Raw genomic sequence first — 118,065 nt, 5'->3', positions numbered from 1 at the left:
TTAACTGCTTCGCTTAGCAACCAAAGTTTTGGGCTCAATTGTCATAATCCGAGGACTGCATGAAGTTCCGTGCTCCGAGCGATGCAGCCGCCCGGGGGTCCCAACGCAGCCCAGGAGCCTCTGGGACCCCTGGGGAGGAAGGTGGTTGGGAGGCTTGCTCAATAAACCCACAAGAAAAGGACCCCCGAGGCCTCAGTAGCGCCATCCTTGCCATAATGCTGGCTGCTGGGAGTTGCAGCGCAAGGCTTCTCGGGAGGCCTCCGAAGTCCTGCTGGCCAAACCTTTGGGGGAAAGTCTCCACATCTGGAGAGCATCAAGTCCTGCAACCCCGCTGGACCTCTCAGAAACCAAAGGAGGGAAACAAAACTGCTTATGCCCCTTGACCCCTGGAGGATCAGCCCCCCCATCTCTCCTCCCCCCCCAGCCCCAGAGAGGGAGCCAGCCCTGCGCCTGGCCCTCTTTCTCCAGCTGCAGCCACAGGTTTTCCTCCGGCCCCTGAAGCCCCTTTGCAGAGGAGGAGGGGGCTCTGCGTGGGTGCCCAGCCTCTTTCCCTTGCCACGCCTGGCAGGTCAGGCCGAGTGGGCCTCTTGGCCACACATCAAACGCCACCGAGCCACTTCCAGCGCAATCAAAGGGGAGAGAACAATGGACGGGAGCTCAGGTAGAAACACACCCCATTCCTGGGACAGGAGCTCCTGCTTCTCCCTCCGACATCCCAGGTGGGAGGATTTATGCCCAGGCAGGTCCAGCCAATGTCGGTCTGCAAATAAAACCGGGATTTCTGGCTCTGCTGGCTTCTGTGGAACCCCGCCATGAAGGTGGGGCAGCAGCCGGGAGGGGGAGAGACCCTCATTTCCTTCACAGGCAGCGCCCAGGAAAGGCCTCTGGACACAGCTGGCCTCCTTCCCTGGCCAGAACTGCCCCCCTCCCCGTCCCAATCCCAGGCTCAGCTGAGAGGGGGCCCTGCCAGTCGGTGCCCCAGCCCCCCCAAAGGCCTTGAGGAGGGCAGCGAAGGGCCTGCTGAGGGCCAGGGCCACACTGGACCAGGCTGCATCCAGGTCTTCTGGCCGTGCCCCGACAGGAGGTGGGAAAGGATGGTGGGACCCTTGGTGGTTTCCTTGCAGATGTTTCATTGCCCAACTAGGTAACATCATCCGTGCTGGGAGGTACAGGGGTCTGCAAAAAGCCCTCCCAGCCGAGAGATCACCCAGGACCTCCGATTCCCACCCTCAGCTACAAAGACCCTCCCTGATTGGTAAACGCTGATTGGTGTGTATCTTTCTTCCCCCTAAATGTGTGGAGGGCCGACGAGGTCCATGAACGCAACACATTCCTTGCTGAAAGCCCCTTCCCTCGCCTTCACCCCCCACCCGGACAAATATTTATTGATGTTATATGACGTTGACTTCCGGTGACGTCATTGTGCCTAGAGGGGGGTAATGGAGCCCCTCTAACCCCTGACTCTAATTTCTTCGTGTGGGCTCAATAATGTGTGTTTTCATATGTCTGCCTGTGTGGCATCTGCCTTGCTGCCCTTTTCTCTCTGCCGGGGGGGGGGGGAAATGGGCTGGGAGGGGTCCTTTCTTCTTCTCACAGGCTCCGGAGGTCTGCAGTGGGCAAGGGGCCCCATCCGTCAGCCATCCGTCAGCCTCCTTGGCAGGCCCGGACCTGCTTCCTCAAGCGGGAGAAAAAGGTTCAATGAAACTACTACAACCCCCCCCCCAATTAAACAAGGAGAGGGGTAAAAGCCCAGGATCAGCCTCAAAGGGGGGGAGGGCTTCTGCCGGGACCCTCCCTGTAGCCATGCGGGAAGCCCTGAGCCCAGGGAAATGCCCTTGGGAGACAGGGGTGGGGGGAGGCAGGCAAAGGGGTGGGGTGGGGGGTCAGCTGCTGCCCCCAATCAATCCAGTCCAACTGCAGGAAGGGGTTTTTAACAAGGACCCCAAGCAAATGAAAGGCAGGCAGAGGCCTGGATGAGCTGGGCAAGGGGCTCCTTTCTCCCCCCCTCCTCCCCTCAGGGAGCAGCCCCCTCCCTCACTTCATCCCTCCCCTCTCCTGGCTGGATATATTTTCTCCTTTGACACATTTATAAGTAGCAATATAAATAAATAACAGTGTGGAGATTTTATGATAAAGTGAGCAGTATTAAGCTCAAATATCAGATACAGAATAACAGAGTGGGAAGGGACCTTGTAGGTCATCTAGTCCAACCCGCTGCTCAAGCAGACCCTCCACCATGTCTGACTGATGGCATCTCATCCAATTTGCAAATGTTTACTAATATTATGCCTTAGGGAGATGGGCAGCTTGATAAATTTGACAAAGAATTAAGTCAAAGCAGATGATTTGGAAAACCAGCCCTGATGCCCGATGGGTTCCCTTGCTGGATTGCAGGGGGGCTGGTCAGGGCCGGCTCTTCTCTCAGGGGGTCTCCACAGGCCAGACAGAGCAATGCTGGGGGGAGGGAGGGGGGAGCAGCCAAGGCCGGGGCTGAAAGGGGCCCCCAGGTTTGGTCCCCGGAAAGCCTCTGGGGAGCCAAGTGGGGCCCTGAAGGGCAACGCCCAGAGATGGGTGGAAGGTGGCGCTCGAGGGCAACTTCCCCCCCTCCCTCCCTCCCCTCCTGAAGGGCCGGGGGTCTTGGGGGCACCTGGGAATCTCAGGCTCCCCAGACAAAGGGGGGGGCGTTGGGAGTCCACAGCCAGGACCTGGAGCCTCCATTGCTGGCATCGGAGAGCAGCTGCCCCTCCGGCAGGGACGGAGGGGAATAAGGGTAGTTCTCAACTTACAACAATTCACTTAGTGACCATTTGAAGTGACGATGGCACCGGAAAAGTGACATGGCCATTTTTCATACTTACGACCATTGCGGCATCCCAATGGCCATGCGATCGACATTCAGGCCCCGGGCAACTGATTCATATTTATGACGGTTGCCGTGTCCTGGGGTCACGCCATCCCCATTTGCAACCTTTGGACAAGCCAAGTCAAGGGGGAAGCCGGATTCACTTAACAACCGTGGCAAGAAAGGTTGTAAAATGGGATAAAGCATTTGTTAAGTGTCTTGCTTAGCGACGGAGGTTTTGAGCAGAGGGCAGAGGAAGAGCAGCCCCCGGCCAGAGGGACAGGAAGGCCCCCCCTCCCCCCTTCGGAAGGTGCACCCCCTCCCTGCTGCTCTGAGGGTTTTGTTCCCTGGTCTCCTCTGGTCCTGTGAGATGAGGCTGGATGGGGGGGACCCAAATCAAGCCTGTGGCAGCCCCCCTTCTTCTTTCCAAAGCCAGGCCAGAAATCCTAGCACATGGGAAGGAGGGAGGGAGGGAGGGGGGCTCTTCCTTCGCCCACTTCCAGATGCAGAAGATTTGAGGGGTTCAGAGCCCCTCAGAGGCAACCTTCCCATCCGAGACCCCTCCTGTGCTCCCTCTAAAGGAGCCTCTGGGGACGGCTGAGGAGCTGGGCTGGACTCCCCTCCCTCTTCCCCTCCTGGAACCTTCCCCCAAAGGCCTCCGCTCCCTTCCCTTGGGCTCTCCCTGGCCTGGGAACTGCCCTGCCCTGGCTCTGGCCAATGTACAGGGCCCCCTGATGCCCCCCCCCCCGGCAGTCCCTGAGGGTGAGGGGGGCACCCTTTGCGTGGAAAGAGTCCAGAGGGGGAGGGGGAGCACGAGGGAGGGGGGGATGATGAATTGGGGATCCACAGATGAGCTCAGCCCAGAGGAAGTGGCCGCTTTGTGGGGAGAGGCAGCCGGTCACATTTTCCAGGCCATCCAGACAATAAACATCAAAGGCCGAGAAGGGAGAAGGCTGCTCCTTTGCTGCACATGAAAAGCCATTTTGTCCCCCTTAACAATGCCAGGATTATTTAGATCCACTTCCTCGTGCCAAAGGAGGGGGCGGGCGATGGCCTCAGACCCATTGACTGCCCCAGGCTTCAAAGAGAGTCTTCTGCATGTCCAGCAGCCCCACAGCAGGAGGGCTTTCACCCCGTGGCTGCCTTGTTTACCTCCCCCCCCCATTGTTGCTCCCCCCTGCCAGGCCGGAGGGCTTCTGCAGGGGGCCTTGCTTGGAATCCAGCCCCACAACTGCCTCAGGCTGGCCCCCCTTTGCCCAGTCAGCTTTCGCCCAGAGGTTTTACTGGCCACTCATCTGCTCTGGTCAAGCAGAGTAAATCCAGCCCCTTTGGCCTGGTGTGAATTCAGTAATGGTGTGTGTGTGTGTGTGTGTGTGTGTGTGTGTGTGTGTGTGTGTGTCTTGGTTGACTCCAGCACAGCTTTGAAGGAAACCTCCTCACAGTGAGATCCATCTCTTCCACCACCACCCCAGACAAGGAGAGGGGCTGGCACTTCCGACCCATGGCGGCGAGGGGGTGTGTGTCTTTGACCAAGCAAGCTTCAGTTTTTGAAAGCTTCTACCTTGAATTGCCTTTGTTGGCATGGGAAGGGGCTGCCCGGCTCCCCCTAAATTCAAGAGCTCTGGGTTCCTTCCGCCACCATGTGGGGCTACAGGAAGCCCACCATCTCCCTGGGCAGGAGAGGGAAGCCCCCTGCCGCCTTTGCTGCTGCCCTGAGAAGCTGCGCTTGGTGCCCTGTCCTCTGTGATGCCACAGGCAGTGGGTGTGGGGGGGGGGGGCGCGCGGAGGACAGTCCCTCGGGGACTTGCTCAGGCAGTGGGGCAGCTCCTCAGGCTGGGGACCCATCACTCCCTGCTGGTTCACATCTCACAGAGGTCTCCCGTTGACCGGAAGGGGAGATGGCCAAAGGTTGCTTGGCTCAGTTGGAGGGGGCTGCCCAGAGGAGCCTTGAGGGTTTTCCAGACCCTCCTCCTCCTCCACCAGACTTTGTGGGGGGCAGCCCCCAAAAAAACCCCACATTGCAGGCTAGGAATGCAAGTGCGGAACAGGCGCACATCTGGCTGGGCACTGGAAATATGTCTCCCAGATGTGTCCTCACAGCAAGTCAACTTCACGGTGAGTTAACAGCCCCTCGCAACTTCGGGCTTCAAGGCTTCTTTCAGGCTGTAACTGTAACCGGATGCTTTTCCCATTATTCCCTCCGAGGGACGGTTCAGAGGAGGGCTGGGGGGAGGGAGGGGCTTCAGCCCCCACAGCCCAGGATTCTGGCCAAGAGCTTAAAGGGGAGGGGGAGGCCCCCTGCAGGCCCTTCCGGACTTAACTTCCAAGAAAGTCCTGATTGCAGGCCAGACTCAAGCCCCTCCCCCCTTCCCCTGCCCGCCAAGGAGGAGGCGGACACAGCCAATGATGGAGGATCTTCCTAGCTCAGGGTTGAAACAAGGGCTCCGTGGGGCTCCCCAAGCTTGGCGGGTTTCATGACCCAACTGCTGTATCCTGTTAGTAGTGCTGGAAGCGGGGAGGGAAAAGGAGGACTGTGGGGTCCTTGCTGCTCCCTCAGCTTGGCTGTTTTCATGCAGACGTTTCATGACCCAACTAGGGAACATCATCAGTGCTGGTGCTGATGTTATCTAGTTTGGGTAATGAAAGGTCTGCAGGAAAACCGCCAAGCTTAGAGAGCCCCAAGGAGCCGCCAGGCAGAACCCACTGAGCGGTGGGGGCCTTGAAGTGAAGGGAGTCCTTCCTTGCTCTTACTGCCCACCACTGACTGGGGTAGATGATTGGGGAAGGGGTCTTGATCCCCTGTCATCTCCGCACAGAGCCCCCCCCAAATGCTCTGCAAAGGTCACCTGAGCTAAGGGGGCCTTTCCCTCCCTGGAGCCAGGCTCATTAGCTGAAGGGGGGGCTTCGTTTCCCTTCACTGCTAAAAGGCCCTAATTGCTCCGGGGGGGGGGGTGTAATACCCTTCCCCGCCTTGTGGGGGAAGGGGAGGGTCTCCTGTGGTTTAGGGGAGCCCTTTCATTTAGCCTGCTATAAAATCATTAACAGGTTGTTTCTCGCCTAGCAGGTCTCCCTCCCCCTGGCCTGGCCGCTGCAGGGAGCCGATGGGGGTCTGGGCTGGCCAGAGGAGGCGGGGTTTCCTCCTCCTCCTCCTCCTCCCTATCCGGATTCGTCCCTGGATGCCCCCATTGTCCAGGGCAGCCTTGTCTGGCAGGGGGATCATTGCTTGTAATCTCTGGGTGAAACCCCCCCCCCCCCATCTCAGCACTCATTAACCGCAGGGCTGAAGCCATTGTGAGGCTCTGGGAATGCAGTGGGGGGGGGGCACCTGTTCCGCCACTTAGCGATCTTGAGTTCTCCCTTCTGCCTCTGCCCGGCTAATCTGGAGATCGGGGGGGGGGGGGGCAAGGCGCCCAGAGCCTGTTTGCCAAGCGTGCAACTGTGTCAATCTGCCCACTGAGACAAAGGAAACGGCTGTGTCAAGAGGCCCCCAGCTCCCCACGGGGCAAAGAGGGTCGAGATGCCCCATCCAGGCCCAGGGGCGGAGGGGGCTGCCGGATAATCCTCCCCTCATCTCTGGGGCTCCGAGGGCCTTTGAGGGGATCTGGAATCTCTGCCCAGGGATCGGGCGTGCGGCAAAGGGGGGGGGGGAGCATTGTGTGCACTGCCTGGAGAGGCACGAAATGAAGGCAGGACAGGAATCAAGTCAAACTCTCGGTCCTGGCACAAAAAGCCCAGGGGGAGCGGGGGGCAGCCATCACTGCACAGGGCAGGAGCTCCCGCGGGAGATGCAGATGCACCCGCGGAGGCCAATTCCAGGAATCAGCTGTGCCCTGGGTGGGGAAGGTGAGGGGGAGCAGCCCAGGCAGTGGAGGAGGGGGAGGAGAGCCAGGATCCCCCCCTCTCTTCCAGGCCAGGATGAGGGTCACTTGCACCCACCCAGAGAGGTCACGGAGTCCCATCGGCCTCAGCTTGGAAGCCCCTTCACCCAGCAGTGGAATCCAGCGGGTTCTGACCGGTTAGGAGAACCGGCCAATGCCACCTCTGGCTGTCCCCAGAGTGGGGCGGGAATGGGGATTTTGCAGTATCCTTCCCCTGCTACGCCCACCAAGCCACGCCCACAGACCCGTAGTAGAAAAACCTGAATTTCACCCCTGCAGCTGAGGTGCCCCGAAAACTCTGCTGGAAAGAGATACCAGCAGAAGTGGGGGAGCGGGGACTCCTGGCTCGGAGGAAACTGCCAAGACCACCCCTCACTCCAACATCAGTGGGGAAGTCTGTGTTGGAGGCCTGCAGCCTCATCGGCACTGCAGGAGGGAGCTTTGGGGGTGGGGGGGATTGGACATGGCGAGGGGTTAAGGCAGGGGAGGTGCCTGTCTGGCTTTGGGGAGACTCGCCCCCTCTGTGCTGGGGGGATCTTCCTGGGCCATGGATGGTCCCTGTGCTTCGTGATGCTGGGGTGCTCTGGCGGGGCCAGCTACCTCCCCCCCCCCCGTAGAATTCACCTTCCTCTGCTGGCTAAAGAAAAGGGCACCTCCCCCCTCTGCCCTCCCCCCTCCCTGGGGGCCCTCCCCTGGAGAGGCTGTTTGCAAAGGACGGGATGCCCCAACCCAGGTCTGGGCTGAGACAGCTGCAGAAGCACCCTGGGCCTGTGTGTGTGTGTGTGTATGCGTACCTCCTCCTCCAGGCGCTGTGCAATGCTGCCCCCCTCCCCCCCTGCAAGAGAGCCAAGGGAACAACATGCAGCTAATGAGAGGAGCTGGGAAGCACTGACCCCAGGTGAACTCCAGGGCGCCTGGCCCCCCTTCTCTGGAAAGAGGGCCAGCAGAGAGTGCACAGGCCAGCGGCCCAGCCCTTGGCTCAGTCCGAGGGAGGGAGGGGCTGCCCCCTGAGCAGGCTGGGATGACCAAGACACAGCGGCAGCCAAGAGGTCAAGGACTTGGGCCAGCAGTTCTGGCCGGTGGTCCTTAGCCACAGCCTCCTGGCCCCCACAGGCAGCGTCTGGCCGGCTGAGCCTGGTTGGTGGGTTTTTCTGAAGGAAAGTCCCGGCAGCAGGAGATGCCCACCTCCCAGCGATGGCAGAGATGGCAGCCTAAAATGTGGCAGCTCTCGGAGCCCCAAAGGCTGAGGAACCTCTGGAGACCCCTGTGGGATTCCTGCCCCTCCATCCTCCTCGGCTGGGTCCTGCTCTGGGGACCCTGCCTCATCCTCCCTCCCCCGCCTCCAGAGATTTCGCTGATGGAGCCCTGGAGGCCATAAAGCCCACCCCGCCAGGCAATGCTCCCAGGTGGATAGATGTTCAGACTGCAAGGCAGGGAAGCCCTTAGCCTGGTTGGCCACATGGGGAGGGCAGGGAGGAAGAGCTTGGGGGGGGGGTTGGTTTGGAAGGGATCCAGACCATGGAGGGCTCCAGTGCTAATAGTCAGAGGATTCCCTTTTAGGGCAGCAGCACAAGGGAAGGAGCCCCCCCCTTGGCTAAAGCTGCCCTTCAGAGGAGCAGTCGGAGGCCTGGGAAGGCTTTGTGCTGGTCAGCCAGTCAGCCCTCCCACTCCCACTGCCTGCTGCTCCAGACAATGCCACCCCAAAGACTTTTCAGCCTGTTTGGAGCAAAGAGCCTTTATGCTCAACTGGGAGGAGGCATTTGGGGGGGGGGGCTCCTTGGCGGTGTGGGGAGGGGACCCTCACCCTGTTTTTGCCAAGGAGGGAGGGTCCAGCCTCAGCACCGAAGAGCCTCTCCTTGGGAGAAAAGGCAGAGCCATGAGTGACTTCCTCTGCGCCACCACGGACCCCCCCAGGAGGAAAGGGGGGGCTTTAACTCCTTAGCTCCTCCCCTTTTTGTTCAGTTTCCAGTCATGATTTCTTGTCCTGCCCTCGGGTGCTTTGGAGAATAGTTTGACTCCCTCTTCTTTGTAGCAGCCTCTCAAATACTGAAATCCTGCTATCATGTGACAGTCCAGACCCCCAGACCCCCCTTCTTCCTCTTGGGGATCTGTGGTGGCCACTCACAGCTCTGCCTCCTCTGCCCACTCCACCCAGGATTGGACGCTTGCAAGGAAAGCCCTCTCCCCCGTTTGCCTGAACTACTTTGAGTGAGGCATCCTGGAATGCGATGCGATGCGGGGGTATCTGTGTGTGTGGAATCCCTTCCAAGCCTCAGGGAGCCTCCAGAAGCAGCTCAGAACCATCCAAGGCCTCCTCTCATCGGCTTCCTCTGCTCCCTCTCGGCCTCGGCTGCATTTTCCCAGCTTCCAAATTGTTCCAAGGAAACAGCTGGAGATCTGAAGACTCACTCTGACCCCAGGAAATCTCAAACTCTCCTCTCAATTCAGCCAGGAAAACTTTGCATCCAGATGTTTCCAGAGTCTGCAGGGAGGTGAGGAACATCTGGCGAGATGATGTGAGGCGGATCTCCGGATCTCCACAGCTTCCTGGCCTTCCCTGCCCCTGCTGGAGAGGTGAGGAGAGGCCCAAATAGCCCAGGAAAGGAGGCCGTGTCCCGGTCACCACCTTGGTGGGCAACTCTGGGACTGGGGGCTGGTGCTCCTCCCCCTCCCCCTTGGGCCTTCATGCACAGGCAGCCCTCGACTTGCAACAACAATTGAGCCCCAAACCTCTGTTGCAAAGCGAGACGGTTACTTGAGTCTGGCCCCATTTCATGCCCTTTCTTGCCACAGTTGCTAAGTGAATCCCTGCTGTCATCCAATTAGGGACACAGTCGTTAAGTGAATCTGTCTTTCCCATTGACTCTGCTTGTCAGAAGGTTCCCAAAGGGACACCGCAACCGTCATAAGTGTGAGTAAGGGCTCCTCGGTGCTCTCTGGGATTGGTTGTTATTTTGCAGACATTTCATTACCCAAACCAGGTGGCTTCACCAGAGCCTCATTTCAACCCTGAACTGCAAATATTCCCCTTTTTAAATAATTGCCAGTCGTGGTTGAAGTTTGATATCTTGGCTCTGGAGCTGCTTCAACAGTTGGAGGTGTGAAAAATGCTCCAAAGTCACTTTTTTTCAGGGCTTCAAACGGTCACGAAACAAAGTTGAGGACTTACCTGCACTGGAGCCCGGCCACACCCGCCTCTTTTTTCAAAACAGCACCTTGCAAGCTTAGGAGCCGCCGGAGTTCAGGAACCGAGGAATTGGCCTGGTTCCCGGTTCAGCTCAGAAGCATCAGCCTGCAGACCAAAGAACCACCTTCTGATTCAGCAGGTCCCCATTCTGCAAACTTTGGTTTGCAGCTTAAGAAACCCGCCAGTCAAGGAGGTGGAACACCTGTTCCGGTCTCTGCAGGTGAAGGAACAGCAGCCTTCCTCCCCAAAGCCCAGAGATGGACGAGAGTCACCGAGCCCCCTCCCGGGCCTGGCTGCTGATTTACAGTGTCCAATCGATTTTCCTGGGCCACTGCACCCACCGCCTCGCTGAAGAAGCTGTGCCGTGGCAAGGGGGGGCTGCCTCTGCCCTATGCAAGAAGAGCCAAGGTGGCGCAGTGGTTAAATGCAGCACTGCAGGCTACTGCTAGATCAGCAGGTCAGCGGTTCAAATCTCACCGGCTCAGGGTTGACTCAGCCTTCCATCCTTCCCAGGTGGGTGAAATGAGGACCCGGATTGTTGTTGGGGGCGATATGCTGACTCTCTGTAAACCGCTTAGAGAGACCTGAAAGGCCTATGAAGCGGTATATAAGTCTACTGCTATTGCTATTGCTATTGCTATGCCTCAGGTCTGAACTGGGGAGGAGACTCCTCACCCCCCCATGCCAGCCTCTGGCTCCCTTCACTCCCCGGTTCAGTCAGGGACAAGCCCAGGTTATGCCCTGCAGACCTGTGACTGGTCGAGCGGACCCTGGGCAGGAGCAAGGGAGCCAGGGGGCTTCATTCTCCTCCCCCACTTTATGGAGGAAGGTTGAAAGGAAAGAGCCAAGGATGGAATGGCCCTTCCCTTTTTCTCCCTCCAGATTTCAGGGCACTCTGCCAAGTGGGGGTTATGAAGGATGGGGAGATTAGCTCCTCTGGATTATTCAGGGATTATCTTGGCTTTTTACTGTGGCCAAAAGTCCAAAGAAATGTGGATTTATGGCTGTCACATAGAAGCTGGGTTGACAAAATCAGAAACGGGGAGGTGATAAGCCGCCTGGGAAAGCCAAGGGAAATCATCAAAAGAATTAAAAAGTGAAAGTTAGAATATTTTGGACATGGGATGTGACACCTGAAAAATACCTCCTCCTCCACTTAACCCCCCAGGGAACGATTGAAGGCAAAGGAGGTCCAGGCAGAAGAAGAACCTCACGGCTTCAAAATCTAAATGACTGGTTTTGGCAAAACTCAGCAGCCCCTTTTTTCGTGTGTGGCTGATAGTGATAAAAATGGGATGGCCAACATGATCGCCAAAGTCCCATGACGGATAGGTCAGAAGAAGGAGGAGGAAAGAGGAAAGGAATGTGAAGGGCATCAAAGGAAGAGGGGCAGCCTGGGGTCTTCATGCCCCCCTCACAACAAAGTCTGAACTTTCCTTGCCTGGGGAGAGGCAGCCCAGCCGCAATACCCCCCCCCCCCAATTGGCAGGCCCCTCAGAAGGCTGAGCCTCAACGGTATTGCCTTCAAACCAAAACTTAGAGAATTCCATGAGGAGGGCCTTTCCTTCCTGGGGCGGTGGGAATCAACCAGTCTGCCGCAAAGATTCGAGTGAAGCCCCCCGTTTTATAGGGGATGCCCAGAAAAAGCAGGCTTGGCATGTTGTGGCCGCCGTCTTGACTTTCCTGACCTCCCCCGGGGTGGGGGGGACCCTGGCTGAGGCCCGGCCGTTTCCCCCCGCCGGTCAGGGGCGGCGGAAGGTGCTGGAAGGATCGGCCCCTCTGCGGCCCCCGTGGGAGGAAGCGGCCCAGCGCTCAGCCCGGCCAGAGAGTCCAACGATGAAAGGAATCCAGCCGTGGATGTTTTGGCCCGTTTGATCTCAGCTGAATGGGAGAAAGTGCGGGGGGGGGGGAGAAGCCTCCGAGGCTGCCAAAGCAGGCGGGGAAAGCGGCAGATTCCGCAGGGAAGGGAAGGAGGCAGCCGGAAGGGGCGCCTGCCGCTTTCATCTCCCGACGGCGGGAGGAGAGGGGCGGCGGGGGGGGGGCTGCCTGCCCCCCTTGTGGGAAGAGCCTCCAGCGCCTCCCTCCCAAGCGCAGCGCACTCCGGGCCCGGGCCCTCCCCCGGCCTCTTCTTCCCAGGATAAGGGCGCTCGGGGCTTTCGGAAGTCCCGCCGTCTCGAAGTCCGGTGCCCGCCTGTCCCCGGCCCTTGCAGGAGCCCCCTCCGATCCCTCCCGGGGCTGAGCGGGGCCTTCTGGGCTCCCCCAGCCTTTCTGGGGCGAGGCCGGGAAGAGCCTCAGCAGCGCCAGGTGCGGGACGGCCGGCCTCGGGCGGGAGGCGGGAGACCCTCCCCTGCCGGGGTCCTGGGCAGGCAGGGTGAAGGCGGGGCCACTGGCGAAGGGGCGGGCCTCCCCTTTCCTGCCCCCCCCCCTCGGTGGCCTCCAGCAGGGCTTGCGGGGAACCTTGGGGGCAGCGGGCGGGGTGGCTCACAAGAAGCCCGTGGGCCGCAAGGGGCCCCGGGACGTGGAAAGCCAGGAAACTGAGCCGGCCCCCAGCGCGCCTCCGCCATCCGGCCTCCCCCTTAGCAGAGTCGTAGGACTGGCAGGGGCGGCCATTCTGCCGCTCGGATAATCATCCCCAGAAGAGATCTCTCCCTTTTCCACAGGAGAATCCGTGGGGCTGAACTTTCAGGGGGCGCCAAACCAGCCCCCCCCATTGCAGTCAGCAGAAAATTCCGCCTTGAGTCAGGAAACTCCGGGGCTCCGCCTGCCAAGGAGACCCCTCCCCAGCCAAACCCCTCCCCTTCAAAGCTTTTGCAGCCACCTCTGCCAACAAGCCAAACCCCGCAGGATACAGCTGCCCCCCCCAGCCCCCTTCAGAGGGTCAATATTGACCAGCCTCCCCTCCCCAGGAACAGGAAGCAATGGGGGGAGTGGGGGACAGTAAATAGGAGTGGTCAGTTCTGCCCCTCTCCACTGCCCCTCTCTTCTCTGAAGCTGGCCTTCCCTCCCAGCTTTAATGGGAAGGGGGGAGGGTGGGTGTGAGGAGGGGGTGCACTGCGGTGGTGGTGCAGGAGCTGCTGAGCTCAAGGTGGATGCCAGCCTGGCCCTCCTGAAGGCCTGGCCAGACCGCAGAGGGCAGGCCCAGCATAAGGCTCCCCCCTCTGGTTTCTTTGGCATCAGTGGCACCCCAAGCAGAGTGGGATCCTCATCCTGAGACCCCCGGCTAGGCCAGAACCACATCTTGGGGTTCTTTACTTGCATTATCTCTGCCTCCCCCTGACCCCCATCCGTCTATCATCTCTCCTGCATTCCTTGAATCTCTTTGAAGGCCAGGGCAAGCGGGGGATTATGGTGGAGTGGCATGGGCAGCCTTGATGCTCCTGAAGGGCGCACCCAGAAGGGGGGACCCCCGGAAGCTCTCTCTCTCTCTGTCTCTCTCTGTGTCTCTCTGTCTGTGTCTCTGTCTGTGTCTCTCTCTGTCTGTCTCTCCCTCCCTCCCTCCCTCCCCGAGCAGACCCAGCAATTGAAGGGAAATCATGAATTAAGAGTTCTGTAGCCTCCTGTTTCAATCGTTTCTTCCTGCAGGGGTGAAAATCTTTGCAGCAACTCTCTATCTACCTCTGAGCTCTTCTTTTATTCCGCTTTTATCCACCCACGGAGGGAGGCAGATCCCATCTCCAGTGTCAGGAGAAAGGGGCACAAGGGGCTGAAAGGAGGCTGGGGCTGTTGTTCGGCAGCAGTGTCTGTGTGTGTGTGGGGAGGGGCTTCCTAGGCCAGGGGAATCAGGGAGGAGGGGGTGGGGGGGCTGGAGGCAGGGGGGGGGGCTGGCTGGGAGAAGCAGCCCAGATCTTCCCAGGCTCATGAAAGCAGCCGCACTCCAAGCAGCTCTGGAATCTGACTGAGGGCCAAATACTATTTGGGGATTATTTGTTTCCTCCCTCCTGACCACGGCCAGGAGCCCATCCGGTCCAGCCCAGGCAGCAGCTTTCAGAGGCTGGGAAAGACCCTCAAGTCTGCCTCTAGCCCCCCTCCCGCCCCCCAGATTGGAGGTGCCCGGCAGCTGTGCTTCCCCAGCCACATTGCTGAGGCCTGGAGGATCTGCTCTGTGGCCCTTCATTGTCCGAAGGAGGAAATTTTGCAAAAAGGCCCTCCCCTCCCCTGGAGGCAGACACGGGCCCCCTCCCCTTCATTAGCCAAACCTCTGGACCTCAGTGAGCCTGGAAGGGCTGCTTTTGTCATGGGGGAGAAGCACACTTGAGGATGGCCCCTCATGAGGGTGCACTTACCCTTCTTTGCTCCCCCCCGCCTCACTCCTGCTGGGAGCCTGCCAGGGAGAGGATGCCCTGGCACTCTCTGGAGGAGAAGAGGCACCGCGTCACACTGTGCCCCCCCCCAATTACATCAGCCACTGCCATGTAGTGATTGCCAGCTGGCTCTGCCTCTGAGGAAGGGGCTCTGAGGGGGCTTCCTTGGGTGACAGAGCCTTGCCAAGCAGCAGACAGTCTCTCCTCCCTCCCCTCCCATGCCCACCCCGAACTAAGCTGGAAAGGCATGCAAACACTGCCTGGAGGAGGAGGGGGAGGAGGAGGGGAGCCACCCCAGCCCAAGTGGGTGCCTCTGATACGGGTGAATTGCTGGGAGGGGCTCCCCTCCTCTGCATCTCCCCTGTAGTGAAGCTGTCTTGCTCCTCTGGCAAGACAGCCCCCTTTGGGCCCTTGTCTCCATGGAGATCCCCCCCCCATCCCACTGGGGGCTTTGCCAGATGGGCACCTCTGGGGCTTTTGGAAATGGACCCACTTGGACGGGAAGCACAGCAGGCCGTGGGGAGAAGAACCCTTGGCCCATGGCACAGTTGCTGCCCCTCCCTCCCCTCAGGTTTCTGCCAGGCAAGAGAGCCTTTCAGCCCCTGACAATTGGGCTGCCCATGGAAGAGGCTCCTCCTCTCTGCATTGGGGGAATTGGGGAGGCAGGGTGTGCCAAATTCTTGCTTCAAGGGCCAGCTGGGCAGCATCTGGCAGAGACCCAGGCATAGGGTGGCACCTTTGGGTTCTGCTCTTCCCTCACCTGGCCCAGGTGAGTTTCAAACCTGGTCCTCCTTGCAGGCACTCTGTGAGGTGAGCTTGTTCCTGCTCCAGCCCCTGTTTTGGAGGCTCCTGTGGGGCCTGGGCGAGGTCACCACCAGCACCACAGGAGGTTAGGCTGGTGCAGGACAGATGAGAAATGCCTTCTCTCTGCCCCTGGGGACCACAAGCCATGAGTTTAGGGCCTTTTCTCCGTGCCAGGCAAGTCTTGCAAGGAGACGCCACACAGGCAGGTGGGCAGGATCCCCCAGCAGCGACAGAGTAGGGTTGCCTCTGTCCAGAAACATCCTCTGGTCAGGCATGGCAGGAGCCCTGCAACAGAGCTGTCCAGCACCCAGACGCGACTTGGGGGGGGGGGGCAAGACCTCCCCCAGCTCCTCTCGCTTCCCATCCACCGTTTTGCAAGTGAGCAATTATTTAACTTCCAGCCTTTAACCACCCCCCCCTCCACCCATCCTCCGTGGGAACGTCTCAAGCTTCCCAGGGGCGCCGCGCCGCCATCTCCCCCTTTCTCCCTAGCTGCCCCCCTGCCAGATGGGCCAGCCGTGCACCTGGGAAGCGGGGGGGGGGCTGGGCTGCGGGGGGGGGGGGGCGGAAGCCTCGGACGGAGGAGCGAAGGGCAGGCGAAGAAGCGCTGCAAAGTCGCGCCCGGATGGAGCTGCGCACCTCTCGGGGTTTCCAAGGAGCGACACGTGGGGGGGGGGAACATGGCCGGGGAGCGCTCGGGGGAGCCGCAGGGAGATTCCGGAGGGACGGGGCTCGGGAAGCGGGGGTGGGGGTGGTGGCTCGCCTGGGCGGCTGGAAAGCGAGAACGGGCAATGGGCGCTTTGGGAGTGCTGAGAGCGGACGAGGGAGGGGCTGCTCCGCTTCCAAAAGAAGGGCGAGTCCGGGACAGACTAGAGGACCTTTTGCGTTCCCACCGGACGCAGAAGCGGCTTCGTGTTAACTTCTCGTGCCATTCAGCGATTAAAGGCTGAGCGAGTTTCATTTTGCTCGTGAGAATCCCGAGAAGGGATTAACCTGGGGCGGGCTAAGGCTGCCGTAGGAACCAGGAACCGTGGCGGGCATTGGCATCGCGCAGCCTGGCCGATCGCACAACGGCACCTCTGCAAAGGCCAGCGCTTCGGACAACATCTCCCGCCCTTGCTGCGCAGCGCTCCGGCTTGGGACGGCGCCGGGCCTCCCGCGGGTCACGCGCGCCCTCTGCGGGCGGCCGAGGGCGCGTGGCCGGCCGGTGCTCGTGCTCCCAGCGGGACGAGGCCGCGCCTTCCTCGGCCGCCGCCAGGGGGCGAGCGGGGTTCCCGCCAGCCTCAGCCCTTGCTTGGGTCTTCCCCAGCCACGCCGCTTCGGCCCCCGCTGGGCGGTCAAGGGTGGGAGAGGTGGCCGGGCTGCCTCCCTCCTCGCGGCCGTCCGGATCCCGCAGCCAGAGGGGGTCCCGTCGGGAGGCCGCCTCCCCCCGCCTGGCGGGAAAGAGGGGCGCGCCCTTCCGCGGAGTCCCCTTCCCCCAAACCAGTACCGCTGAGCCCGGGGCCGCTGGCGGACTCTGCCCGATCCCGGGGAAGGTAGCGGGGCAGAAGTGCTGGTGGGAAGCGCGCCAGACTTGGCAGAAGAGAAGCAGAGCAAACGCCGAGACCAGCCTGGGACAGGAGCTGAAAGGCGGCTTGACTGGCAGGAGGGTCCCAAGACCAGCCCCACCGCCGCGGTTGCCCTTCTCCTCCCCAGAGGCCCTGGAAGGCAGAGCCCGGGCTGGAGGCTTCGGAGAGGGGCCGGGCTGCCTTTCCAGCAGCTTTCTTCCTGGGACCGCTGCCGGTGGTCTATCCAGCGGGGAAGAGCTGAATTCCCGCCGGAGGCCTTAGGTGTCCATGGCCTTTGGGGCTCCTGGAGTGGCCACTGGCCAAGGAAGCACGGAGGCAGGCGATGATTGTGCTAAGGAGGCACTAAAGGAGGCACCACACGCCCCATTAAGGACGTCAAGCCAGGGGCCTCCCCTCTTCCTTAGCCCCAGCAGTCCTGCTGGCTGATTGTTTGTCCTTTCCAGGGTATTTAAAGCGTGTCTGGGTCCTGCCTAAAGTCGGGACTGGGCCTTCCTTGCTGGTGGTGGTGGGGGGACTCCAAACATGCCCTGGGTTGGGGAGGGGGAGTCACAGAGCCAGATAGGACGCCTGGGGGCAAACTGGGGAAGTTTCCCCAAAAGGCAAGCAAAGCCCCGGAGTGTGTTTAAAATCCCCCAGGCGCCCTTTCCAGGAGACCCTCTTATGGCCCAGAAGAAGGAGGCAGCCCCAGGGTGCCTTCAGCCAAGGGGGCCCCCAGTCGTGGCCCCCAGTGGGAGGAGGAAGGTTAGGGCTTTGGGGGAAGACCTGGGAGGGGTAAAGCCCTTGCCAAACCCGGAGAACTGCTGATCTGTTCCAGCACTATAAAGGGAGGGGGGCAAGCAGGGCCAGGAAATACGAATCCCTGGGAAAAGATTCCAGGTGGCTTCACCTGAACAAGGCTGCACCTGCTCAAGAGGGAGGAAGCAGGGGAAGGCGGGCATCCTGGCCCTGGGGCAACCAAGCAGGAGGATCGGGCTGTGTCCCTTGTGGGGGGGGGGGGCAGGGAGCAAGGCAAATCAGCCTCCAGGGACGCACTGGACCTCGGAGTGGCCAGGCAAGGGAGGCAAAACAGCCAAGACGTCCTCGGTTGCATCAACAGAGGGACGGAATCAAGATTGCATGAAGTGCTGGTACCGCCTTACCACATTAAAAAAAATCGGGGAAGCAGCTCAGCACCCCTAAGGCAATCCTTAACTTACCCAACAGGTTTGGGAAAAGGCCACTGAATCTGGGCTGCAAAATCCTGCCCAGCCACTAGAGGGCACAGACAGATACTGAGCACTGAAATCCTTTATTGCCATCTAGTGAGCACCAGGAGAATTGCAGCCCAGCTGGTAGCTTTGCTGTAAATTTACCCAAACATAAGGCAGTTTTAAGTGTGAACACCACAGTCCTTAAGTAAACGTCGTGGTTGTTAAGCAAACCCATTTGGTCTGGCATGGTTTTGCCACAAATCAAGAAATAAGTGCCTGTTTCAGCAAAGCCATCATAAACCACGATCAAGTGACCGTCAGACACCGCAAAGGGCTGCAAGCGGGGAAAAAGTCACTGGATTTTGCAGGGAGAGGATCTGGGCTGTAAATACCCCTTTTCAGGTAAGTTAGAACTTTGAACGGTGGCAACGGCATATAAAGAGAATTTGTCTAAAATGTTTTATAGTTGGCATATGTCACTGGAAAGATTGGCAAAAATGTTTCAAGATAAATCAACCAAGTGTTGGAAGTGTCACCAGACGCCGGGATCACATTATCATACGTGCTGGACATGTGCAGAGGCAAAAAAATATTGGGCAAAAATTCGCATGTGGTTGGAAAGGATGATACAGCAGCATGTTCATTTAAAGCAGGAACTGTTTTTACCAGAGAATTATAGTAAAGAAAATATATATATTTAATTATTCATGTAATAACTGCAGCTAGAATTGTATTTGCACAAAATTGGAAAAATCAAAAAAATTCCCTCAGAGGGAGAGGTAAAAAAAAAAAAGAAGAAGACTATAATTGGCTACAGGGAAAAAGAAGATCCAGAAACTACAAAACAAACAGAAAACCACAGAATCAGTAAGAGGGGGAAATACAAGATAGATTGTAGATGATATGAGAAATATGAGAGGGTCACATTATCTTCAATCTATCCAATAATAATATATCTTTATGTTATATTCAATGATGTAATGAATTGTTATAATATAAATGATCCCAATATTTAGTATAGTTCGTTGAAAGTGAAGGAATAAATAGTGATAGTCAAACAAATAAGGTACAATGGTAGTAATGTATATAAACGTATTTAATTTGATAATATGTGATTTCATATAAATTGCAAGTGATGACTATGGAAAGGATGCACAAAAACCTTGTAACCCATCGACACTACACTGTATGCGATGAAGGATGGTTTTATCTTTTTATGTCTTGTTTGTCTATGTCTGCCTAAAAATAAAAAATAAATTATAAAAAAAAAGAAATATGAGAGGATCAAATGTATATAGTATGAACGAAATAAGAGGTATAAAATATGGATGTAGATATGGATCTAATTATATAAGATACAGTATATATATATATATTGATAAAGGAAACACAATGGATATGTAATATATGTAAAATGGGCTGCAAAGTTGATATGATTGTATAAATAAAAAACTTAAAAAATATTAGAATGTGAAGAAATGAACAGATTAACGTTGGCAATTAAAGAGAAGGAAGAATCAGAGTATTATAGGATATGGGGATGTTTTTATCTCTGGACAGAAAATGAATATAGACAAAAAGAAACAGAAAATAGAATAATTTGGAAAAGAATGAAGAATTATAGGGGAGGAATTGAATTAAAAGGCAGTTGAAATGTAAATGTAAAGGTAAATGGAAGACAAAAATAGATTAAAATGATGTAACTGTTAAATATGATGACACAAAGATTGTACGGATGACACACTGTAAGATTAATGATGTAAGAGTGGCTATGGAAATTAAAAAATATATATGAATGGTCATTAAGTGGTTATAAGTGGAGGACTTCCTGTGACCCAAAAGAGGATGGGACCGACTGCATTGTCCCATCCTTTCTTCAATTTATTTTTCTCCAGAGGGAGCAAACAATGAAAGCAACTCAGGAATCTCTCTTATCCTAAAAAGTGCAGATATCGGAAATAAATATCCAAAGTCCCCCTAAGTCCTTCAGCCCTGGTAGAGATTAACAGAGTCGGAAGGGACCTTGGAGGTCATCTAGTCCAACCCCTACCCATGCAGGAGACCCAACACCATTTCTGACAGGTGTCAGTCCAGTCTCTTCTTGAAATCTTCCAGTGATGAAGCTCCCACAACCTCCGAAGGGTTGATTGCTCTCACTCTCAGAAAAGTTATCCTTCGTTCCAGGTTGAATCTCTCCCTTATCAGTTTCCATCCCTTATTCCTCCTCTGGCCTTGGGGAACAGCTTGACCCCCTCCTCTCTCTGGCAGCCCCTCCGATATTGGAAGATGCTCTCATGGTAGCAGCTTCCAGGCGGCCTTCGAGGGAGGCCCACCTGTGGCTCCTGGAGGCTATCTTAAGCGCAGGGATACTAGGAGAAGCCGGGGCTGCTGGAGTCCGGGCAGGAGGGAACACCATCAACATGGATTGAGCTGTGGGACTTCTGGGGCCACCTTCCTCCACTGAAGTCCCCAGGGCCTGGCACCTCTTGCGGGGTGGCCTTCAGCCTGGTCTCCCTGCTCCCACCGGGCGGCCCTTTGCCCATCGCAGCCCAAGTCCCACCTGCCCTCAGGTATGGACTCCCTCCACTGCTGCCAGCTGGGGGCACCCTTGGCGTGGGCTGTGCCTGCGTGGGGCCCAGAGGCCCCTTCCTCCCAGAGGGGGCCTGGGGGCCTCACCTGCTTCACTCGCCCCCGTGCACAAGGGCTCTGCTGCAGGCCAGGTGTGCGAGGGTGAGGAGCGCTTGTCCCAACCTGAGCTGGCGCTGGGGGCTGCCTCCCCCCCTGGCCTTTCCGTGCAGGAGGGGGGAGGGCCAGGGGGCGTCAACACCTCCAGCTCTTTCTGCTCTGGTGGGCGCAGACAAGGGGGGCATTAACTCCCCTCATGCAAAAACCATTAGAGACAAAAGGCCGGAGGTGTCCCTGGGCCCCTGACAAGGCTGCCAACAGACAGGGCAGGAACAGGGGCACAAAGGGCTCCCCCCCCCACCTGAATTAATTTACCTACCTCAGAGCCCTTTCAGGGAGAGGCGGGCTGGGTGGGGGGAAACGTCGCTCTGGGGGTTGCCTGTTACAAGGCAAGATTGGACTGGCCTCCGCCCGGCCTTTGTTGCTGCACAATAGGCATAAAAAGGAGGGGGCATGCTGGGGGGGGGGGAGAACCCCCCTCCAGTGCATCAGGGACCGGAGCCTTTGCAAATGCAAAACCTCTTCCTGGCTTCCTGACGGAGAGAGGAATTGGGGTTGAGGGAGGGAGGGAGGAGCTTTGGGGTTCTAAGGGGAACCCCAAAGATGGGTGTCTGTGCGTGGGGGGTGTCAAACCCTCTGTTGATCTTCCCTAAAGACAGTTTGGGCCGCTCAGTAACATCCGGCAATTCCTGTATTAAAATAAAGTGCAGAATAATGAGGATAATTTTAATTCTCCTTTATGTGAAAGATAGCCGGGCAACCTCTCCCAGGATGCTGGCTTGAGTAATTCAAAGGAAAACCAGTTTTCACTTTCTCTTCTTCAAGCCCTGAGCATTTCCTTGTGCAACAACACCCCATTCTCCAAACACTGGGGAACAACCCCCCCCCCCCCGAGAAGACTCAACCCCTGGCATTCTCCTCCCTCACCATCATCTGGGATAGAAGAGCGTCTACGGAGCTTCTGCCACAGAACAGAGAGAAAGAGAGCTGGAAGGGAGCCTGGAGGTCCTCCAGTTCAGCCCCCTGCTCAAGCAGGAGACCCCATAGCACTTCAGGCAAGAGGCTGCCCAGTCTCTTCTTCAAAACCTACCTCCCTCCCTCCCGGGACCTCTGGAGGGAAGCTGTTCCATGTGGTTCAATTGTTCTGTTAAGAAATTGCTCCTGAGTTCCAAGTTGCTTCTCTCCTTGGTTAGTTTCCATCCGTTGATTCTTGTCCTGAGGCCCTCGGAGGCTTTGGAGGGTAGGTGGCTCCCCACTTCTTTGTGGCAGACCCCTCAAATAGTGGAATACTAATCTCATGTCTCCCCTAGTCCTTTTTCTCTCTAGCCTGGCCGTACGCAACTCCTGCGACCGTTCTTCCTGTGTTTTGGTCTCCAGGCCTTTAATCACCACCTCAGTTGATTTTCTGGGCACTTTTTCCAAAGTCTCCACATCCTTTTTTGTAATGTGGCGACCACCACTGGATGCAGAACTCCAGGTGTGGCCTGACTAAGGTCCCTGTCTGAAGCAGAAGCAACCCTTCACCTGGTTTCCATTCGATGCCTCTGTTCATACAACCAAGGGCCAAATTAGCTTCTCTGACTCCCCATCAGGATCAGGGGTAGAAGGGCATCCATGGTTCTCCCTCATCCGGCTCAGGGTTCTCCCAAGGGCTTCTCCCAAGAGTTTCCTGTGTTTTCCTTGCAGATGTTTCACTGCTCATCCCCAAAGCCCCTTTCAGACATGACATAAAAGGCCCCAGAAAAGCCCTCTCTTGAGGGGGGGGACACGTGAGAGCAGAGACCTCCACTTTGCAACCATCGTTAGATCCAGCCATTTTAAACAACTTTCGTCCTGTCTCCAACCTTCCCTTTATCGGGAAGGTTGTTGAGAAGGTGGTGGCCTTTCAGCTCCAACGGGCCTTGGAGGAAGCTAGCTATCTTGACCCCTTCCAGTCCGGCTTCAGACCTGGTTACAGCACAGAAACCGCTTTGGTCGCATTGACCGATGATCTCTGGAGGGCCAGAGATGGAGGCTATGCGTCCATCCTGGTTCTCCTTGACCTCTCAGCGGCTTTCGATACCATCGACCATGGTATCCTTCTGCGACGACTGCGGGAGGTGGGAGTGGGAGGCACTGTTTTGCGGTGGTTCTCCTCCTACCTCTCGGACAGGTCGCAGTCGGTGTTGGTCGGGGGGCAGAGATCGTCCCTGAGGCCCCTAACGTGTGGGGTGCCACAGGGTTCGGTCTTATCCCCCCTACTATTTAACATATACATGAAACCGCTGGGCGAGATCATTCGGAGGCACGGGATAAAATACCACCAATATGCGGACGATACGCAATTGTATCTGTCCGCCCCGTGCCAACTCAATGAAGCGGTGGACGTGATGAACCGGGGTCTGGAGGCCGTTAAGAACTGGATGAGTGCTAACAAACTGGTACTCAACCCGGACAAGACCGAGTGGCTGTTGTGCTTCCCCCCCAATAATTTGGCTAATATACCAACGCTTAGGCTGGGGGGTCAAATTTTATACCCCTCAGATAGGGTCCGCAACTTAGGAGTCCTCCTGGACCCACAGCTGACTTTTGATCACCAGCTGTCAGCTGTGACCAGGGGGGCATTTGCCCAGGTTCGCCTGGTCCGCCAGTTGCGGCCCTACCTAGACCGGGGGGCTCTCACAACAGTCACTCGAGCCCTTGTGATCTCTAGACTGGAATACTGCAATGGGCTCTACATGGGGTTGCCCTTGAAGTGCATCCGGCGACTGCAGCTAGTCCAGAATGCAGCCGCGCGAGTGATAGTGGGCGCACCGCGGTTCGCCCACGTTACACCTGTCCTCCGCGAGCTGCACTGGCTACCTGTTGGTCTCCGGGTGCGCTTCAGGGTACTGATGACCACCTTTAAAGCACTCCATGGTAGTGGATCTGAGTACTTGAGAGACCGCCTTCTGCCGATTACTTCCCTAAATCGACCAATTAGATCGCACAGACTGGGCCTCCTCCGAATCCCATCTGCCAGTCAATGCCGACTGGCGACCACACGGAGGAGAGCCTTTTCTGTTGCTGCTCCGACCCTGTGGAACGAGCTCCCCATGGAGATCCGTACCCTCACCACTATCCAGACCTTCCGCGCAGCCCTCAAGATCTGGCTCTCCCAGCAGGCCTGGGGATAGGCTTCCAATTCACCCGCCCGAGTGTTTGATTGTCGAATGAAAGTTGTGTTTTACTATCTTTTCTTTGTTCACATATTGTTTTGTTTTTGACCTTGCACCCCCCCCCCCCGTGGTTGTAAGCCGCCCTGAGTCCCCTCAGGGAAAAGGGCGGCATATAAATCCCAATAAACCTATAAAACCTATAAACCAGCCCCACGGAGGGTGGGGTGTGTGTGTGTATGTGTGGGAGGCTCACAAAGGCCATTCTGGGTTCTCCAGGGAGGGGGGGAAACATGCATGGAGGGGTTTCCCATTTGGGGAGGGGGGGAAGGGAAGGGGGTCTCTTCTTCCTTTAATTATTAACCCCCTCCTCTCATCCTACTCCCTCCCTCCACACCTTTTAGTTAAGGGCCAAGTATTTGCATCTTTATGCTATTTTATTTATTATTATTATTTTTATTTATTTATCTTGTATTCTGCCCACTCCCGGAGGACTCCGGGCGGCTCACAAAAGACAAAGGAAAGGGGGAAAACGAGACAAAGACAACATATTAAAAACAAAACCACCATTCACAATTTCCGTGGAGGTAAATGCTTCTCAGCTCCCCCCAGCCTGCTGGAACAGCCAGGACTTGGTGGCTTTGCGGAAGGCCGGGAGGGTAGTAAGGGTCCGGATCTCAACAGGGAGCTCGTTCCAGAGGGCCGGAGCTGCAACAGAGAAGGCCCTCCCCCGGGGGAGTCGCCAGCCGACACTGGCCGGCAGATGGGATCCGGAGGAGGCCAACCCTGTGGGATCTGATAGGTCTTTGGGAGGTGACTGTCAGGAGGCGGTCTCTCAGGTACCCAGGTCCGATGCCATGTAGGGCTTTATAGGTAGCGACCAGCACCTTGAAGCGGATTCGGAGACCAATACGCAGCCAGTGCAGCTCGCGGAGGATAGGTGTGACGTGGGTGTACCTTGGTGCACCCACAATCGCTCACGCGGCTGCATTCTGCACTAACTGAAGTCTTCGAACACTCAAGGGCAGCCCCATGTAGACCGCTATTCTCCATTTATATAATCTATAGGTTTTGTATACCTATAGATGATATATAGACCCGAGGTGGCGCAGTGGTTAGAGTGCTGTACTGCAGGCTACTTCAGCTGACTGCTATTTGCAGTTAGGCTGTTCAAATCCCACCAGGCTCAGGGTTGACTCAACCTTCCATCCTTCCGAGGTGGGTGAAATGAGGACCCGGATTGTTGTTGGGGGCGATAATGCTGACTCTGTAAACCGCTTAGAGAGGCCTGAAAGGCCTAGGAAGCGGTATAGAAGTCTAACTGCTGTTGCTATTCAGGTAGTTCTCAACTTACAACAGCTCACTCAGTGACTGTTCAAAGTTACAACAGCACTGAAAAAAGTGACTTATGACCATTTTTCACTTATGACCCTTGCGCACGATTTACATTCGGATGCTTGGCAACTGACTCACATTTACGACGGCTGCAGTGTCCCAGGATCATGCGACCTTCCCACAAGCCGAGTCCAGATTCACTTAATAACCGTGTCACTCATTTACCAACCGCAGCGATTCATTTAACAAATGTGAAAACGGCATCATCAACGCGAGTGGCGGGGGAGGCCCCTCTGCCCACGAGGACTGCAGGGAGAGCCCCCTGCATAAACCCCTGGGGACCATGGGGGGGGGGGAAGAAGGAGGGGGCTGCCTCTGCCTTCCTCAGCTGCTCTCAAGGGCTCCCAGGCAGCCTGGAATTGCTGGGCTCCCCTCCCTCCCTCCTCACAACGCCCCCAAGCCCATTCCCACCCGGGGGGGGGTTGGGGGAGAAACATCTGGCCCCACTGCACATACAAGCCAAATATTCATCACACAGATGCCGACGTTTTATTTGAAGCTCCTTGGCTTACACGTAATGGAGAAGGGGGGAGAGGCGGCCATCTCCGTTCGTCCCACCCTCAAAATAAAAACAGAATTGCACAATCTGGACACCCCCCCCCCCCACACACAAGCAGCCACTTCAAGGACGCCATAAAAGTCCAGGTCTCCATGATCCCCTCAGTTTCTGCTTCTCCCTCTGAGGAGCATCTATGAAGTGACCGTCTCCTTCTAAGAGCAGCCTTTCCTTCCGGAAGGTTCCAGGAGGCTCCAAGGAGTTCAGCAGAGGGACGCTCACCGTGTGCTGAAGGGCTTGGCCTCCCCGCAGCTTTTCCTTTTCCTACTGAAAAACAGAGGCTTGCAAATGAATTTGGGAAGGAAATATGGAATAGTCCCCTCCGTGTCTCCCTCCCTCCCTCCCTCCCTCGAGGCCTTTGGCTTCTGGCCAGCCCCGGCCCCCTCCTCTGCTCCCCTCCCACTCTGGGTCCCAGCCCCCCAGGGACTTCACGGGCAGGGACTGGGACGGCCTCCTGGGGAGTAACGGCTTCAAAGAAACTGTGCCGGAGTCAGAAGCTCCAGGGACGGCTGGGACCCCGATTCGCAGGCCCAACACTGGGGGTGCCAAGAGAATAAACAGAATTTCAAAATGTCTGCAGCGACTCCCAGCCATGCAGGTGATGGTTGCCTCGAGGGTGCTTTTTCCAACAGGCAACGGGGCCATTGTCTTTCCTTAAGGAGGAGGAAGAAGAAGGAGGTGTCACTTCTGATCCCAGAACCTTCCTTGTTCCTGGCATCTGGCATCCATCCTCTCATCCAAGTTGAAGCGTCTCAGATGAGAAGCAAAACCTCTCCTCCTTCTTCTTCTTCTTCCTCAGGAGGGAAAACAGCCCGGTTGCCTTTTGGAGAAAAAAAAACACTCCTTTGAGACAATGAAGAATGACAAAGTTAGGAGGGACTTTGGAGGTCTTCTAGCCCAACCCTCTGGTCAGGTAGGAGACCCCATGGCTGTCCAGCCTCTTCTTGAAAGCCTCCAGTGATGGCGCCCCCACAACCTCTGAAGGCAACTTCCCTTCCACTGGCTGATTGTTCTCCCCGTCAGGAAATTCCTCCTTAGTCCCAGATTGCTTCCCTCCTTGATAACTTTCCACCCGTTGCTTCTTGTCCCGAGGCCCCCAGGGGCTTTGGAGGATAGCTTGATCCACCCTCTTCCTTGGGGCAACCCCTCAAATGCCGGAAGGCTGCTATCATGTCACCCCCTGGACATACCCAATCTGTGAATCTGTCTAGTTTAATGAAATGAGGCAGAGTCTCCAAGGTCTCTCTCACACACACACACCAGCCAAGTGCCAGCTGTAGACGAGAACAGCCAACTCTTGAGAAGACCGACTGAAGCTCAGCAGCCTCACCTGGGGAAGCCGTCACTTCTCCTCTTGATGAAGGGCTTCAATGAAGACTTCAAGCTTCTCCTGGATCTCCCGGACTTTCTCTGGAAAAGACCCAAGTTCCTGCCTTTAGGCCCAGAGGAGGAAGAGGAGGAAGGGGAGGGGGGCTGCGCAGGGTCTCAGATTCCTCCTCTGCCCCGCCCATTGTCAGGGGACAGACTGTAGGCGACGTGGCTCATCCAGATGTGCTTCTTCCCACCTGCTTCGTCCTAGGACAGGGGGCACCAAACCTGGCTACTTTAAGACTTGTGGACTTCAACTACCACAATTCCCCAGCCAGCATGGCTAGGGAATGGCTGCCTAGGGAATTCTGGGAGTTGAAGTCCACAAGGCAAGTCGGAGATTGCTGATCAGATGAACCGGACAGAAAGCTGGGAAGACCTTAAATTAGTAGAGTTTTCATCTAAATCTCATCATTTTAGTAAACGCTAAATAGCAATGGGAAAAAAAGTTTGCACGATTGTGTTTGATAGCATGTATTATTTTCCTTTCCTGAAACTCCCAGAAGTGCAATTCAAACACACACAAATTGAGGGGGGGCTTCAAGGAAGGGGGGTGTGTGAGCAAAGTCCTGCCCCCGCAGCAGTGAAGCCCTCTATCAGCCAACTCCGAAGGGTTCCCCCCTCCCCTCACTGCTTCTCCAGTAGGCAGGATCTGCCAAAGGCCTTGGACTGGGAGCAAGTGGAACATTGGGGGGGGGGGGGGGGATCAGCTCCCCAGGAAAGTAATGAGCCTTACCCATCGGCCGTGAGAGGAGGCCTGGGATCCCTCGGGCAGGGAGGGTGCCAGGGGCGAAGACTGGTGGCTTGGGCAGAAGAGCCGCTGGGAAACGCAGCCATCCTCCCCCGCCGTCTCCCTGGCAGAGCCCGGCCCAAGACTGGAGGCAGACTCAGGGCAGATTCTGGAACTGGGAGGCAGGGAGGTGCCCGGCTGGCAAGAGGCAGTCCCTGTCCCCGGCCTCATTTCCTCGGGGGGCCCTTGAGCTGCGCCAGTCTGGATTCTGTGCCCACCCGGAGCCCTTTTCCTGCTTTGCCATCTTGATTGTGATTGCCGTTGTTTTTTGCCCACCTTGCCACAAGGCAGCCCCCTCCCCTCCTGCTCCAGAGGAGGAGGAAGGACATCAGACAAGGCCCCTTGGGGGGAGGGAGGGAGAGGAACACCCGGGTTCTCCCAACACCTGTTAAACAATTCCCCCCCCAGACCCAGAGCCCCTGTCCCAGCCGCAAGAAGCTTCCGCAGCAGCAGCAGGAGGCAGGGCTGCCGGGCAGTTTGCAGAAGAGATGAGCTGGCCCAGTGCCCCTTCTTCTCCCCAGCCCCTCATCTGGTCATGAATATCCCCCTAATCCTTTCGCCCAACATCCCCCCCACTCTTCCCGAGACAGAACGGAGGCGGCCTCGGCCATTCAGCGGCTTCAAGAGGCCCCTTCATCTCCCCACATGAAGCCCCGTCCTCGTGGGCCGCTCTCGTCTCCTTGGCATTAATCCCCTGATCCGGGGCTCAGCAACAGGCTAATTGATCTGTAATTAGGGCCTGAATACACAGGGAGAGCCAGCCGCGAGGGGGGCCCAGCCTTCAAGCCCCACCGCCCAGGAGGGGGAACCACCCGGGCCTTGCAAAATGCAGCCCTGGGCATCCCTAAGAACCAGCCCATCAGAATAGAGCGGGAAGGGACCTCGGGGGTCTTCCAGTCCAGCCCCCTGGCCAAGCGCTGTGCCAGTTCAGACAAGTGGCTGCCAGTCTCTTCTTTGAAACCTCCGGTGATGGAAGCTCCCACAACCTCTGGAGGCAAATTCTGTCCCACCGGTTAACTGTCCTCACTGTCAGGAAATTCCTCCCTACTTCTAGGTGGCTTCTCTCCTTGATTTAGTTTCCATCCCTTGCTTCTCCTGCTGCCTTCTGACGCTTGGGAGAATAATTTGGCCCCCTCCTCTTTGGGGCAGCCCCTCAAATACTGGAAGACCGAGGTGGTGCAGTGGTTAGGGGTGCAGCACTGCAGGCCACTTCAGCTGACTGCAGTTCTGCAGTTCGGCTGTTCAAATCTCACCGGCTTAAAGGTTGACTCAGCCTTCCGTCCTTCCGAGGTGGGTAAAATGAGGACCCAGACTGTGGGGGCGATATGCTGACTCTGTAAACCGCTTAGAGAGGGCTGAAAGCCCTATGAAGCGGTATATAAGTCTAACTGCAATTGCTATCTATCTATCTATCTATCTATCTATCTATCTATCTATCTATCTATCTATCTATCTATCTATCTATCTATCTATCTATCCATCCATCCATCCATCCATCCATCCATCCATCCATCCATCCATCCATCCATCTATCTATCATCTATCTATCTATCTGGGTGAAATGAGGACTCAGACTGTGGGGGGCGATATGCTGACTCTGTAAACCGCTTAGAGAGGGCTGAAAGCCCTATGAGCGGTATATAAGTCTAATAAATAAATAAATAAGACTTGCTATCATGCCCCCCCTGGTCCTTCTTTTCCCTGGACTGGCCAGACCCGAATCCTGCAACCGTCGTATGTTTTCTTCTGCAGGCCTCTGGTCCTCCCAGCTGCTCTTCTCAGCACTTTCCCCAAGCCACGGAGGAAGGGCTGCGGGTTTTGGCCAAGGCTGCTTGGGAGGAGGGTCCCCGGGGGTCCCCCCTCTTCTTCACAGCCCAGGGGAAAAGGCCAAAGCAGGAGGGAAGCCACCCAGGTCGCCCCTGGGCAGGCAGAACCCACCATCCATCACTGGCCGGAACAGATTGATGGGCATCCCCCCCACGGCCCCTCCCTCCAAGGCTGGGAACCAGATGGGGAGTGAATGGGGCAGCCGGTGGGTCAAGGCGGGGCAGGCAGGGCCGACTGTCGGAGGCGTTTGTGCTGCCAGCTGAGAAAGGGGTCAGGACAGGAACGGGGCGGCCAGGCGGGGCCTGGGGGGGGGGGGCTTTCTCAGTTGGGCTACAAAGGCCGGCCCTCTTCCCTGTCCCCCTGTGGGGAGGGAGGAAGAAGGGCTTGTGCAGCCTCTGCCACCGCCTGGGATTCCCCGAGAGGCCGAGAAGGGAATTCTTACCCCATTAGCTCATCGTGGCCAGGAAGCCCCAGGACAAAAGCAGCCAGAGAGAGGCCCTTTGAGTGGGGTGGGGAGCCCTTCAGGAAGAGCCACCCCCTTAATCAGGGCGAGGGGGGCACCCGGGGGAGGCTGGCACCCCTCACTGGCGGCCACTCAAAGGCCCCTTTGTCGGCCCCTGGGAGGGGAAGCACCTGATGCCAAAGGCTTCTGGGGGATTTCCCCCTCGGGGAGCCGGGAAAATCATGGGCAACCCCTGGAACACGGAGGTCGGCCTCCGCCTCTCTCCCGCTGCCTAAAATCCCCCGGGAAGAAGGTCTTGGCCAGGACAGGCTCCCACCAAGTCCAGGCTGTGCTTGGAGACGGCCGAGATACTCCCCCCCCCATGACCCCCTCCTCTGCACCCTCAAGGGAGGGCACGAAGGTCCCATGGGGGGCAACAGCAGCACCAGAAAACGGGGCTCAACAACCTCCACAACCTTTCCCCGGCCAGCGAAGTTGCCCAATTTGGAGAGCCTGGCTATGGAAGGGGAGGACGGAGGGCAGAGGCAGCGGGGGGAGGGCACCGTCCTGGCAGCTGAAGGGATCCACAGGCTGCAGGCGGAGGGGGGGCAGCCGTCCGGTTAAGCAACACTCTGAATCAACACCAGAAGCTCTTTGTCACACAAACATCCCAAACGCACAACCGTCCTCACCACCGTTTGTTGAGTGACCATTTGAAGGCCCTGAAACAGTGACACGACCACCGCGGCCTTCCCAGAGCCTCAGAGGGATGGGAATTCAGAGGCCACTGACTCGTGACGGTTGCCGTGTCCCAGGGTCACCCGATTCACTTAAAAACCGTGTAACTCACTTAACAACTGCGGCGATTCACAACAACTGTGGCTAGGAAGGTCGTAAAATGAGGCAAGACTCACTCAGCGCCTGTCTGTTGTGGCCCACCCGTACCTGGTCAATGTGCAGGAGAGGAGGGTGAGCCCCCCCTGCCCTTCAACAGCCTCCCCTTTTCGCTCCTCTCTCCAAAACGCTTCCTGCTTCTTCAGCCCCTGGCAGCCCCCCGACCACCCCCAGGCAGAGGCTGGGATCCCTGTGGGGTGACTTTTCCAAGGGGGCTGGATCAGCCACGAAGCAGGGCTTCTCATGACTTCTTTGCGTCCTTCTCACAAGCCCCCCCTCCCCTCCGCTTTAAGGGGGGCAAAGCTCTTAAGTAGCCCCCCGAAAGAGTCCGAGGCCGGCCTTGGTCAGGAGGGAGGGGCAGGTAGGGAAGGACCCCACCCCTTCCTCTTTAGGCAGGCAGCCATTGGATGCCTGGAGCTCAGCTGCCGGAAGCCTCACTCGATCCTGAAGAGAGGAAGCCCCCATCCTCCCCCAAGACCCCCGAGAAGGAGCCCGTTGGGGCCTGGCTCAGGGTCAGCCAAGGAGCCCAGCACTCAACTGGGAGGGGAGGGGGCTTCCCAGGGGCCTGTTGATTTCCCTCCTGGAAGAGAGGAAGCCAAGGCCCAAGGGGGGTTCTGGCAGGATCCGGGGCGGGGGGAAGGACTGGGGAGGGAGCAGCACAAAGGACTGCCTTCTTGGGGGGGGGGCAGCCCCTGCAGAGCCGAAGGGCCTTGGGGGGGGGGCTGCATGCGGTGAATGATGGCCGGGCCTCCAGGCAAGATCCCGGCTGAAAAGCCCCCCTCGGGCTCAGGCAGGCCCCGACAGGTGAGGGCCTTGGTGGGCCAGGAAAGGCTCCTCCTGCAGGAATTCAGCTGGGGGGTCCCCAGCACAAACACCCAGGGAGGCTCTGCTCAGGAGCTGGTCCCGTCCCCCCCCCCCGGAAGCCCCCCAGCCCTTGGCCTGGCAGGGCAGGAAGCTGGCTGCCCCCCCCCCGGAAGTATCTGCCTTTCTTTTGGGGGAGGGGAGAACACAGCAGCCCCTCTGGCAGCTGGGTGAAGGAGACCCACCCCCCAGCCCAGGGACCCTCCACCCCCTTTCGCCTGCCTGCAGGAGGGGGCCATGGGGAGGGGGGGCATGGGGAGGGGCGTTCCTGCTGGCCAAGAACGGTCTGAAGGTGGGCCATGTAGGCAGCCCCGCCTGTCCTGGGGGTTTACAAGGAGAGCCCCCCACCCTCCGCAGCTGACAGGGCAAGCCTCTGCTGATGAACAGAGAGCAAAGCCCCCTCCCCTCTAGCCATGACGGCTTCCTCTAATCGGGTAAGGAAACGTCCCCAAGGAAAGCCCCCAGCTCAGAAAGCACAAAGGACCCCCCCCCAATTGTCCTCTCCTTCCTCTTCCCCCTCCCCTTTGCAAACCCTCCTGCCTTCTAGCTCTGATGGAGTTACCTAGTCGGGTAATGAAACGTCCGCAAGAAAACGGCCAGGCTGAGAGAGTCCCACAGCAATTCCCTCCCCCTGGATGAGCCACAGGATCCGGGGGGGCAGCCACACCGCAAGGCCTTGAGTGGGTGGGGGCTCAGAGGAAGCGGGGACCCCCGGGGGCTGCAGACGCAGAGCCCCAGAGGCGCCCAGGGGGTCCGCTGAGGGGCTTAAGCCCAATCCCCACGCGAAGGGCCCCCTGGGCTGAGGGGGGGGGGGGTACTCACTGAGGTCCTCGGCCAGCTGCACCCGCTTCCCCGTCAGGAGGGTCATCTTCTTGCCAGAGTCCTCCGCAAAGTCCTCCAGCACCTCCTTGACGTTCTTCTCCAGGCGCCTCACTGCAGGGGGGGAGGGGGGGAGGGAGGGGGGGGGCTCAGTTTGAGCACAAGGGCCTCTGTGGAACAACCCCCCCCCAGGTGCCTCCCCCCCCCCCCCGAGGCCCTGGACTGGGCTCCGTCTCTGGGTCTCCTCCGTCCTCGGGGCCCTGCTTGTCCCAAGAGGCCACGGGACTTTCTTATCCTTCCCTTTGAAGAGGTTTCGCTTCTCCCCCAAGCAGCTTCTCCAGCTCGGAGGTCTCGGAGGAGGAGATGCGAGAGGCCTTCAAGGGAAACCGACAGACCCACCCAAAGCCCCCTTCGAAGCCTTGCGGGGGATGGGCATTTCTGCCGGAGGGAAGGGGAGGAAACCGGGGGGGGGGGAGCCAGAGCCCCCCCCCCTCCCGAGGGCCCCGGCATCCAGGGGCCTCTAGACGGCTCTCCAACCTTGGCAGCTTTAAGGAATCCCGGGAGTTGAAGTCCAGAAGTCCCAAAGTCGCCGAGGCCGGAGCCCCCTGCGCTGGGGAGGGTGGCCTTCAGCCTCCAGGGCTCAGCCCCCGGCAGGAGTGGAGGCAGCGATGCCAGGCAACCTCTGGGAAGGGCAGGTTTCCCAGCTCCTGGAGGGGCAAGGCCCTCCCCCCTGCAGCCCAGGCGGCCTCTGTCTGCCCCCCCCTCCCCAGAGGTCCAGAGAGAGAGAAAGGGAGGGGCCCCTACCTTCGGTGTTGGCCAGCTGCTGCCGGAGGGTGTTGGCGGTGATGGCCAGCATGCGCTGGATGCGCCAGAAGAGAACCACGTCGTTGCACTCCAGCTGGAGGACCAGAAGGAGGACCATAGCTGCTCATTGTGCTTGGGGGAGGGAGGGGCTGCAAATCCAGCCCAGCCCGTGAGCGTGTGGGGCAGGAGGCCGGGAGATCAGTCAGGGCAGCCGTCAGAGGATCCCACCCGCAAACGGCAGCTCCCCACAAAGGCCACCAAAGCCTCCAAGGGACCCTCTCTGGGCTCCTTCCGGCTCCTCTGCTCCTTCCACCCGGCCTATTTATCCACCGGTACGCACATTACAGCAACAGGGCCCCCAGCCCCCAATCCGAAAGAAAAGAGAGGAAGGAAGCCACCCCAGGGGGGCCTGGGGGCCCTCTAGGCTGCCCACTGAGGGAGGACATGGCTGAGCCCCGGACCTTCTTCCTACCGACTGCAGGGGGCCCCTGGGGCCCCTGAGCTGGGCAGTCTCCTTGCAGGCGTCACACGGATGGGGTTCCCTGGTTGGGTCCTGGGACGCCTGCCAGGAAAGCCCCAGGGGAGCCTCAGCTCAGCCCCGAGACTGCAAGGGTTCTCCTTTGGGGGGCTCCCCGGGGTCTCTCCCTGGCCTGGGAGCGGGGAAGAAGGCTGCCCTTCCGAGGTCCAAGAGGGCTTAACCGCAGGAGTGCCGGGCCGGGCGGCAGGAAAGCCCCGGGTGAGCCAGGGAGCCCTGTTTTGCACCAGACAAGAACAGCTGGAGCCAGGTGTTCGCTGCAAGGCTGCCCCCTGGTGGAACAGCACAAGAGTGCCGTCCCCTTGGAGCACATCCTGGCTGGGCTGCAGGAGAGCCTCCCCCCCCCCCCAGGCGGTTCCCCCCCCCCCCCCCCCCCGCTGACCTCGGAGTCCACGAAGTGCCTCTGGTAGTAGTAGAAGCCCCTCCGGCAGAGGTTGCAGTGGCCCAGGGCGGCTTTCAGGAAGTGCTGCCTGTAGACCTGGTGCCAGGTGTCCTTGATCTGGGAGCAGAGGGGCAGAGCTGGGTCAGCTGGATCAGCCCTGGGACCCCCTGGGCACAAGGCTGCCCCCCCCTGGGCCTGTGTGGGATTGGCTCCTACCGTTCTTGGAGGCCCTTGTGGAAGACCCTTCCTCTGCCCAAGGGAAACAAGGGGGGCCTCTCCTCCCCTCCGGCCTCTGGGACTCTTTCTCCTGGGAACCCCTGGGAAGAGGGGGGGGGGAGCTGGGAAAGTCCTGGAGGTCCTGAGCTTTAGGAAGCTGACACCCGGCAGGGAGGGAGCAGGAGGAAGGGGTGGGTGGGTGTGGAGACCCCCTTCCTTAGGTCCTTCTCCTCAGCTATCAGGATCCAGTGGCCCTCATGGGGACTGCTAAGGCCACACAGGGGAAGCCAATAATCACAGAGTTGGAAGGGACCCTGGAGGTCTTCTAGTCCAGCCCCCTGCTCAAGCAGGAGACCCTCTTCCATGCCAGACAAAGGACTGTCCAGTCTCTCCAACTCTAACCGGTCCCTTCTATCTCCAAAGCCTCCAGGCAAAGGTTTCCCATGCCCAGCCGTGCCGGACTCCCCCCCCCCCCCCACTCATCTCTGTTTCTCAGCCAAGGGAGCCAGAATTGTCCACAGAGCCCTTTTGTGGCTGTGCATTGAGGCACACAGAGCACTACGACCTTCCCACCAAAGTGGTACCTATTTATCTGCTCACTTTCAGGCTTCTGAACCGCTAGTGGGCAAGAATTGGTATGTGTGGGGGTGAGAAACGGGAGCTCACCCCATCGCGGGGGGCCTGGGTCTCGAACCCGGGCTGTCAGCTTCCCAGCTGAGGTGAGAAGCTCATCGTCTTTAACCACTGAGCCACCAGGCCCTCAACAGATCCTGGGCTCCTCCCACCTGGGCAGCCACGTGGCCATCAGCCGGGGCGGGAGACCCTCCAGGACAGGGGCCTCCAACCTTGGCCAATTTAAGCCTGGAGGACTTCAACCCCCAGCTTTGCTGGCGGGGGAATTCTGGGAGCTGAAGTCCGCCAGGCGGATAAAGTGGGCAAGGCTGGAGGCTCCAGGGGAGCAGACTTGGCAGGGAGCGCATCTCTTCCCCAAAGCCCACCTTCCCTGCCTCTCGGGGGTCCCAAAAAAGGTCGCAAAATGAGACCCCTTACCAAGCAGGGGTCCACCGCCACCCCTCGGGCCTCCAGATTCTTCCGGACGGTGGTGACCTCGTCGTTGGCCAGGTAAGCCGGATGCTCCTCATTGCATTTCATCATCTTCTCCAGCTCGTTTTTGGTTTCGTTGCGGATGTTCTGGCATGCAAGGAAGAGCATTTCCTCCACGGCCCCAAGCGTTTCGGCTGCTCCAGATGGGACCCTCCAGAACCCCCCCCCCAAATTTCCCCCTGGGCTTCTGACCCCGGCACAGGTCAAGGGGGAGGGCAGCCGCTCAGGGGCCTTCGGGAAGCCCCCCAAGCCCTCCGCGCTGGAGGAGGAGGAAGTGCCCCACAGAGGGAGGCTGAGGCTGAAGGCCCCTCCTCCAGCGTGATGCCCTCTAAGGAAGGTCCAGGAGACACGGCGGGGGAAGCCTGTTCCCCAAGGGCCCAGGAGCCAGAGGGAAGGCCGCCCTCCGAGAGGCGTGACTCGCACAGCCGGTCCCCCTTCAGGGTCTGCTGCAGGTGGCCACGATGGGCCGGGAGGAAGAGCCGAGAGCCACTTTACCTGCTCTTTGGTGCGCGTCACCCAATACAGCCACCTTTTCCTCCAGTCCGGGCCCACCATGTCTTCAATGACGGATTCCGCTAGGCAGAAGGGAGACACGGCCCTCCTCAGTCCCGGCGTCCAGAAGCAGGATAGAAGGGGAGCACAGCCACGTCCCAGAGGGGGCTGCCAAGGGACACCCCCCTTCCCGAGCCCCACTTTTGCACAAGAAGCAGCTGTGGCTGGGCCTTCAGAGCAGCAGCCATGAGGGGGTCCAAGAGAGGCTGAAGGCCCCAGGAAGGAAGGAAGGAAGGAAGGAAGGAAGGAAGGAAGGAAGGAAGGAAGGAAGGGTAATGAGACGGAAGGGAATGAGACGGAAGGGAATGACAAGGAAGAAAAAGAAAGGAAGAGAGGAGGGAGGGAAGGATGCGTGGAGGGAGGGAGGGGCACTCACTGTCCTTCAGGCGACTCTGCAGGGTCTCCTCCATGAACTGAATGGCGGCGTCCCACTGCTGCTTGTCGGAGATCGACCTGTCCTCCAGGGCGTTGTGCTGGATCACCCTCTGGCAAGGCAGAGCACAGGCATCAGGAGGGCCCCTCTTCCCGCCCCTCCCACCCCAAGGGAGTGGGGAGGGGGAGCCCTACCAGGCTGTCCTCCGCCCGCTCGTTCCACTTGTGCCGCTTGATGCTCTCCTCCTTCACGGCCTGCTTCAGCTTGTCGAAGATGTCGTCGTGCTCCCTGGCCTTCTGCTCGGTCATGAAGCGAGAGAACTCCTCCTGCAGGGTCTCCCAGGCCACCTGCCCAGGGGTAGGAAGGGCACCATGACCAACGGCAGGCAAGGCACCCCTGCCCTGCGCCCTCGCGCTCCGCTTGCCAGCCCCCCCTCCCCCCCACCCGGCTCAGATCCCATCTTCTCCAGGCATGGACCACAAGGGCCCCTCCAAGCTAAAACCTCTGGATGGGAGCGTGAGAGGGGAGTGGGATCTATTCCGCCCCCCGTTTGGCCCGGCCTCCTGTTCAGTGGAAGTTGCAGAAGGAGGGGTTCTCCAGGCAGGACCACCGCTCCTCTGCAGCAGAGGCCTTAAGACTTTCCGACTTCCTAGAATTCCCCCGTCGGCCTTCATGCCCGAAACCTCAGATCCGGCTTTTCCCTTTCTTGTCACCACTTGGCTTTGGTGAAACCATCCCTTTTGCTCCAAAAGCAGCCGAAGGCAGCTCTTTCCCGGGCACAGAGGGGCAACCTCTTCTGCTACTCGGCTTAGGGCCATCCTAAGGCGGGAGGAGGGGGGGGGGGATTTTCATGGGGGCCGGCCGCAACTCACCTCCACGGCCTTGTTGGGCAGCTGCTTGTCAGTCCACTGCTTGAGCCTGATGTCCACGGTGGTGTTGAAGGTGCCGGCGTTGAGAGACTGGGCTGCTGGAAGGTAGATGTTCTCGATCACGTGGGTGGAGACCCTCTCCCATAAACTCTTCTGGAGGATTTCCTCCCTGGTGGGGGAAGGCAGGGAGGGATGAAACCAGCGCCAGGGAAAGAGGGCAGAAAGTTTCCACAGGCTGCCCAGATTATAACAACAATCGTCAGCAGAGTCCGACAGTACAGGTGGTCCTCGACTTACGGACATAACGGGGCCCAAAATTTTCATTGCTAAGCAAAAGGATTGTTAAGGGAGTTTTGCTCCGCTTTACGACCTTTCTTGCCACACTTATCAAGTGAATCAATGCGGTTGTTAAGTGAATCTGTCTTCCCTATTGAGTTTGCTGGTCAGAAGGTCGCAAAAGAGGTTCGCGTGTCCCCAGGACACTGCAACCGTCATAAATACGAGTCAGGTGCCAAGCGCCTGAGTTCTGATCATGTGACCACGGGGGTGCAGCAACGGTTGTAAGTGTGAGAAACGGTCAGAAGTCACTTTTTTCAGTACCGTTGTAATTTTGAACTGTTGTAAGACGAGGACTTCCTGTATATCTTCTGCTTACAAAGGAAACTCTACAGCAGCTCAAAATATTTCATAATATCCACTCCAGAAGTCCCGAGGAGGATGGGAAGCAACCCGAAAGGCAATCTCACCTCCTTCATTGTTCTTGCAATAGATTTCTCCATGTGGATATAAGGTTTTTGTCTTTTGTTCTTTTTAATTCATTTTTTAAAATGATCTGTCTAGCTTTGTTTTCTCTGTGTTAATTTTTCCTTTTGTATTTTGTATTTTAATCTTTTGAATAAAATAAAAAATGAATTAAAAAACAGAAAATGAAAGGCTTTCTAAGAATCTCTTTGTCTTTTGGTACAACTATCTTCTGAAAGTGAGACACAGTAAATTACATTTCAGCTCGCAAACCAAACTCCTTGTGCTCTGGTATAAACACACGTTTCCATTTAAATGGCCACATCAACGAACAAAATTAATGTCACTGTAAGCAAAATTATCCCATGGATTCCAGGAGCCTCGACTCCCATTGTGGGAAGGGAATGTAGCCACGACTCCAACCCAACCCAAAAGCTCTGGCGACTTCAGGCGACTTCCATGAAAAACCGATTCAGGGAACGGCGCTGTGGCTGGGGGTGGGATGGGGTTATTTGTGTGAGATTTGTGTGAGAATGCTGGGAACCGAAGTCCACCGGTGCTAAAGCGGCCAAGGTTGGAGCCTCTGATTTAGAGTAAGGCATCACCCCAGTCTGAGAGGATGGATAATACACAAGAAAGCAAGACGCAAAGCAACAAGACAAGGAATTTGGGATCAAGTAGGAACCGCTCCGGATGGCTCTGGAGGCAGGGAATTGGTAGGGTGGGGAGGGCAGCTTTGAGAGTCCAAAGGGTGGATAGGAGAGTCCTTAACATCCTTCTGCCAAAGGGAAAGGAAGGGAAGCTGCTCCCTGCAGGGATGCCTGGTGAGGGGAGCCGTTATAGCCATAGCAATAGCAGTTAGACTTATATACCTCTTCATAGGGCTTTCAGCCCCCTCTAAGCGGTTTACAGAGCCAGCATATCGCCCCCAACAACAATCCGGGTCCTCATTTCACCCACCTCGGAAGGATGGAAGGCTGAGCCAACCTTGAGCCGGTGAGATTTGAACAGCCGAACTGCAGATAGCAGTCAGCTGAAGTGGCCTGCAGTGCTGCACCCTAACCACTGCGCCACCTCGGCTCTTCACAGCTCTGAGATCCTGCTGAAGTCAGGCCAAAAGGGGGGGAGGAGGGAGGAAAGAGGCCCAGATGGGCTCCAACCGGCTGGAGGAACTTTAAAAGGATATGGAGGAGCGTTGACAGGATAAAAGTTGGAAAGGCCTGGAAACTGAAAGCAGATGTTTCTCTCGTCTTTGGCCAAAAGATGCTCGTGCCAAACCAGACTCATCTGCTCAAGAACAGACCCACAAGTACATACGCACACGCACGCACGCACACACTCTCTGCATCCTGCTGTTGGGGGCCTGTAGACCCGTCAAGCGAGAGGGGAATCCAAAGGGTGTCGGGGGGGGGGGTAATTCTACTACACTGTAACCGTCGTTGCTTTGCTGTTCCTCAAGGCGATGTTCTCACAAGAGGGAAGCAGGAAGAAAATGTCCCAGGGTGAGGAGAAACGAAACGTCCTCATCAAAAGAAGGACTGGGGGTGGTGGGGGGACAGGATAGCAGCCTCCTGATATTTGAGGGGCTGTTGTAAAGAAGAGGGGTGGGGTCAATGTATTCTGCAAAGCACCTGAGGGCAGGACAGGAAAGAATGGGTGGAAACCGATCAAGGAGAGAAGCAGCCTGGAAGTGAGGAGGAACTTTCTTGACCGTGAGACCATTAAGCAGCGGAAGAGAAGTGGCCTTCAGAGGTTATGGGCACTCCAACAATGGAGCCTTTTAAGAAGAAATTGGACAGCCATTCGTCTCAAAGGGCAAAGGGCCGCCATCACCAACTGGTGGTCCGTGAGAAAAGTTTGGTGGTGCACACAAAAATTATTTGCATTTTTTATATTATTTTATGCACTAAATACTATTTATCTTTGGAAAAAACCCATATTAGTGGTCTGCGGGGTGTACAATTATGGATTTGGTGGTCCCTGAAGGGGAAAGGGTTGGTGACGGCTGGTATAGGGTCTCCTGCTTGAGCAGGGGGTTGGACTAGAAGGCCTCCAAGGTCCCTTCCAACTCTGTTATCCTGCTAAAAGCCAGAGCCCCCATGGCCGAAGCAAGGCCCACCAAATCCCCAACCTATCCTCCTGACATCTCAGCAGCCCAAACCAGGAGACTCCCACACCGGGAGGCTCTTCAGCCAGCCTCTCTCCGGCAGCACCTGGCTTCCAGGCGGCCCAGGGGAGGCCCTTCGTAAGCCTCTGCATGCTGACAGAGGGAAGATTCCTTGGGCGGCCAGACCCACCTGCCTTCCATCTGGAATATTCACAACTTTGCACCACTGTGTTCTCCTCCCCGGCCCAGGACCCTCCCCTCCTCAGCTGCCTTCACTCACTCTCGGACCAAGGACAATCCCGCAGGCCATGCTTCCTCCTGGGAAGGGGAGGGAAGGGGCTGCAGCTGGGGAGGGGGCCCTGGGTGGGGGGCTCCCACCTGACTGAGGCAACGCTTGATGATCCCAAGGGAGAATTTGAAACAGCCCATCCTAAGCTCAGCACAGCCCAGCTACGTCCCTCACCCAAATGGAAGAAATCAAGTACCAGTGCTTGGGGGTCACCTGGCTCAAGCTTATGACTTCGTCCAGGATTTCGTTCTTGGCTTTTTCAAACAGCTCGTTCTGGAGAGAGAGAGAGGGACAGAAAGAGAGAGAGGGGGAGAGAGGGAGGGAGAGAAAGAGAGAGGGAGGGAGGGAGAGAGAAGGAGAAAGAGAGAGAGCGAGAGCAAGGGAGGGAGGCAGGGAGAGAAAGAGAGGGAGAGAGAGAGAGGGAGAAAGAGAGAGAGGGAGTTACTGAATGTGGGAAGGGGGACGAATCAGGTGCACAAAGAGGCCCGGTGGATTTCTTCCGACTGAGATCCCTCAGCAAGGGGAACATTCTCTGGAGTGGAGGGATGATGGAAGCCTCTCTTGGGGTCTTAGGTCCTCCACTGGGGACCCTGAATCACCTCCCCCCCCAAGTGCCTCCTTTAGGCAGGGCCAAAGCCAGCAGCAGCAACAGCCCTTCCTCTCCACCAGAGGGGGGATTCAGCAGGAAATTGTGAGTAGTTCGGAGAACCGGTAAATACCTCCGACTGCCCCCCCCTCTATTCTCTGCCTCCCAAGTCCCAGCTGATCGGGAGGGAGTGGGGTTTTTGCAGTATCCTTCCCCTGCCACGCCCACTAAGCCCACAGAGCCAATTTTCTTTTGAACCCCAGCATTACTGTCCACCCCCATCCAGCTGCTCCTTTCAAAACAGACACCTCCATGCCTGGACTCAGCTGGGTCTCTTCTGCAGGGCGTGTGTGTGTGTTTGTGTGAGAGAAACTGCGCAGACAGCAGCCCCAGGTCTGTGACTGAGGTCAGTGCTGGAGTCCATCTGAACAGGCTTTTGACACCCCCCCACCCCCCCATGACGGCCTCCAGAGGTTCTGGAACAGTGTTTCTCAACCTTGGCAACTTGAAGATGTCCGGACTTCAACTCCCAGAATTCCCCAGCCAGCGAATGCTGGCTGGGGGATTCTGGGAGTTGAAGTCCAGACATCTTCAAGTTGCCAAGGTTGAGAAACACTGTTCTGGAAGATCAGACAGCAATAGAACTTAAGGCCTCTATAGCGCTTGACATGCCTCTCTAAAGAGTTTACAGAGCCAGGCCTCTAACCACTGTGCCGCTGTGCCTCCTTAAATAAGCCACAGTCCAGGTGCCACAAGCAGCTCTGGGCAGCTCCCTCAAAACTTCAAACAATCGTTAAGCAACTGGGCGTAAGGCGAGGACTACCCGTCATTGTGGAAGTTCTACAGCAGGGGCATCCAACCAATTTCAGGCCTCTGGACTTCAAATCCCAGAATTCCCCCGCTGTGTGTTTCTTGGCCACTTTAAGAGCAGTGGAATTCAGCTGCCTGGGGAATTCTGGGCGTTGAAGTCCACAGGTCTTAAAGCGGCCAATGTCGGCCACTCCTGCTCCATAGGGAAGCCACCGAGAGGCCTCCAGGTGGACGGATGCTGTGGCCGCTGAAGGTGGTCCCGAGGCCCAGAAGAGGTTCCGAAGGCCCCGAGGCAGACAGGAACTCACCCGGTCCAGCTCTCGCAAGCGGGGATAGTTGTTCTTCCACTCAGTCTCCAAATTAAAACGGGTTGCTGGGAAAGAAGAGGGGATTCAGCCAGATCCACACCTCCAGGGTGGGCCCCTTCCACACCCCCAAAACCTCCCAAGGCAGGCTCGGGCCCTCCCCGGGCCATCTGAATGGTGAGCAGCCCCTCCTGGCCTAGCCACAGTCCACAGCGAAGCTGACCCCTCTGTGGCCGGAGAGCCTCCCTTGGGCAGCTGAGAGGGGGGTCCACATCTGCTCTCCCACCGCCTGGGTCAACCTGGCGTCCAAGGATTCCCTTTTTCCTGCCTGCGAAAGATCTCCCTCCTTCCCCCCGAGCCAATATTTTTGCCCTCCCAATCCTCTGGAACACCCCCCCCCCCTGCCCCGGGGATGCCCCAAACCTCCAGGTGCCCCAGAGAGAGAGCGGAACTGCCCTGCAAGGCCCCCCCTGCCTTGGGTCTCCAGAGCGCTTGGTCTGGGGGCTCACTCCCTTCTCTGCTCACCCTCTGGGTCTGAGGTGCTTCCCCAGCCCCAGTGCAGCCGTGAGGGAGCCCCAGAGGAGCTCAGCCCGGCCGAGTGCGGATCCTGTCCCCCCCCAAGCTTTACCTGAGACCTCCCCAGGTGTGTCTAGTGCCCCTTTTCTGCCCCCCGAGGCACAGGAGCCCAGCCTTGCCAACAGACCCCTCCTCTCTGTCCCGGGCTCCCCACTGGACAAGCTGCCCCCTCACCTTTGAAAGCATCTGCCTGCTGCTCCACAGACTCACGCACCATTTTCCAGAAACAGTCGGAGACGGCCAGGCTGAGGTTCCGCGTGGTCACCTGGTGGGGCTTCAGCATGGAATTCCTGGGGAAACGCACAAGGCAACGGGCGCATGGCTCAGCAACACGGCCTCCTGCAGTAATCCAGGGCGGGGCAGCTTCAGGCCACCTGCGGACTCCAACTCCCAGCATTCCTCAGCCAGCTGGGCTTCTGGGAGTTGAAGTCCAGGGGTCTAAAAAAGGCGGCATAGTTGCCCCAGCTCCCCTCCGTATCTACAGAGGTTGTTTCCAATTCACTGCCTTAGGAAAGTAACACACCACACAATTTTATACGATCCGCAACCACAACCAGCTTCCTTCCACTCCTCCGCTCAAGTCAGGGAGGGGAGAGTGGGGTGCTCAGAGGCCGTCCTTGGGCCACCCCAGTCCCTCCCTAGCAGGACCGGATGGCGAGTCACTGGGTCAGATATGTACACACAGGAAGTCCTCGACTTACGCCCACAGTGGAGCCAAAAATGTTGTTGCTAAATGAGGCAGTTGTTGAGCCTTATGACCTTTCCTGCCACAGTTGTTAAGTGAAGCACTGCCGTTGTGAAGTTAGTAACACGGTTGTTAAATGAACCTGGCTTCTCCATTGACTTTGCCCGTCAGAAGGTCGCCAGAGGAGGCCACGTCGCCCCGCAGGACGCTGCAACCGTCACATGAGCCAGTTGCCAACCATCTGAATTTTGATCAGGTGACTATCTGGGGAGGCTGCAATGGGCGTAAGTGTGAATTTGCCGTTGTAAATTTGAGTGGTGACTAAATGGATCAGGGATTACCAGGTTCCTCCCAGGTGACCCACATGGAACCATCTGATGCTGATCAGGGTGCTGTGGGACACCCTGTCCTATGCTCCGCATGAGCTACATAAACTCTGCAGCATTCCCACCCACCCCAAGGAGCGAAGGAGGCAGGATTAGCCCAGCCAGCCCACAGCGGCTTCTGCAGATTCCTGCCTCGATTTCAAGGTGCTCCCCCATCCCTCTCTTTACCCTCTCCCCCCAGAATCCCCCCCCCCACATCTCAAGGTCAGTCTGATGCCTCCCTGGATAGCCTTTCCCCTCTTTTGGAGGAAATCGCCTGCCCCCACCCCACCCCCTCTCCCAAGGTTACTCAAACATGAAGGGGTCATCATTGGGCAATCAATCCGTCCCTTCAGCATCCCAGAGGCCTTCGAGACTGAAGCTCATTCACAAAAGGCCCCACCCCCTGCTCCTGGCTGGAGATACCGAGAACAAGGGGGGGGGCACTTTGTCCTCTTCCTGGGGCACCTGGGGGGCTGACACTGCCCTCTTCCGTTGATTTTTGACATGTAACAAAACCAAGAAACGTCCCAAAGACGCTTTTTCAAGAAGCAACTGGACCTCCGGGTTTTTCTTTGAAGGTGTTTTGCTTCATCCAAGAAGCTTCTTCCGCTCTTCAAACGTCTTCAGAGAAGACCCAGAAAGTCCAGGGGGGCCTCCTGGGAAAGCACCTTTGGGGCAACCAGACCCCGGAGGATGGAGAAGCCAAAAAAACCCCCCACAGGGGCTGAGAAGGCTGTGCAAAGACCAGAGGAGCCGGAGGGCGACTGGGGGCCTCATCCTCATGTGGAAGAGGGCAAAAGGCGGCAGGAGGAGGCTCTTGTTGTGGCCGAGTTGCTACGTGGCGTCTGACTCCTTGGGACCCAAAGGACCAGGGCTCCCCAGAGCCCCAGCGGAGGGTCTAAAGCAGTGTTTCTCAACCTTGGCCACTTGAAGATGTCCGGACTTCAACTCCCAGAATTCCCCAGCCAGCGAATGCTGGGAATTCTGGGAGTTGAAGTCCGGACATCTTCAAGTGGCCAAGGTTGAGAAACACTGGTCTAGAGGCTGCGGGCTGCCTTCTGTGTTGCGAGGCCCTCCTCCCACCGCTACTGCCCAGCCAACTGAGATGCTTCCCAACCTCAACAACAGGCTGTGAAGGAATAACAACAAGAGGAACAGGCCGGAGTAAGCAGCTTTAGACAAAGCCAAGTATGAGCTTACTTCAGCAGTTTGGAGTTTTGGAAAAATTCCTCTTCGTAGTCTCTGATAGAGTCAATGCTTTCACTGCTGTTTCCTAGAGAGAGAGAGAGAAGAAGAAAGCAACTGGAAATGCGCCACGTGGGAAGGAAGGGCCTGTGGCTGGACAAAGGCCAGCCTTCACATTGACCCACGGATTAGGGCTCTGCTGCTATTACCCTTCTCACTTTCTCTACTACTAATGGCATTTGATGATGATGATGATGATTATTATTATTCTGTTGCTTCCTATGAGAGCCTCTGCCCTGGAGAGGACAAATTCCTTGTGTCTAGTCAGCCTCGGCGAAATATCCCCTTCCCTCCTGCCTTTCCTCTCCTCTTTCCCCTTCCTTTCCCTCTCTCCGTTCTCCGCATACCTTTTCCGGTAACCACCGCAAAATACCCCAGGGCCTTCATTGGAAAGAGTTTCCCCTCGATGATCTGCTGAATCTGCAAGGAAAGGAGAGCAGAGGCTCAGCCCCGCCAGGATGCTCGGTTAGGGGGCCAGCCTTTACATGCGGGCCCAGGTCAATGCTTCCCTCGGGAACACAGCGCCTTCTTTTCTTTTAGGAGGAGGGTCCTTCCGCTTGCTGAGCAGCCGCTGCCCCATGGCGCCCCCTCCCCTCCCCCCCCCCGCGCTCACCCTGCTGGGACTGGCCACGTTCTTCTCCGCCAGGTCCACTTTGGTCAGCACGAAGATGGTCCTCCTGCCCTGAGGGTCCATCTGGCTGACCAGGTCAGTGACGATGCTGCGCTCGGCATCCACAGACCCATCTGGAAGGGAAAGCAGGGAGAGGCTCCAGGGGGGGGGAAGGGGGGGCAACGGCACTCGGCCTTGGGAGGGGTCGAACGCCCGATGGAGGAGGAGGAGGAGGAGGAGGAGGATCTGCCCTGCCCTGCCTCCACCCCTGGAGCAAGAGTCAGCCTGGGCTTCCTCCCCCAGCCAGAGCCCCAGGGGTCGCAGTCCTGACCTTGGATGCAGAGGATGATGGCGTTTGGGTTCTGCATGTAGGCTTTGCTGATGCTGAAGATGAGCTCTTTGGTGTTCGCCGCCATCCCCGATGTCACCGTCTGGGGAGAGAGAGGCCCCTTTTCATGGATCTGACGTTTCAATCTGCCACTTCGCAGAAGAACAAGAGCTGGAAGGGACCTTGGAGGTCTCCTAGTCCAGCCCCCTCTTCAAGCAGGAGACTTCAGACAAACGGCTGTCCGGCCTCTTCCTAAAAACTTCCAGTGCTCCCACAACCTCTGGAGGGAAGGGATCCTATCAGTGGACTGTCCTCACCCACCGGACATTTCTCCTTAGTTCTAGGTGGATTCTCTCCTTGACCCGTTTCCCTCCGCTGCCTCTTCTTCTCCTGCCCTCGGGTGCTCTGGAGAACAGGTCCCCCCCCCCCCGCTCCTCTCTGTGGCAGCCCCCACAATACTGGGAGACTGTTCCCACGCCTCCTCTCCTCCTTCCCTAGGCCAGCCAGGCCCAGTTCCTGCAACTGTTCACCGTTATGTTTTAGCCCCCCAGTCCCCTCGCCATCCTGGTTGCTCTTCTCTGCACTTTCTTCTGAGTCTCTGCGTCTTTTTTTATACTCTGGTGACTCTGGATGCCGTGTGTAATATTCCCTGGGCAGCTGCATTTATGAGTCAAGTCCTCATCCAGGGTGGGGAAGAACTGCCTTCAATTCCACCTAGCAAGACCAGAGAGGTTTTTGAAGCGCCCTGGGAACTTTCCACCCCCGTCAATGGGATCAGCCCTGGGGCAGAATCTGGGGCTTCCCCTGGACTCAGTTTCCCTTTGAGCTACAAACAAACAACCTTATAGCTAAAATCTCAAGCTCTAAGCAAAAGGCAGAACCCTGGGTCTGATTTTGGCCGTTTTAATTTAAAATGCACATTTCTTTAGAATTAAGTAATTCTGAGTCCCTTGCAAAAAACACTCTGTGTGTCTGTGTGTGTGTGTGTGTGTGTGTGCCTCTTTCATCCTGTACTAGATGGATGGCAGCACCCCAATTTTGCAGACAGGGAACAGCTGCCACCTCGTGCTTGCTTTATGCGTCGCTGCTATGCGGTGACCGTCTGTCCCGAACTATGGAGCCGGGTGACGGAGAGGGGAATGTTTGGGAAATGGAAAGGAAGCGCTGGGCCTTCTTGAGAAGCTGCTTCAAGGCTGCCCAGGTGGAAGGAGGGAGCTGGGCAGCAGAGCACGCTTGGACCGGCCATCCAGAAAAGAGCTTGCCAGAGAGTAGCTGGCTTCCTTGGGGTGGGAAGCGAAGGGCAACACAGGAGGGATTGGGGCCAGCAAAGGTTGGTTCTGGCTCTGCACAGCTCAATGCGTCCCAAAGGTCCTTTTTCCAAGAGGCAACTGAACTTTCCTCTTTTTCCTCTGAAGACATTTTGCCTCTCGTGCAAGAAGCTCTTTCCGCTCCGACTGGGTGGAGGGGAGCGGAAGGATTTGTATGAAAACGTCTTTCAGGAAAGACCAAGGAAGCCCAGCTGCCTCTGGGAAGAACCCCTTTGGGACAACCGTGCCCCGGATGACGGAGAACCTCCGCAGGCTCCCTGCTTAGAGGGGTCGGGGGGGGGCAGGTCAGACACGGGGAAGCTGACGGAACGAGGCCTCCTTGCGCTGCTCTTGCAGCAACCCCCCCTCCTCCCCCCCAGCGCAGGACACTTACGCTGATAACACCGGGCAAATCGACCAGCACCATCCTCTGCAAGCCAGGACCCTTGACGCTGAGCGAGATGGTCTGCAGGGGAGACAGCGCAGCATGAGGGAGAGAGAGAGGGGGGGGGAGAGAACCCGTTTCTGGAAAGGCCCCTGTGTGGGAGTGGGAAGGGGCCCGGGGGGGGGGCAGGCCTCACCTCTGAGCTGACGGTGCAGCTGCTGCCCACACTCTTCTTCATCCGGATCTCGATCTCGTTCCGCAAGGCCGCCAGCTGTTTCAGCAGAAGCAGAAAGGGGCGGAGTCAGAGGGAGGGAGGGGCTGAAGGAAGGGGGCCGAGGGCTCTGGGAAAGGCGCCCGAGGGCACAGCAACCAAAAAGAGAGCAATCAGGCCGTGGGTCGTTCTTGACTTACGGCCCTGCATTTAATGACCGCTCGAAGTTATGACTGCGCTGAAAAAGGTGGCTTACAACAGGTCCTTGCACCTACGACCGTCACAGGGGGTCACATGATCAAAATTGAGGTGCTTGTGCAACATCAAACGTGATTGGCATCTGCAACCTTCCCAGCTGGCTTCCCACCAGCAAAGTCGCTGCAGGAAGCCAGATTCACTCAGCGACTGTGTGATTCCCTTAATCCCAGTGGCAAAAATGACCATAAAATCGGGTGGATCCGTTCAACGACTGAATTGCTTCGCTATGGAAGTTCTGGTCCCTGCTGAGGTTGTAGGTTGAGGCCTGCCTGTGCAGAGAGGAGAGGCATCCAGAGAGGGGAGAGTGCTTCACAGAGAAGCAGGCCTCACCTAGAGCAGTGTTTCTCAACCTTGGCAACTTGAAGATGTCCAGACTTCAACTCCCAGAATTCCCCAGCCAGCATTCGCTGGCTGGGGAATTCTGAGAGTTGAAGTCCAGACATCTTCAAGTTGCCAAGGTTGAGAAACACTGACCTAGAGGGCCTTTATCAGGCCCTCCCTGAAGTGACCCTGAAGCATTTCCTGAGCAACGGAGCCAGCTGTTAACTGGGCAGAGGCTGTTTGGCAACGGATCAGTTCAACCGGCCCTCCGGGACACCGGCCACGGTCCAAATTCACACAGAAAACGCTCCAGGCACTTCCCCTCGCCTGGAACGCTGCGATTCTGCCCCCTCCTGAACAACCTTCTCCCAAGAAGGGGAACTGGGAGGTACAACTAGAATTCCACGGCCTCTTCCAGCGACACGGGGCCGGCCAGGGCCCCTTCTGGAATGAGCTGACCTCTCTCCACAATGACTGGCCGACATTTCTTGCGACCCCCGGCAGATCGTTCATCCTGCGGGGAAAAACCGAAGCCCCCGGCCGCCTTTTTGCTCCTTGAAACTTACATCTTCCTCCTTGTTCAAATCGAACTCGCGAGAACTGTCCTTGAAGACGGCCACGTGGTGGGGACCTTCGCTGAGGGTGACCTGAGGCCCAAAGGGGATTCAAAGAAGGGAAAGCGTTAAAGCACCCGAGGGGGTCTCTCCCGGGGCAGGCTCTCCCTCTGGAAAGCTCATGGCTCGGGGCCTGCAGTGTTCCTACCTTGACAGGTGAGCGTGTCATCATTTCTCCCGAGCCCCGAGGGAAGATCCGGGCTTGAGCGATCATTTCCAGCACGCTGGTTTTGCCAGCACTCTGGTCTCCCACCACAACCACCTGAAAGGCAAATGCTGGTTGATTTCTCCGGAGTTGGGGCGAATGGTGTTTTTATCCATGGCTCCAGAACCCTCCTTCTATCCAAGGCAGCTGCTTCCTGAATCCCAAACCAAAGTTCCACTAGAGAAGACAACATCAAGGTAAATTCCATCTAGATATAGTCTACTTGGGAAGCCCCCAAAGCAGCCAGTTACTGCCTACCGCAGTGGTTCCCAAACTTGGCAACTTTAAGACTTGTGGACTTCAACTCCAGAGCTGGCTGGAGAATTCTGGGAGTTGAAGTCCACAAGTCTTAAAGTTGCCAAGTTTGGGAACCACTGGCCTACCCTAACAATTTGGGCTTTATCCACTATCCCATCACTATAGCTCTAGCAGCAGCTCTTAAAACTTACCGTATATCCCGCTTCACAGAGCTCTCCAGCCCTCTCTAAGCCGTCTACAGAGTCAGCCTCTGGCCCCCAACAATCTGGGTCCTCATTTTACTGACCTCGAAAGGACGGAAGGCTTGAGCCTGGTGAGATCTGAACTGCCAAACTGCAGGTAGTCGGCAGTCAGTGGAAGAAGCCTGCAGTACTGCATTCTAACCACTGTGCCTCCAAGGCTCACAGCAACCTTCCTTTTCCTCACAGCTCAACTGGAAGATGTAAAGCTGCCCATTTCCGGTGTGAATGCCAATGCCAACCCTGGCCTGTATGGAAATCGCCGAACAGGCGGCACACCGGAGTAGGAAGACCAAAGGACCATCTAAGAAAACAGGGCCTCCCTAGCAGAGATGCTCTGTGTGAATGTGGAGGAGAACCACCCATCTCACACTGGCAATGCGGCACACCACGGCCTCCAGCAGGCATGGAGGAAAACCTCCAGCCGGCAAGAGAAAACGCGGCCAACGTGGCTGGGCGAATGTCACTTAGTTATAATCGTATTTGTTCTACCTACTTTTTACTCAGGTTGTAGTCCAATGACCCATTTTCTATGCTCATGGTTGAAGCCCAAAGGTGCTTCTGCAAAAGGCAACTGGACTTTCCTGGTTTCTTGAGAAATTGCACTTCACTTTGCTTCTCACCCAAGAAGCTTCTTCAGTTCTGGATAAGAAGCGAAACATCTTCAAGCAAAACCAAGAGAGTCCAGTTGCCTTTTGGAAAAGCACCTTTGGGACCCCCAGGGTAGCGGTGGGTTGCAGGCGGTACGCCTGGTACGGGCATACCAGAGCCTGCCCAGAACACCAGGTACCATTCCGGCCCTGGTTCCCCACCTGCCCGCCCTCGCTCCTTACCTGTCTTTAAAGTCTTTGGTGCTTCCACGCACGGCGCTTACAATGCATGCGCGACGCTCCACTGAGCAGCTGGAGAGTCGCGGAGGCGTCACTGAACAGTAAGACTTGTGTGTGCGTGCTAGGCGTGTCCATGTGGACGCCGCCGGGCCTGTTCCAACCACACCGTTTGGAACGGGATCCGGAACCCATCACTGCCCCAGGGCCTGGATGAGAATAAACCTGCACAGACAAGGGGAACAGAAGCATCTCCCTCGCAGGGACACTGGCCTAAGGTTTATCTCAATCATCCAGGTCATGTTTCTCCCCAAAGTGCTTTTCCCAAAAGTCACCTGGGCTTCCCTGGGCTTTTGCCTCCCACATTCTTGGATGAGAAGCAAAATGTTTTTAAGGGGGGAAACAATGAAAGTCCAGTTGCCTTTTGGAAAAAGCAGCTTTGGGGCCCCAGGGCCTGCAGGACGGAGAGCCTCCATCGACACTCAGGGTGGAATGACACACCACCAGGTGTCATTCTGGGTTGAATGATGTAGGTCTCTATGTCTAGGTGTTTCTGACAAGGATGAAGAAAAGCGTGAACACGGAGGCTCATCGCCCACTTACCCGAGGCAAGTGATCGTGGGTATTGTAACTAGCATCGTAGTCTGACAGAGTATCCAGGACTTCGGAGTACATGTCAATCAAAGATTTCTAGGGAAGAAACAATGAAGGGAGTGAGGCCAAAGCCCAGGGAAGAAGGCGGGGCCGCCACTCTCACGCTCTAATCTCTTCTCACAACAACAGACCCACACGGGGAGCCACTGCAGTGCAGCACCCCAGTGGAGGGACTGGAGTGGGAAGGTTTCCCCCCAGTCAGGCAGGGAGGGAGGGATGCTGTGGGACCCCCTCAGCCGAGGGACTCTGACTGGTGGGGGTCTAGGTGGAGAGGCTTCCCTGCCACTGTCACCCATGGGAGGGGGTGTTTTTAACAAAGTGAAAACTGCCACCAGAAATACGGCAGGAGCAAGGGAGGCCCCCTGCCTCCCTTACCTTCACCTTCCGCTGATGGATGCCCTTCTCGTCCTTCTGCAGGACTATCTTCCTCAGCTCTTTGTTCTCCTTCTCTAGGCGCTCGAGCATCCGCTGGTATTTCAGCTGCCAAGAGACCCAAAGGGGGGGGGGGGGGGATGTTAAAGACTTGGGAGGGAAGAGCAGGAGGAGGAGGAGGGGGGAGGGAGGGAGATGAAATAGACGGCCCAGGGGCTGCTGCTCTCTCTCACCCAGCCCAATGGGGAACAATCACATAAAGAAAAATAGAATAACAAGAAGGGGCCTTGGAGGTCTTCTAGTCCAACCCCCTGCTCAAGCAGGAGACCCTAGATCATCTCAGACAAATGGCTGGCCGGTCAATAAAATAAAACTGCTAGCGGTGGGGCACCCAAGTCCTTCCACTGATTAATTGTTCCAACTGTCAGGAGGTTTCTCCTTAGTTCTAGGTTGGATCTCCCCTCGATTAGTTTCCATCGGTCGCTTTTTCTCCAAAAGATCTTGGATTCCTTCAAAATATTGTCTTTTGCTTTCCAGGCAAGGCAATTCAATAACGGTGCCTTTAGGAGGTGGTTGGGGTCACCCTCCACCTTGCCAGGGTCTTTCCCCAGAAATCTTCATCTCCTGGAAGGGGAAATTAAGCAGGGCGGTTCACCAGGATGGAAAACTCAGAAAGCTTCAGGGTTAGAAACTGGCCTTCATCTGGATGGGCCGCCTGGACCTCCCCTGTTCCCAAGGGGCTGTCAAAAACACACTTCTAAGAAGGCAAAATCACTGGTAATGCAGACGGCCTCCCCCACTGAGAAGGAAGCCAGGCATGTAAATATTCAGGACAGGGGTATCTAACCATGGCAGCCTTCAGACTGGGGGACTTCAACTCCCAGAATTAAGCCCACCTGTCTTAAAGTTGCCAAGCTTGGAAACCTCCGGTTTAGGATTTCGTTTGTTTTTTTAAAGACATTGACAAAAATATCCCAATTAGTATCAACGTGTAGATAAATGGTATATTAAATACCATTGAGATATATTTAAAAATGAATCTGATTGTATTTTTAAATGGACCCCCCCCCACCCCTCCGCAAACCTCAGTGGGAAAAGAAAATGCCAAGGATTAGAACCGAAGATATTTTTAAATATCCTAAAAGAGTTTCTGTCAGCTCTAAAGAACCGAGAGTGACAGGTGATGCTCCTTCTGAGCAGTTTATTTCCATTTGCCTACAGACAGAATCTTGCCAGACTAAAGCAACCATCTGCAATGACCACAGGGCTAGGGAAGGGATGTCCTCAGCCTCTTCCTGCCCACCAGGCATTTCAAGGCCTGCTGCCTCTTTGTCCTCTGGGAGGGAGACCCTCCTGGGACCCCAAACTAAATTCTACCACAGTTTTCAACAACTGGACATGGGTGATAACGTTTGTCGCTGCAGCTGAGTTGGGAAGTAAGAACACTGAGTGGATCTCCGGCTTTATCTCAAAGGCACAGCAGCGACTGGCCCAAGCCTGGCACATGTGGAACCTCACCCACAGAGCAGCGCCCTCCCCAGGGATCAAAAGTTCACTGATCTTGCCTTGTTTCCTCCCAAGTCATCCGGCCAGTTAAGATCCTGGCCTCTCAACAGCCGCCAAGTTCCCTTACCTGCGTCCGCAGCAATTCTTCCTGGAGCTGATCGACCTTTTCTTTATCAGAAACCTGCAACGGCAAAGAGACACAGAAGGCACGGTGGGCATTTCGGATGCCACCTAGGCCTATTTCGTGGGATGAAAATTGATTTAGCCTTTTCGCTGTTTAAACCTTTGTTAGATTGAGGAGTCCCGTGGGTCTTGTGGGTGGCTATGCAAGCTGAAATTATAGATTATAAATAAAATCCAGGTGCAAACGATCCTAAGCTTTAAGAGTCATTGTTTTACAAGAACAATTTGGTCAAATCGGACAGCTTGGACCTGAAAGGAAACCCATCCCTGCAGCATTTCGCTATACTTACCCAGGTGCCTTACTTCTGAAAGCAGCTGTGGATGTATTAGCAGTGCACTTGAGAAAGCTCCTAACCTCGGGAACCGTACTTTTCTAAATGAAAATACCTTTTAAGTATGCACTAATAATACGGCTAATTCCATCCATCCCTGCTCAAAAATTAAAAAATCTGCTGAGCTATCAATAAAGAGGTTTTCAAAAACGATACTCACTAGGCTTTACAATTTGGGGAAAATATTTGCTTTATATTCATTAATATCTCTTCCATGCACTTCACACCATTGGTTGCGCTTCAGAAAGCTTCAACTAGGCACAGCTCCACCGCGTTTTAACAGGAGCTATTCAAACGTTCAAAGTAACAAGTGGTCTAAACTTAAAGAGGAAGAAAAAAATGTTCTTTCCTTCTTTGTACGGTGCATCAGAACGGTGCTCTGTCCCTCCTGTGTGCACAGAGGCTGCAGCCATCCAACAGGCAGAGCCTCTCCGTCTGAATGCTTTCAGCTGCCACCAGCCCAAAAGCAGCCCTGGGCAGCAGCTGCCGGAGGGGCGATGGCCCACCAGCTACCAGGGAGAGTTGGGTGAAGGACGCAGTGAAGGCAATGCAGCCGGTCTGTTCTCACCTGAGCCTCTCTTACACTCCAAAGCGGTGGGCAGATTTTACAGCATGGCTGAGAAGCACCCAGAATAATCACCCGGCTGTGCAAAAGGTTTTCTGCTTTCTGCACCTCCTGCTTCTCCAGGACAATACAATAGCAGAGTTGGAAGGGACCTTGGTGGTCTTCTAGTCCAACCCCTTGCCTAGGCAGGAAACCCTACACCGTTCCAGACAAATGGCTATCCAACATCTTTGAACCATCTTTGAATCATTGAACTCTTGGCCAATTCTAATCTCTTTTTCTTTGCTTCATGAACAATCAGCCATGTGCAAGGAATCAGGAAAAAAAGCACCTCCTTTATTTAAATATGTGACTGAAGATGTTCCCTTCTGTCAAGCAAGAGCCCTCTGCTCAAAGGCAGGAGTGCCCTCCCATGGCAGCTTTTAAGACTTGGGGACTTCAACTCCCAGAATTCCCCAGGCACGCCGTCAGCCCTTGAATCACCCTCTGTTTGTCAGCTGGAGGCTCAGAACTGAACTTAAACGGATGGCCACCTCCAGCCATGGAGCACTCACAGCCTCTGGAGGAAGGTCCACGGCTGCATGGCTGGTGGGGGATTCTGGGAGTTGGAAGTCCACAAAGTCTTGAGGTTGCCAAGGTCGGACACTCCTTGGCCTAAGACCCAAAGGGCAGGCAGATGGGAAAGACCCTGAGAACAGACCAGGAGGGCTTCGCCACAGCCGCTTCTCCCACGGCTGCTCCCTTGCAGCTGGGACTGCCGGGGAGGCCACCAAGGCCGTCCAGACGGGAGCCACGCTTTGGTCTGATCCACTCTTAACGCCATCTCCGTGGTGGCAGCAATTAAAGCTCAGTCCTGAGCCTCGGGCTGACAAAGAAAGGAGGACTCCACGTGCCGGTGGGCCGGAAGCAGAGCCAGACGAAAAAGCCCCGTGCCACTCAGCCCAGGGGAAAGAGGGCAGCCGTCTTCCAAGTACCCGAGCAGCTCCTTGGAGGACAGGAGTCATCATCTGCCTCTGCAGCGGGAAGACAGGAGCCAAGGGGCCGGGAGACTCCTCCGCCTGGGCAGCCCTGCTCAGTAGCGCTCCAGGCTGCCAGAGGAAGCAGGGCTGCTGAAGCAGAGCCACCCCTGGGTGATGCCCTGAAGGGACCTGGGCAAATCCTATGACTAGGGAAGCCCTCTCGAGTGGAGGGAGTCCCATCCTGCCTCTTCTCCACAAGGGAAAGAAAGCCGAGGGGAGCCAAGCATCCCACAGCCTCCCGCCCTCTCCTAGAGCAGGGAAGGGGTGGGACGGCCCCTGGGTTGATCCATTGGTCCACCGGGGGAGATTTCTAGGCTACAACAAAAGGCAAGGCAATGGTGACCTTTACGGCCTGCATGTGGAATAGAAGATCCGGCTAGCCCAGTGTTTCTCAACCTTGGCTACTTGAAGATGTCCGGACTTCAACTCTCAGAATTCCCCAGCCAGCATTTGCTGGCTGGGGAATTCTGGGAGTTGAAGTCCAGACATCTTCAAGTGGCCAAGGTTGAGAAACACTGGGCTAGACCCTCTTCCTGGGCTCACCCAAAGCAGATTAAGGCAATAATCGCCATCCAGGACTAAAGTGCAAATTAATAAAACCGTCCTGCTTATCTCTGGTGCCTGTGCAGCCGTTAAAAGCCCTGGGAGAGTGGACCATTCAAAGGAGTCTCTATCCTTTGTCCAAGTGGATGACCGGCTCTTTCCTGGAGGGAAAGGCCCCACCACCTCCTCCATTGGACCATGGCAGACCTTCCCTGCCGCCTCTCTGACCGCCTCAACAGCCTGGATGGTGAGGGTGCAGGCTGGGCTTCAACAGGGGGGTCTCAGAGTCCATTTGAGATCCAGAACCTTTTGGGCCACCACCTCCCTTGGGGCCTCTCCAGCTGCCTGGCCTCTTTCCTCTGTCGTTCCCCCCCGGAGTCCCCTCCTCAGAAACTCTCCGGTCTGGAAGAACCTTTCGAATCCAGAGGCTCTACAGTGGGCGGGGTCTGAAGTCCAGGGGTGACCCCCGAAAGAGGCTTTACCTTCTCACGGCTGATCTCCAGTGAGCCCAGCCAGACAGGAGGCCACCTGCACAGCTCCCCCTGCCCCCCAAAAGGTGGTAGGAAAAGCGAGGAGGAGCCAGGGGGAATTTCCCCAGGGAAACGAAGGCCCCTCTGGGGAGAATTAAAAAGGCAGGGATCCGCGTACTAGAGAGACGACCCCGAAAGAACCAACGGGCCGGGAGCGCCCGAGAGCAGAAAGCCACCACCAGAGCTCAATCACTGCCAAGGGTCTGATTGGGTGGGAGCGAGGGGGCGGGTGGGTGGGGAGGAGAGCAGGAGCCCCCCCCCCCAAAGGCTGCCTGGTCTATCTGAGTGCCGTCACCTTGCGCTTCTGCTGGGAGGAGGAGGAGGAGCCTGGCCCAAATTGGTCAGCGGCCCTGCGGACATCCTCTTCGTGCTGCTGGATTTGCTGCTGCAAGAGAATGAGCTCGCCCAGGAGGCCCTGCCGCACACGGGGGGAGGGGGGGGTGAAGAGGGGAGGGGGAGGAGGAGAAAAAAATGGAGGTGAGGGGGGCAATGATGTTAAACCAAAAGGTGCAACACAAACACAGGGCAACACGCACACACACACACACACACACACACGGCGGAGGAGGAGAAGCTGAACATAAAAGGAGGGAAGGGAGGAGCCTCCTTCTAATGGACGGCCAGCAGAAGCCGAGCGCACCCATGCGGCACCAACCAGGGAAAGGGGGAACCTCTGGAGAGTCCAAGCATGGAATTCCTCCGGGGAACATTTGGGAGCATTGTGGAGAAAGAACCCAATCAGGAAGGCCTCCCCGTCAGGCCACAGGTGGACAACGCAACTCCTGCACAACTGACACAAATACAATACAGCTTCCAGTTGTTGTCCGAGGGCCCTTCGTCAGCCGCTTTCCAGCTGAGGCTCCCAGGAGCACAAAGCAGCCGCAGCCCCAGGGAAGCTTTGGACGCCCCTCTTGCGGGGGGAGGGGAGGAGCTGCTGCCGAATGACCTCCGGCCGTCCCTGGGGCTCTCAGAGGCCTCTGCACCGGAGACAGGGCCCTCGGGGAGCATCCTTGGGGCCCAAGGCAGACAAAACCTCCTCCATTGGGGGAGGTGAGGTTACCTAGGGAGGGTCAGGAAGGCCTCCCCACCCACCTCCAGGGCAGCAAGAGAAAGGGGGTCTGGAGGAAGGCAGAGTTGGCCCCTCCAGCCTCCTTTCCTCCAGGAAGGCTCCTTTTCTCCACTTCTGCCTGTCCATGATAGACGGGAGACCCCCCCCCCCTCCTTTGCAATTCCAACCAGGGGCCTCTGCTCCAAGGGGGGAGGGGGGAGGTCTCACTGCCGAGGAACTCTCCCTTGTCAAAAGCCTCTTTCCACTGAGTGCCCCCCCCCCGAAGACGTTTCTGTTTATGGTCTCAGTCCAGCCCTGCTTGTTTTGGGGGGAGGTGGGGGGGGGTCTGCAACATACACCCAGTGGCTGAAGCACAGCGAGCAGCGTGACAAGTGAGGTGGCCTCCTTTCTGGGTTCGCCCCCTCCCCTTCAGAGCCCCTCTGCTGATGCTCCCAGGACGGGAGACCCCAGGCCCCTCTGCCACGAAGGAAAGACCCCCAGCGCAGCACCCAGGCCTGAGAGGGGGGGGGGCTGCTTCACCCCCTTCCTTTTCTGCTGATGGAATCGGGGCCTTCTTTGGTTCTGGGGGGGGGACAGCACAAGCGGACCTTCACTTTCCTGCCTCCTTTGAGGGTCTGCTCAAGAGAACCCCAGCCCAGCACAGGGCTCTGCTTGGGTCCTGCTGAAAGAGCCCCATGGAGCCCTCCTCTCAACCCCTTTCAGCTACGGGGATTCCCCTTTCTCAGAAGGGCAGAAGAGTCGGTGAGACATCGGCAGCATCTCCCGAAGGACCATGAAATCACGGGCGGTGGGATTTCCTCCTGCAACTGAAGGCAGGAGAAGTGGCCTCCCCTTCCCCCATTTGATCTTCCAGCACCAACCCTGGAAGTAGCTTTGGCTGACAGGGCCCCCTCCCCCCAATCACGCAGGGGGCTGCCCTGGGGAAGCCACACCAGAGGAGAGGGGGGAGCGGGGGCTCTAAGAGGGGCTTCCCAGCTTACCCCACAGAATCTTGGGGTAACCACCTTCTGCTAGCAGCCCTGGGCAAGATGGGGTGGTGGTGTCCTCGTCCCTCTCCAGCAAAACCTTTGGGCACCAGCTTCCTTGCCAAGCCGGCCCAGGGCCTCTGCCCAGCACTGCAGCAGGCGCTGTTGCCGCACAGCCAGGGGGCATCCTGTCTCCAGTGTGACCCCCCCCCCCAAGGCAGCATCCTAAGCACCTGATGGGAGGGTGAGAGGCGAAAGGAGGGCAGCCCCCTCAGACCAGGAGCTTCACCTCTGCCGGAAGCCCCTTCCTGCCCATCAAAGCAACGGGCACTCCTGGTCTCAGGAGGGGGTCTCTGGCAGGCCCTTCGCAACGGCCCCGACTCTGCGTGACTGTCCAACAGGGAAAGTACGGAGGGGTCATGGGGGCTCCCTGAGTTTGGCTGTTTCCTTACCCAAACTAGGAAACACCATCAATGCTCCCTTGCAACCCCCCTTCCCTTCTAGCACGGATGGTGTTGCCTAGACAGGTCGTGAAAGGCCTGCAAGAAGACCTCCAAACCCAGAGAGCACCAAGGAGCCCCCGTTTCAACCGGAGCTACGGAGATTCTCCTTTATTGAGGCACAATATTAGCCCACTGAATCTCCTCCGCCTGGTCTGGCCAGCCCAAGAGCTGGGGCACATCTGGGACCCCAGAGGGAGGGGCTGTGTGAACCACACCCAATACCCCCCTCTCCTCTGACTTCCAGCAGCCTTTTCCGTAAAAGCACCGGGGGAGTAAATGCCATGAAAGGGAACCCCCATCCCGGCCGTTCCTTCCTCATCCTCGGGGCTCCTTCCTGAGCCATCCCCCAGGGAGCCCACCGGCCCAGGCTCCACCCGCCCCATCACCTGCCCATCAAGACCCCCAGAGCAAGAAGAGGAACTGGGGTGGGGGCCAACGCCAGGATTTCCTGCCAGTCCTCAAGGGTTTCCCCGCCATTGATTGATGCAGGGAAAAATGTGGAGAGCAATTCCAACTTTCCCCTTTTAAAGATTGTAAACAATTGTTATTTTGTTCAATTCCATGTTGAAGTCTGGGCACCCATTGCAAAGAAACTTGAAATTACGCAAGGAAATGCATTTGTTGCCTGATTAGGAACGACTCCTCGGCAATATTTGTCTGCTGGCTCCTTTTGGCCACCCAACCCCTGGTTGAGGAAGTCCCTGCGCTGGGAGGCCCTGAAAGGCAGAGCCCCTCCCGGGTAGCCTAGGCTTTTGCCGAGTCTCTCCCTCCCCCTCCAGAATTGGCTCTGGGCCTTCCCAGCTCACCTTCCTGTGCTGCTTGTCACTCTCGCCTCCCTGGTCGGTGGCTCTGAAGGCCGAGTCTCCCGGAGAACCTAGGAAGGGAGAGAAAGGAAGGGCTTCCGTAATGCACCAGCCAGTTTCAGAAGGACCCAGAGATGTCACACCATTCCTGCTCCACATTCACTCCGCCCGCCCATCCGCTCCTTCCCTTCCTTCCTTCCTTCCTTCCCTTCCTTCCTCCCTCCCTCCCTCCCTTCCATCCGGGGCCAGCAACCTGCCTGGGCCCTGCTCAGCAGACTGACCATACTGGGGGTTGGGGTGGGGTGGGGTAAGCTCTTCTGCAGTGGGGGGGGGGGGCTCCTTTGAGAAAGGCAATCCTGGCAGTTTCCTTTTACCAGCCTCTCCAGGGGACCCTGGGACTTCCCTCATGCGTTATTTGTCATCCCCGTTTTGGAATGTCCCAGTGGGGCAGAGCCCAACGCAAACTTCCTCCAGGCAGTTGGTAAGGAGCAGGGCACTGCAGTGCGGCCACATCCACTGTCCCTGGACTCCCCCTCCAGCCAAGGAAAGGGCTGGGCCCGGCAGAGGCTGCGGAGATGGCAGTGCTGCCCCCCCCCATTCCATCAGGTCCCTCTGGCTGGACCCTTTGGGACCCTCTTTCCAAGCCCCGGGGCAGCCGCCTGAGAGTGGGCCGGGCAGCACATAAACGCAATCAATAGACAAAATCAAACCAAAAGGGGGAGAGGTCCAAGGGCTGCTGGAGCAACGGACAGAGTGGGGAGGCTCTGCTGCCAGAGGGGGATTGGGAAAGAGGCACCTTTGCACAGCCAGCGAGGCCACCGGTTTTGACTTTATCAGAGCCGAGTTGGGTTCGCAGCTGTTACACAAAAGGCTCTTGCGGTGCGATGCCCATTTCCCTCATCCGACTATGTGGAAAGAGGCATTGCTTAAGAACGGTAATAAAGCAATTAGCAGCAATTGCAAAACTCTGATTAATAATCTAGAAATGTATTAAGCGAGTCTGATTTATCTCTTCCCAGCTGGCTTAAAGGTAGAGGGGCAGAATCTTTTGTGAAGGAGCAGAGCTGCCTCGAGCCATTCCAGGTGGAAGGCATGGAGGAAATGACCATTCACTCACTCACTCACTCACTTTTTATATCTTACATTTCTGAGCCCCCTTTCCCCTCCCTTATCTCTTGTCTGTGGAGATTCTCAGCCATCCAGGTCCCGGTTGGGCCCAAGGGGTTTTTTCCCAGGAGGCAACTGGACTTTCTTGTTTTTCTGTGAAGACTTTTCGCTTTGTCTCCCAGAAGCTTCTTCAGCTCTGGCCGGATGCCTCCTGGATGAGAAGGAAAATGTCTTCAAAGAAAAACAAGAGAGCCCAGTTGCCTCTTACAAAAGCACCTTTGGGACTCCCTTCAGGTGCTTTTTCAAAAGGTTTTGCTCCTCATCCAAGAAGCTTCATTGGTTCTGAGGGCGGGGGTGGTGGTGGAAGGATCTGCACCATCAAAACCCATGAAGCTCCTTGGATAAGGAGCGAAAAGTCTTCCTCCTCCTCAAGGAAAATGGGGCCTCTTGGAAAAGCACCTTTGAGCTGGAAGACTGAGAATCTCTAGAGATGTTTATTCCACCTGTACTCTGCCAATTCTGTTTCTGCCCCCCTGGGGAAGAGGGGGAGAAAAGGGGGGTCCTGGGGAGAACAGGAGGAGGCGAGGAAGCTGCAGGAGGGAAGCCGGGAAGGGGTCATCTGGAAGGTTAGCTTGGCAAAGCGGCCGAAAGAACTAGGAAAGGATTTGCTAAAGTAAGAAGGGTGGAGACACACAGGGGCGGCCTTGCTCAGTTCCCAAAATCTTCCCTGAGGCTGCAGCTTATTTCAGAGCCAGCCTACGTGGGAAAAATGCTCTGTTTGTGCCACCAGAGCTCCTGGAGTGGGGAGAGGGGATGGTCTTCGGGTACAGCTGATGCCCCGTTCTGTTGGCTAAATGAAGCCACTGATCAATGGGCCAGCTTGTCTCCCATGGCTGGAGGTTTTCAAGAAAAGCCTGGGCAGCCGTTTGTCCCAGGTGGTAGAAGGACTCCGGCCTTGGGCAGGGGGTTGGACTAGGAGACCTCGGAGGTCCCTTCCGGCCCTTGGATTCTCTGGTTCTAAGGCTGAAGGCAAAACCCTGGCTGGGATGGTGCAAGGAAGGTGAAGCTGGCTTTCCCACCTGGCCTCCCCGGGACTGAAAAGGCCAAAAGGAGAGCGGAAGTTCAGCCCAACTTCTCCCCAACCCCAGGCCCCTCCGAGCTTATGTAAACGATCCTGCTTTTCAGTAACATATTGGTACTGAACTGAATAAAAGGCAGAAATCCACTAACAAGGAACCAGGAAACTGAGCCTCAGCCTATTTATTTTACATAGGTTCACACACACAAATTGAGGGATCATCAGAGGGACATTCTCTCTGGCATTATCGATGCGCCAGGAATGCACATTTCACTTACCTGCCACTGTTTTGTTTCTTGCAGCTTGAATGGAAAAAGAGGGTGAGAGCTATCACAAAATTCCTTTTTCCAAAAGTACTTTTTCCTGACTTTTCTTAGTTTCTTCCCTTTGAAAACGTTTCACTTCTCAACCAAGAAGCTTCATCAGTTCTGGATGAGGAGTGAAACGTTTTCAAGGAAAAAACCAAGAAAGCCCAGCTGTTTTTTCGAAAAAGGTTTTGGGCCGACCATGACCTGGGTGATGGAGAATTTCCATACACCAGATTCCCTTTTCCAATTTTCTTTCCCTTAATTATATGATTTTATTGTAGTGCTTAAAACTGGTAATCCATTGAATCACTGCAGTGAATGTATTGAAGATCTAAAAGATTCTAAAATGTTCCTTTCTATACAACTCCAGAAAAGCTACCTACCGTACGTAAAGGTACTTCGAAGGAAACATGGGAAACGTAGTTTTATCATGCCCGAGAGACATGTAAAAAAGCCAGATCATTCTGGATTGAAATACCTAGGCCGATACAAAGAATTTCAAAGACTTCGATTCAACTGAGTCCACAGCTTTTCTTCTTGGGGCTAATGGAGCTAGAAAAGGGTCACGGGAGGGAAAGCGGAGGAAGAGGATGGAACTAGAAGATAGCAAAATTAACTTGTTACCTTTATTAGTGACTAGGAACCTCATATGGACTTTTTTCTTTAAAAAAAAAGGAATTTGTGATTTATGGGTCTGATTATTGGGAAGAGCAGCTTACGAAAAAAGGAACTTATGATGCAATTTTAATATAAATGCATTTATAGCCGGTGTCAAAAAGAACAGAAGCCGCTTCTTCAATTTCTATTCCCCCACCCCTAATCTATGGGATTTTTTGCATTTTGCTGCATTTCTTTTAAAAATGATTTGTATTTTTCACTGATTGTTTTATATATGTGATGTTTTATAAGATATAAATTTGTTTTATAGTGTTATATTGCATTGGTGTACACTGTCCAGAATTGCTTTTCGGGAGATGGGTAATCATGTGAATTTGATTAATATTTCTTTTTTTCTTTCTTAATTATTCACTACTTTTATTTACTTTGTTTTCTAATATTGGCATTGCTTTTATTTTGTTTAAAAAATCTCCAATAAAAATATAGCAAAAGATCCTAAATCAGTGTTTCTCAACCTTGGCAACGTGAAGATGTCTGGACTTCAACTCCCAGAATTCCCCAGCCAGCATTCACAGGAGACAGGGACGGAGGAGGGGGGACCAGGTGGTTCATAGACTCTGGGGTCTGCTGAAGTGTGAAGCGAATGCCGCTTTCCCTTCCCCAGATCACATGCACAGCTGAAGGAAAAAAAACGCTCTGGGAAGATCAGGAAGCAAATCAAATACTTTCTGTACCATAAAAGACTGTCTGGACTGAGAAAGGCTGCCACTGGGGATGGAGGCTCTTATCGGCCTTCTGGAAGATAATGCAGCAATTAAACGAAACAATGAAAAAGGCCTTATCTCTTATCTGGTCCTGTCCGTTTGTGGAGCAATTTAGCACTAATTATCTTGTGCTTAGTAATGGTGACATTACAGCTACCTGGAGAACTTTCTGGGCAAAAAGCAAAATAAGTGGGCCACTCCATTCCACTCAGGTATATTCTCACCTGCCTCAGGTAAATGGCAGCCCCATTTTATAGGCCAAAGGGCCCAGGGAGCCGGTCAGATCCTCCACCAGAGTCCCTTCTGCATGCCCCCAACCCCCTGGTCCGTGGCCTATTGGGAACCGAGCCATGCAGTGGCTGTGGACGTGAAACCACCCCCTTCCCCCAGCTGCTGCTCCAGGGAGCCGGAAAGGTTGGGTGACGCTGCCCTACAGACCTGAGGGGACAAAATAGGGGCTCGATGTGGCTGTGTTGATATGTGTGATTATCTCTCTTATGAACAAGGGCGTCCATGGACTTAGGAGGCAGGTGGAAGAGGGTCCAGGAGAGGCTGGCTTTAAAGCTGAAGCCTCGAGAATGCCTTGGCAGCTGCACAGAAGGCAGCTTATAGTCTCTCGGTGGATGTGGGGGGACCTCCAGGGAGGCTGGAGGGAGGTGTTAAGAGGGGCCCTAGCCTGGAGCCCTCGCAGACTGGCCTGGCCTCCCCCAGAACCCCTGAAGCCTCGTCTGACCGTCAGTCTGGAGAGATTCTCGTAACACGGGCGACTAGCAATAAACCTTCTTCTTGGTACAATTCATGAGTGGCTCAGGTTATTTGTGTCTCACAACGCAAATGCGCACAGGATGTTGTTTCCTCCTGGAGAGCCAGAGTGAAAGGGAGCTGCCCCCCAGAGCAGCAGCGTTGAGAATGGCTCAGGCTGATGAGCCCCTGCTTGGCCTTCCCTGGGCCACTGGGATCTCTCAATCGGGACAGATGTATTGCTTGGAATTGTGAAATCCTTCGCACATTCTTGCACAAGGAGGTTTGGTCTTATCAGAACGGAATTGGATTAGCAAGCTGTGCTCCTGAACACTGGCTCCGTTTATGCAGGAGGAATGGCTTCCTGAGACTAAGGATAAAAGAGCCTTGGTCCAGCAAATGGAAATCACTCAGTCTGCCTATAGACTCTTCCTAAGAGTTCCCCACGACTAGCTTGGAGAATCAGAACAGAGCTGGAAGGGACCTTGGAGGTCCTCTAGTCCAACCCCCTGCTCAAGCAGGAGATCCTATACCATTTGAGACAAAAGCTGTCCAGTTTCTTCTCAAAACCTCCAGTGATGGAGCACCCACAACTTCCCTTCCACTGGTTAATTGTTCTCATTGTCAGGAAGTTTCTCCTTCGCCCCAGGTTGCTTCCCTCCTTGATTAGTTTCCACCCATTGCTTCCAGTCTTGCTTTCTGGTGGAGAAAAGGTTGACACACACATCCTCTTCTCTGGGGCAGCCCCTCAAACACTGGAATATGTTCTCAGGAGATGACCTAAGGCTGCCACATCAGGCTGGACGGCTCCCCTTTTTCCTCCCTGCCCCCCTCCCCCATCTCTCCCTGGAGTCTCTTTCCAGCCGGGCTGGATTCCCTTAACGCAGGAGTCTCCAAACTTGGCAACTTTAAGACTTGTGGACCAACTCCCAGAATTCCCCTGTCAGCATGGCTGGCTGAGGAATTCTGGGAGTTGAAGTCTGCAAGTCTTAAAGTTGCCAAGTTTGGAGACTCCTGCCTTAAAGAAGCCGGGTGGATTTTGGTTATAGGTCTGTAAACCACCTGGGATATCAGGGCATGGGATTAATTGGGGGTCCCACCCCCAAATACAATCCAGGAATTAAGGCAAATTGTAGGAAACCCTCCCTGCAGGGCTGACCCTCCGAACCAAGCAGCTGGTGGGGGTAGAAGTTGCCCCTTCTGCCTTGCCCTGCCCTAGGCGTCTCTGCTGCTTTTCCCTTCCCCACCCACTGGGTGAAGCTGCCCAGCTTAAGTCCCGTTCCCAGCAGGACCCCCAGCTGGGAGGCTGGCAAAGGAGGCTCAGCCCAGCATCACCCACCCTGCCTGTGTCCCCCTTCTGGAGGTGGCTGGGGCAGCCTAGACGAAGGTGCCCTCTGCCTGCCCGAGGCTGACTTGGGAGGAAGTCCAGGGGCAACCAAGACGCAGCCATGTCTGAGAGGCTGCCTTGATTGGCACACGGTGGCGTAATTCAAGCTCCTGGCGTCCACCTTTCAACCCCACAGGGCTGGGGGCCCCACTGCCTTCCTTACAACCATGCCAGGGTCTTCACTCTGCCAGAGATGCCTCTCTGGGAATGCAGGAAGCTCCGCTGGGGAGGGGCAGGAAAGGGTGCCAGGCTGCCTCAGGGTAGGTGCTGCCCAAGGGGGAAGCTTGGCTCCCACAAGGAAGCCCCTCTCCCTCATCAAGCTCTGATGGGTTAAATTGGACTACCAGGACTCATGTGAATTTTGATTTGAATTGGGGTTTGTGTCCTGTTTTTATTGCTGTAGGCGGTCTTAATGTGACCATATTAACAGATAGGCACGGTAAGGTTTCCGTCATAAGATCAAATAAACAAAAGAAATAAATCAAATAGAAGGTGAGCAAAATGAATAATAGGGAGGATGACAGCCTAGCCTTGAGAAATGTGAATCGTTCACACGGTGAAGACCACCCAGGACTCTGAAAGGGGAAGAAAGGGGAGACGGAGCTGCAGAGGAAGGGAATCTGGCAGAGGATCGGGGGGGGGGGGGGCATTCCAAGCACCAATGAACCGTCAGCAGATCTGGAAGGGCCGTTCCCAGTGCCAGTAGCTGCTCCCCAGGGCAGAAATGAGGCCAGGCATCAGAAGGGGGCTGGGGGGGGGGGAGAAGGATTCCTCCAGAGAAGAGGCAGGAAAGGGCTCCTTGGCTTCAACCAGAGAGTGGGGCGGAGGGGGGTAAAAAACGGGGCATGGCTTGAGAAGACCAAAGTCTGGATCCTGGGACGGGGGCCATTGGGGGCCAAATCGTGGTGGGTGGGTTTTGGTTTCGGCCCCAAGAATCAGAAATCGATTCACCCCTCCATGAGCGAACAAGGTGATTAAACATTATTATATTGTGTTTTAAAATAGTCTTAATTGAAAATCAGAGAATTTGATAATGATATTCAATATTCCAATAATGAAATGACAAAAAAATAGTAATTTCTGCATCATTTGTAATTTAAACCTACATTCACATCTGGAAAGTGTGAGTATTTGAGATGGCAACAGTGAACATCTACATATTTTAAACTATATAGTATTATGTGATATAATATCTGCCCAGATTCTCCATGACTAACGGGACATTTTATAAAATAAACGCTTTCAGCAACTGCAGGCTTGCAATTTACATTTCACCAAATTCACCAAAATGGCTTTCCTTGTTGCTATTTATCTGAAGGGAAAGAGGGCCCTTGAATATTATTTCAAGATAAAATGTACTGACCTTCCCCTTCTGCTTCACTGGTCATTTTGAGTGGTTATGGGGGCAAATTAAAATCAATGAAATAATTTTTTCCCCCAAAAGGCCCTGAATTTTCAGGCATTGATTTTTCACTTTTTCTTAAAAACTGTTTTCTACAACTGAGAAACTCAATCGATACCATCAGGGAAAGGCAATTCTATTAGCCTGACTGGGGCTTGCCAAGACTAGCTCTCAAGAATTCCCAAGTTTGAAGAATTTCTAATAAAAGAATCCACCTTAACCGAGCCACGGTCTCCGATTGCTGCAGTTTATTTGTCATTACAGTTTTTGAAAAAGGGAGGAATATTTAAATGAGAGTAAAGAAAAGTGCATTTTACACACCTAACAAGAGTAGATCAGAAGCTCCTATGACTTCATTAACCAAATTGTGACCTGTGAGAAACCAGCAGAAGGAGGGGAAGAAAATTATAAACACTACAAATGGCAAAGGAGAGGCAATACCACCTGGGGGGATCACAACAAGGGCCACACAGACACAACCACAACTTCCTCAGAGACGGCACACCAAGAGGTATCGACAAGGGGAAGGGGGGTCCACGAAGGGAAAAAGGGGCCGGTCCAATTTCCAAAATTGAAAGTTCATAGGAGGGTCTCATCTACTGGCCCTGAATTTCTGAACATCCTTCCAGAACTTGAGACTTTGAAAATCTGAATTTCCTCACCACACATCCGGTCCCCCCCCTAAATACCCCCCCCCCGCAAAACCAGGGCATTGGAGATTTCCCCCCATCCAGCTGCTGTCTTCTCTTCCGCCCCCCCCCCCCTTCCCACAATCACATCTGCTGACCGGCATGGTTAGGCCAATGCTCAATGCGGCCTCCATAGAGAGCGCCCTCGCTGAGGAAGACGAAGGTGCAGAATCAGGGCAGGGATTAAACCTCTGGGGAGGGGGCGCATTAGGGGCAGCCTCACAGCAAAAACTGAGAAGAAACCTCTGGGCCTGTGACCTGAAAGAGCCCAACGTGGCACAATTGTTAAGGGCAGCTTTGCAGGCAAACTCTGCCCATGGCTGGGAGTTCGATTCTGACCGGCATTGACTCAGCCTTCCGTCCTTCCGAGGTTGGTAAAATGAGGGCCCAGACGGTTGGGGAAAAGATGCAAAACATTGTGAATTGCCCAGTGAGTCTCAATGCTACTGCTAGTGCTAACAGATGCCCATCAACATCATTATCATCAGGAGCCACAGTGAGAGTGCAGTACTGCAGGCTGCTTCTGCTGACTGACGGCTGCCTGCAATTTGGCTGTTTGAATCTCACCAGGCTCAAGGTTGACTCAGCCTTCCAACCTTCCGTAAAATGAGGACCCAGATGGTTGGGGGGGCAATAGGCTGACTCTGCAAACCGCTTGGAGTGGGCTGTAAAAGCCCTGGGAAGCGGTATATATGTCTAAGGGCTACTGTTCTCTCCTCCTGGAGACTAACCTTCTCTGGACAGGTGGCCTCTCCCAGGCAGGACCCTCTTCCTGGGCTGTCTGGGTCTCAAGAGAGCTGGGGGGGAGATCCAGCAGTGGGGCTGTTTGCAGGGGAGATCAGGCCCTCCTGTTTTCCACAAGGCCTACGATGCTCACCCCTTAACCCACCCGCCCCCCAGAGTTTCAGATTCATGGGGTTAAGAAATGCAAAACGATTCCCTTTCCAGCTTCTCCTTCCACGTCGCTCCGCTTGGGGATCAAACAGTTCCCTTACCAGGTGTGAAGAAGCCGGATAAGGAGCTGAAGCTCTCGCTGATCTTGTGGAAGTCGGGCATCAGCTTGGCCAGCTCCTCAGAATCTGGAAGAGCCTTTTTAAGTTTCTCTAGGAACAAGGAAGACGGGAAAAGGAGTCAACTCCAGATTTGTAATTAAAAAAGAAAGTTTTGCCTCCATTTAACCTGTTGCAATTTGCAGAGCGTTTCAGGCAGCGACACTATGAAATCTGACTGGGTCTCCCTCTGCCAGCCAAGGGGGCCTTCAGAGGCTGAAGAAGAAGAAGCCCCTTCTTTGCAGTCCCCACCCTCAAAGGGCCACCAGCACCAGCAGTCTCAGCTCACAGGACGCCCAGAATGAACGGCTCATTTGTACCCCCGGATGGCCCCTGCACACACACACACACACACACACACACACACACACAGCTAAGACTTCTACCCGTGGGAGGGCAGGGCAGGTCACGCACTTTGCCACAAGATCACTGCTGGGGGTGGGGTGGGGGACCTGACGGCCTCACCTCCAGCTGGAGACAAGAGCCCAGCATTTCCCCCAAAGACCAGCTGGACCCAGGCAGGCCCGGAGCTCTTGCGAACGGGGCAGCTGAGGCCCTGGAAGGATTCGATTCCGCTGCCACCCACGGAGGGCTGCTCTTGGCAGAGAGAGGCTAAGGGCAGCCGCCTCTTTTATCATGAGAATTGGGGGAAGGGGGGGAATGGGAAATCCCGTTCTTGTTATACGTCACCTATGTAAAGGTCGGCCCAACAGCGAGATGCAAATTTAATCATCCATAAATAATATTAATACAAGTCCTCGTCTTAACACAGTTCATTTAGGGAGCTGTTCAAAGTTACGACGACATGGGAACATGTGACTTAGGGGCATTTCCTGCAGTCGCTGCTTTTGCAGCCTCCCCCTCATCACGTGATCAAAATTCAGACGGTTGGCAACTGGTTCATGTTTATGACGGTTTGCCGTCTCCCGGGTTCACGTGACCCCCCCTTTGCGACCTTCTGACAAGCAAAGTCCAGGGGGAAGCCAGATTCACTTAACAAACCGTGATACTAATTTAACACCTGCAGTTATTCACTTAACAGCCGTGGCAGGAAAGGTCGTAAAGTGGAGCAAAACTCACTTAACAAATGCCTTGCTTAACAACAGAAATTTTGGACTCAATTGTGGTCGTAAGTGTGGGACTATCTGTATACAAGTCAGTCTACAACAGTGTTTCTCAACCTTGGCAACTTGAAGATGTCCGGACTTCAACTCCCAGAATTCCCCAGCCAGCGAATGCTGGCTGGGGAATTCTGGGAGTTGAAGTCCGGACATCTTCAAGTTGTCAAGGTTGAGAAACACTGGTCTACAATTTAAAAAAAAAAGCAAATTTATAAAACGTTACAGCAAAAAATAAAATCAAAATCTAGTAAAACTATCAGTGGAGCAGCATGTTTTCATCTCCCTCTCGAAGGTATTTCTTTTTTATTGCCTTCACTAGAACAAACTGCTAATAAAAATCTTAAAGTAAAATGTTGAGAAAGAAGATACATTTCTATAAGCAGCTGAGATAAAAGTGAAAATAATCCACTGAAATGATTTTTTAAAATCCTAATGTTCCTGTTTCTTATTTTTTTTAAAGTAATTTTAGTGTTGGTTTAGGCTTATTTATTATATACCATATTTTTCGGAGTATGACGCACCTTTTTCCCTCAAAAAAGAGGCTGAAAATCTGGGTGCGTCTTATACACTGAATGCAACATTTTTTGCCTTCCGCCCCCTTCACCAAAATGGCCGTGCAGAGCCTTTAGGAGGCTTCCAGCCATTTTCTGCTCTATTTTGCCCCGCCAGCCCCCAGGGGCACTGTATAAACTTCCTAAAGGCTATCCGTGCCCTTTTTTGTGTGTGGCAAAAACAGGCTCATTTTAGCTAAAAACAGGCTGTTTTTTCTTATTTTTGCCCCCCTCCCAAGAGCACTCTAGAAGCCTCTTAAGGGCTATTCATGCCTTTTTTTGGAAAAAAAAAAGGACCAATTTTCACAAAAAATGGGCCATTTTTGGAAGGTTTGCAGAGTGCAAAAACTTTTTTTTTTTTAAATTGCCTCTTGAAAACCTTGGTGCGTCTTATACTCTGAAAAACACGGTATTTGTTGGCTTGACAATGATACCTGATTTACTCAGCCTGTTGGATAGGATAGTAATAAATAAAATACAGGAAGAGAGAGAGAGAATGCAGCGGTTGTGCAGCAGCACCAGGCCAAAGCGTGGCTCTGAAGGGGTGTTCCAGCCAGGAAAAGTACCTGAGTTCCAGATTCCCCCTGTATGGAAAAGAGCTTAAATGTCTTGTGTGCGTTACCAACAAGACAGAAGAGGATATAAACCGGGAACGTTATCCTCCACGCCTCCTTTGCCACAGAGCCCAAAACGAGCAGAGGAACGGGGGAAATACGTGGATCGCTCAGATTTCCTCTGAATTCCGCGCACTGCCCAGAGCCACAAGGAAGTCAGGCTGTATAAAGTCCATAAGCAAACTTTTCTGAAACGAAGAACTGAATTCTAAAGAAAACAAGGGTGGCAATGCTGTGTGTACCCCAGATTAGCCCCACAACATCCATGGAGGACCCAAGAGATGGAATCGGCTGACAGGAAAATGAAGCACCAACCGAAGTCGATGTACTCGTCCATTTCCCAAAGGAAGTCGGGAACGATCCATTTGTATTCACTGAGGTCCGGCAAGGAATCCTTCCACTGGTTGTAGGTCTAGAAGAGGCCGGAAAAAGGAAATCAGGTTTTTGCATCCATAACACAAAGTCTTGAAAAAGCACAGGTAGTCCTCGACTTACAACAGTTCATTCAGTGACCATTCAAAGTTACAACGTCACTGAAAAAAGTGTCTTAGGACCATGTTTCACAGTTACGACCTTTGCGGCATCCCCGTGACGGTCACGTCATCAAAATCCCGATGCTTGGCAACTGGCCCATACTTGTGACCACTGCCGTGTCCCAAGGTCACGTGATCCCCTTTAGTGACCGTCTGACAAGCAAAGTCAATGGGGAAACCAGATCCACTTAACAACCATGTAACTAACTTATCAACTGCAGTGATTCGCTTAACAACTGTGGCAAGAAAGGTCGTAAAATGGGGCAAAACTCATTTAACAAATGTCTCACTTAACAACAGAGATTTTGGGCTGAATTGCGGTTGTAAGCTGAGGACTACCCACCTTCCAGAAAACCCAGCCCTGATCAACTGACGTGTGAATAAATCCACTGATTTAAGTTAATATCTGAACGTGTCTTTGAGACTGGAAAGGTGGCACAGCAGCACCAGGGCAGGCAGAGGTAGACTGAGGTGGCTGGCAGGACGGCATCCGAGGTGGCTGCCTTCTGGGTATCAAATCGCCACCCCTGAGATCCCCCCCACCCCCATAAATTAGTTTACTGAGCCCAATTAGTCGACTGAGAAATGGCTGCTGATGAAAGGCAGGCGGTGGCTTTTGTTTCTTCAAACGTTCTCTTCTGCCCGTCTTGCCAAGAGGGGGACTTAGGTGGCTCACAACCAAGCACAGCTTTTGGACAGAGGGATGATCTATCAGGTCAAGGGTCAAGCCCACACCCAGGCCGTGTTCGACTTACGACCGTAAAGGACTACAGAATTTCCATCGTATTTGATGAAGGTCCTATATGTCACCCATGTGACTGGAGATGATTTTAGGACTTTATTGCAGTGGTTAGTAAATCAACAGTGTGGTGGTTAGGTGAATGCAGAGGTCATTAAGCAAATCAATTTATTCCTGTGGGCATTTTTTGCCAGAAACCAGCAAAAACCAGTGGTAAATCTCAGCCACGTGACCACAGGAGGGCCATAAGAGGCGAGCTGTTGCCAAATGCGGTCACGTGACCACAGGGGCACACATAGTTTTGGGCAGGTCTGTCGTTAATTTCAAATGGTTGCTAAGTGGCTTGTTGTTAAGAGAGGACTACCTGTCCTACATGAAGCAACCTGCATAGAAAGAGCTCCCACCCTGATGGGTGGCCTTCAAACCTTACAAAGGCCGACTGGGGACTTTTGCTCCGACTCCCCCACCTGAATCCAGGTTGAGGAGGAGGAGGACTTGGGGCGGGGACCCATCCTCCTGGGCTGCCGTTCTACCAGACTTCAGAACTGTATGGAATCTAATTACAGTGGCCATTCAGAACTGGGTAAATGCTTATTATAGCTGTCAGGGCATCCCTAAGGAGCTTAGGATATGCCAGGCTTAACCTCTCTTTAACAGGAGGAAAACCCATCACTAAGAAAATCAAACCCACAGGGATATATGTCAGAGGGTAGGAGACTTAGCAATGGTATTTTGAAACACAGCCACTCCTTGTTTAGCAAACCATCTTGGTCAGCGACCGTTCACAAATACAATGGAAATGAACAAAATCACTTTCCAACCAAAGCTTGCCAATAATTAAGCCCTGTGAGGAGAGATTAAAGGACCTGGATGTGTTTAGGGCTGAGAACAGAAGATGGAGGGGACGGAATGTGATAATATTGACAAGATTCACACAGAAGTCAGGAAAAGGAATCGTGGGATTGGAATGGAGCCGAAGGATAATCTAATATTGCTTGTTATTTTATGAAAAATGAACGATTATTTTAAAATGCCCTGTGCCCACCAAGGAAGACAAACATTTGCTGGCGCTTGCTTTAAAAAGTGTTCATGTTTGCCACGGATCTTACGGGCATGAAGAAAAACCCAAACCAGCTTGAGCACGACTGATGACGAATTTATTTTATATTGCAAACTTCTGAATTAAAGGTATCTGGAGACAAAAAATTGGGACTGACCCAGCACAAGGTGGGGCTTTAGCTATAGACACATCAGAATGAATAGCTGCCAAAGAGAGACTGGTTTTCATAATGTGACTTAAGCTGGTGAGGATTTTCTTTTTGATGTCAGGAAATGATTTATTTATACAGGTAATCCTCAACTAACAGCCACAATTGAGCCCAGAATTTCCGTTGTTAAGGGAGACATTTGTTAAACGAGCTGTGCCTCATTTTACAACCTATACCCGCCACAGTAGTTAAGTGAATCACTGCAGCTGATGAATCAGTAACCTGCTTGTAAATTGACTCTGGCTTCCTCATGGACTTTGCTTGTCAGAAAGCCGCAAAATGGGACCACGTGACCCCAGGACACAGCAAAGGTCATAAATGTGAAGCAGCTGCCAAGCATCTGAATTTGGATCACGTGATCTTGGGGAGGCTGCAAAGGTGGCGACTGTCAAAAACGATCAGAAGTCACATTTTTCAGTGCCACTGTCACTAAACGGACTGTTGTAAGTGGAGGACTACCTGTACGGAATCGACATTGCTGTTCTTGAAGAGAAAGGTTTAATTCTTGGAATCCTTTTCTTTGCAAAAGAGAATCCACCGGGATACCTGCGTAACCCCGCTTGGCCTACAAGTGAATCTAAAAGGTCCTCCCGAAGCAGAGAGCCACTCGCTCTGCCTCCCTGTTCCGTTATGGGAAAGGCTACCCAGGCCACCTGCCTCTCAACCGCCAGCCGCCCCCGAGGACGGAGAGCGAGTACCTTTTGGGCTGTGTAGCCGCCCCCCACGGCGGAGCCCAGCACGAGGTAGCGCAGCCGCAGCAGCCGGGAGGCCACCCGAGCGACCCAAAAGTTCCTGGAGGGCTGGCGGCCGAACTGTGCAAGCAGCAGCCTGGAGTTGCGCAGGGGAAGGCGACCGAGGGTGGAGTACTGCGGTGCCCACGTCCGCGACCGAAGTCTGGGCAGCTTGGAAATGGGAGGGCAGGAATGATGAGCTTTCCGTGAAATAAGATGCAGCTTCTGCAGCGGCGGCTTCCCTCTCGCTCTGAGGCTCCCATTGGCCAAGTTCTGACAGGCAGCGCTAGAAGGCAGGAAACACAGAATTATTCAAGGATTCTTGAATCCAGGATCTGGATACTTGAGAGACCGCCTGCTGCCAATTACCTCCCACAGACCCATTAGATCTCACAGGGTTGGCCTCCTCCGGGTGCCATCTACCAGCCAATGCATCTGGCTATTACCCGGGGGAGGGCCTTCTCTGTGGCAGCTCCGGCCCTCTGGAACGAACTCCCTGCAGGGATTCGGACCCTCACCTCTCTCCAGGCCTTCCGGAAAGCCGTCAAAACCTGGCTTTGCCTGGGGTTGATGAGTTCCCTCCCATCTCAACATGTATGGTTGTGCGGCTGTTGCTTATTTTAATTATTTGTATTTCGTCTTTATGTTCCCCTTTTTCCCCTTTTGAATTGTTCGCCGCCCTGAGTCCTCCCAGAGAAGGGCGGCATATAAATAATAAAATTCCATTCCATTCTTACTTCCTCAGAATCTCGAGTACCAGCAGTTCAGTCACTGAAGGTGAACATTTCCTGTGGAGTTTCTGCAGTCCTCCCCCACCCCACCCATCATCAACAGCTATTTCCCCGGAGGCCATGGGAAATCTTCAGAGGATGATTCAGGCATCCAGGTTGAGGGGAACTCAAAGAAGTAGCTGCAGGCAGCCCGTAAGGGTCCCTGAGAGACTTTGGGGGCTTTTTTAAAAAAAGCACCAAATCTGTGCTGCAACCATCCTCTGCTTCCTTTTTGGGAGCAAAGTTGTGTTTGGAGGTCTCACAAAACCATCCCACATAGAGACTGTGCCTCCCTACTCTCCCCAGGATAACATTTCCTTGCATGCAAAAAGTACCGCTCCCAAATCAACGGCGAATTAGAAAAAAACACATTATTTCATAGTGATTCAATCTTAGCCTTCCACAACATGGATCCTTCCGTGTCTGTGGAGATTCTCAGTCGTCCAGGTCCCGATTGTCCCAAAGGAGCGTATCAAAAGAAGTCCAGTGGCCTTTTGAAAAGCCCAGTCGGGATGGAGAGCCCTGGAATTTCTCAGCAGCTTCTCAAGGGAGACGTAGCCTAACAAACCTCCAAGGAATCTGGCTTGCAATGGTCACACAAGAGTCAGGAACTCAGCATGCTACAGTTCCCAAATGGTCAGCTACAGAGAGGCAGTGAAATAACTTTCTCGTTCTCATGTTTATAAACATACTGTAGATTCACAACTTTGCTAATTATAATGCCTATGAAAGTGGGATTATGCACTCCACATTATTACAAAAAGCCAAGGGGCTCCAACATTAGGAGTGCTGGTCTCAACTCATGGTCTCCTGGGGCCTTATAACCACAACATGAGCAGGTCTCTCTCTCTCTCTCTGTTTCCCACTGGGTCAGTGTCCCCGGGAGGGAGATTCACCTTGTATCTACAGAGGTTCTCCATCCTCCAAGGCCCCCGGGGGGCCCCAAAGGCGCTTTTTCCAAAAGGCAGAACTGGGCTTTCGATTTCCCCCCATTGAAAACATTTTGCTTTTCATCCAAGAAGCTTCTTCAGTTCTGGATGGGAAGCGAAGACCCAGAAAAGCCCAGGTGCCTTTGGTACCAGCAGGGCCCGGATGACTGGGACAAGCATTAGATCCCCCTCCCTTCTTCCAAGGAGGGGGGGGGGGCTTCTCTTTCCCCCCCCCTGTGTCCAAGGGAGGGTCTCCATCCTCGGGGGGGGGGGGCAAAGGCGCTTCTTCCAAAGGGAATCTGGGCCGTCTTGGGGATTTTTGTTTCCCTGGAAAACGTTTCTCTTCCCATCCGAGGAGCTTCCCCCCTTCTTTCTTCCTTGGGGACGGCAGCTTTGGGACCTCGGTTCTCCAGGGCGTTTCCTTTCGGCTATTAAATGGATTCCTTAGTGCTTCATAAACGTTTTGTGGGCATTTAATTTGCTTAGCAGTGCAGATTCCACTCTTACCCTCCCTGCAACGGGCACCGCAGAGCCTCCTCCCCTCCCGCCATGCCCTGACCGTCCCCAGCAGGGAGGGCGGTGGAGGAGGCGCCGCCGGGCCTGGGCGAGAGGCCGCCTCCCAGCCCCCCACAAAAGGAGCCCCGGCCTCGCGTCTCCCGCGAGGCAACACCGGGGGGGGGGGGGGGGGGGGGGGGAGAAATCCGTGCCTGGAGGCGCCGCGGCTGAGCGGAGAGAGGCGGGACTGGGCGGCCGGGAGTAACGCGGATCCCGGTGCCCCCCGCCTGCCTCTCAGCCCCGCCGGGCACCAGGAACCGGGAGTCACGGGCCCGGCTCTCTGGAGGCGCCCCGCACTAACCAGGCCGCCGCCGCCGCCGCCGCCGAGCGGGCCCTCCACATCCTGCGCCGCCCGACCTGGCCGCTCCTTCGCCGCCGCCGCCGCCGCCCGCCTCCTCGCCCTTCAGCCGCTTCCGCTTCCGGCCCGTCGGCCGAGCGTCCGCCGAAGCACTGCGCCTGCGCGCCAGGTTCCGGGCGGGGACGCGATTGGGCGGACGAGCCGCGCCGTAGACTCATGAAAGTTTAAGAGGGGTGGCGCTAAGCCGCTCCAATTCGGTCCCGGGTCCCTTGGTCGCCCCTGGCTCATTCCCGGCGCCCCCCGGTTGCTGCCCCGAAGACCCTGCACAGAGAGGGGCTCCCCAAAGGATCTTCCTCGGTGCCCCTGCGACGCCCGAGCCCCCGCAGCCCTAGACCGCAGATGGGCCTTGCTCAAGCTCAGCAACTCTGGGATGGGTGGACTCCAGTTCCCAGAATCCCCTGCCAGCCCAGGTTGTCTCCAGTTGCCAGCCCCTCCCTCCCAGCCGCTCTGCCGCTTTTATCCATTCAGTGGCGCCCCAGAGCCCAATTCTGGCATTCAAGGCATGAGACTGGGAAAGCTGGCAAGGGGGCTGCTCCTTTCGCCCCCAAGACCCCCACCGTCTCCCTCCCTCTGGAAGGCAAAGGAGGGCACTTTCTCTGCCAGCCCCAGAGGGGAGCCCCTGAAACCCCTGGGGTTTGTGATGCCCCCCTTCCCCCAGCCTCCATCCTGCCTGAAAAGTGGATCCACCTGTTAATAGTTGGTCCGAACACTTGTGCCCCTTCAGTTTTGCTTTGTATTTGCCCTCTAAATTAATAGAGTAGCAGAGTTGGAAAGGACCTTGGAGGTTCTCTGAGCAGGAGACTCTCTACCATTTCAGACAAATGGTTGTCCCATATCCTTCAAATCCTCCATGGATGGAGCACCCACAACTTCTGGAGGGAAGCCGTTTTGCTTGTTTCTTGCTTCTCCCCATGGAAATCCAGTTGCTTCTCCTCCCACCCTCCCTCCCTCCAGGAATGGAAGACCTCTTGGAGGCAGGAGATGCCAGAGGGAGCTTTCTCCCAACTCTCCTCTTGAAAGAACCTGAAGACAGTTTGCTCCATGGTGGTTAGGACACCAATACTTCTTTTACTTCTGTTCTGTGGGTCATGTGGGGTTTTCCCCCCTCACCACCTCGGTTAAGAGCATCTTGACTTAGAGGTCTTCTAGTCCAGCCCCCTGCTCAAGCAGGAGACCCTCTACCATTTCAAACAAGTGGCAGTCCACTCTCCTCTTGAGAACCTCCAGTGATGAAGAACCCACAAGTTCCGGAGGCAATTTGTGGTACCCGCAAATAGTAAACAACCCCCTCCCCCAATCCCACTGGATTGGGATTCCACACCTGTGAAAGCATCTGCTGCCTTCCTCCTTTCCTGCTCTGCAGAGGGTGAAGCTGAACCCCAGAAAAGCCCAGCTGTTTTGCTTCCTCTGTGAAGTGCCCCTCCTTTCAGGAGAGCCTCCAGTGTTAGTTCAGGCGCACAAGGCCTCGTCCCTGGGTGGCTCCCTCTACCTAAGGAGGAGGCGGAGGGAAGGGTTGCTATGCTGAGTTTTAGGCGATTAAAATGGATGTTTAAACGGAGTGGCTCCATTGAGGAGACCTGAGAGAAAAGGCACATTGGGCAGTGCAGCCGTCCCTTGGCTGGTAGGCAGGGAGCCCCTGTTGGGGACTCCACCCGAAAGACCCCCAGTGATCGGCTGAGCACCTGCAGCGGAGCCAGCCGAGAGGGGCTCATCTGGGTCACCTGCTGCTTCTGCCTGGTTCTTGGCAAAGGAGCTTCTGGTTGCAGCAACGTCAGCGTTCCGGGGACCTTCCTGGGGTATCCCGGGAGCCCAGCTCAATTTGTGTTGGAATTTCTCTGAAAAGGGGCCCAGTGAGTTCCAAAGAGCCAGAAAATAGTCCAGCACTTTCAGTTCAGGAAGCAGAAACGTTTATTTCGCTGTGAATCACAGGCCCTGGATCCCCAGTTCTTTCTTTAAGGGCCAGCTTCTCCTCCCCACAGAGTTTCCTCCCTCCTTCCAGGATGCAAAGCAGGAGAGTGAAGGATTTGGGGGAGGCCCTCTCTGGGCAGGAAAAGGGGAGGGGGCGAGGAGGCACCTGCAGGCCTCCTCCGATCCAAGTGGCCTCTCTCCCACAACCAGTGGCCCACCTGGTGGCAGTCACACAACACCTGCCTTTGTCAGGAGACAACCCCCCCCCCCCCAATACATCTCCTAATCTCTGCAGGCAGCCCTCCCCTCTGCCGGGCCTGGAACCTGCCTGGGCACGTGGACCCGCTGCTCTCTGGAGTGGCCCCATCAGGAGGGAGCCCGGCCTCTTTGGGTGAGGAAAGGTGTTCTCACCTGGAGCTCCAGGGAGGAGCTGCCCCTCAGCAGCAGCAGCAGCAGGAGCCTGGCAGGAGGAAGGTGTGGCCCTGCAGGTCAGCCTGGTATATAAAGGGCCCCATCCCTGCTGGCTTAGGAAGGGCTGTTGGGCCGGCAGTCTTGGGGGAATCTCCAGAGACCCACCGGGACCACTTTCCATGGGGGAGAAGCATGGCGGGAGCCACCGGGCCCTGCTCAACGAGGGAGAGGAGGCTGAAGTGGTGAGTCTCCCCCCACATGCCCCTCTTTCCCTCCCCCCCCCCGTTGCCTGGGAGGCAGCCTCTAGCTCTGAAGGAGGGGTCTTCCTGCAGGGCTGCCCCCAAAGGGCCCTCTGAGCAGCCTCCAGAAGCTCCGGCAATGGGAGCAGAGGGGGGGTGGGGACTGGCAGAAGGGAGCGAAACCCTCTCCAAGAAAGGGGCATTCTTGCAAGGGCTCCCTGCACTGCCAAGCCCCCAGGGGACCTCGGCTGCCCCCTACCATCAGGCCACCCTTACTGGGAGGGGGCTGTGCTGGAAATGCCACAGAGAGACCCCAACCAGGCTGCTCTTCCCTGGCTTTCTTGCACAAAAGGCGATAGTAGCTGCTTCCCCTTCTTCCATGGGACCTTTATCATCCCCTGCACTCAAGAGGTCGCCCCGGGCTAAGAGGGACCTGAAGGCACAACGCTCCCCCCCCCCCAATAAGTAGTGTAGGGGTGTGTGTGTCTCGTTGTCCCCGGGGATCTTCTCCGCTTCGCTGGCTGAGCTGCCACCCAATCCGGGATGAACCCTCGGAGCCCGTCAGCGGCTGCGGCTACTTTGCCGCTTCTGCCCGCCGGCTCAGACTTGGGGGGGGGGGGGGGGGCGCCGTCGGCGTCCCTGCTAGGGCGGAGAGGCTGCCAGCTGGGCCAGGCTTCTGCGCTTGCCTTGAGGGAGTCCCCGCCGGTTCCCCTGCGCTCAGTCCGTGCTCAGAGGCGCCTTCTGCCTCCCCCCCCCCCGGCAGCTGCTCCCCATCCCGTCCGCATCTTCCCCTCTGCTCCCCTCCCCACTCTTAAAGTCTCCTGCCAACGTCTCCCCCCCCCCTTCCTCTTGTGTACCTGGAGCTCCGCGGGGCAGGTGGGGGAGGCAACCGGGGACCGGCAGGGCTTCTCCCGGTCCCAACGCCTGTGCGGAAGGGGGGGGGCTTCCTCCGGCCTCTTTCGCCGGACGGTCCCTCTGCGGGGACGGGTGCAGGGAAGAAGGGTCGGTCGGCGTCCTCTGGAAAGCCCGCGCTCGACCGAGCTTCCCCGGACCTGGCCGCGCTCCTTCCCCGGCCTCCCTCTCCTCTGTTCGGGCCGAGCAGGGAGCGCTCCGGCCGCAGCCCGGCGCCAGCCTCTCGCTCGCCTTCTCTCCGCTTGCAGGCAGACCGCCCGGGAGGCAGCCCGCCCCGCAGCCCTTCGGAAGCGGCGCATGGGCTCATTTAGGCCCCCGGCCGGAGTGAGGGTGGGGGGGGGCACCGCAGGCAGAAGGCGAGTCTCTCGGGCAGGTTTTCTGGCCGGGCGGAGGTGGCGAAGGCGCCCAGACTCTCCGTCCCGCCGAGGACAGGTGCATTTTCCAAGTTATACATTTCACTTTCCTTTTCAGCACTTAGCAACGCCAAGGACGTAAGAAGAACCCCCAAGATCACATTTAATTTTATATTAAAGCAATGCCATATATAATGAGTGTCAAATTAATGTAATTAATATAGCATAAGGTTTATTAAAGTTAATTGAAAGTGATTTAATTAATTTTATGTACCACCCATCTTGCTGTCAAGGGACTCTGGGCAGCTTAAAGCCTCAGTACAGATGGGTATCCGGCAGAGGTGCAGGGATGAAGCCTGGGGGGGGGGGGGCTCTCCACAGAGATGGTCAAAAGAGAGCTGTAACAGTGGGATTTGCAAGTGTCTGTCCCTCCAGCCCTCCTCTTTGACTGTTCCCTGGCCACTCCCCTGCTTGAGAGCCGTTGTCTGACTGCTGGAGTTTGGACTGGGTGCCCAGCCTCTCCTGCCCTCTCCTGGCCCTTCCCTCTTTTGACAGTTCCTGGGTCTCAGCCCTCCCCTCCCTTCCCTTCCCTTTCGTCCTCAGATGTCCGTCCAGCCACAGAGGCGGCCGAGCAGGAGAGAGTTGCAGGCAGGAGCAGCCTGGGATATTGAGACCACCTGTGGCCAAGACACCCAGGAGCCCATTGAAGGGTTGAGCAAGGGGTTCCGGGTGGCCATTGGGATGGGGATGGGGGCTCCTCAGCGCCTGCTCCTCAGGCCCTTCCAGGGCCTGACTGCAGGACATCCTCCCTCCTGAGGCTCTGCTGCTCTGAAATGCTTCTTTCCTTGAGACTAAGGCAGGGTGTGGCCATCCCAAGACCCTCTGGAGCATCTCTTGCAGGCCCAGGACCTACAAGATCCCACTCAAGGATCCTTCGATCCAGCTGCTCCCCGTGGACGTCTTCCTTTAGCCTCATCCTCCACCAGAGGCCCAGCCTTGGAGCTCTTCCCCAGTTTTAGGGAAGGGCATCCCCGGACTTGGGAGAAGAGTTTCTCCAAGGGAAACCTGGAACAGCTCCCTCCTCCTCTTGGGCCAGCACCCAGGGGTTCAGAGGAGCGGTGGGGGGGGGGAGAGGTGGCCACAGGAAGGAGCCAGGGCTTGAGGCAAGGGAGGCCACAGTGCAGGAGCTGATGGTGGTGGCAGGAGGTGGCGGATCCTGCCTGGCACAGGCCCAGACAGGGATGCCCCACTTTCTGCCACCTGTGATGTTCCCGTGGGTCGTCCATGAGGCCAATGTTTAGAAAAGACAGGACACGAACTTTCTCGAGATGGAGCGACCCAGATTGGGGGTCTGGTAGCCCCTTTTATTGAGATAGGACAAAGGCAGGAGGAGCAATAGCATGTGGTTAAAAACAGCCTGTAAAAGTACAATTTCTAATCTACTGCTTCAGGGAAGTTCTGTCTATATATGGTCAAATCCTGGGCGTCATTGGTAGGACACATCTCAGAATGTTATGTTATGAACTATCAGGATGTTATGGCGTTTTAGGAGTTTGTTTTCTCCTGTGTGGTTCAGCGTGGCTCTGCAGGCTCTAGTATGAACTGGGCCATGGGTGACCCACACCTGCACAAGGAATTATATTACAACATCTCCTACTTTTTTATTTTCTTTTTGTCAACAAGACTTTTCCTCTTCATCTGACAGGGCTAATCACAGCATTCTACACATAAACCAATATAAAATCACATCATGGCAAAGGGGGAACAGAAGGTTATAAGCTGCATGGCATTGGGAGGGGAAAGGGCATGTGTGGGAGTAGCTGGCTCACATAGTTCATGTTACATGAGGCTGCATAATGAGTCCTGACTGTTTAGGCCGGAAAAATGTTTCTGGTACGATGTGTCTCCATCCCTGTGTATGTGTGTTTCAGACAGCAGAAACTGCCCTGCACACACACACCCGGAATGTTTTGGTTTTTTAAAAGGCAGCGTCTCCTTCTTCGTCGCTGGGCATGCAGAAGGGATCTTTCCCCATGCAAGGGGTTGACTGTTCATGTAACTCCATGTGGTTGACAATGTGAATGTTCTTGTGTGGAGCCAAGCTAGAGAGTGTATTCTTACACATAGTTAATAAAGAGGATACACATTGAATACAGCAACACAACAGTATCAGCAAAGCAACAAGGGTTATAACGGTCTTGGAAACATTTCCCAACCAGATAAAATTAGGTAACCAAGAGGTCATCCAATCCCACCAGGAGTCCAAGGCTTTGTATGTTTGTCCAACTGTTTGAACGATATCATGTAATTTGTCCACACTGGTTTCAATTTCTCCAGACTGGTTCAAATAATGACAACAGGTAGCATTCAACCAAACACATAGTAGGGGGATCTGCGGCGAAAGACGGGGCAGCCGGTCGGGGGAGTGTAGGGTGGAGGGTGCTCTGCTCTGTTCTCCAGGTCAGAGACAGAGACAGCCTCAAGCTGTGGTTCCTGTTGGTTGGTCATGGTCAGGCTGCTTCTGTGTTTGTGTAGGTGGTTGTATAGGTGGTTTTGGCAAATATGGTCTTACGTGCCGTCCTGGAATCCAAAGAACTTTGTCTTTGAGTTGGATTGCAGCGTAGCCCCTTCCCCAGGTAATTAGGTCAGCAGGTCCTCGCCACGTCAAGTCAGGCAAGCAGCGATAGTAGACAGGTGGACGGGAGGTGTCTGCAGTAGGTGGAGCTGCAAAATGACGAGTCGCTGCTGAGGAAGGCGGCTGACTGGTGAGATTTTAAAAATTCAGGGCATAAAGGCAAAGGTTAAGCGTGTGTTGCACTGCTGGGAGGCCAGGGGGCATTTTCCCCTATTGCCAATATATCTGCCCAGGGCATGTTTTAATGTCTGGTTGGTGCGCTCAGCCAACGCCTGACCCTGGCTGTTATAAGGAATGCCGAATTTATGCACAATGCCCCATTGGTTACAAAAGGCAGCAAAGGCTGCACCTGTGTAAGCGGGGCCATTGTCTGTTTTTAATTCTTTTGGGCGTCCCAGCGATGCAAAGGTCCGAATACAATGATTAATAACATGTTTGGTGGCTTCACCCCTTTGGGGGGATGCCATAATGTAGCCTGAATACGTATCAATGGAAACATGTAAATATTTCCAAGGGGCAAATGGAGGATATTGGGTAACATGCATTTGCCAAATTTGGCAACACTCTGTCCCCCTGGGGTTTACCCCCATAGGGAGAGGGTTTGCCTGCTGGCTACAGGTGGGGCATAGTTGAATGATTGCTGATGCCTCCGCCGACGTAAGGCCAAATTGTTTTATGAGCGCTTTTTTATCCTGGTGAAAGTAAGAGTGGCTATCCCAAGGTGTGATAGCAGAACAAACATTGACATGGGGGGGCGGGGCTGATGCCGCAGCGTCAGCAACATCATTGCCCTCCTGGAGAGGCCCAGGGAAAGGCTGATGACTTCAGATATGGGAGACATGGAAAAAATGACAGCGAGAGGAGACAAGACCTTGTAAAGTGAGAAACAGAGACAAAGGTTGTGAATCAGTAGAAGGAGAGATATAAGACTCACACAGAGAGGTTATAATCTGAGTCACATAAAGACTAGCAAGAATTAAGTTAAACGGTCGTTTGTCAAATAACTGAAAGGCCAAGATGGAAGCGGCCAATTCATCTCTTTGAGAGGATTTTTGTGGCTCTGTGAGCTGGGTGTGCCATGTACCATCCTCCTGCCAGGCACATGCTCCCCGATGTCTGCTCCCATCGGCAAAGACAGTTATAGCGTCTTTGATAGGAAAAAGCTGTTGAAGGAGGCTTCCACTGGAGCGGAGGGGCTTTTGTAATTAGGGCTGCAAAAAGGGTGGGTGTCTGAGAAATAGTGGACAAGTGTCATGAGATCACATTCTTGGGAAATCAAATTTGGATTGGGGAGGCCGCACTGCAGTGCTCCCATGGGTTGGAGAATTTTATTAACAGCCCGCAAATCATGCAAAAAACGCCATTTACCAGATTTCTTTTTTATAACAAACACAGGGGTGTTATAAGGGCTGTGGGATATCTCTTTCCTCTTCCTCCCTTCTCTCTCTTCACGTTCTCTTTCCCTCTTTTCCCTCTTCTGTCACTTTCTCCTCCCTTCTCTCACTCTTTTTCTCTCTCCTCTTTGTCTCTTTCTGTCTCTTTCACTCTTTTTCTTTCTTCCTCTCTCCCACTCTTTCATCACTTTCTCTGTACTCTCTACTGCCCAACCTGTCCCCATAATTTACCTACTAAATAGGCGCAGTTCCCTTACTGGATCCTTCGCTCACTCAAACACACACACACACACACACAAACTTACACATGCACAAAACCATTTTTCTCCACTCCAATTCGGATCCTATAAATCAATTGCTCTGTGAAACATCTGTGAAAAGAATTCCAAGGGCTTCCCAGGGGGCCGTGGCCTGAAGAGGCCCCGTATCAAACCCATCCCCTCCCTTTAGCTGAGGGGCGGTAACATTGTTAGGCAGACCCTTGGCAATTGCCTTGTTAATCTCTCTAAGGTATTTGGAGGTCCAAATGGCAAACTGAGAGGGGGTAAGAAGCATGCCGAGGAGAAGTTTCCAATCCTCCAGCACGTAGGGGTCCCCTGACAAAAGGTTTCGGAACAGTCCTTTGCAGTATGGGGATTGCACCCCATAGGTGGAAACGGCTTGCTTAAGATCCTTAAGAGCCCTATAGGGGATTGAGATATAATTAGGCACAACCACCCCAGCCGCGTTGGTTTGAAAGGTTACGGGGAAACAATCCTGTGCCAATTCCATGTCCCCTTGATTGTACGCATCGCGCAGAGCGTCTTGGAGAGCGCTATGCCACACTTGCGGGGCGGGGGAAGGGGCGGAAGGGAGAGGGGAAACCTTCTCTTCCGGAGGGGCCAGGGGAGTTGGAGGGATCTCGGAGAGGGCCATCGCCTGGCTAGCAGGAGGGGCGATCTCCTCGTAGCGTGGGGGAGATGTTGCCGGGGGCTTAAAAGCAGCCCCCTGCATATCTTCCTCATTAATTTGAAGGCATCTTACAAGAAGTCTCCAAGTAGTGAGAACTTCTGGCGGGGCTCGAGGTTCCTCATGGAAATAAATACCCAATTTGATCCATAAGGAGACTTTAAGAGAGCCCCTCTCTGGGTAAATGGGACAATTCTTAGATGTAAGCCAATAGAGAGAGGAAATGTTTTTTCGGGGGAAAGGGAAGCGGGCGACCTGCCGCTTGAGAGATTGCAACAGACAATTTGACTATATCCCGAAGCTCCTGCAGGTGCGCAGTCTGAGCCTTCGAGAAGCCCGAGCCCATACTCACGATTTGGGAGGGTTCTCCGTTCGCTGACGGCCGGCCCTGGTTGCGAGACTTTGTCCAGTCGGGGGTGAGTGAAAGGCTGGCGACACAGGTTATCACGTCGGGGTCACCAAATGTGAAGTTCCCGTGGGTCGTCCATGAGGCCAATGTTGAGAAAAGACAGGACACGAACTTTCTCGAGATGGAGCGACCCAGATTGGGGGTCTGGTAGCCCCTTTTATTGAGATAGGACAAAGGCAGGAGGAGCAATAGCATGTGAGTAAAGACAGCCTGTAAAAGTACAATTTCTAATCTACTGCTTCAGGGAAGTTCTTTCTATATATGGTCAAATCCTGGACGTCAATGGTAGGGCACATCTCAGAATGTTATGTTATTCACTATCAGGATGTTATGGCGTTCTAGGAGTTTGTTTTCTCCTGTGTGATTCAGTGTGACTCTGCAGGCCCTAATATGAACTAGGCCATGGAGGACACACACCTGCACAAGGAACAACAGCCACCCTCGGCCCAGTCACTTGGCAGCCGGAGACGGGGACCAGCCCTGCGTGTCGGAGGCCGTGCGGGTGTCTGGATCCGGTGTTCTCCAGAGACGCCCGCCAAGAAGAGCAGAAGGAAAAGCAGGCAATTAAAAGAAATACAGGACCAGCAATTAGAGCAGCGATTAAAGCAATTAAACCAGCCCAGAGTTCAAAACCCAGGGAGCGACCCAGAATTAAGCCCCACCCGGAAGAACCGGTCACTGCCTGCCTTGCGTCAGCCGGGAGGGACCTTCGGCATTTCCCGGGATGGGACCGGCTGACGGCAGCTGCCGGGTTCCTCCTCGCACAGACCTCTGGCTCCCCTTCCCATTGTCCAGAGCCAGTGGGTCCAAAGGCTGCCTGGGGGAGAGAGGAGGGCAGGGGATCTGCAGCTTTCCCAGAAAGACCACCTGGACGAAGCTGGGATGGCGAGAGCACAGGAAGTCCTCCACTTGCAGCAGTTCACTTAGCGACCGAAGTTACAACGGCACTGGAAAAAGTGACTTATGACCATTTTTCACATTATGGCCATTGCAGCAGCCCCCTGGGCATGGAGACGCTTGACAACTGGTCCATATTTATGACAGCTGCCGTGTCCTGGGGTCTTGTGATCCCCTTTTGCAACTTTCCGACAAGCAAGGTCAATGGGATTCGCTTAACGACCATGCTATAAGCTCAGTGACCACGGCAAAACATTCGTGAAAAACTGATCCGGTGATGTCTCGCTTAACTGCCACATCACTTAGTGACCAAAATCCCAGTCCCAATTCTGGTCTTAAGTTGAGGACTAACTCCAGAGGTAGTCCTCAACTTACAGCAGTTCATTAAGTGACCATTTGAAGTTACAACAGCATCCAAAAAATGATTTATGACTGTTTTTCACACTTACGACCATTACGGCTTCCTCACGGTCACATGATCAAAATTCAGATGCTTAGCAACTGACTCACATTTATGACAGTCACAGTTTCCTGGGGTCACGTGATCTCCTTTTGCAACCTTCTGACAAGCAAAATCAATGGGGAAGCTGGATTCACTTAACAGCCGGGTTACTAATTTAACAGCTGCAGTGATTCACTTAACAACCGTGGCAAGAAAGATCAGAAAATGGGGCAAAACTCACAAGAACTGTCTCGCTTAACAACATAGGTTTGGAGCTGAATTGTGGTCGTAAGTTGAGGACTACATGTAAAGGCAGGGGGCCTCTCGCCTGCTGCTTTGCCCAAAGTCTCCTGAAACGTATGGAATGGGCTGGTTCGACGGAGTCTGAGCTCCTGGGAATCGAAGGCAAAAAGGTCCTGAAGGGAACCGCAGGGATTCTGGTGATTTCCAGAGCTCTTGGTTAGCTTCCCTTAATCCCTCATCTGCCCCTCAGGCACCCGGCAGCCCAAAGCTCTTCCGGCCCAGCCTCAGCAGAAGCAAGAAAGGGACCCCGTGTCACCAAAAGCCCCTCTTCATTCACCTCTTGTGGATTAATGGCCTTCACCCACTGAAAAGTCCAGGCAAGAGTCCTTCAGGGAGTTAACTGCAGTACAGACCTCATCCGTTGCTTGTGATAATTGCAGGGCCCTGAGCTCCCAGCCGCAAAGATGTACATGAAGTTCTGGCAAGTAGTCTTTGTGGCACGAAACGCCATGAGCAAAATCTTCCGAAATACGAACTGTTGTCTCCTACGACAACCACTCCCCTTTCCGTCCATTTATTCCCCAGCCAGGGAGGGACCATTCAGCGTCCCAGTGTGCTTTGCTTCCCGAGTCGACTCCTTGTCCCCCATTGTTCACCTCTCCTAACCTCTCTGTGCATTCGTGTATCTGGAACAGCCCCCGGCTGTTCTTCCTCCTCACTCGCATCGGCCTCCAAAGGCAGCTGCCTCTCCGATGGCTGGGAAATGCCAGACGGCCCTGGCTCTGTCTCTGTGCCTGACGCAGAGCATCCATCGGGGCCTTCCCCAGGCTCCAGCACTCCCCAAACGCCGCAGCGTCCGAGTCTGCCGCCAGCTCCACTCGCAGCTGGCGGGCCACAACAAAAGCCGGGCTTGGTTCATTTTGGAGGCCTCCTACTTGTGGCTTGGAGGCTGGCCAAAGAATTTGTCCAGATGCAGGTCAGGGGAAAGAGGCTGAGAGGTCTCTGAAGGAGGGAACCCATCCACACAAGCAGCCTGAGCCCAAACTCCCTTTGTCCACCCCAAGATCTATTTGCTCCCCACCTCTGCCGGACGCTGCCTGGAGGGATTTCCAGAGAAGGAATCCCCTCCATCTCTTCTCAGAATGGGAATCAGCAGAAGGGTTGCAGCTCAGAAGTCAGCAAATGGGCTTCTACTGAAGGCCCCCCCCCCGTCTCCTCCCTCCAGCAGAGGCTGCAGTCTTCTTCCGAGAGGAAGCATCGCAAATACTCCCTGAATTGACAGGGACACCCCCCCTCCTCCTCCCCCCCTCCACCTCCCTTCCAGCACTGATGATGTTACCTAGTTCGGTCACAAAACATCTGGAAGAAAACCACCAAGCTCAACATCAAGGACCCCACAGTCCTCCCCCTCCCCCTCCTCCTCCCCCCCCCTCCTCCTCCTCCTCCTCCTCTTCCTCCTGATGTGATAATGCTTGACAAATACCCCCCTGGAGCTCCAGAGCCAGCCCTTCTCCCCCCAGGGAGCAGCAGGAACCTCTGAGACTTGGGCAGCAGCCCCATTTCCACCTGAGTTGAGGACGCCAACGTTGGATCTGGGATCCGCCCAGGGGTGGAATTCAAATAATTCAACAACCGGTTCTCTGCTTCAAGGCGCTAGTCGTCACTTATAAAGCCCTTCATGGTATTGGACCTGGGTACTTGAGAGACCGCCTGCTGCCAATCACCTCCACTAGACCGATTAGATCCCACAGATTAGGCCTCCTCCGAATTCCATCCGCTGGCCAGTGCCGACTGGCGACTACCCGGAGGAGAGCCTTCTCTGTGGCTGCTCCGACCCTCTGGAACGAACTCCCCGTGGAGATTCGAACCCTCACCACCCTCCAGGCCTTCCGCAAAGCCCTTAAAACCTGGCTGTTCCGACAGGCCTGGGGCTAAAGAGCTGTTGCCCCCCTTCTCCAATGGTATGACTGTTGTGAGTTTTTAAATTATGCATTATGCTTTGTTTTTTTAATTTTTTTTTGTGTCTGTATTCTCTTCCCTAGTTGAGTTGTGAGCCGCCCTGAGTCCACTTCGGGGGAAAAGGGCGGCATATAAATGTAATAAACTGAAACTGAACTGAACTGAACTAATGATTTCTTCCAACAACCAGTTCACCAAACTGCTCAGATTCACCCAAAGTGGTGCGAACTGGCTGAATCCCACCACTGGCTCTGTCATGTGTCACCTGTGGCCACTTAGAGATTCTAGGCTGATTGCCCTCTTTCGCTCCCCCCCCCTCTGGGTTCTGCCGCCTCTCCTCCTGCAGGGGGGCTGCCTTGGGAGTGGCCCCGAGATGCCTTTTCCCTTCTTGGGGAGGTCGGGGCCTGGACGGTGAGTGGGTGGGAAGGGCTCCCTTCACGCAAAGCCTTTCTCCCCAGGAGATCTTTGGCTACAAGAGCCGGGGCCTCCGGAGGGCCCTGTGCCTGGCCGGCTACGTCCTCTCCTGCGGGGGCCTCCTGCTTCTCTTCCACTGGAAACCCCAGTGGGGCGTCTGGGCCAACTGCCAGCCCTGCAGCCTGGAAGAGGCCGACGTGGTGCTGCTCCGGACCACGGTAGGTCCCTCCCTCCCTCCCTCCCTCCCTCCTCATGGGAGCTTGCTCTCCAAAGGAGAACATTTGTAGCTTGGGGGTGAGGGGTGGGGCACAACGAGGGGTCCTTGGTGCTCTCTGAGCTTGGCTGTTTCCCTGCAGACGTTTCATTACCCAAAGTGGGCAAGGCCATCAGTGCCCATCATGCTTAACTGCCAAAGAGGGTGAGGAAGGAAAGAAAAATAGAGGAAGGAATTGCAGTTTTGCATTCCTGAAAAATGATTGGGGTTTTGAAGGCTGGGCGGATCTCGCTTCTAATCTGGAACCTCCTTTGTTCTTGATTCAGTCTCCTCTCCTCACCCTATGTGCCAGCCGTGCCTTCCCTTATCCCTGGTGGGCTGGCCTGGGCAGGCGCCACGGAGGGTTTCCAGCAAAAACGGGACCAGTTGGATAGAAAGCTAGAAAGAAGCAAAAGGCCTTCCAAGAACCGAAGGACGGAGGGCCAGCATCCTTCGTATCTTGGCTTTAGATTTTGGGCAGGGAAAGTTTCAGCGCAATCTTGACTTGGAATCCTAGAACAGAGTTTCCCCAACCGTCTCCGTTTTAAGACGGGTGGACTTCAACTCCCAGAATCCCCCAGCCGCCCACCCTCCTTATTCCACTCCCAGAAGAAGCCTCAAAATCGCCACGTTTGGGAGGCCCTGATCTAGATGGGCATCCATGCCAGCCCCGAAGGGGCTCCTGCGAAGGAGATGCTCAGGCGGGCAGGAGGATGGAGGGCTGCTGCTCTGTGACCCACGTGGGACCACCCCACACGGCCTCAGGAGAGGGCCTGGCGTGGGGGCTGCAGGGGAGCGGCCTCCCCTCCAGCCTGCCTGGGGCTCCCCCACAGTTTCTGCTCTCTTTCCTCAGGATGAATTTCAGATTTGCACCCGGAAAAACGTGACCTGGATTCCTCTGCCTGCCCACCTGAAGCCCGGCTCTCTCCCCACGGACGAGGAGGAGCCGCTCCTCAACAGGGTCATCGAGAGACCCGGGTTCAAGGTACACAGGGATCCCCATCCTCTGCTGCGGCTCCAGAAGCCTCCCTGGAGGGCTGGAGGATGGGACGGAAGGTAGAAAGATGGAGGACTGCTCTCACCACTCAGCCACCCTGCCAGGCTTGGAGAACTGCTGGTGCTCCTGCCCTTCACCTGCCCAGCAGAGAACGGCTGGAGCCGGCCAGAGCCAAGCCTTTAATCCTCTTACCAGGCTCAGCCGAGCGAGGGGGGCACTGCCAGGCTCCCCCCGTGAGCTGCTGGGAGGCGAAACCAGGACATCTCTCCTGCCCAGAGCAGGAATCCACCAGGCAGCCCCTCCCTCCAAGCCCCCAGCAGCCCCCATCGTCCACAGGCCCCACTGCCGGCTGGAAAGCCCCTGCCTGGCTTCTCGGGTCACAAAGAAAGCAGGAAGCCCAGTTGCCAAAAGCTCCTTTGGGTTAAACGAGCCTCTTTTTCTCCAGTGGGAGCTTTTGTTTTTTGCCAGAAACTAAAAATAAATGCTGGAAACTGACCAAAACTCCCCTTCAAAATTCTCACCCATGCGACCACCGGATGTGGCCATCGGCCACAAATGCAGAGGGGCTGCCCAAAGGCAATTGCATGATCCGTGGGCATCAAAACTTCATTTCTGAAGTTCAGGTGCCCACAAGTTCTGCTTTAACTTCGAGTGGTCATTAAGTGAGGAGTAGCTGTAATAGTTTTTCCTCCCCTCCCTCAAACTGTCCAGGGCTGCCCCTCCCTCCCTCTCTGCCCCAGCCGCCTCGCCTTTTCCTTAAGCCTGAAGCTGGCTGTGGTGTGTCGCCCCCCCTCCCCCCCCGCTTTCAGGCCTGGGCGCAGCTGCCCCCCCCCCCGTGCCCTCACTGGGGCTGCTGCCCTTGCTTGTCTCCGCAGGTGCGGTCCCTCCAGGTGCAGAAGATCCGCTACGCCTGGGACTTCTCTGCGCGAGAGTTTCGAAAAGTCGGGTGAGTCCGGATTCGGCCGCTGGGGAAGGAGGCTCGGCCGAAGGAGTCCGCCCTCCAACCCCGGCTGGGCCCTCTTCTCTTTCAGAGCCCTGGAGGACCATTGCAGCTCCCTGGAGGTCCACGCCAGGTTCGGGGCAGGGCTGAGCAGCTCCCAGCAGGAGCTCAGGTAATCCCCTCGCTCGGCAGGGCCAGCACACCTGCTCAGGCAGGAAGCCCCGTGGATGCTCAGGGCTCACCTGGGGCTCACGGGCGTCTCTTTGCACACGAGTCCACCTTCCCCACAAGGGGTGGGGGTCTGCCATTGCTCCTTATGGGAATTCCCTCACGGTGGGCTTCTTACTGGCTGGGAGCTTCCCCTCCCAGGCCCAGGCAAGACACGGGGTGGGGTGGGGTGTCCCCTTCTCTCCTGCCAGTGGGGAGCCCCTTGCTCAGCTCCGTGGGCCTCTGCTGTTTTGCAGAAGCAGCCCAGGGAGCTTCTCCCACGTACATATCCCTGTTGGTGAGGGGTCATCTCCCTCCCTTCCATCTCCACAGGAGAGAAATCTGTGGCCCCAACACCATCGACATCGAAGTCGCACCGATCTGGAAGCTGCTGGTCAAGGAGGTACATTAGCACCAGCGACAGTCCTTAGACTTATATGCTGCTTCCAGAGCCAGCCTCTTGCCCCCAACAATCTGGGTCCCCATTTCACCCACCTCGAAAGGACAGAAGGCAGAAGTCAACCTTGAGCCAGTGAGATTCGAACCGCTGAAATGCAGCTCGCAGTCAGCTGAAGTAGCCTGCAGGGCTGCACCGTTTACCATTTCAGACCCTTTAACGTTTCAGACAAATGGCTGTCCAGTCTCTTCTTAAAAACCTCCAGTGATGGAGCACCCACAACTTCTGGTGTCAAGCTGTTCCGCTGGTTAATTGTCCTCACTGTCAGGAAGTTTCTCCTCCATTCCAGGTTGCTCCTCTCCTTGATTCCTTTCCGTCCGTCGCGTCTTCTCCTGCCTTCTGGGTATTCTGGAGAATAGGCTGACCTCCAGGCTTCTGTGGGGCCCATGAGGTTTAAGCCCTCTGGCTCATGCACCTCTCTGCGAGTGGCTCAGGGGATCTCTGCCCCAAGGGCTCCCAGCCCCCTTCCTGCCCATTGCCCAGGGCCTCGTGTGGCAGAGAGGAACTGGGAGAACCTGGGGGGGGCAACGAGGGGCAGGGGGCTCCTACCAATTCAGCTGAGCCAGAGAACGTTCCCTTCCGGGGGGGGGGAGAGGGGGGCACCTGCATATCTCTCTCTCTCTCTCTCTCTCTCTCTCTCTCTCTCTCTCTCTCTCTCCCTAGTTCTAGGTTGCTTCTCTCCTTGATTAGTTTCCACCCGTTGCGTCTTCTTCTCCTGCCTTCAAGTCCTTTGGAGAATAGACCCCCCCTCTTCTTTGTGGCAGACCCTCAAATATTGGTTGCTCACATGTCTCCCCTGGTCCTCCCTTCCACTAGACTAGACCTGTCCAATTCCTGCAACCGTTCTTCGCCTGTTTTAGCCTCCAGTCCCTCAATCATCTTAGTTGCTCTTCTCTGCGGTTTTTCTAGGGTCTCCTCCTCTTTTTTGGGGGGGTATCGTGGTGACCTAAGCTAATCCCCGGGTGCCTTCCTTTCTCCCCCAGGCGCTGCACCCATTTTACATCTTCCAAGCCTTCAGTGTCTGCCTGTGGTTTGCAGAGAACTACACGGAGTATTCGGTGGCCATAATCCTCATGTCCCTCCTTTCCATTTCACTCACGGTGTATGACCTCAGAAAGGTGAGCTCCTGCCTTTCCTTCCCTGTTCACCACCAGCCTGAGGCCTTGAGGAGGAGCTGGTCGGTTCATTCCTCAGTTGCTGCCCAAGAGGTTCTGCCTCACCTTCCTGGAAAGCCCTCTCCTCATGCTGCCCCCCAGGAGGATCCCCCCTCAGCCCTACAAGAGCTCAAATCCATGGAGGATCTGCTGGCTTGGAGCCTTGGGCTGCCCCTCGGGGACTTCCTGGATCCGGATGAATTTTGCCAGCTGCTCCAGGAGTCTCCCAACATTTGTGGGGCGTTACCTGGTGGCCTACTAGGAACAGGAGGAGACCTAGGTTCAACATAATTGGTCCAAAGGACAAACTGTGGGTAGATCCTGGATTTCCCAATAAATTCTAAAAGTTGAAGCAGCACAAGGGACCCTGGAAGAAGACTAGAAGAAAGTGTGAACTTCACCAAACCTGAAGGTTGAATGCCAATTCAAGGTCGTCATCATTCCTCCTCCTCCTCCTCCTCCTCCTCCTCCTCCTCCTCCCTCCCTCCCTCCCTCCCTCCCTCCCTCCTTCTCCTACCCCTTCCTTCTCCTTTCTTGCCTTTATTTTCCAGGAACTAGGAAACTCTTTGGAGATGCTTCCCATACCCCATTCCTTCTGTGGGCTGGGGTGTCTCTTATCTGGTCATCACCCTGGCTGCACCTCTTCCCCCTCCGATCTCTCCAGGATATTCCAATAGACAGTGACGTGCGGTGAGGTTTATGGCTGGTGAGGCAGCTTCTCCCCCCAACATCCCACTGTCTAAAGCGCTTTCTTTCTTTCGCCCGCCTGAGCTCTGACAGCGGACATAGAGGCGGGCAAAAGAAAGCGAGCTGGCGAGCTGGCGCTTGCTTTCTTTTGCCCAGAGGCGCCAGCAGAGGTGGGCAAAAGTCCTGCCTCTGCTGGCGGGCTGCCCCGGACACAGAGAAAGAAAGCTGGCGGGCTGCCCTCCCTGCCTCTCCCCCCTTCCCTCTCTTCTCAAACAAACTCTCTCTCAAATTGAGAGAGAGTTTGTTTGAGTGAAGAAACAAACACACGCACACACACACACTCACACACTCACACACAAATTACTTACAATTACTTACAAATTACATTAATTTTGAATTCCTCCCCCTCCCTCTGACCCACATACCTTTTCCAGCTGTTTCACAGAGGATTTCAACTCTGCTCTTGCCTGCCATGATGAAAACGTAAAAATGTAAAAGGAAAAAGGCAAGAGCTGCTGAGGTCAGGCTGGGGTAGCTGCTGCCAGAGCCCCCAATGGATGACTCTGCTTAACTGTTTAAAAAGGCCTCTAAAAAAAAGCACCCTCTATAGGAGGAGGCAAGAGAACCACGTGCCTCACCTACATCAGGAATTTTTCAGCTTTTAACCCTTGCTTAACTCTGCTCGAGTGCTCATAAAGAGTCAGACTAAATGAGGCACGTGGTTCTCCTGCCTCCTCCTGTAGAGGGCGCTTTTTTAGAGGCTTTTTTAAACAGTTAAGCACTAAGCAGAGTCATCCACGGTGACTCTGGCAGCAACTACCTCTGCCTTTTTCCTTTTACATTTTTCTTCTCTTTTCATGATGACAGTGGTGAGTCTCTGCCTCCCCTGCCTCCCCGTCACTGCCAATAGACCATTACATGTTAGCTGCTGGCACCTTTCTATCCGCCTGGCAGAGACGTTGTCCATCTGCCCACTGGTTGGCATGTCCCCCTGTCCCTGTCTCTTTCCTGATCTGATTCTCCCTTTCCTCCCAACACAGCAATCTGTGAAGCTGCACCAGCTGGTGGAATCCCATAATAGTGTCCTGGTCAAGGTGTTCAGGAAACAGACAGGTAAGGCAGCCCAAGGGGTCTCCGTCACCCATTTTGTTCGTATCTCAGCCAGGGAGGAGAGAGAGCCCTGAGTTCAAACTGTCCCAAATAGAGTTTTCCAAGAGTTCTTTTATTCTTGGGTTATTCAGACAAAAGGCTAATGTGCAATTAAGCTTAATCAGTTCCTTTATATTTATACATATTCAGTATATCGGTATTACCTGACTAATTTCAAAGTTAGCTTACCGCAGTGAGCTGTGGTAGAGCCTTGGTAGCGCAGTGGTTGGAGTGCAGTACTGCAGGCCACTTCTGCTGACTGCCGGCTGTCTGCAATTTGGCAGTTCGAATCTCATCAGACTCAAGGTTGACCAAGCCTTCCATTCTTCCAAGGTCAGTAAAATGAGGACCCAAATTGTTGGGGGCAATATGTTGACTCTACAAACAGCTTAGAGAGCAGTGTAAAGCACTGTAAAGCAGTATATACGTGCTATTGCTCTGCCCAATTAGGCTATTAAGAAAATATAACCAACAAGGCTACTTAAATTGCTCTAAGTATCATTGCCCAGCTCGGCTACAGTCAAGGCTGACTCAGATTCTCAGGCTGTTTCTCAAAACACAAAGAATGCATTGGATTGGTGGGCAATGGCCAGGGGTGGTGGGGCTAATGGGGAAAAGGGGGATTTACCTACGCTGCTTCTCATGGGAACCTTTAGAATTGTCTTTGCTTCTTCTGTGCCTCTACAGATCCATAGTAAAGTTACACTCTTGGTAAAGTTATGTCCCAGGAGTTTCCTTTTCTGCCTAGGTCAGTGGGACGGTTGACAGCTACACATTCACACAATGCTCACTTTGCACACTCTCAGGCGATCAGGCTGCATTGCAGTGGGCTGGGAAGCAGACTCAGGACACCCCCTGTCCCAACAAGCATCGTCTGGGGAATCTGGGTTCCTCCCAGTCTCCCCTTTATACCCAGCTTGGTTACTCTGAATTCACGTGTATGGGCACATCTTGCCCCAGGCACGTCAGGGATGCCACATTCCTTGCCACCCACAGCATTCCTTGCCCACCCACTAATGTTCCACTTGGCATCCTCAGCAATAATTCACTCATGCACACATCCAGGATCAGAGACACACAAATTCCAGCAATGGGAGAGTCCCGGTGGGTTCACAAAAAGGAACTAGAGCAGTGTTTCTCACCTTGGCAACTTGAAGATGTCCGGACTTCTGGGAGTTGAAGTCCGGACATCTTCAAGTTGCCAAGGTTGAGAAACACTGAACTAGAGGCTCACTATATTCACGATGTATTCTTATATATTATACACCACATCTGTCATCTATCCATAGCATTTAACATATAATATGGGGCAACTTGCTAGGCCCCTGGGCAGCTGCAGAGCTGTGGGCGGGGGGGGGGGGGCTGCCTGGGAGAGGCAGCACCCCAAAGGCAGGAGCTGAGCTGCCCAGCAAAAGGGGCCCACAGGAGGCTTGGGGAGAGCAGGTGGAGCAGGGCCTTCCTTGGGGGGCATCTGGCCCCCGAGAGACCCAAGGGGTGCAACACAACGGCTGCCTTCTACAGAAAGACCCAGAGTGCCCCCCTTCAAAGGCTCTCTTTCCTGACAGGCACCCAGGAGGTGGAGTCCCGCCATCTGGTGCCCGGAGATACCCTGATCCTGGACGAGGGCAGGAGACTGATGCCCTGCGATGCCCTCCTGCTCAGCGGCCAGTGCATCGTCAACGAAGGCATGCTGACCGGTGAGCTTGGCCCAAGGCCTCAGCACAAAGGGGGGGAGCAGCTCCCCAGTTTGGGGGTGGGGAGATTTTTGGCTCAGGAGAGGGCGTGACACCCCCACCCCCTTCAGGGCAGCTGCATGCAGCCTGCTTGGTTAGAGTCCCGGGGAGGGGGTGGGGGGGTGGGGACAGGAGGCGCAGAAACCTCCCAGGCCCTCTGGGGATGAAGCCCAGGGAAGCCCAAACGCTGCTGGGAACATTTCGAATGGTCTTGTATTTCATGCACATAGAAAAGGGCTTGTGGTGCTGTGGGTGTGATATTGTGTGGAATTGTCAGGTCCACAAATGAAGGCTCAGTTAAAGTGATTGATTGCTGAAAGCCTCTGCATAATTATCCAGTGGAGCAGAAGTTGCCTCCAGAACCTGTGGGAGCTCCATCAATGGAGGCTTTCAAGAGGAGACTGGAGAGCCGCCTGTCTGAAATGCTTTAGGGTCTCCTGCTCGAGCAGAGGGCTGGACTAGAGGACCTCCAAGGTCCCTTCCGACTCTCTCATTCCATTATCCTTGTCTTGTAATTGCAGTGAGAACACGCCCCAGTCCTTCCTTTAAAGTGTCATGTCCGTGGGATGGTGAGAAGGCCCCATCTCAGCCCCAGCCAACAGCTGGCTCATCGTAAAGTCATCTTTAGCCTCTGCAGTTTTAAAGTGGGGTTTACCCACTTCTCACAAGGTTATTTTATTGCCATGAATATAAATATATATAAATAAATAAAGGGAGACTAGTATAGATCTATTTCAAGCTATTTAGCTCTCATCAGCTAGCCATACTCGTACTGGGATTAGAACCTGTGCTGTACATCTTAGGCAGATGTGTTAACCACTAAGCCACAAGGTTCTCCTCCTTTATCAGCTGAGCCAGGGAAATAGGTATGTATTTAGTGTCACAACCCCTGGTATGCCCAAATATGGGAGGAAGCTTACTGCTTCCTATCTTTGTCTATCGGCTTGTCACATTTGGGCATACCAGGGGTTGTGACACTCCCTTTCATGCCTCGGCCAGGGGAAAGTCTTCCCATCACCAAGACCAGCCTGCCCCAGGACTGCAAGAGCAGTCAACCGTGGCATCTCAGCTCCTCCGAGGACAGCAAGAGGCACCTTCTCTTCTGCGGGACAGACATCATCCAGACCAAGGGAGGGGATGGAGGACCAGCAAGGGCCGTTGTGCTGCGGACCGGTGGGTGAACAGGCATCTCGTATTGTGTGAACGGTGTCAGCTGGAGAGTGGAAGGTGGAGGGCAGCCTCTCCCCTCTCCCCAAAACCAGGACTCTTCTGGAAGGGCCCCCCTCTTCGGCCCCTTCATTAAACTGCCTGATTCTGGCATATCCTTTTGGTCAGGATGGGGCTGCAGGGGGAGAGGGGGGGTGCAGTCAGTGGATGTCCAGACCTCTTCCGGGAGTCTTCTGAACTGGGTTTCACAGATGCCCAGAGTTACCCTCAGCTGGCTCAGGAGGAGTCACCCTCATGGGGTAGCTATGAGTCGTGTCCGCCACCTCCAGAAAACGCCTCCCCAGTCATGCTCATCCTGATCCAGGTAGGGTGGGAAGTCCCTGCCCTTCCTCTGGTCTCTGGTGCACTGCCTTCCTCTTCCTCCACCTGGCCTCCACTCTGGCCTCTGCAGGTAGCCAGCAATCAACCTGTGAGCCCAACCTGCCTCCCCTCCCCTCCCAGCCTTAGGAGGCCCCTAAGGATCCCTGCTCCTCTCCTCACCATCTCAGGTTTCAACACCGCCAAGGGAGACCTGGTGAGATCCATCCTGTATCCCAAGCCGATGAACTTCCGCCTCTACAGGGACGCCATGCAGTTTCTCCTGTGTCTGGTGATGGTGGCGGCCATCGGGATGGTCTACGCAATCTGTGTCTTTGTAATCAATGGGGTGAGCCATGGGAGAAGGGCAGAAGTGGCCCAAGGGCTTCTGGGGGACGATGACCCACAAATATGGAGGCTCCTTCCTTTCTCAGTCACTCTACGTGCAAATCCATGGTTCAATTCAGAACCCCAAAGGGCTGCAGTTGCCTCATAGCTCCAGTCTAGATCAGGGGACTCCAACCTCAGCAACTTTAAGGCTTATGGACTTCAACTCCGGGAATAGAAGCCCAGCAGTCTCCCCGTGGCCACGGTTGGACACCCCTGGATAGGAAGGATGTAGATTAAGGCTAAGATCTATGCACTGGATTGGACCCTTTCCAAATGGTGCCCTTTCCATAGCAGCCCCTGCCCTCTGGAGCACTTTCCCCCTGGAGATCTGCCAGGCCCTCTCAGTCTTCCGGAAAGCCATCCAAAACGCCCCCCCCCCCCCAGTGAAATTGATGCCCGAGGGGCTGTAAAGATAAATGGGTGTAAGGGGCCTGATTCATTTTTTTCCCCATTATTTTCATGACTGATTTTTATTATTGTTATTAGCTACCCAGAGTTGTCTTCCACTTTCAGATTTGCCAAGGAAATTACAGGGCTGGTTAGTCCAGGCGATTGCCAGGAATCGGCCCAAAGGCCCCCCATAAATAAATAATTAATACACCCCTCCATCCTGATTCTAGCAGGTGAAGGATGACCTTCGTTGGGTCCATCCAGGGTTTTCAGCTCCCTCAGCCAACCCCCTGTGACCCTTGGATGCTTCAAATGGGACACCTGCCTTGGTTGGCATCTTGGCACGGCTTCCCTGGCTGCTCTTGCTGACCGCCGCCCTCCTTCCTTCCTTCCACATGTCCATCAGCAAGAGGCAGGCGAGGTGGTGAAGAAAGCCCTGGATGTCATCACCATCGCTGTGCCTCCAGCCCTGCCGGCTGCCCTGACCACCGGCATCATCTACGCCCAGAGGAGGCTGAAGAAAAAGGGGGTTTTCTGCATCAGCCCCCAGAGGATCAACGTGTGTGGCCAGCTGAACCTCCTCTGCTTTGACAAGGTGAGCCTTCTCACTCCGGAGGGAGCCACGGGCTTCAGTCTGGCCGTCCTGGGAGACCAAGGCAGTTGAGGCCAACAGTTGCCGAAGGCTTGTGAGCCAAAGCTCTTCACGTCCTTGGCCTAGTGGTAGGAGGGATGGAGAACTGGGTGGGGAGTCCCTCTGTCACCCAGTGGCCCCGTCTGAGGAGGGGATGACCAGGCTGTGCCCGAGGGGAGGGGTCAAGCGCATTGTCAGCCTCGAGTCCCTTTGTGCTCTCAAGAGATCAAAGTCCAGCCCACCTGGAATTCCCTTGACCTACTTGCGTTGACTATAAGCAGCCCAGATTCTTGTAGAGAGCTTTAGGGCGTCATAAACCTGTGTTCATTGGAACCACCTGGACTCCTGATTTCGTATGCTGGAGGGGAGCAGAGTAACCATTTAGGAAAGGACAAGGACAAACCGCTGATAGGCAGAATCCGAAGTGGCAACCTAGAGACATTAGGTGGCAGGTGACCTGGGTGGTGGGGTAGGTGGCCCCACAGGTAACCTGAATCCATGCCATGAAGAGTAGCAGAGGAGCCAAGGTGGCGCAGTGGTTAAATGCAGCACTGCAGGCTGACTGCTAGATCAGCAGTTCAGCGGTTCAAATCTCACCGGCTCAAGGTTGACTCAGCCTTCCATCCTTCCGAGGTGGGTAAAATGAGGACCTGGATTGTTGTTGGGGGCGATGTGCTGACTCTGTAAACCGCTTAGAGAGGGCTGAAAGCCCTATGAAGCGGTATATAAGTCTACTGTTATTGCTATTGCTATTATTGCTAATCAGCAGCTTGAATCCCTCCCTCCCTCCCTCCCTCCAGGAGCACCACAATGGTCTTGCATGGCAAACTATGACAGTATGGCACACTATGAGTCAAGGCTGCACAGATTGCCACATTCTGCCCCAGCTTCTGAGCAGTCTTCAAGGGCAGCCCCATGTAGAGAGCACTGCAATAAAGTGTGATTGATGGTGAGCAGACAGGCCAGGTCAGGAATGGACACAAAGGGGGGCCTAAGAACAATCTGCACGAAGCCCCTCCTGGCCAGAGCTGCCCACTATCCTTGGGCAGGAGCCGAGAATCCAGGAGGACCCCAGATTATGCACCAGTTGTCCCTCTGTGCCCCTTGAAGAGTGAAAGCTGAAGTGAAGACCAGAGTTTTCTGCCAAGTGTTAAAGAATTTCTTAAATATCTTTAAAAAAACCTGTCAGCCACTTCAATGTGACACTTTTAGGGAATTACGTTTTAAGTCTTCCTGAGGGCTGTTTGGCGTTTGCTAAGTGATGCGATAGTAAATGTATCATCCACAAGGGGTCCCAGTAAGTCCTCAGGGGGCTGGTTTTGATCGGGAGTGTTTCGATGGGGGCTTCTCCTGCTGGAAGTAGCTTTGGTTGTTCAGTTGCTAAGTTGTGTCGGACTCCTCACGACCCCATGATCCACAGCACACCATGTGCTGCCCCCATCCTCCACTGGCTCCCGGGGCTTGCCCAAACTCCTCTTGATTGTGTCCGTGCCCCTATCGATGCCTCTCCTCCTCTGCCATCTGCTTCTGCCTTCCATCTTCCCCAAGATGAGGGTCTCCTCCTCCAAGGAATCCCCTCTTCTCCCTTGATGGTCGAAGGATTTGAGCTTCGGCTTCCAGTCTGGGTTGCTGAACTACAGTTCCCATCACACCCAACCAGTGAGACCTGCCAGCCATTCACAGGGAGACAGAGGGGGAAACTGAGTCCAGAGGAAGAGGAGAGCCATTTTGGGGGGAGGAGGAAGGCTTGCAAGTCTTCCCTCTCCCCCCTTTCTGCCCCAGGGGTAGCGTTGGGAAGGGGGGGAGCCAGTCTGAGTTTCCCCCCAAGCCCTCCAAGCCTCCCCACATGCTTCTCCTGCCCCCGTTGGGCTAATGGCTCCTGGGTGCCTCCCCCAAGTGGGGCCTCCTGGGTTCGCAGTCATAAACTGAGGACCTCCTTTGTCTTCTCCACGAGGTCCGACCTGTGGCCTGGAGACCCTGAACCCCCAAGGAAGCCCAGGGGGGTTTGAAGCACCCCCTCCTTTGCCCTGCTTCCTGCCCCTGCCCCCCTTCCGAGCTCCCTTCCGGCCCTCTTCTGATTCCGATTCCCTTCTTCTGCCCTGGCCTTGATCCCTGTGGTACCCGTGGACCCACCTGCAGACGGGCACCCTCACGGAAGACGGGCTGGACCTGTGGGGCATCGTCTTGGCCCAAGGAAAGAGGTACCCGGCTCTGGATTTTAAACTTTTCCACTAACTGCTGCTTTTGAGAAGTGGAGCACGGAGGCAGTCCTCGACTTATGACCACCGTTGGGGCCAGGATTTCCATGGCTAAGTGAGACAGAGGAACAATCCCATCAGTTAGGGAGGGAAATCCTGGTCCCAGGTCTCCAGGTTACCTCCGGAGGAGTTGCGTCCAATTTTAAATCCCTTTTTTGCAGCGGTTGTTAAGTGAAACCAATTTCCCCCCACTGACTTTGCTGTTTGTCAGGAGCCCCCCGAGAGGGTCCCAGGCGCTAGTCAGGTGACCCCGGGGGCGGGGGGGCTGCAACTATCGTCAATGCAGGCCGGATGCTGGAGTTTAGGCCAGGGGACCCAAGCAAACAGCTTTTCCAGGGCTATCGTCAGGCGAAAGAATGGTCGTAAGTTGCAGTCATCTTGCCTAGCAGATGTTGGAACCCGGCAACTGTAACTGCTGCCCCAGGAATCTCTGAGAATCCCAGACCTCCTCAAAGAAGGACAACGACTTTGAGTAATCTTATCCGAGAGGGAAGCTAAGCGGGGTCGGGCCTGGTTAGCACTTGAATGGGTGGCGGGGCTACCACCTACTGGGGCTGGAAAGCCCCAAATCACCCCAGACAGTGGCAAACAATGGCAAACAGTGTTACGGCCCAAAACATGGACTGAGATGCGCATGATGTCAAGCCTGAATCGGGAGCATCTGTCTTGCACCTCCAAAATTCAGTTGTGTGAAACCCCATCATCATAATAAGACCTGCGTCTTCCAGAAGGGGGATCTTCAGGCAGGCTCCAGAGCCAGAATTTCCCCTTGCTAAAAGCAGGAGGGTTTTTGCTGTGTCCCCTCAGGTGTCCACAAGGTCTTCCTGCCTCCCGGAGGGGCTCCAGGGGGCCACTGGCCCTCCAGGGGGATCCCAATGAGGGCCCAGCAATACTTGCAAAGCAGAAGGAGGGGGGGAGGGTCGTGCAGAAGAATAGCAAGAGTTGAACCTAATTTCCGGGAGGACTCAGAAGCTCCAAACTCCGGGCAATTGAGCCTCCCTTCCAGGGTGGTTGACATCTGAGGTGGCTTCTTCTCTCAACCGCAGCTTCCAGGAGGTCCATCGCTTCTCTTCTGGCCCCCCAATGCCTTGGGGCCCGGCGTATGCGGCCATGGCCTGCTGCCATTCCTTGATGGTCCTGGATGGGAAGATTCAGGGGGACCCACTGGACCTCAAGATGTTTGAGGCAACTCACTGGGTGAAGCTCCATCTTCTTCTTTTGGAATTGGCCTAAATCTGGGGCTGGTCCTGTCGGGGTCTCCTGATGCGGAACCTGCAGGAGGTCTGGCTGTGAGAACTGAGGGGGGAGCCCGGTCTGTGGGCTGCTTCCCGATGACATCATTGGGGTGCCACTCCTGGTCTGTTCCCCTGGCAGGCCACCAAAGATGCCGCTGGCTTCCCCATTAGTTCGAGAGCCGGGGGGGGGGGGGCAACCTGGCCACATAGGTGGTGATGTCATCACTTAAATGGTACGAATCCCATCGTTGCCTCATCTGCATGTTGACAATGTCAGGATGCGTCTCCTTCGGCTGGCTGGGGAATTCTGGCAGTCGAAGGGGCCACGGTTGCCCACCCCTGCCCTGTGCCCACGGCAGACACGGGGTCTTTCCATCCCTTGGCCTTTGAGTCCGTTCCTTGCTAGCCCCCTTTTCAACGTCATCGCATCCCCTTTTCCGGTGGACGTTGTGGGGCCCAATGGCACTTTTCCTCCTGTTGGAACCTGCAGGAACTTGTGGAGTCCGTCGGTTGGGAAGGAGGCCCGGCTGATGTCCTGGTGGTCAGCCCAGGACCTGAAGCGGCAGAGGTCAGTGCCTGGTTCCCGTGTCCAGCCCTTGGCAGAGAAGGGACTCTCTTCCCTCCCGTCCTGCCTTTGCTCATGAATCTCTCCAAACGACCCACCCCAGAGAGGGATCAGTGGGCCTCTGGCGGTGCCCAGGGACGGAGCCTGGGCATCCTTCGGCCTGATCCTGCCCACTGCCAGGAAACCTCACCCTGGCACCGGCTCCCTCTTGGCTCCTTCAAGGGAGGCCAACTGCAGCTCTGGACCAACCCAGGACCCTCGCCTTGCTTGCGGTCCAAGTGGGGGAGCGAGCGAGGTCGTGGCCTTCGCTTGGGTCCCTCTCCCGGACACAAGCAGAGGCCTCCTGCCAGCTGGGTGGCTTTGTCCCCAGGCCCATTGCCACCCCCGCGAGGTCTCCCTTGAGCAAGGGGAGAGGGGCCAAAGCCTCCGTCCGGCTCCCATGCCTGAGTAGGGACAGTGGTTACTCCAGTGGCTGCCAGGGGGCAGAGTGAGAAGCGCCACTGGGGAGCTGGGATGAGCTGATTTGGGGCTGGGTCACGTGACTTGGTGCCATCCTATTCGGGTTCAGACAGCCTGCTGAAGAGGTGCCAGATTGGTTCCACTGACCTGTCAATCTCTCAGTGCCCTTCTGCATTACACCAACAGTGCAGGGAAATGCCCCCCTCCCTCCCTCCCTCCTTCCTGGGCCTGGGCAGCTGAGCCTCCCTGCCTTCCCCCCCAGGTGCCCGTGAAGGGCCTGGCCGTCCTTCGGCAGTTCCCCTTTTCTTCAGCCCTGCAGCGGATGACGGTGGTGGCCCAGGAGGCCCCTGGGGACGGCCAGGTCTTCATGAAGGGCGCCCCGGAGATGGTGGCCAGTTTCTGCCAGCCGGAGACAGGTGAGCCCTCAGTTGGCATTGCCCTGCACCACCTCCTGCCCACTGTGCCTGGCTGGCCTGGGCCCTGCAGAGGGGAGGCATAGTGGCAGCCTTCCAATAGGGGCGGAGGGGCTGCCCCAAAGAAGAGGGTGGTCATATCGTTCTCCAAAGCCCCCGAGGGCAGGACAAGGAGCGACGGAGGGAAACGAATCAAGGGGAGAAGCGACCAGGAACTAAGGAGGAATCTCCTGAAGGGCTTCCCGCCAGAGGTTGCGGAAGCTCCATCCCTGGAGGCTTTCAAGAAGAGGCTGGGCGGCCATTTCTCCTGAGTGGCTCGGAGTCTCCTGCTTGAGCAGGGGGCTGGACTAGAGGACCTCCAAGGTCCCTTCCAACTCTGCTGGCTGGTTATGCTGAGGCTCTGCTGCAGCCTGGCAGTGGGCAGGAGAGGGGGCTCTGAGCTCTGGAGGAGATGGGTTGGGGGGCTTCCTTGGTGGGACCCCCTGTGAAGGTCCAAAGGGGGAGGGGGGAGGGTTTAGGGCCTGCTCCTTGCCTTGGCTTGGACACGGGGTCTTCCTCGCAAGGCCAGTTGTTCTTCCCAGGGCCTAACTCTCCCCCCTCCCCCAGTGCCCCCCAGCTTTGCCCGGGAACTCCAGGGCTGCACTTCCCAGGGCTTCCGAGTCATTGCCTTGGCACACAAACGCTTGCAGGAAGGAAGGCCGGCTGCCTCCATGACCAGGTGAGGGTCTGGGGGCCCCAGCAGACGGGCAGGAGGGAGGGAGGGGGCCGCCTGCCAGGGAGGCCCAGGGGTGGCTGGAGAGAGGTCGCCCTGCTGGACTGCGAGGCAGCCCTGCCTGGCTTCCCAACCAGGGCTGGCGTGCAGCTTCCCCTTCTTCGGCCGGGGGAGGGAAGCAAGCAGCCCAGAGGAGAGGGGGGGTGTCCCTCCGCAGCCCCCTGCGGTCGAGCAGCCTCCTCTGGACTCTGGTGGCCCTGGGGGAGACAGGGCTGCTCCCAGCCAGGAGGCCGGTGGGGGGGAGGGGGCTCCCGAGCTCCCCTGGGCAGAAGGACCCTCTCTCTTGTGGCCAGGGAGGAGCTGGAGTCCGGCCTGACCTTCCTGGGGCTGCTGGTCATGGAGAACCGCCTGAAGAGCCAGTCCAGGCCGGTCCTGCAGGAGCTCAGCCAGGCCGGCCTCCGGAGCGTGATGGTCACTGGTGAGTCGGGCCTCTTTGGCCAGGCAGCTGGGAGCAGGAGAAGCCCCCGGCTGTGCCACAGGGAGACCGCCCACCCAGCACCCGCCTTCCTCGGCAGGAGCTCCGCCTGTGAGTCAGGGCGGCTGGGGTGGGTCACGTCGGGTCTTCCAACCAGCCGGAAAAACGGACCCCTCAAGCAGGGATGGTTCTGCCAGGGCTCCCTTGCGGCTTTTGTCCTTTATCACCACATATCCCATGCTCCCCTTCCTCCACGACTGCCCGGCAGCCAAGGAAGTTGCATGGGGGATGTTGCAATGGCCAAGGGAAGGTTTGGGGTAGGAAAAAGTCACTCAGGGGACCGCCAGAGGCCTCCCCTTCTCTGCAAGGAAAGGGGGGGGGTGGAGACAGGCCGCCCTCTGACCCCCAAGGGCCCCCCCTCGCCCTCCTGCCCTGCTTCGCCAGCTAAAGTCGAGGCTCAGAGTGGGCTGTGGGCTCCGGCAGGGGACTCCCTGGGCTCCAGGCTCAGTTGCGATGCAACCCCTCTCGACTCCCCAGGCGACAACCTTCAGACGGCGATCACCGTGGCCAGGAACGCGGGCATGATCCCCCAGGGCAGCCGGGTGGTTCTGGTGGAAGCGAGGGCCTGGCCAGGGCAGCCCTCGGCCTCTGTCAGCTGGGAAGAGCTGCAGGAGCCCGGCAGTGGCGCAGAGGTGAGCGGCCTGGCGGAGGGGAGGCAGAGGGGCATGGGGGGCTGGGCAACCCCCTCAGAGGCCTCCAGGCCCCCTCGGGATGTGCCCTCTGGGCATCAAAACCAGGACCCAGAGCAAATAGGAACGGCTGACGGACTTCAGGGTCTGCTAGACGGCAGTGCTGGAGCGGGGGAGGGAGGGGAACACAGGGAAAGAGACGCCCTCAGATTCCCACCTGTCAGGAAGGAAGGATGTGTGGATCCATGTCCATAAGGAAAACCTCCTGTCTGGGGGGCTCCTCCCCCTCCCTCCAGAGGCCTGAACAGCTGCAGCTGAGATCCGGGGCTTGCAAGGAGAAATCCTCCCATGGGCCCTCCTGTGCTTTGCCCCCTCCCCCCACACCCCCTTTCTCCTTTCAGGGGGGCCTTCTGGCACCTGGGGGAGACCCTCCACCCGCCGGGGACCTTGGCTGGCACTTCTGCCTGAGTGGGGGCTCCTACGAGGTCCTCAGCCAGCACTTCGGGCACCTCCTGCCACAGGTGAGTGCAGAGGAGAAGCCACTCCAGCCCCCTCCTCCCCCCGGGGGTCTCCCGCCCCCCCCCCCCAAGCCTCGGCTGTCTCCCTCCTGCAGCTGCTGCTGAACGGGACGGTCTTTGCCCGGATGTCTCCGGCCCAGAAGGCCCACCTGGTGCAACAGTTCCAGCAGCTTGAGTGAGTGAGGGGCCCCGGGACCCCCGAAAGGCAGTTGGGTAGGGCTGGGCTGGGCTGCCGGGAACTCACGGAGGGGGCTGGGCGCTGCCTTCTCTCTTCCAGCTACTACGTGGGCATGTGTGGAGACGGGGCCAACGACTGTGGGGTGAGTCTTGCAAGGCTGCTGGGCAGGGGGGCAGGAGTCTCCCTGGCCGATGGGCAGGGGCAGAATCAGGGAACGAGGGCTGGCTCTCCCCTGCCACTGCCACGCCCAGGGTGAGGGCCAAGGCAAGGGTGCCAGGCTCCTTCACCAGGCATTGAGGGGCTGCCCAGAAGGGGCTGCTGGGCATCTTCACAAGAACTGGAGAGGCTCCTGGGTGAGGCGGGCACTGAATCCTCTCGGCCGAGCCAGCAGGAATGCCCCACCCCTCTTTGGAAGAGCTCTCCAGTCCAGGCCAGCTTTTCTCTAATGGGGAGGGTCCCTTCCCCCCTTCCCCTTCTCCCGTGGCCCCCTGCCCTCCCTCCCCCACCTCCTGATGGGTCCCAGGCCTGTGGCCTTCTGCTTGATTTGCCGGAAGGCGCCTGAGCAGGGCCAGGCCAGGAAGCGCCCCTTCAATCCTCCCGCGGAGGGTGCCCAGGCGGCCCGCCAGATGACCCGGCCTGGCTCTGAGTCCGGCTTCTCCCCTTGCAGGCCTTGAAGGAGGCCCACGCTGGGATCTCCCTCTCCCAGCAGGCGGCCTCGGTGGCTTCCCCCTTCACCTCCCAGGTCCCCACCATTGAGTGTGTGCCGGAGCTGATCAGGTGGGTAGGGAAGGGGGGAGGCCAGGGGGCCCCTGGCTGGGGGACCCTCCCCATGCGGGGCCCATGTTCCCAGGGCTCATTGGGGTGTGGGGGGCTTTGGGCTCACCCAATGGGGAGGGGCAGGTTTTGCAAAGAGGGAAACCTCATGGCTGGAGGGGGGCCTCCTTTGGTGGAGCTCAGCTGCCTGTGAACCCCCTCCCTGATTCGGGGGCGGCGGCAAATCCCCTTTATCCAACGCAGGCTGGGCTTCCTCTCGGGGGTGGGGGGCAGTGAAAGTTGGAGGCCTCACTTGCTGAAGGTGGGAAAGGAGCCTCCAGCCAGTGTCTCCCGCCCCTCGAACATCCCTGAGCAGCACAGAGGGTCTCTGCAGGGGGGAGGAGGAGCCTGTGGCAGAAAGGGCCACCTCTGCTCCTCCGGGGGGGGGGGAGGGTTTAGGGTCATCTCTCTAATGGTCTCCCCCTCCCCCCTCCAGGCACGGCAGGGCGGCCCTGGTCACCTCCTTCTGCATGTTCAAGTACATGGCCCTCTTCAGCCTGGCCAGCTACATCGGGGTCCTCCTGCTCTACTGGGTAGGGGGCCCTTTTCCTCCGCTGGGACTGGAATGGGGAGGGGGCGCTGCAGGGATGGGTCTTCCTGACCAGGGCCAGCCTTGGGAGAGGGCTGCCCTGTCGGCCCCCAGACCTGGGCCAGAGGGCTCTTCTGGGCCCCCCCTTCCTTTCCAATGGCCTCTCTCTCCGTGTCTGAGAGGTGGGCCCCCCTCCCAACAGCCCTGAGGGGAGGGGGCTTAAGGGGCTGGCAAGGGAAGGTGGCTGGAGAGGCTCAGAGTCTGACCCAGGAAGCTCCTGCAATGAGCCGGCTGGGGGGGAAGCCGAAGCCCCCCCCTCTTTCCCTCTCCCTCTGCCAGAAGGTCTGGGGCTGGGGAGGAGAGACCCCCCCTCTCAAGAGCTGCCCTTCTGCTTCTGGCTTTCAGCAACTCAACTCCTTTGGGAATTACCAGTTCCTCTTCCAAGACTTGGCCATCACCACCCTCATCGGGATGACAAGTAAGCTGCCCCCAAGGACCCCAGGGGTGGAGGGGGCCTTCCTGGCTGGGAAGCTTGTCAAGGCCTTTCAGGAAGACCAAGGAAGACCCCCACCCACCCTGCACAGAGCTGGGGATGGGCAGGAGGGCTGGGACTGCATGGATGGGCCACCTCCGCTCTGCCAGGCAACAGAGCCCAAATGGCTCAAGGGGGGGCCCACCCCCACCCTGGGCAAAGCTGGCCTCCTTCAAGGGAGACCCTCCAGCCCTGCCCCCTTCCGACTGCCAGGGTGCTCCCGTGCCACGAGAAGGGCTTCGCCTCCTGTGGGAACGGCTGCCCTCCCTGTCAAGAGGGAGGCCTGAAGCGCCAGGCTTCCCCCAGGCTCCGTCTGCTGCCTGCTGCTGTGCCAGCCGCCTTCCCAAAGCCCTGGGTGGGGCTCTGGGTGGGGCTGCCCCATCTAGCCCCCCACCCCCTTTGCCCTCTCTTGCAGTGAGCCTGAACGGGCCCCACCCCAGCCTGGCGCCCTATCGCCCCCCCACGCAGCTGATCGCCCCTCCGCTGCTGCTCTCCGTGGTGCTGAACCTGCTCCTCAGCCTGGCGGTGCAGCTGAGCGGGTTCCTCCTGGTGCAGCAGCAGCTCTGGTACTCGGCCAGCGACATCCACAGGTAGGCGCCCCCCCCCCCCGGCCCCAGAGCGTGGAGACCCCCTCCTGCCCCTATGGAGTGAGGGGAGCCCAGGATTGCTGGAGCACAGGCTGCGCTGGCTAAGACGGCGACCTCTTTCGAAGCACAAGGGACCCCCTGCTCCCCACTGATTTCAGTTTATATCCCCCCCTTGCCCCCTGGCCTCACTCCCCGGAGGGGCCCTGGGCAGCCTTCAAAGGCCTAAAAGCATAAATGCATTAAGCTCAACGGCAAAGGGGAAAGGCTGAGAATGCGGAGGGAGGGCAGAGGAGTCGCCTTTCTAGGGATCGATTGGACTTGGACGGTGTAACGTCTCCTGCCTTGAGCAGAGGGCTGCTCCCAGCTCCCTTCCAGTCCTAGGATTCTGTCTCCTAACGTAAACTAATACATAAAGGCACAATAAACAATTGGGGTCCCCCCTCCCCGCTTCCTTCCAGCGCCTGCTCCCCTGGGAACGCCACTCACGCCCCCCAAGCCCCCCTGCCCCGGCAAGGCTTCCAGAGCTACGAGAACACCAGCGTCTGGCTCCTCTGCACCCTCTACTGCCTGACGGTGGCCGTGGTCTTCTCCAAGGGGAGGCCCTTCCGGGAGCCCCTCTACAGAAACTGTAAGCGGCCCCAGGGAGGGAGGGAGGGAGGGAGGGAGGGGCTGAGGGACCATAGGACCCCACTGGATGTTAGCTGGGCTTTGCCACTTTTTTGCCCCTCCAGATGTTTTTGTGGCAGTCCTGATGGCGCAGCTGGCGGCCTGCCTCTTCTTCCTCTTTGCCAACATCGAGGGACTCTATGCCCAGATGGACGTAAGCAGGGCTGGGGGCTGGGGGGGGGCGGGGGAGGCCTGGCCACAGGAGCCTGGAGGGGGCCCATCTCAGAGACCCACTTCTCAGCCTGGCCAAGGTGGGGCTGGCCTTGTGCTGAACCCCAGGGCAGGACGTCTGGGGAGCCCCTTCTGGGCTTCAGCGCATGGCAGAAGGTTTAGCCGAAGGCCTGGAAGGGGGGGGGGATCCTCTGGTGCCCCCTCCAGACGGAGCTGCAGGGTGGATGTGGAGGCTCACAGCAACTGTGGCTCAGCTTTCATCCGCAATGGGAAAAAGTCTTGGGAGTTGTCCAGCCCATTGGGGGGGGGAGGGGCTCCAGGTTGGTAGAGACGGACCCCCCCCCCCCCGAGAAGGCTGGGCTGCCCCATTGCAGGGGGGGTGGAGGGAGGGAGCAGAGCCTGGTCAATCTTTAGCCAGGCCTGAAGGGCGGGTGGGTGGGTGGGAGCAAGATGCAGCCCCCCCATTTCTCCCCCCTCTGACCCCTGCCCTCTCTCCCACCCACAGCTGGTCTGCACCCCCACCCTCTGGAGGGTCTGGCTGCTGGGGCTGCTGCTGGTCGCCTTCATCGCCTCCCTCGCTGTGGAGGTGAGTGGGGTCCTGCTCTGCCCCCCAAACCAGCCGGAAACTCCCCCCTCAGGCTAACTGGCAGAGTCCCAGGGGCCCCGGAAACAGGGAGACGGATGGCCTGACTTCGCCCAGCGTGGCCTCCCAGGGTCACATGACCCAGATTCAGAAGCTGGGCAACTGGCATGAACTTATGACGGTTGCAGAGTCACGTGATCCCCTTTTGTGACTTCCAGACAGGCCAAATCCACGGGGAAGCCAGATTCACTTAGCAACCTTGCTACTGATTTAACAACTGCAGTGATTCACTTAACAACTGCAGCAGTGGTGGGATTCAGCCTTTGTTACTACGGGTCCTGTGGGCGTGGCTTGGTGGGCGTGGCAGGGGAAGGATATTGCAAAATCCCCATTCCCTCCCGATCAGCTGGGATTCCTCGGGAGGCAGAGAATAGATGGGGGCGGGGCCAGCCAGGGGTGGTATTTACCAATTCTCCAAACTACTCAAAATTTCCGCTACCGGATCGCCAGAACTGGTCAGAACCAGCTGAATCCCCCTCTGAACTATAGCAAGAAAAGTTGCAAAAAGGGGCGTGACTCACTTAGCAACTGGTTTGCATAGCAGTGGAGATGTTGGGCTTATAAGTCGAGGACTAGCCGTCCTGCAGTTCCTCTCCTGAGGGCCCCCCCAGACCCTCGTGTCCCACACAGGCCTGGCCACCCGTCAGGGGCAGCCTTGGCTTCTGGCCGCCTGCTCTGCCTCCAGGCCTGCCAATCCAGAGGGGTGGTGTGGGGGGGGGAGACTTTGCCCCCTGACTCTGCCCCCTCCCTGACCTCCCCCTCCCCCCCCAGGAGTGGCTGATAGAGAACCGGGCGCTCTGGTAGTGGCTGAAGAGGGCCGTGGGCTACCAGTCCAGCAGCCGCTACAAGCAGCTCCAGCGGACCCTGCGGCAGGACCCTGCGTGGCCCCCCAGCAACAGGACGGACTTCTCGGGCTGCACGGCTGTCCCCCTCGAAGGGCCGGGCCCCACCTACACCAATCCGGCCTTTGTGAGCCACGAGCAGCCCTGCCACAACTGCTGAGGAAGGGTCTCCGCTGGCAGCCCTGGACGCTCTCCCGCACCTGCCCTGTGGGTCTTGGGGCAGAAGAGGGCAGCCGGGAGATGCCTATGGGAGGGGGGGGTCAGCAGTGGGAGGCAGGAGGGGGCAGGGAAGCCCAGTGGGAGCCTGGAAAGGGCTTTGGGGGCAGTGAATCCACCTGCCCTGTTGGAGGGATGGCGCCAAAGGAGAGGGGATGAGATGTAGGGAGGGTCCCCTCAGGGTCTTCCCTCTTAAGGCACAAGGATGCTCCCCTTCCTGGATGGCGGTGTGAGTGGGCTTGCTCCAGAAGCTTCCACTGGGCAGCCCTGGGCCAAAGGAGCTCCCTTTCTCCCCAAAGCTAGTAGGGGGTCGCAGATGCTCCAGGTGCCCCCAGGACCTTCCTCGCCCTGCTGTCCTCCAGATCCCTGAGGCTGCCAGGGGGTCAAGTGTGGGCAGCTCCTCCGCCAGCCCCTCCCTCCTTGGATCTTCCTGCTTCCTTCCCCATCCTTAAGGGCCTCTGTCTCCTCCTGATGGTTCACTGCAAGCGTTTCTCCTGCCAGAAAGGCCCCCTTCCCCTATTGGGGGGGGGGGCTCCTGGGGCCTCTCTGGGGCCACCAGCTCTCAGGGGAAGTTCTGGATGGCCACTTCTGTGCCCAGCAGGGGTCAGTCTTTACCTGTCTTCTGGGGACCTCTGGTGGTTCCCTTGGGCATTGCAGGGGCTGAAATCTGGAGATTGCTGCTACTATTTTATTTCAACTGATTTTTGTTCAATATTGGGGTCCAACGGGGGCCTGCATTGATGATGATGACGACATAGTGGTCTGCTTAAAGGAGCAGCTCAAGGGCTTCCATCTTGGCCCTTGGGCAGAAATTCATCTTCCGTTAACATTTTCTGTTCTGAGAACATCCTAGAAAAAGGCTTTAATTAAATGCAGCCGAGACACTTGCCGTCCCCGTACATATTTTCCCCGTGATCCCATTGAAAGTTGTCGCCTTTGCACAGGCTCTTTGGGGCCCTGGGAGAAGGCTGGGGAGGAGCCAGCCCCCCTGGGTGGGGGATTAGGCCTCTTTCGTCCAGGACCACCTTGGCTCTAGCAACTGGCAACTCCCTCGCTCTGGCAGAGGAACCTGCTGAGGCCACATTGGGCCACCTTAGCTGGAGGCCCTGCCACAACTGCCCAATGGCCGTTTTCCAAAGGGAGGGGCAGGAGGACGCTTGGAGAAGGGGAGGAGGGCTTGATGGGGGGGGGGGAGGCCCCTCTGTTCCCAACCCCCGGAGGGAGAGTCTGCCCATTGTGGGAAGAAGCGGGTGAAGGGTGGCGAGGTCTCTGTCCACACAGATGCCATCCCAGCCTGGGTGACTCAGGGTTGACTACCAGGATCCTGTTCTGGGTTGAGTAAGTTGGGGCTGCTCCTTACTGGTGTGACGTGATCAACATTACTGTATGGGATCAACTCAACCCCTGTGACTCCAGGATGAATAAACCTCAGGGAGAACCCACTTAACCCCCTGGGGAATTGTGGAAGTTGAAGTCCACCAGTCTTGGACTTTCGATGTCCTTCAGCTGTGACCTGGTTCAGGGAAGCTCAGCCAATAAGCCCCCCCCCTCTCTCTGACACACACCAGTGGGGGGGGGTGTCTGCCGGTTCACACCAGCTCGGGAGAACCGGTTGGTGAAATTTACCGATCCGGTGAGAGGAGGTTCGACCGGTGGACCCGGAAGTAGCTTCCAGAACGCCTGCCCCGGCCCTGTCACTCGCTCGCTGACTCCCGCCCGTCTGGAAGCTTCTCCATCGCTCACTGGATTCCCCTCTGTCTTTCAGCCTCCGATCTCCCAAAGTTCTTTCCCCAGCATGTGATAGCTTTCTCCTGGATTCCTCTCTGTCCTGCCTTCTCTGATCTCCCTAATTTCGGCCCTTAATCCTCCAGTTGTCTATTTTGGGGAGGTTTTCCCCTCTCTTCCCCCCCCCTTTCATAGGAGTCCCAAAGACTTTTGCCACATGGCTTGAAGGGATGGTAGTCATGTGACTGCATGAGTGATGTCAAGCTGGCCATACCCACCCCGTCACATGACTGCCAAGCCACGCCCACAAAATAGGCCACACCCACAGAATAGGTTCTAAAACCATTGAAACCCACCACTGACACACACACACACACACACACAGTTGCCACAGTTATTAAGTGAATCGCTGGAGTTGATAAGTTAGTAACATGGGTTGTTAAGTGAATCTGGCTTCTCAGAAGGTCACAAAAGGGGACCACGTGACCCCTGGGACACTGGGACTGTCATAAATACGAGTCAGTTGCCAAGCATTTGAATTTTGATCCTGTGACCATGGTTGCAAGTGTGGAAAATGGTAGTAAGTCCCTTTTTTCAGTTTGAATGGTCACTAAATGAACTGTTGTAAGTCGAGGACTGCCTGTACTATGAAAGAAGACACAAAAGCCACGTTCATAACAAGCCGAGCTACTGAAGCCTGCAAAGGGCCCCGTGGAGAAGCCTTCGCAATCAAAAACCAGCACGAGCTTTCAAAGGCCCCCCAGGGAAAAGGACCGTATGAATGGGATTAGGAGTAGGATTGGACCTTGGAGGTCCTCTAGTCCAGCCCCTTGCTCAAGCAGGAGAACCTGTGCCGTCTCAGGCCAGTGACTGTCCTGTCTCTTTTTAAAAACTCCCAGTGTTGGGGCACACAGGACTTCTGGTGGCAAGGAGTCCCACCGCTTTAAGGAAGCTTCTCCGTAATTCCAGGTTGCTCCTCTCCTTGATCAGTTTCCATCCGTTGTTTCTTGTCCGGCAGCATCTCAGGTGCTCTGGAGAATAATCTGACCCCTCCCCCCTCTATCTACACGCCTGCCCAGGTAGCCAAAGCAGAGGGAAGCTGAAGCCGCCACCAAGGAGGGGCAGGAGAGAACATCCAGGCCCTGCGCAGCCCCACTGGCCAGGTTTTTTCAAAGGGGGGGGCGGAGGAATCAAAGAGCCTGGGCTATTCATTCGTTTATCAGACGCATCTCTTGCCCCCCACCATCAGGCAGCTTACAGAGAATTCAAAAAGAGAATTCTAAAAATACCCCCACATGTCACAACAATAGCAATGAAACTCCACCAAGAAACAAACAATGAATGGAGAATAAAAGCTGAAGACATCGCATGAAAGGAGGCCCTCTGGGAAAAAAAGCTTTCAAAACTTTGGCCAGGCTCTCTTTGTGTGTGTGTATGTGTGTCTTCGTGCGCTAACAGAAAAGCAGCGCCTGCCCACTTCACGCACCCCGAGTGTCCCCAGCTGTTTCTCCCTGCCCATCACCTGATCAGCCAGGCTGGTTCTGCAGGGATTTGGGCACCAAACCAGTTTTACAGCTCAAACTCCACATCTAAATTCCTGGCTCTGCCACCCGGGGCTCCTTGCTCCAATGGCCGGGAGCCCACAGAATGCCTGACAGTGGGGGGCAGTTTCTGCCCAGAGGACTCTCAGGCTGGACATCGGGGGTCCCGGCTGCCTCTGCCAGGCCCTCTGTAGGTGGAGGGGGGCTCAGAGAGGGGAGCTAGGCGTGAAGCAGCCAGCAGAGACCCCAGACCATAATACGGCAGCCTCCCCTTCAGAAGCCCCACCTGGGACTCTGAGCTGGAGGAAAAGGGGAGCACAGGTGCTTCAGGCCAGGTGGCGCTTCCTCTGAGGTCCCAACCCTCGTGACGAAGAGGCCCCCTTTCTTCCCCCCTGGGGGCCACACAGCCCCACATCTGCCGGGGCTCCTGCGGGAGGGACGTCCTGGCAGAAAGGTCTCCAGAGAATCTCCATCCTCCAGGCCACAGTCGGCCCAAAGGTGCTTCTTCCAAAAGGCAACTGGGATTTCTCCATATTTTTCCTTGAAAACGTTTCACTTCTCACTCAAGACGCTTCTCCAGTTCTTCAGAACCGAAGGGCTCCCAGGAAGGAGACGAAGAAAGTCCAGCTGCCTTTGGAGAAGCCCATCATGGCAGCCAGATGGTGCCCCGGTTGGTCAACAGCAGCCGCTTTCTGGGAGGGGGGCAGTTTCCTCCACACCCACCCAACAACGCGTGACTTTTGCAACCCTCTTGGCAGCTCCCGGCCGAGGCAGCCAGAGAGCCGGGCAGAGGGGGAGTTCCAGGCCAGGGCTGCTCTTCAGCTCTGCAACTCCGATGCGGGAGGGGTCGGCGGCAGCCGCTGCTCATTCCTCACCCGCAGGCCTCGCCCTGCCCTTCCTAACCGGGAAGCTCCCCCTCCCCTCTCTGACTCACTCCGGGAAATCTCCCCGGGCTGTGCTGGCAGAAGAACCTGCCGAGGCCACGTTGTGCCACCTTAGCTGGAGGGCGAAGGTGGCAAGTAGCAATAGCAGTGAGACTTATATACCGCTTCATAGGGCTTTCAGCCCTCTCTAAGCGGTTTACAGAGTCAGCATTTTGCCCCCAACAACAATCCGGGTCCTCATTTCACCCACCTCGGAAGGATGGAAGGCTGAGTCAACCCTGAGCCGGTGAGATTTGAACAGCTGAACTGCAGATAACAGTCAGCTGAAGTGGCCTGCAGTGCTGCATTTAACCACTGTGCCACCTTGGCTCTTCTAATTCTCCCCAGAATTAGTCCCCAGGCGCAGCCTTTAGGGGATGCCAGATGAAAGGAAGGCCTACTCTCCACTTCTTCTCCAGAAGGCAGGAGAAGAGACACCTCGGATGGGCAGGGAAGCCACCTGGGACTAAGGAGACATTTCCTGACCATGAGGACAATCAACCCATCGTCCTCAGAGGTTGTGGATGCTCCACCACCACAAGAAGAGACTGGACAGGCAAAAGCTCTAAAGTCCCCTGCTTGAGCAAAGGGTTGGACTAGAAGACCTCCAAGGCCCAACTCTGCTTTCCTGTCACTCTCTACTTCTGGAGGGGGATTCCACCCCGAGTGGCCCTGGGCCATGCAGGAGGACG

General features: G+C 56.0%; 2 protein-coding genes across 2 annotated transcripts; one reads left to right on the top strand and one right to left on the bottom strand.

The window, feature by feature from the left end:
- Nucleotides 1–25,450: 25,450 nt before the first annotated feature.
- On the bottom strand, nt 25,451–77,061 carry OPA1 (OPA1 mitochondrial dynamin like GTPase). The gene is made up of 31 exons (XM_032224856.1): nt 76,951–77,061; nt 74,363–74,681; nt 71,440–71,536; nt 68,785–68,892; nt 67,422–67,472; nt 59,699–59,766; nt 56,651–56,770; nt 53,311–53,364; nt 51,681–51,785; nt 51,255–51,341; nt 49,271–49,384; nt 49,075–49,155; nt 47,915–47,989; nt 47,728–47,799; nt 46,030–46,129; nt 45,702–45,832; nt 45,436–45,508; nt 45,044–45,116; nt 42,965–43,080; nt 42,218–42,282; nt 40,710–40,786; nt 37,380–37,545; nt 36,702–36,854; nt 36,511–36,619; nt 36,078–36,157; nt 35,529–35,669; nt 34,263–34,379; nt 33,346–33,439; nt 32,545–32,655; nt 26,871–26,950; nt 25,451–25,807 (listed from the first exon to the last, which is right to left on the bottom strand). The coding sequence occupies exons 1-30, from the start codon at nt 76,989–76,991 to the stop codon at nt 26,883–26,885; spliced, it is 3,066 nt and encodes a 1,021-aa protein (XP_032080747.1). The 5' UTR covers nt 76,992–77,061; the 3' UTR covers nt 25,451–25,807; nt 26,871–26,882.
- A 13,160-nt stretch (nt 77,062–90,221) lies between these two features.
- On the top strand, nt 90,222–113,128 carry LOC116513757 (probable cation-transporting ATPase 13A4). Its single transcript, XM_032224939.1, is given in 29 exon segments — nt 90,222–90,389; nt 91,278–91,409; nt 92,297–92,367; nt 92,453–92,533; nt 92,902–92,971; nt 94,009–94,143; nt 95,907–95,979; nt 97,581–97,712; nt 98,748–98,921; nt 99,464–99,621; nt 100,459–100,647; nt 102,823–102,884; nt 103,988–104,138; nt 104,667–104,744; nt 105,463–105,616; nt 106,220–106,331; nt 106,658–106,803; nt 107,338–107,492; nt 107,891–108,010; nt 108,103–108,182; nt 108,285–108,327; nt 108,853–108,962; nt 109,435–109,531; nt 109,933–110,005; nt 110,475–110,649; nt 111,105–111,274; nt 111,378–111,466; nt 111,989–112,069; nt 112,898–113,128. Coding segments are annotated over 24 exon segments (2,898 nt in total). The 5' UTR covers nt 90,222–90,389; nt 91,278–91,409; nt 92,297–92,367; nt 92,453–92,533; nt 92,902–92,971; nt 94,009–94,098.
- The last annotated feature ends 4,937 nt before the right edge of the window (nt 113,129–118,065 follow it).

This window comes from Thamnophis elegans, chromosome 10, assembly GCF_009769535.1.
Source record: "Thamnophis elegans isolate rThaEle1 chromosome 10, rThaEle1.pri, whole genome shotgun sequence".
Lineage (NCBI taxonomy): Eukaryota > Metazoa > Chordata > Lepidosauria > Squamata > Colubridae > Thamnophis > Thamnophis elegans.
The sequence above is the reverse complement of the archived record's forward strand: the minus strand, read 5'-3'. Positions and strand labels throughout refer to the sequence as shown.

Bases quoted from the DNA above. Each gene is read 5' to 3' on its own strand.
- OPA1 (XM_032224856.1), bottom strand. From the start codon at position 76,991: ATGTGGAGGGCCCGCTCGGCGGCGGCGGCGGCGGCGGCCTG. The intron at 56,771-59,698 runs GTGAGCTGGGAA...CGTGTGCGGCAG, and splicing joins GTGACAAGCAGCACAGGAAG to GGCCTCCTGGGCGAGCTCAT. The intron at 32,656-33,345 runs GTAGGGGCCCCT...CCCCCCCTGCAG, and splicing joins GCAGCTGGCCAACACCGAAG to TGAGGCGCCTGGAGAAGAAC.